This window comes from Thalassophryne amazonica, chromosome 10 (genome assembly GCF_902500255.1).
Source record: "Thalassophryne amazonica chromosome 10, fThaAma1.1, whole genome shotgun sequence".
NCBI lineage: Eukaryota > Metazoa > Chordata > Actinopteri > Batrachoidiformes > Batrachoididae > Thalassophryne > Thalassophryne amazonica.
The window spans coordinates 58881518-59025696 of record NC_047112.1 but is presented as its reverse complement, the minus strand read 5'-3'; the positions used below and the strand labels follow the sequence as shown (position 1 = coordinate 59025696).

Below are 144179 nucleotides of genomic sequence, written 5' to 3'. Positions count from 1 at the left end.
TTTTCTAACATTTAAATTTTCTCTAAACATTTTACTTGTCGAAATTATTATTATTTTAAGTAGTATTAGTAGTTATAGTAAAAAAAAAAATGCTTCAAAACTGGACCTTTAATCTAGGGGTGTTGTGAGGGGGGACATCCCTGCCCCACGTCCCCATTCCATCTGTATTCGCCCCTGCTTTGGCGTTTGAGCACAAAGAATGGATAACATTTATTTATGCAGAAAACAGGACCAGATTGACAGGTAAGAAAATTTTATTGTGTTTTCACATCATGTGGTCCTCAGAAAGAGAGTTTAGGTGCATTTGAGTGGAAAATAGTGTTAGTTGTTGACACGTCGCGGAGGATCAGCTGTTTTAACGTGCAGATATGGAGCGACTCAGCTCAGCTCTAAATAAAGGAGGAAAAAAGCATAAAATGTCTTTGTAAAGCTCAGTGTAGGTGTGCTGATCACCGCGCTTTAAGAGGTGACGACGAGTCGTAGCTGCTACAAAAAAAAATAAAATAAAATCCGCGGGCCAGTAGGCCATCAGGCCACCGGGCAAATGCCCGGTGTGCAACACTATCAGTCCAGTGGCGGCAGAAAGGCTTGACAACAATTAGGGTGTAACATAGTTAAATGTTCTATCAAACAACAAAGTTTGGTGATGATCGGATCTGGATTCCGGATCTGGTGATCCAGAATATGCAAAAATATAGGGAAAATAGAAAATGTGTCAGTGTGAGGAGACAATGAAGCTAGAGATGCACAACTCACACCAAATGGTAGCTGAATCTGTACTGATTCAGTAAGGTGTCATCAGATTTGATGTAGCTTCAAATGTTATGGAGCTAGATCATAGGTGTCAAACTAATACCAGAAAGGGCCAAGAGGGTGCAGGTTTTCTTTGCAACCACCAACTCCATCAGGTGGCATCACTGACCAACATCACTTTGAGCAGATGATGAGTTCACCAGTGAAATCACCTGGTGGAGTTGCTGGTTGCAAAGAAAACTTGCACCCTCTTGGCCCTTTCTGGAATCAGTTTGACACGTATGTTGTAGTGGTATGATTTCATGGTCAAGGATGTCAAATATAAAGGAAAGAAAAGTGTATGTATCATAGTTTTGGTTGTAACACTGAATTGTTGAATAGATCACTGTGCCAAGGAGGGAATCTCTTTAGGGTCAGTGACCCTATGGCCTTGTTAGTAAACGACGTCAAATACAACACACTGCAAAGAGGAAATCCCTCATGACAAACTATACAGGGCTGGGGAGCACAATGAATTCATTAGATGAAGGACTATCATTTGGCATTATTATATTTTAGTGGCAATGAATATCACTATCCAGATTACTTCAATTAGCAAAAGTAAAGTGATGAGTCAGCAGTATACTCAGCAGTGGTTAAGTTCTGGTTCAGTGCACATCAATGAACAAAGTACACAAGGTGCAAAACCCACTCCCAGGTGTTGATGAATCACGCCTAGGATCCAGAAAACCCAGAGGCTGACATCAGCACCTTACTGTCGCATATATTCTGCTTCGCTGCACTTCACTGAATATATAGAATGTGCACTTCATTATGTAGCACATGCAACACTTAAAAAATAGTTCTATTTCAGAATTTACTGTTATTTAGAGAAGTGTTTCATAAATGTTAAAAAATTCATATATGTGCAGTTTAGTTGAATAATAAATTGAATTTTGTCTCTTATTTGTTTTTGTCTATAAGTACATGCAATATCAATATCAGTGCTCAGATGACAGTAGCTTCTGGGAAAGGTGCAAGTTGCAATAAACTGATGCCAAGCCGCTAAGGATACATGCTATCCAGTCACAGCAGATGAAACTTTTTTGAGCAAACATCATCGTTAGACTTTTTTAGGTTCAATGATTCCACGGCGTGTACTTGTAGATGTTATGGCGTCAGTGACCCCATGGCCTTGGCGGAGGTTTGCACTCTGAGTGCTTCTAGTTCTAACATATAAAGCTTCAAAGAATACAAAATATACACTTTAACCCTGCATCTTTTGACAACTTTATTTTCTGAAGCAAAGCAAAACTGCCACAAAAACTTTCCAACTTGAAACATAATGTCATTTGTCAATTTATCAATTTCTGAAACAAAGTTAAGTAGTTATTATTTTTGCTTGATTTGCACTGCTTACATACTGTGTTCTTAGCAAACTTGAAAATCTATTTAACAACCATCTGCAGTGAAAAAGTACCAAAACAAAAAGGTTGGTGCCAACTTGCAATTCAAAAAAGATGACCATCTTGTGACTTGACAGGAATTTCATCACAATTAAACATGCTTACATTTGAAATGTGCAGAAAATAAACTCTTAAAACAAATATTTCAAAAATAACCTTACTGTTATGTGTCGGACGCAGCCCGGAGAACCGACCAGCGTTTGAAGGACCCAGTATAAAATAAGCAGAGCACGGTACAAAGGATAACAGAGTTTAATGAACATAACAGTGCTGTGAAAAATATAAAAGTGCGCGGTCTGGCGTGGTGGATTGCGGTGCGCTCCTAGCAGCGCTAACGGTCCGGAGCCAGAACTGGTTCGGACCCAAGGACCCCGCCGACACCCCCCAGGTGGCCGCGACAAACCGAGTCTGTGAAAGAAGGAATCATTATGTGAGTCCACACTCAACACACAGACAGAATGCTCAAAGGTGTACAAACAGCAAACACTTCCTGGCTTAATTACTAATCAGCTTCCCACCCTGCAGGCATGGAACATCCAGTTCACAAAACTCCACAGCAGTGGAAGCTGATTAAACGACTACATACAGCTCAATATAATAAGGTGTGAGGGACACCATATTTACTGACTGTATAAATGTTAGTCACAAAATCTAACGTACCTCAGGAAGTGTGCTGACGAGCATGAGACCTCACCCCCTCCTCTTTCACAGACCATGCATCAAACCTGGACGTTCTCTGCATCCACTGATGATGAGATGGCTCTCGAGATGACGATCTCACCCGTCTGGTCACAAGGTCGAGTCTCTGGCAAATACACACTGTGTACTCCAGTCTTAAATGCCACCATGTTCCAATCCATGTAGATGCACCACAGCTGTGAGTCCTGACGAGCCGCAGGTGATCAGGGTGAGGTCCTGATAAACTCAGCTACACAGCCACTCAGTCCCAAATGCAAGCCACCTGGAAGGAAAAACAAAAGACAAACAAAAAGGCAGCCAGGCCCCCCAGCCATACAACACTTGCAGTATTTAATAAGAAATACATTATCTCAACAAGAGTACAGTGCTCGTAGAGCATAAACCTCCAACAACACTAATTTCCAATTCCACAAATTTTTAATTTGGAAAAAATTTCAAGGTCAAATTCTTGTTAGAGGTGGTTTTGCAAAAACAAAAATAGAATACAAAATATAGCTCCAAAGGGCTTTTCAATGTTAAAATGAAATATCTGCTAAATCCATAATCTGGATCAGAACCTGATCAAACTTTGTGATATAGTAAGTGTCGGTCTGCACCTCACTTCAAATAGCAGAGTGATTGGGGCATGTTTGATTAAAATGTAATGTCAAATATACGTTAAATTTTTCAATGTTAAAATCGTATGTTTGCAAAATCCATAATCTGGACCACAACTGGATCAAACTTTGTGAGATGATAGTGCCAGTCTGCACCTCACTTTCAAATACAAGAGTGGTTGGGGCATGTTTAAGATACAATGTAAAATATACATTAAATAGGATTTTCAATGTTAAATTTAAATGTCCACAAGATCTGCAATCTGGATCAGAGCTGGACCAAACTTTTGTCAGGTGATAAAGGATACCATCCTACATAATGCTCTCAAATATGAAATTTGATCTTTTTTGACAGTTGTGAATTTTTGAACATTGATTCAATGTTAAAGATAGGGATTTTTCCTGACTATGACCTATGGTGTGGAAAATGTAATCACTTCTTGCCTATCGGGATATAAATCTTCAGTAAAAAATTCATAATATTTGTGGGCTCCAGGCTGTTCACAAACAAACAAACATGGGCAAAAACATAACCTCCTCCAACTTTGTTGGCAGAGGTAATAATAGAAAAAAAAAGTGCAGGCCTGTTTATCCTCATTAAAGAAGACAAAAAAGTAACAGTGTAAATGGCTCTCTTATCAAGGCAATACTACCTACAACGGCTTTTAACAAATTCTTAATGTATCAGAACACATATGGTCAGATCTATCTTCATGACTAATAAGTAATACATTTTTGCCCACCACTCGAAACAGTACACTTATCTTATACTTCCAACTTTGTTGAGGTGTATAAATTTGTATTCAGCTTTACCCTTTAAAGTAGTCTACAGAGTAAAGAGTGCATCCTACCCCCACCCCCCAAACGAATAAAATAAAGAAGTGCCGATCAGCATAGATACTCCAGTAATAAGCTTGTGTCTACCTCCTTTTTTTTCCAAATCAATCTGCAAACTTCTGATGGAAGTCCCAAACCTTTGGGTAGAAATTGTCACACTTACACAATGTCCATCACCCACACACTGCTATCTAAAATTTTGTTCATTTCATTTCTGAAATCTGGGTAGTCACTATAACTGACTGGCAGCTCCAAGTAGCAGCCACATGTGTGAGCAACAGGTCTTCTCTGAAATCCCTGCAGTTGTGTAAAGGTGACAGTGATGCTCTTTCCTATGAACAAATCAGAGCCAGTGCAGAATCTGAGGAAAAGGGAGAGATGCTTAGTGTCTCATTCCCTGAGGTAAGTACTGACATACTTGACAATTTGTTTTTCCTGGGAATTTTGAGTACTGGGGTACATCATTGATCTCATGATTTTTGTAATGTTGGTTCTAACTCTTCGTAGACAGTTTGGAGCCTTTTGAGCTCAGCTCTGAGAGGTTTGAGTATGGTGCGCCACTGTTCAATAACAAAGGCTGGTTCCTGAATCAGTTTTTGGTGAGCAAGCTCCCTTAAGATTTGCTCAGTGTTTTCTTCTGTTGGGAGCCTCCGGCAGTCATGATTATCTAGAATTTCCATCAATTCTTCCTGGTCAACACTTGCAAAATCTGACGGAAAGTTTCAAAGATCACTCGGTCAGACTCTGACACGTACTTAAAAAAGGAGTCCATAAGATCGCTCTCCACAAAGCCTAAAACTGCTTGTTCCAATAGTACAGGTGAAAGCTTTACAGGAAGATGTTTCTCTTTTTGCCAGCCAAATGAGATGATTCTGCCTACACTCTCCCATTCATGTTGACCAAAATCATGCCGCAGTTGAGGCACTTTGAATCCATTTCCCATGGTGCATTGCTCATAGAAGTCATTCCAAAATTCTGAAAGCACATCCCTCAAAACACCACCATCATCCACAGCATTTTCAAGCTCACCATCAGGCAGAATAACTTGAAAGTAAAGATTATCCTCCATGGTTTTTTCTTCAGAAAAAAATTGTATAAGTTCTCTGAGAATCTGACCACAATGAAGAGCAACAATTTTCTTCACACTCGCTCTCTGAAAAGTTTGTCCCTGCAATAGATCCATGGAAGGAGGCAAGGTTGATTCCAAAGACAGTTCTTGAGGTAGAGGCAGGGTGTCGTCAAGAATGGAGTACTCCGTCCCAACCATGCTCTCTGTGTGAAAAGTTATAATGCCACTGTCTTCTAAATTGTCCACCTGAAGCAATGCTTCATGTCCTGGCAAACTGCCTACATTAGTCAGGCCAACTGTGGTGCAGAGGACAGGAACACACTCGCTGCTTTCAGCTGCAAATACGTCACTGCTTCCAACACAAATGACATCAGCTGCATCTGTGCCCACAACAGTTGTTGCAGAGGTTCCTGCAGCAGTTTGTGACATATTGTGCCCAGTAAGTATGTTTTCACTTTCTTTCACAGCTGTGTCACCATCCTCTTCTTCCAGATTCGTGTCACAGTTAAAGGCTTTTTTCTTGGTTGTTAAATAGAAATGTAAGATGGGTAACTTTGTCTTATCATATAGCTCCCCAACTGTGATACTGTCCTCTAATGGCTGCTGCTGGAAGTCAGTTAAGTCAATGTCGAAATCTGCAAGGGCCCCCTCAGTACTTTTTCCACCAGGAAAAAACAATTGCACAGCCTTTTCAATCAAGTTCTTTTTTTTTTACTGTCCTTTGGGACACTCTCCTTTCTGGTCCCCCCACCTTTTTTGGTGCATACCTAAAATGCATCCATCCTATCTCAACTTTTCTTTGGTTTTTCTTAGCATTTTGGTAGGTGGTTCGAGGTTCTATTTGAGTTGAAGGATTCCCTTGGTTTCTTGAGAGTTTTCCTCTAAGCCGCTCAAAGACCTTTAGCTTGCGACTACTTGGTTCTTTTCCTGCCGTCTTGAGTATCCAAAAACAGCCAGTCGATGACACTGGAATCAATCTGAAATTCAAAAACATTTCATTAGTTCCTAAGACCTTTAGCTTGCGACTACTTGGTTCTTTTCCTGCCGTCTTGAGTATCCAAAAACAGCCAGTCGATGACACTGGAATCAATCTGAAATTCAAAAACATTTCATTAGTTCCTAAAGAAAGGGCATGGAATTATATATATGTGTATATATATATATATATATATATATATATATATATATATATATATATATATATAACCTATATGCTATACAGCATCAATGTTTCACAAAGAATGCCTGACATTCTTTGTGAAACGTTTGAAACCCAGCCTTAACCAGGGAGGGGGTCTGAGACACACTTTATCCCCTGTTTACAATGGGGTACTCAGGTCAAAGGAGTTTCAGTCTTTTGTTCATGGTAATGAGTCATTCACGTCATCAAGGGAGCCATCAGAAAGGCATCCATCCCATCATTAGAGGGACAGCTGTCCTGCCATTAGGTGTGCTAACTACAGCTCAATAGTTGCTAATTAGAGCTATTGTTTAGTCACTAGCCTATAGCAGTCTGCCTCTCAGTAGGACGGGTCTGGTTAGGTTTAAACTCCAGCTTTTGTTGGCTTCTGTTTTATTCTTCTCTACAAGAGTCAGAAGTCAGACTTCCAGAGCAAGAATTTTAGCTGAGGAAGCTTCTGCGATTTGAAGCGAAACGTCCTCGCGTCAAGCAACCCAGTCCAGTCGAAGATTCAAGCTTCTCTACTGGACAACTGAGAGCCTACACAGAAACATTGATACTGACTACCTTTTCCTGGTCCATTCGCTGTATGTCTTCTTCAGACACGTGCCTGGATCTTAAGTAGTCACTGAGCTCTTCCATGTTTTAACAGTGCCAGGAATTTTCAACCATGCTGAACAAAGTTTAAGCTTTAATATAACCTTTTGCAAAGAAAAGCTAAACAGTTATTCTTATCATTTTGTTTTTCTCCATTATCATTAATTTGATACCTCTTATTGATTTTTGGAGGAAAGGGTGCTTATGTTTTTAAGATTTAAAATAATTCAGTTGGTCTTCCAATTTTCAGAACCTGTTTTTCCTGATAATTCAGTTAATATTCAAATGGTCTCTCCTTCCATGGTCCTTACTGCTTACAGGGGCATAATAACTAGGTTTATAACAAATGTAATAGCCATGTAGATGGAGCCTTTGGCACGGTTGCTGGTGTTACTGGCTCAGCCTGTTCCTTTGTTTTAAGAAGACAGGATTTTGGGATATCTCGTGTGTGGCATTGTGGGAGGTCTGTGTGGTTTTGTTTTGTGTTACTTCGGTTTGGGTCTGCGCAAATGCAAAAAAGCAGTCCTACATATTTGCTTAATATGCACATTGAAGGACATATCCTGATCAAAAATGACTCCAAGATTTCTCACAGTATTACTAGAGGTCAGGGTAATGCCATCCAGAGTAAGGATCTGGTTGGACACCATGTTTATAAGATTTGTGGGGCCAAGTACAATAACTTCAGTTTTATCTGAATTTAAAAGCAGGAAATTAGAGGTCATCCATGTTTTTATGTCTGTAAGACATTCCTGCAGTTTAACTAATTAGTGTGTGTCCTCTGGCTTCATGGATAGGTAAAGCTGGGTATCATCTGCGTAACAATGAAAATTTAAGCAATGCTTTCTAATAATACTGCCTAAGGGAAGCATGTATAAAGTGAATAAAATTGGTCCTAGCACAGAACCTTGTGGAACTCTATAATTAACAGTCTGTGAAGAAGACTCCCCATTTACATGAACAAAATGTAATCTATTAGATAAATATGATTCAAACCACTGCAGCGCAGCGCCTTTAATACCTATGGCATGCTCTAATCTCTGTAATAAAATTTTATGGTCAACAGTATCAAAAGCTGCACTGAGGTCTAACAGGACAAGCACAGAGATGAGTCCACTGTCTGAGGCCATAAGATCATTTGTAACCTTCACTAACGCTGTTTCTGTACTATGATGAATTCTGAAACCTGACTGAAACTCTTCAAATAGACCATTCCTCTGCAGATGATCAGTTAGCTGTTTGACAACTAACCTTTCAACAATTTTTGAGAGAAAAGGAAGGTTGGAGATTGGCCTATAATTAGCTAAGATAGCTGGGTCAAGTGATGGCTTTTTAAGTAATGGTTTAATTACTGCCACCTTAAAAGCCTGTGGTACATAGCCAACTAATAAAGATAGATTGATCATATTTAAGATCGAAGCATTAAATAATGGTAGGGCTTCCTTGAGCAGCCTGGTAGGAATGGGGTCTAATAAACATGTTGATGGTTTGGATGAAGTAACTAATGAAAATAACTCAGACAAAACAATCAGACAGAGATGCTAGCATGTTATCTATTGAAACAGACATGTCACCAAGAAAGACATTTTACTGAAACAAATCAAGTGAACTTTGGTTCGTTAAGCAGTCAAGCCTGGAGGAAAAACCCATAGTGACAGTGTGAGGTTGCCCCGTCCTGTTTAATTTATCACTGAACATTGTGCACATTAGCACCAAGTAACCATGAGCTGGCCACACCATGGGAAAGTCCATCAATCAACAAATGTAGCAGATGTGACCGTAGGATCAGACTGTTTGGTGTGAGATCTCCATCATGCTAATATTTTACTCTGCTGTGGTGGGAAGTATCATCATATGTGGCGTGGCAGCACGGTTTGGCTCTCACTATGTAGTTCAAATCATAAATCAAGTATCAACATCCACAACATCTGATAATCTGTGAGCCATTAATTATGAGTGATTGTTGGTGTCTTGGTTTGCAGTTTAGTGTTTAAACTCTGACAAGAGCAAAAGTATCATTTTAGGCTTTATAAATGTTTGACCATTAAACTTGATTTAAAAACTATTCTGAACGTCTAGCTGCGTTCACACCGGGCGCGACGCGAGCGACTGCAGCCACAAGTTGCCATGTAATCTGTAAGGACGCGTTTTGGTGCCAAACCGTGCAGCGCGACGCGATGGACGCGAGTGAAGCGATGCGAGTGAAGCGATTTGAGCGTTTTGCGCGTTTGTGGCGCGATATTGCGTCGCGTTGCCCTCCTCCCCAAGTTCAAAAATCTGAACTTTTTTGTCACGCTACGATGACCAATCAGGGACTGAATATGTAGTGACGTGGACATGTCTGGAGTTTGACTGAAGATGTGAACATGTGCTGTATCTGGTAGCAGCCTGTGAGCAGGAATTATGTCTCTTTTGTCCTTTATTTCACAATCATGACAGAGTTTTTGGAGCGAACAGCAGCACCACAGCAGTGGGAGAGGAGTTTCTTTTTATTTTTATTTTACGTGCGTGCACGTGCGAATCGTCCTGGAGATTATTTTACTTATTAACTACACAGCTGTATAATAAAGTAAATGGTGACTGGTTTCTAAACACAATTATGACAGAGTTTTTGGAGCGAGCAGCAGCCCTACTTGCAGCAGCGGGAGCGGAGCTTTTTTTTTTTTTTTTACATGCGCACGCGAGCAAATCGTCTGTAGAGAATATTTTATTAATTAACTACACAAATGGTGACTGGTTTCTAAACACAATTATGATAGTTTTTTGGGGGAAGAGCCAGCTGCAGCAAGCAGCGGAGTTTCTTTATTTATTTTTTTGTTATTGTTTACATGTGCGCGCGAACGGGACAGTTGATGCTCAAACTCGGTCCCGCAGAGGTGGAAGTACCGCTGAAAGCGGCCGTCACCCAGACACAGCTCCTGCAGCAAATAATGATACTCTCTGTATTGGGAGGTTTCCACAGCAACTCGCTCCGTGTGATCAAGGTCCGTCATGTTAGCTTGACTGACAACCGGAGCCGGCGAGCGGAATGGAAGCTCCTCCTATTTGATGACGCACCGGGGCGAATTTTTGCAGCGAAAGTCCACCCAAGCAGAGCGACACACCGGGCGAAGGAAGCGCGTCCGTCGCCTGGCGACCCACACGAATTTGTAGCGTCTCATCGCGCCCGGTGTGAACGCGGCTTTAGTGCTATCTGAAGCTACTTGGTCTGCTAATAGTTTTCAGAGTTACCTGAAAAGCTAATCTGCTAATGAAAAAGCTAGTTTTACTAATTAGCTGTTAGCTAAACTGTGTCCACCACAGATTACAACAAAACATGGCAAAGTTTGGTTTCCCCAGACTTGAGCTGGCAGTGTCAGTTTTTACATCACAGAACCTTTGTGTTACAGGTTTGACCACCATGTTATTTCTACCTGGTTCTTTTTATGTAAAATTCTGCCCCTTACCAAAAACCAAACCATTGTATTCCTCATTTTGAGTTTATTAAAGGTCACGTTAGAAAACAGGCCTGGGACCCTCACAGACAGTGTCCATCTTGTGAAAGGCCCCTAAAATGAGTCATACAACACTTTTTATACCTTGTGTGTGTTAACATAGGTGTGGTTTAGCCTCATATTTCTAATGTTACTGGCTCTCACCAACAGGGGGAGCTCTCCCTGTATCTGAAACTTGGACAGACGATAGAGTAAAACTTAACATATTTCTCAGAACTTCCAAACAAATAACACAAATACTTAATAGCTAACATAAAACAGAATTAGCACAGATATTATCTAACAGCCAGCTTACGCCATCTCTTCTGCTGTGACTCAACAGTTTTCTCAAAAGATAGAAGCACTCACATTGAGCGCATTTATAATGGACATTCCTCCACAAAGACAACTAACATTTGCCTTTAAAATTGAAAACCCAAATACAAACAGTACAAGATAATATAAATATTTTATCCAACGTTTGTGCTTCAAAATGGTTAACCCCTTCAGTGGCCAAATGGTGGCAGCAGAGACACGCTATAGAGGATTTGGAGGCGATTAGGAAATATGTTTTGGAACTGTTCATTTTTACTGATTAAAACATAAGATAATTTAAGGACAAAGAGGAAAGGACAAAGCAGTCATAGAAAGCTTGGATCTTACTCTTGATCCAAGACCTGTGTGTGTGTGTGCATTTGTTTTCATGACATTTCAGGACATTTTTATGATAACACACCTTCAGTATCAGGACCCTGGGAAAAACGGGGACTTTTCCATGTCCTCATTTTTCTGAGCACCCCAACATGCATCCAGACAAACAAAAAAATCTCAGATGTCCTAAAATATCACAGTTTACACACTTACACACACAGCAAGTGTGTAAGTGTGTTTATTTTGCTCATCTTCAATTTCACTCCTTAGTGGCCAGTTTTGGAACTTGGTACACTTTTCACACACTTTCAGTGTGATGTTATTGTACTCATAAGTCACAGAGCATAAAAATCAGGTTTGACAAAAATATAACCTTATATTTAGTCATATTCTTATAAGCATGGGCCAGAATGAATTTGATTCCCAAACCTCTAAGACTTTGAGAAAGGCATGTTCCCATTTTTCACATTTCTATCATACATCCTGATGTCATGAAAACACTTGTAGTGTGTGTGTGTGTGTGCGTTGGTGTGTGTGTGTGTGTCCAGTTTTTGTTGTCAAACTTAAAAAGGAAAAGTCTAAGCTCTAAATTTAATAAAATTTATGACATTGGCATCATCTGTCTTATGGAAACAGCCAGGAGCTGTGTATGTACACTATAGTCATTTCTGTGGATCATTCGCATTATTTTACATACCAATAATCCACGTGGTGCATAGACTGCGAGGGATCTGTTTTGCAGTCATGGATAATTCATGATCAGCGCAGAGACTGCATATGAAAATCCTCTGAAGGGGGTTTTGGACTCTGAGATTTCCTTTATTTCTACTGTGACCTTCACTTTAGGCATTTCTGCTTTCATTCTGCTGAACGCAGCCCATTTTCATTTGTGTAACATTGCAGTGATTAGACCTAGCTCCTGCCTATGGTGGATGCTGACATTCTGATTCATGCTTTTGTGTGCTATAGAACTGATTATTGTAACATTTTATTTTCTGGTTGACCACAGTCTGAGCCGTCTCCAGAGGAGACAGAATACGACGGATAGAGTTCAGACTTATACCTAGACTAGTAAAGGTTCCTTTTCTCCATGTATATGGAGTTGCATCATGAAGGGCATTCGAAGTAAAACCTGTGTGAAATCAACATACAGATCCACCTTGGATCGGGAGGGAGTGGCTGAGGGACTTACTATGTTTTTAACAACCAACATTACTCTGAGTGTCCTAGTTTTACCAAGTCATATAAAAACAATCTGTTTACTTAATTAAAAAAATACATAAAAGAGCAGCTTGGATTGAAGGTGTTTAAAAAAACGTGATCCGGGCATCACTATTATAGATCGGTTGAAAGGACTAGCTGTTCTATTTCCCCCTTTTTCTGCTTCTGAAACCTACTTCCTTCAAGGATGGCTGTATAAGGCTTTGCCAGCGGGGCACATCGTCAGTTGTGTACCTCAGCATCATTGGGTGTTTTGTCCAATTATCACAAGAGACCCTGTGCTGAGGCAGGCCCACCACAGGTTGATCAAGCCTGGGTGTATGTCCCGTGGTTAGCTGTTAGCCTTACCAGCCCAGATGGTGGCATTCCTCTTCAGCCACAGCCAATGGCTTGTCCTCTCAGCAGTATTGACCACCTCTTTAATGGACTGTCTATGAGCCTGCCCCTGACTCCAGTCTCCCTGAGGAACTTTGATGTGGTGCTGCTGGGCATGAAGCCCCTGCACCCCACCTCTACTGGGCACATCTTTATCCTCCAGCCTCTGTCTTCAGCCTTGGCTGCTAAGTCAGAGTATCGCTCCTAAGCTTCCTCTATGGCATCCTCCCAGGGAACTGTTGATGTAGGTAAGCCGGCAGGACTCAGACCAGAGTACAAGGTCTGGTTGCAAGGTTGTTTTAGTGATCTCAGTGGGGAAATAAGCTTCTGATCCAGATCGACTTGCATCTGCCAGTCTCTGGCTGTCTGTAGTGGACAAAGGTCAGGTTTTGAGGGGCCAGCAAGCTGCTTTCCCCTTCCCGGACAAACAATTGTTGCTGGCAGGATGAGTCCTTTCTGAGCCATAGATCCAGATTTGCAGGAGAGGGCAGCACGTCATAAGTGGCTTGAACAATAAAGCTCAACCTGTTGGTTTCCATGCCCCAGAGTTGTCTCCACGTGAGTTTCCTCATTTCAACACCTTCCCACCTTGTCCAATGGCCCTGTTTGCTTTGTGCTATGGCCTTGGCCCATCTGTTGACGCACCTCCTCTACCAGCAAGGTTCCATGTTCTACTGGAGATGCTCTTCACCAGAGAGCTGTCACTGTTCCAAGGCTGTGGCCGCCTCTCCCTTGATGGAGATATAATTCCTGTATTTGCCCATTAGAAGGCCCACAACCAGGCATCACACCCCACCTCCCCCCTCCCTTTTTGAAGAAAGCTGGTTAAATGACCACCCAAAATTAGATTAAATTACAGGGAACGCATTTATCAAACGAAAAAAAGGACACAAAACAAAGCTATTTGTGATATAATGAGACATTTTATTGAACTGGGCTTTTGGTGAACGTAATATTGGCCATGCTCATGCATTGGCCCACCTATCTACAGGCAGAATTTCATGTGGAAACTCTGGGCCCTCGGACGGATGGACGGACGGATAGACAGATAGATAAATAGACAGATAAAGGACGCGCGAAGCCTCCGCTCCTCTTTCCATGACAAAAACTCTTGTAACAGTGGAATGTGCCGTTCATTTCCAAACTGGATGCTGTGTTTTATCCGGGACATCGTCTGACTAGCACAGGAATTGTGAAAAGACGTGGACATCAGCACTTTTTCGGCACATTGAGACAGACGTGCGGAGGAATGCTGCGCGTCGCGCACAGCAACGCTGTGATGAAGCCTCACGGGACATGTTCTGGCATGTCCAGGCACATCCACAATTTCTCGGATAATCACTCGATGGAAAAACCATGACAGCTGTCTGAACGCCATCTCAAAGCCGTCCTGTGAGACCAAAACGGAGGTGGTTTTGTCTTGCTCCAGTAGCGAATCCATCGTGACACGCGAAGCCTCCGCTCGGCTTTCCATGACAAAATCTCTTGTTAAAAGTGAAATCTGCTGGAAAATGGTTGATGTCCAGCTCTTGTGAGAACCAGAGAAATGGCACACGATGGTCACGGATCCATACAGCCATCTGTTTAGAAATGAAATGGTCGTTCAGCCTGTCGATGGCGGCTTCGGAGCGCAGCGCGCCCCACAGCCGCTGGGGGCTGTCCTTAAAGCGACAGTAACACTCCTTATGCTCTACCAAGCCCGTAACATTTTCACCGAAAGCCACATAAATTTTTCTAATGGTTTCCAGCTGCCAGTCTCTGACAGTTTCTGAAACAATTCTGATGGAAAAAAAGCCCAAATCATTCCGCCATTTCCTGGCAATGAAACAACGACGAGGGGGCTGGACCACTCCTCACTCAAAGCCTGCTCACAGGCGAATGAAGCAACCGACAGGTGTGGAAAAACTCACGCATGCGCACGAGGGTTCAAGCTTGTCTGACGCAATCACACGTGATTCAAATCCATATGGTTTTTGAAAAAAATAATAAGGTCGGATACTTTTCTAATAGACCTCGTATATACGTGTATATATTCAAGGATTCAAAGGATTCAAGGATTCAAAAGAATTTTATTGTCATATGCACAGAAGAACATGTTCCCTGCACAATGAAATGTGTCTACTGCATTTAACCCATCCTAATTGCCAGTAGGAGCAGAAGTCGCCATTAGGCGCCCGGGGACCAGCTCCAGATGTACATCCCTGCCTTGGTCAACAGCAGGGCTGAGCAAACCAAGACCGACCCATAACAAACGAGACACACATAACACACAACACACATAGGCCGGCCCGGTACATAAACACATATTAAAAAGCAAACACGAGGGAAAAAGGAGAAAAAAAAAAACCCTCATAGCCGCTGCGTTACACAGCAGCAATGAGGAAAAAAAACCCCATCAGCACAGAAAAACAATAATCACACAGACAAAACAAAGATGCAGGACGACAACCGAGATTTGAAGGTCCAGTTTATCAGAACACTCCGGAGGCAGCCTATTTGATGCCGTCAACGGCCTTGTCCGACAATCCTGGAGGGGGAGGGGCTCAGCCCTGAGCAGTCCACTGTAAACAGTCAACGTCAGAGCTGGAGAAGCTGAGGGGAGGGGGATGACCAGGGAGCGAGGCTTAATTGTTGATCTTCATGAGGAGGTTTTTTATCACAGCGGCCTTGAAGTGCAGCTGTGTTTGGGGAGGCCAAATGAATATCCAGATTAGCAGATGCCTGAAAGATTCCACAGTTCTGAGAACAGAGTGGCTCTCAATGCATCTGAATGTAGAATGTGGTCTTCACAGACGGTCAAAGCGGGTTTCCAGAGCTGCAATCCTGCCCGAGATGTTTTCCAGCGTGCGGTTAACACCCGCCAACTGCGCAGCCACTGCCTTCCCAATCGAATCATTCATGTAGGGCAGTCTGGACGGCCCAATCAAAGCTGCCTCCACTTTCTTGATTTTCCGGTAAACCAGCGCCATCAGAATCAAATCCATATAGTTTTTGAAAAAAATTAAAAGGTCCGTTACTTTTCTCACAGACCTCGTAAATGAAGCTGGGAAAACAATCCATGCAACTTCAAATACAAAAAGTGTTGTTTATTTCTCAATCTTAATTTCTCCATTCTGTTCTTGAATGCATCAAAACAACCGTTTAGTTTTCGTTCTTTGAACGGGCTTATTTTAACAGTAACTATTTTACTTTTAACAGTAACTATTTTACAACAGTGAAACAACAGTCGCAAAATGGTGTTATTACAGCGTCATTCATAAAGCCGTGAGAAAAACAGCACATGGACAATAATAACCGGCTAAATAAGCAGCTCAGTAATGGGCAGTGGTGGCACTGTAGGACAAACAAAAACAAAATAGATTTTTGTTAACATCCTCCACTGAATTTCATACAGAATAACTGAACATGTGGACTATTTCTCACCAAACAGTTCAAACTCAAGTTATCTAAAACAGGGTTTTCTCCACCTCTCAGCTCCAAAAAAAAAAGTGTTTCTTGGCGCCTCTTTCTTAAATGAAGTGCTTTTCTTTGGGTGTTTCTTCTCTGAGTAACGTACACTTCATTCACGCATGGGGACACAGCGCCTAGTGACAGCAGCAGGATTTACATCAGTCCAACAAAATTAAACAATCATAGGTTTTAACAATGTTCATTTTCCACAGGTACCTATTTTTTCACCTGATTACATAAATAACCGCTGATGATTTTATTGCGCCCTTGGAGGACGTAATACAACAAAACAGAATTGTCAGCACATGCTGTGATAGAAATGTTGCGGCTAATCAACCATATGTTTCTTTTATAAAATAAAAAATCTGTGCATCCTCAGATAATGCACAATTTTTTTTTAAAACCTGTGCATTATTTATTTATTTCTTTGGAAATTCACAAAAATGTTTAAAAATGCCCCATGTCTCAATATCAAAGAAAGCAATAAATAAATAAATAAAATCCTGTATTCACCTCCTTAATTGGACCAGGTCCAACGCTACCTGGCTATACCCTCCCGCAGTAGCGAACGAGTATCAGCATACCCGCCCGCTGTGCGTAAACAAATGACGTCATAGCACACGCAGCCCAAGAACTGTCAGGATTGGTCCCAATATGGATATCCGGATGATTTTCTCATGGGTAGTACGAGAATGAACAGCAGCCAAAGCAGCCAGCTTGATAAGGATGCACTGCTGAATTTGGAGAGTAGCGTGCGCCAGCCGACACAATAAAAGTTAAAGTGAGCCAACTTTTTATGTACGCGTTACGTGTTGTGTATCTCAGTAAGTGATAATAATGCAAATGACAGATATTCACCCTCGTCTAACTCGGGCTGTCACTTTGGGCGACTGGGCGTGGACAGAGGGACTCAGAAATGCATACCGCCCTCCAAAAGCATGTTATTGTATTATTATTAACACCCCACTCGGCATCATATTCAACAACACCCGATATTGTACGATCACTAACATATCACCTATACATAAGAAAGAACATGAAACTGTCACTGGAAACTATAGGTCTGTTAGTCTCACTTGTATCTGCTGTAAACGTCTAGAATCTATTATCCATGATGCTGTGATGGAGCATTTATGAATCAATAGGTTATTATTCAAAAAGCAGTTTGGATTTATCCCAAAGAGATCCACAGTACTTCAATTACTAAGAGTCCTGAGGGAATGGACAGACCATTATAGACAGAGGTGGGGTGGGAGATGTAGTATCTTGTACTTTCTTAAAGCATTTGAAAAAGTTCCTCATCATTGGCTCATAAACAAATTTCCCAACAAAATCTGGTTGCGATATTTGAGGAAACATTTAGAAGCCATAGAAAACGTCCAGCATCATGCAACCAAAGTGCTCCCAGGTCTCAAGGAATTACCAAACTCTGAAAGACTCCAAAAACTAAAACTTCCTCCATTAGCATTCCATAGACTCCGTGGAGACATGATTGAAATGTATAAGATTCTGTCTGGCAAATATGAGTGCGAAGTGTGTGATTTGATGAAATGCTCAGACCAAACACTAAACACAAGAAGACGCCATTTGAAAGTCATGAAATCCAGGCCAAGGACCAATCTGTGCAAACACACCTTTTTAGTTAAAACCTCAGACACCTTGAACAACTTGCCCGATGCCATCATATCAGCACCTAGAATTATCAGATTTTCAATAAACCATGGAAAGACCTACCTCTAGTACATGACCATAAAGATACTCCTGATAACCGAGACATCGCAAGTTCAGCAAATCTACACTACTATCAAGATGTCCTGAGAAGGTTTGAGGCAGCAGAAGAGACGAAAGAAGAAGAACTGGACTGAGCCAAATGCCGTGAATAGTCGTAGGTTGCATAGGTAGGTTGGTTTCTGAGTGCTGTTGTAGGTGAATTAGCTTTTATTGTACTTAATATATATATATATATATATATACTTCCTGCTGCAAAACACTGTAGGTGACAGCTCAAATAACAAAAACTGCATATGGACCGAATTGTAACTGATTGAAAATACTAATTGTACATGTTTTCAACCTGGAATTTGCATGCACTGGCTCTGCGAGGAGTTGCATCTCAGTCCGATCTTGACAGCCATAAACCGGGCTAAATTTAGTCTTTTGTCTCTGACAGATGAAATATCTTATGGTTTTACTTCTGGGACTTGTCAGCGCAGTATGAATTGATGTCTTGTCAGATGATGTTCACGTTGTTTTGAAACAAGATTCCATCGATCTGCTGAACCTGCTCTTCTCACTTATTTCACTACGGCTATTTCATGGTGAGATGATGAAGCTGTTATGGCGCCAACTCAAAGCGCTTCTCTCTCACTCTCTCTCTCTCTCACACACACACACACACACACACACACGCTGAGCAGAAAATTAATCATCTCCAGGGACAATTCTGCAGCTATTCCCTGAACCGAGATTAAAATTCTTTGTCAATTTTTATTTGAGAATGTTTATTTCACACATGGACGTGGCGTTTAATTTGGCACAGATAATTGCCCCAGTGACTGACTTTTGGAAAATTTGACCTCAACTGGGCAATTCCAGAATATGTTTGACATGTTTGGTGGACACTGGAAAAAAAAAGAATCAAAATTTTAACCCCAAGATCCTTGACCTGTGCCAAAATCAGCCATTTGGAGGAAGTTTTGGGATTGACGATTGTCCACATATTATGTATATTTGGTGGAAATCAAACAAAAGACCTTGGAGGAGTAGGATGCACCAACAAACAGATAAACACTGGCTTTGACCCCCAAATATACTTTATTTAGAGTGAGGAAAATAAGTATTTGAACACCCTGCGATTTTGCAAGTTCTCCCACTTAGAAATCACGGAGGGGTCTGAAATTTTCATCTTTAGGTGCATGTCCATTGTGAGAGACATAATCTAAAAAAAAATCCGGAAATCACAATGTATGATTTTTTTAATAATTTATTTTTGTTACTGCTGCAAATAAGTATTTGAACACCTACCAACCAGCAAGAATTCTGTCTCTCACAGACCTGTTAATTTTTCTTTAAGAAGCCCTCTTATTCTGCACTCTTTACATGTATTAATTGCACCTGTTTGAACTTGTTACCTGTATAAAAGACACCTGTTCACACACTCAATCAATCACACTCCAACCTGTCCACCATAGCCAAGACCAAAGAGCTGTCTAAGGACACCAGGGACAAAACTGAAGACCTGCACAAGGTTGGGATGGACTACAGGACAACAGGCAATCAGCTTGGTAGAAGACAACAACTGTTATGATTATTTATTAGAAAGTGGAAGAAACACAAGATGACTGTCAGTCTACCTCAGTCTGGGATTCCATGCAAGATCTCACTTTGTGTGTAGGATGATCCTGAGAAAGCTCAGAACTACATAGGAGGACCTGGTCAATGACCTGAAGAGAGCTGGGACCAAAGTCACAAAGATTACATTAGTAACACATGATGCTGTCATGGTTTAAAATCCTGCAGGGCAGCAAGGTCCCCCTGCTCAAGCCAGCACATGTCCAGGCCCATTTGAAGTTCACCAGTGATCATCTGGATGATCCAGAAGAGGCATGGGAGAAGGTCATGTGGTCAGATGAGACCAGAATAGAGCTTTTTGGAATCAACTCCACTTACCATGTTTAGAGGATGAGAACAACCCCAAGAAAACCATCCCAACCGTGAAGCATGGGGGTGGAAACATCATACTCTGGGGGTGCTCTTCTGCAAAGGGGACAGGACGACTGCACCGTATTGAAGAAAGGATGGATAGGGTCATGTATTGCGAGATTTTGGCAAACAACCTCCTTCCCTCAGTAAGAGCATTGAAGATGGGTCATGGCTGGGTCTTCCAGCATGACAATGACCCCAAACACACAGCCAGGGCAACTAAGGAGGGGCACCGTAAGAAGCATTTCAAGGTCCTGGAGTGGCCTGGCCAGTCTCCAGACATGAACTCAATAGAAAATCTTTGGGGGGAGCGAAACTCCAAACCTGAAAGATCTAGAGAAGATCTGTATGGAGGAGTGGACCAAAATCCCTGTTGCAGTGTGTGAAAACCTGGTGAAAAACTACAGGTAATTGTAATTGCAAACAAAGGCTAATGTACCAAATATTAACACTGATTTTCACAGGTGTTCAAATACTTATTTGCAACATTAACATACAAATAAATTATAAAAAAACTGGAACTGTATATACGTATACTATACACTATGCGATGTGTCGCAGCTGCTGTGAAAAAAAAAATACATGTCACCCACGGGATTCCAACATGTACTTTCCAAAAGCTCTGATTGCCAGTAAGAAATGTTACCACTGAGCAACCATCACTAGCCTGTAAAAAGTGCAGGAAACTGCCTGATATCAGGAAGGACATGGATGTATTAAAAAAAAAACACACCATATAAAAACACACACCATATAAAAAAAAAACACACATCATATAAAAATATGCGTGTCCTGCCTGACACATGTGTCTTGTGGACAGCGCGCCGCAGGACTGACACCATGTCATGTGGAACAGAGCTCACGTGGGTGACGTGACAGTCAGATCGTCTGCTGCGTGTTATGATCTGATGGTCCATTTCAACCTGGGGTAGCCTGTCACTGGGCTGCAGTATGTGCGCAGTCACCAGAGCGATATATGCTTTTATTTATGTCCACCTGATGACAGCAAGCAGACACATGCACGTCACAGTGGACAGTTGTTAGTCAATGCCCGTCCAGACACAATACGTGTTGTCCAGGTGGGACGTGTTGTCCACAGCTGCTTCTGTTGGTGGACACACCTCGTGTCAGTTCAGCACGCAGATCAAAGCCACACTCGTGGGGCACTTAGACAAATTTCACTGCCAGCACGACAGTGATTGTCTGCTGACTGTTGTCATGTTAATAGCGTGAATGGCCACACATTTTTTTAACTGTCATGCGAGCAGTGTTAGATGTGTGTGCGTGTCACCTGGAATTTGGCCGACATCTGCCGGGAGAGGGTTCAATGGTCTCACACAGTGCACACTCAGTCTTTCAGCCTCTGGTGTGTGTAAATAGTTGTAGCAACAGGTGTACGAGGCATTGGAAGCAGCTACGATCCTACATGTTTTGCATACGATTCCTGCTTCATGTGCACTTTATGCGCAAATTGACCAAATTCGCACTATGTGTGAAGGGGCCCTTAATTTCATGCCACTTGCGTGAACTATAACTAGTGAACATTGTGCAACCTATTTGAAAACATCACGTGTCACTGCTTGTCAATGCATGTCATTGCGCATAGGGCATCTGAACCTGAAAATAGATTATGACGAGATGTTACATCTATAATAAACATAACTTTACAGATACATTATCTAACTCATAACAAGGAATGAAAATGCACCTGTTTTACCAATCTATTACAATATATATTATAAAAATGACCTTTGAGACATGACTCCAAATACATTCTCCACCACACAATGAGCATGAGACAACCTGTAGCTCTAGATAATATCTCTGTGATTCTGGGAGCAATGAGAGATGGTTTCATCAGCCAAGTTCTGGCTATTAAATGATTATTTTATATACACTCTAAAAACTATTTCTACTCAATTTTTTTTGGCAAAACATTTTTACACTTAAAAATATTGAATAAATTACAAAGCTGTGAAATGATTTAAATATACTTGTATTAGCAATACCAGCTGTCTCTTCTTGAGGCAGCTTTAGTTCCACCCTAACAGTTGTCTGGAATCCGGGATAGGTGGGAGGTGATAGCTTTGTTGGTGAAGAAGAAGTTTTCATTTTAGTCTCTGAGTCAAACTTGCTTGGTATATCATAAAAATGTTGTTAATTACATTTTGACAAAATTGACATTTTTATGCCTTCTCATTTAAACAGTGTGAGAAGTATAATAAAAAATATTTTGTTTAAGTCACTAACAAAATGAAACAAAATAAACCCTCCATCCTTTTTGTGTTGTCATTTGTCTCAAATGAAAATTCTTAGACTACCAACCAGTGCATCACTTTATCTCCTTAGTTTTAGGGCAGACTTAACTTTAGGTTTACATTTTCCCTTAAATCAAGAGTTATAATTTCAGTGTCAAACAGATAAACCGCTGCTTGTGTTTAATGTAAGACTTTGTAACCTGTTGTGCACTCAAACCCATTTTTCTCGCTACTTGGAGTTTGTAAACGGTTTACAGAAAACAGAGAAGCTTCATGGTCAGGGATGGAGATGCAATCAATAAAGTGGGTGAGGGGGTGGGGTTGGGGGTATAAAAAGCAAAGCAGGGGAGGAAAGACTCCAAATACCTCACTGCTACATTTCTGCTGTGTGCAGCACAGACTGAAGCATGCTGTGGATTCTGCTGCTGATCTGTGGGCTCTGCACGGAGAGACACACTGCTGCAGGCCAGAGAGGTGAGACAAAACCTTCAGGTTCATGTCAGGTACTCATCGTTTGTGCTTCAGGTTGGGGAAGTTAAAAAAAGAAACATGAAATGTGATGGAATGTGTGCAGGTGACACTTTTGAATATCATCACTTCACTGTAAACCAAAATAAGATGTCAGAATGCAAAAATATTGAGGTAACACTGCATTAATTTTTGCAAGTTTGTGTAATAAACAACTTTAAATGTTTGAAGTTAGTTTTACATACGAGTATATCTTGTGATTGCAGCTAAATTGAAATACTGATTAAATTAGTTTATATATTTTGAGTTGTTTCAACTTACAATATTCAAGTTATTAGAACAATTTTAAGTACAATGAACACATTCGAAGAATACTCGAAGCAGAACCACAGGTGTTCATTAATGGAGTTGGGACTTGAGCATGCCAGGATTTAATATCTTTTTCAAGGACACTCTGACATACAGGAGTCCTTGGGGATTGATCCACCAATCTTCCAGTTTCTGAAAAGCAGGCTTTATTATTGGCATCACTGTCCAAAAGCTGTGCTTCCTCCCATGAACTCATGCATAATATTACTTTTCTTGTTCCAACACATGTGTCTGTCTCAGTAAATCAAAGAAAGAAAGTGAACATCTAACAATCTTTTAGATTAAGAGTCGCTCTGTGTCAGACGTGTTAACCTTTACGGAAAACAAGATTGAAAAATATGTTCATCAACCAGAAGATCCTGGACTCAATGCCCAGGTCCCACTTCCGTGCTTCATAACAACACACTAAAATTTTCAGGCATTACATGCTCATTAAATTTGATTTAATTAATACCAACCAAGTTGACTGTACAGAAACAACATTATTTTAAATATTTCAAATAATAAATCTCAAGTAACAAATAAGTCAAACGATAAAACTCAAAAAAGTTTGAACATCTTATTTTAAGTACAAAAACTTTAAATGTTTGAGTTAATTAGTTATATAATGTGTTGAGTTCTACAAAATAAGTTGTTTAAATAAATCCATGGTAAATATTCATCCCTGTGACCCTTACGCCCCCCAATAACTCTGCCAATAATGTGAATAACGACTGACATATTTGTGGATCTCAACTGCAGTTTTGCGCTGAGAATGTCTCAATATTGCGTAACTAAGCAAAGTGATGAATGTGTTCGGTGATCCACCAATGCTGAATCACCCTTCACAAACAGAATTTTCAGTTTTGCAAATAAACATTTATTTGTAAAAACCCACACACAAGTTACAAATCAGAAATTTGTGTTTGTGGATCACAAAGCACGTGTACAAATCAAAGGATATTTGTAAATCACCCTCTGTGCATTTGCAAATATTAATGAGACAAATTTAACTCGATACTCCAAAAATTTAGGTTTCCTAAATATTTATTACGGCCACTCTTAAAACTTCACTTATCTTTATAATTTTACTACTGGTAAATTTTAGAATTGATTTAGATGAGATATACGAGGTCTGTTAGAAAAGTATCCGACCTTTTTATTTTTTTTCAAAAACCATATGGATTTGAATCACGTGTGATTGCATCAGTCAAGCTTGAACCTTCATGCACATGCGTGAGTTTTTTCACGCCTGTCGGTTCCATCATTCGCCTGTGAGCAGGCTTTGTGTGAACAGTGGTCCACCCCTCTCGTCGGATTTTTATTGCAAATAAATGTCTGAACGATTTGGAGCTTTGCTGCATCAATTTTTTCCAGAAACTGTGAGAGACCTCCAGGTGGACACCATACGGAAAATTCAGATGGCTTTCAGGGACGATTTTATGGGTATTACACAGATTAAGGAGTGCTCCAGATGGTTTAAAGACCACACACAGCTGCTGAGAGCGCGCCGCACTCTGAGCACCGAATGACAGGCTGAAACAACCAGATCATTTCCAACATGAAGGCTTTGTTGATCCGGGACATCGTCTGAGTTACACAAAAATGGCAGGAGACGTGGACATCAGTACTTTTTCGGCACATTCCACTGTTACAGGAGTTTTTTTCATGAAAGAGAAGCGGGGGGATGCGCCACGGAGCCGTTCATGGCGCAGCACAAAACCACCTCCATGTTGGTCTCACCGGATGGCTTTGAGGTGGCTTTCAGATGGCATTTGGTGGCTTTTCAGTCGTGTGACTATCCGAGAAATTGTGGATGAGCCTGGACATGACAGAACATGTCCTGTGAGGCTTCATCATGGCTTTGCTTTGCGCCATGCGGCACCGCCGCGACGCGCGGAATTCCTCTGCACATCTGTTTAAATGTGCCGAAAAAGTGCTGATGTCCATGCCTTCCACAATTCCTGTGCTAGTCAGACGACGTCCCGGATAAAACACAGCGTCCAGTTTGGAAATGAACAGCACATTCCACTGTTACAGGAGTTTTTGTCATGGAAAGAGGAGCGGAGGAATTCCACGCATCGCGGCGGTGCCGCATGGTGCAAAGCAACGCTACAAGAGTCAAGACAGAAGTCAGACTACCAGAGCAAGAATTTTAGCTGAGGAAGCTTCTGCGATTTGAAGCGAAACATCCTCATGTCAAGCAACCCAGTCCATTCGAAGATTCAAGCTTCTCTACTATGGAAACCACCTGGACAACTGAGAGCCTACACAGAAACAATTTACTATATATTGTTAATTTCGATGACATTTTGTGGAGCCCCTCCAACTTTTACCACAGCTCCCCCTCAGCCCCCCACAACAAAAATTTCCTGGCGCTGCCACTGATTGTTAGATTTTCTAAATGTACTCTCTCACCGCAATATATATGGTATATTAATGATGTTTCCTTTATCCAAACCGATGTTAAATATCTTGGAGTAACTTTATCAATGTCCAAGCCAGGTAGCCATGTTGATAACTGGGTGCAGACATGCAGAGGTGCATTTATGCCCTACAGGGTGTCGAACTTTAGAAGAGAGACTGCACTTCAGACACGGTTGCTTAGTCTGGAACACGGCAGTTAGGCCAGTGTTGACTTATGGTATCCATTGTGTACATAGAGCCATCTTTAAGGTCTCTAGAAAAGATACAATCACAGCTGTTAAAATCATGTCGAGGAACACATATATACCATCATAATACACCTGTACTTAATACCTTAAGAGTGAATAACATTGAAATACTCCAGACATTGGTTTTATGAAATACACTCACTCAGTCATCATCAACCGCTTACTCCAATTAAGGGTCACAGGCTGGCAGGGGCTGGAGCCTATCCCAGCAGTCATAGGGCATAGGGCAAGGTACACCCTGGACAGGACACCCATCTGTCGCAGAGCCACATATAGACAAACAAACACATTCACGCCTGCACGCACACCTACGGCCAATTTAAAGTTTCCAGTCCAACCTGCATGTCTTTGGATGTGGCAGGAAGCCGGAGCACCCAGATGGAACCCAAGCAAACACAGGGAGAACCTGCAAACTCCACACAGAAAAGCCACAAGTAGGGGTTATATAGAACTGTTGAGGAATATTTTTTAGATCTGCTTCACAGGCAGCTAGTTTTTACACTTATTTGATGAATTTACACTTAATGGGCCTCATGTATCAACACTGCGTACGGCGATATTTGAGCGTATATGAGGTGTACGCCAAAACGGCTGCGCTACTTGGCATTTATCAATGTGGTCGTTGGCGTACGCTGCGCTTAAAATATACACCAGGTCGAGAGGTGGCGTAAATTATACACCAAAATGAACCAGCGCTGGAATCCACGTAAAAATGAAGATGATCAACATGATAAACAGTGCCATTATACAAATCAATGCATATGTTACATAAATAACACTTTCCTGATTATACTACATAATAATCAATACAAATCCCGCCTTTGCGGGATTGTTATGGAGCATGATCCGTGGCCACAGCGCTGACAGGAAGGAAAGTGCTGCACACCTTTTTCTCCAGACTTCGAGCCTGGAGCCAGAGCAGCGCTGAGCTTAACTTCATGTGGTGTGATCGTTTTAGACTATGAAATTGATAATAACAACTGTAGTTCCGTCATTCCCTTAATTCTCCCGTGCTGCAGCCAGGTTTTGTCGTCTCCATTCGGTTGTCACAATAAAATAAATACAGAAATACATTTAAAAAATAAAGAAATCTGACAGATTAGGCGTGTCTTATTAATTGAGCGAGCAAATATCCACGTCAAGAATTATTGACATGTGAAAAGAGAATACAGTGGTCCCTCGCTATAACGCCGTTCACCTGTCGTGGCCTCGGAGTCTCGCAGAGTATTTAGTCCAGTTTTGCATGCCTTTTTTTTTACAGTGTTCTGCGTATCTGTTTATAAGAATCTTGTTGCCCAGAAGAGAAAAGAGCGCCAACAACTACTCATAACTGTGTTTGTCACACGGAAACAAACACCTGCTGCAGCGAGATGTGAGTGGAAAAAGGCGCGGCGTCAGGACACAGAGGCGCAATCTGTGAAATACTGGTCAGTCACTATTAATAATTTCTTATGTGTCTGACCTCGTTCGTTGATCGTTAAAATTAATTTGTTAGTTCTAAATGCCATCATAATTATTTATAGGAAAACGTTCTATTTTTATTTCTCAAACAAATGTTTGGGCCTGAAAACAGTTTGGTATTATTTTCATACTAAGGTTTGAACTTTGAGAGTGTTTGAGAGAAAAGTGAGAAAATGTTCATGCCTGATTGAGAAAGTGTATAAACTGTGTAGTGAGGGGTTTTACAGCCTTAAAATGACTATAATAATTGTAAAAAATAACGCTGACTATGTCACGGTTTCGCGTATTATGGGCTATTTTTTAGAACATAACTCCAGCGATTAATGAGGGACCACTGTAACACTTTATTGATTATATACTACAAAACAATTGATACGACAGCTGCTTTTGACACTCTATTGGCACGCGTCGTGATTGGTGGAGTTCTTTTTCATTGCCGTCTTCCCAACTTCCATGTCGTAAAATGATGGTGTGTCTGAAGTGGAGTCTGAATATTTATGGGCGTGTTTATTATAATTACAATCGTTTCCACCTGCTGCATTTATCAAGATCATGTCAGGCATACGCCAGAAATGGGCAGGTGCATACTGCTTGATACATGTCACGGTGACTTTGGTGTATTTCAAGTTTACACCGTAAATTTACGCCACAACTGCGCAACATTGATACATGAGGCCCAATGTGATTATTCTAATCAGAGTAATCTCATCACCAGTGCTAGTCAAACATTCTGAAAATATGTATGTATGTAAATGTAAAATTAAGAATTGTTTCCCGGTTAATGTTGGATTGACAGGCTCTGTGTGGCAACTTTCCTTATGACTGTACTGTTCTTAATATGTTACTGTAATATTTTTCATTAATGTTTTGTTTTTCTCTTGTCTATGTTTAATGTTATGATTTTATTATGTTAACATTTTATAATAATAATAATAATAATAATAATAATAATAATAATAATAATAATAATAATAATAATACATAAGTTTTATATAGTGCTTTTCATGACACTCAAAGACGCTTTACAGGTAAAAACATGTAGACAGTACAAACACACAATATAAGGATAGGCAAGACAGAGCTAGGAAGAAACAACAGTACAATAAAAAACAACAAAGGGTAACAACAACAACAGATCCGGAGGGAGGAGATGATGGTGGTTGATGGAACTGGAGAAGCAAGCCTTAGGTGTTATACGTAGTCTGGAAAAGGTGAGTCTTGAGATAGCGTTTGAAGGATGGCAGTGAGTCAGACTCTCGGATGGCCAGGGGAAGGGAGTTCCAGAGGGTGGGGGCGGCGATGGAGAAGGCTCTGTCACCCAGGGTGCGGTACTTGGTCTTGATGGTGGGGTAAGGAGGTTGGCATCCGAGGAGCGTAAACGGCGAGGAGGAGAGTGGCGGTGTAAGAGATCGTCGAGATACAGGGGAGCAAGGTTATTTAGGGCTTTGTAAGTGATGAGGAGAATCTTGAAGTATATACGCTGTTTTATGGGAAGCCAGTGGAGTTGACAGAGGATGGGGGTGATGTGTTCTCTGGGGGGGGGAGCGGGTAAGCAGTCGGGCAGCAGAGTTTTATACATATTGCAGTTTTTGAAGAACATTTGAGGGGAGGCCATACAGGATGCTATTGCAGTAGTCGAGTCTGGAGGTGATAAAAGCATGAATTAGTGTTTCAGCAGCTGGGTGTGAAAGGGTGGGTTGAAGGCGTGCTATGTTGAGGAGGTGGAAAAAAGATGTTTTGGTGATGCGGTTTATGTGTGACTTGAATGAGAGTGCAGAGTCCATGTAGATTCCAAGGTTTCTGACCAAAGGAGAGGGGGAAACAGAGTAACCATCGATGGAGAGTGAGAAATTCTGGGAGGTGTGGAGGATGGATTTTGGGCCGAAGATGACGATTTCCGTTTTATTGCTGTTGAGTTTGAGGAAGTTTTGACTCATCCAGGTTTTAATGTCAGTGATGCAGCTGGTGAGGGTGGAAAGGATTGCAGGAATGATGGTTTTGGTGTTTATGTAAAGTTGAGTGTCATCGGCGTAACAGTGGAAGTTGAGTCCATGGCGGTGGATGATGAGGCATCCTCTAAGTTGGAGCACATAGAGGATGAAGAGAACGGGGCCAAGAACTGAACCTTGTGGACCTCCATGTAGGACAGGGGCAGTAGAGGATTTTTGGTGGTTTATGGCGATGTAATGGGATCTGTCAGAGAGGTATGAGTTGAACCTTGGCATCATATTCAAGAAGACTTGAGACTGTAATATCTGCCAAAGATGCATCAACAAAGTATTAAGCAAAGGGTGTGAATACTTAGGTTCATGTGATTTCTTAATTTTTTTTCATGTTGTCATTGTGGGGTGTTGAAAGCAGAATTCCCAGATGCACTGTAACACTATGACAAAGATGATTTAACATGCTCATGGAGTTGTTGTAACACTATTTGGTGTATGAGCAAATATACTCACTGAGTCTATTTTACTATGCACAGTTTAATGAATACAGAGTTGAGTCAACGCTGATGAAATCCGAGAAGCAGTTAAAACAGTTAACAGTTAAAATCAACTCTGAAGAGTTTCACACTGAGATTTTAACACTGCAGTTTTTTTCTGTGCCGATCCTGATCACCATTAAAATTTACTGAGTTGTTCCTCTTGATAAGATTGCTTGTTCTGTCTAGTATCATGGAAGTGTAGGTTACTTTGTTATATTTATTATCTTTTAGACTTCAGCCATGTGTTTAGTTTGTTACTTTAGTAGTCATTAGGGATGAGCGAGTACACCATCTGTATCTGTTCAACCATCTAAATGATCTGTATTTGTACTCGGAGGGGGCGGGGGCCTAAACTGGATGTGGGTGTGGTTTAACAAAAAAATTGTACAATATTTTAAGTCTGAAATTGATATGGATTGATCAGAAGTTGCTATATTTATTATTTATTTCAAAACTATTGACAGAACAGCCTCAAAATTGAGATTTTATGAACTCAGAACATGAATATTCTTAAGTGCATGAATGAATATTTACAGAAGAGCCTCAGAATTGACATTCAATGTTTTTGATCACAAAATTAAAGGAACTATTTGACAGAACAAGTTTTTTATAAAGTCAGAACATTTTTATAAACTCAGAATATTCTTAAGTGTATGAATGAATAACAGAACAGCCTCAGAATTGACATTCAATGTAGTAGGAAATTATGAACTACTAAGTATGCATGAACAAGAGTTGTCATACTCAACACAACTTTCTTTTTTATTATTATTATTTTTTAAATTTTATGATCAAACTGTGATTTTTTTTTCTCCATTTATTTATTTATTTTTTCTACCTAACGTTCTTGGCATTTTGATTAACGTGTCTGTGCGTGTGTGTCTGTGTGCATGTGTGTGTGGCTTAGTGAGAGGGAGAGAGAGAGGTTGTTCTAAGACCGTTTATTTTTTAATGATCTGTGTGAACTTGGTGATTCATGCAAACATCCAGTGATGGCAAACAGGGAAATAATATGTCAGCCTTGTTCACTGTATTCTTCTCAAAAGCACTGCATTCAGTTTGAGCAAAGTTTTCCAACTGACTTTATATCACTAGCCAGCAACCAAACGGTTAAAAAAAAACCCGACCGGGGTGGAGGCAGTGACCAACACAACACGAGCCGGTTTCAGCTCTGTCTTGTCAAATGCACCGCAGACGTTACGACTCAAGTTCACCAAGTAACTTTAAATACCATACAAAGCAAAACAGAGGCGACTTGAAGAAAAATTAAGGAGTACTGACACAGCAGTGTGAGCTAGAGTCAAGCCAAGCACAGAGAGAGCAGATCCTGTCTGTGTGTGTGTGAGAAGCTGCAGAGAAGTGTCTGTGTAGGGAGGGGCAGGCGCTGTGTGTAACTGGTCAATCACAGAGTGTGAAGACAGTCAGTTAGCCAATCAGGATTTTCCTTCAGCACAAGCACAGATATTGATGAGTTTTACACAGATCATGCTCGTGCTCCTCAAAAATGCTTTATCCGTACCAGATACTTGTTTCAGACGAGTAACCAGCTCAACCCCAGTATTCACTGATTTTGGTCACCGTTTGTATGTCCTTGTACTGGTCAAGGGAGCTTCTGAACTGCCCTTAGTAACGGAGCTCGGCCGGGCTCTGCCCAAAAGAGCGACATGGGCCTGCCCTCCTGAGGGTTCACCACCTGCAGAGGGGGCCATGGGGGTCGGGTGCAGAAAGGTTTTGGGTGGCAGTCAAAGGCGGGTGGCCCGGCGGCCCGGTCCGTGCACACAGCTCCTGGCTGTTGTGACGTAGAACGTCACCTTGCTGGGGGAGAAGGAGCCTGAGTTTGTGCGGGACGTTGAAAGATACCAACTAGAGATAGTCGGGCTCACCTCCATGCACAGCTTGGGCTCTGGTACCCAACTCCTGGAGAGGGGCTGGGCTCTCCACTTTTCTGGCGTTGCCCACGGGGAGAGGCGGAGAGCTGGGGTAGCCTTGTTTATTGCGCTCCAGCTCAGTTGCCATGTGTTGGAGTTCACGCCGATGAACGAGAGGGTGCGTCCCTACGCCATCGGGTTGGGGACAGGTCTCTCACTGTTGTCTCGGCCTACGGGCCGAGCGGCAGTGCAGAGTACCTGACCTTCTTGGAGTCCCTGGGAGGGGAACTAGATAGTGCTCCAACTGGGGACTCCATTGTTCTCCTGGGGGATTTCAACGTCCACGTTGGCAGCGACAGTGAGACCTGGAGGGGGGGGTGATCGGGAAGCACGGCCTCCCCGATCTGAACCCGAGTGGTGTTCAGTTGTTGGACTTCTGTGCTAGCCACAGTTTGTCCATCTCGAACACCATGTTCGAGCACAAGCGTGTCCATAAGTGCATGTGGCACCAGGACACCCTGACCTGGAGGTCGATGATCGACTTTGTAGTTGTATCATCTGACCTTCGGCCACGTGTCTCGGACACTCGAGTGAAGAGAGGGGCAGAGCTGTCGACCGATCACCCACATTGTGGTGATTTGGATCTGCTGGGAGGGGAGGAAGCCGGTCAGACCTGGCAGGCCCAAACGTATCATGAGGGTCTGCTGGGAACAACTGGTGGAACCTTGTGTCAGCAAGGTCTTCAATTCCCACCTCCGGGAGAGCTTCTCCCAGATCCCGGGGGAGGTTGGAGACATGGAATCCGAGTGGACCATGTTGTCGATGCGGCCGCTCGTAGCTGTCATCACAAGGTCTCTGGTGCCTGTCGTGGTGGCAATCCCGGAACAAGGTGGTGGACGCTGGAAGTAAGGGATGCCGTCAAGCTGAAGGAGTCCTACTTGTCTTTGTTGGTAAATGGGACCCCGGAGGCAGCTGACAGGTACCGGCAGGCCAAGTGTGCTGCAGCCCGTGCAGTCGCAGAGGCAAAAACTCTGGTCTGGGAGGAGTTCGGGGAGGCCATGGAGGAGGACTATCGGTTGGCCTCAAAGAAATTCTGGCAAACCGTCCGACGCCTCTGGAGGTGGAAGCAGCTCTCCAATGGCACTGTCTATGGTACGGGTGGGGAGCTGTTGACCCTGAGCACCTAAGAACTTCAGGCCACAGCTCCCTGTGCCAGCTCTGGCAATGGAAACTTTGAACATTGCCCATTCATTACACAGATTAAGGAGTGTTATTGCCACTTTAAAGACCGCCCACAGCGTCTGAGAGCGCGCCGCGCTCCGAGCGCCGATCAACAGGCTCACACCCCGCTGAAACAACCAGATCATTTCCAACGTGAAGGCTTTGTTGATCTGGGACATCGTCTGACTTTCACAAAAGTCGTGAACTTCAGCACTTTTTCGGCACATTGAGACAGATGTGCGGAGGAGTTCCGCGCGTCGTGGTGGAGCCGCATGGTGCAAAGCAACGCCGTGATGAAGCCTCTCAGGACATGTTCTGGCATGTCCAGGCTCATCCAAAATTTCTCGGTTAGTCACACGACTGAAAACCCACCGACAGCCGTCTGAAAGCCATCTCAAAGCCGTCCTGTGAGACCAACACGGAGGTGGTTTCATGAAAAAAACTCCTGTAACAGTGGAATGTGCCGAAAAAGTGCTGATGTCCACGTCTCCTGCCTTTTTGTGAAAGTCAGACGACGTCCCGGATCAACAAAGCCTTCACGTTGGAAATGATCTGGTTGTTTCAGTGGGGTTTGAGCCTGTCAATCGGCGCTCGGAGTGCAGCGCACTCTCAGATGCTGTGGGCCGTCCTTAAAGCGGCAGTAACACTCCTTAATCTGTGTAATCCCCACAAAATCGTCCCTGAAAGCCATATTAATTTTCCGAACGGTGTCCACCTGGAGGTCTCTCAGTTTCTGGAAAAAAATTGATGCAGCAAAGCTACAAATCGTTCAGACATTTATTCGCAATAAAAAAGCGATGAGAGGGGTGGACCAGTGCTCACACAAAGCCTGCTCACAAGCGAATGACGCAACCGACAGGCGTGAAAAACTCACGCATGCGCACGAAGGTTCAAGCTTGGCTGTTGCAATCACACGTGATTCAAATCCATATAGTTTTTGAAAAAAATAAAAAGGTCGGATACTTTTCTAACAGACCTCGTATTGCGATACTCTATATTTTATTGAGGGACTGGAGACAAGCAGTGTTATATATTCTGACTGTGAGCATAAAAACTTGCACGTTTCCTGCTGTTGCACTTGGCGCTGGTTTACCTTTCTATCAGCGCTGTGAGTGATTTATTCCCGCTATCTTTGCCTTCGGCTCTGGAATTTATTCAGTAAACAGAGCTGATGGGAAGAACATGTTTCCTGTTCTTCACGCTCACATTTCTCTCTTTGTACTGCTCCTCGAGAACAGCAGCAGTGGTCGAGTGATTGATGAGCGGATGTGGAGGTCATAAGATCAATGTATTGGCCAAACGGTAAGTGCAACACCTGATCTGACCTCCGCATCAAGCTGCAAGCAGAAGAAATCCATAACTGGAAGACTCACAAAATGAAAATACAGTAAACTAATCAGAACTCTTAAATTGTTGCCAAAATTCCAACTGCGACCTGCAATGAAGACTTTTTATAAATAAAAAGTTTTGCTGAGGGTCTCCGGAGGAGGACAGAGCAACCTTCTTGCTATTTTGGTGACACCACAATCCAGATGTGTCCCAAACCGAACTGATGAGCTCCTCCAGAGAGAAATTGCTCTGAGTGTGAGTGCTTTTAGTTTATTTTAATCCCTTTAGCATGTCTGATTTTTTTTATAGCATTGTCACTGGACGGTTTACAGACGGTTAAATGAGCAGAATCAGCCACATTAAATTTCCAAACACAATTCAAACCTTGTACAGAAACACGAGGTTGCTCATGGAGTTTAGTTGCTGTAAACACACGGGCTTGAAAAATGTATCTTCCAGAACATTTTTGCGCTTTTGTTTTTCCATATCTGGAAAATCAATTTTGCAGCAACGTATGAAAAGATTCAACTATTTACTCTGCACCAGTGAATGCGTGGGCAGTGACCAGAAATGAGGCCTGAGGTAAAAGAGGAATGTCAGGTCTTGAACTTTGTAGCAGTGGATGATGTGAGGTATGGACATTTGTTGGAGAGAAATATGTGCTGTATCTTCCCACATATCCATATTTGGATTCCAGTAAGCGTACACTCAGAGGTTCAGCCAGCAGAGTGTCCACAGGGGGACAGATGAAGTATAAAGTTTGTGGAGGTTTTTTTTGTTATTATTATATAAACTGTGTATACAAACTTGGTACTTGGTGATTTTTCTGTCTAACAAGGAATTGAATTGAGCATCCTTTGGTTTCCCATTCACAGCTTTAACCTCTGGACCATCATAATTATTTCCAAAGACTCACCCACCACTTTATTAGGTATACCTTGCTGGTACCAGGTTGGACCCCCTTTTGCCTTCATAACTCCCTTTGTGACACAGATTCAAGAAAGTTTTGGAAATTCCTCAGAGATGTTGGTCCATATTGACATGATGGCATCATGCAGTCACCCATTCAACCAGTCTGCCCATTCTCTTCTGATCATGCCCACTTCTCCAGTTGTCATTTTAAACATCATCTTCTCATTAACCACTGACCTAATGAAGCTGAAAATCATGAAAAATATCAGGGGTGCCCAAACATTTGCATACAACTGTATCTCAACTATTTCAGCTGTCAGTTTCCACTGTGAGATACATAGTGAGGAAATGGAAGACCACAGGCACAGTACTAGTTAAGGCCCAAAGTCACAGGCCAAGAAAAATCTCAGATAAGCTGAAGTGAAGGATGGTAAGAACAGTCATAGTCATCCCATAGACCTTCTCCAAAGACCTACAACATGATCTTGCTGCAGATAGCGTCTCTCTGCATCGTTCAACTATACAGCGTACTTTGCACAAGGAGATGCTGCATACACGCCACAGAGTCACTTAAGGTATTTTGAAGCACATTTGGACAAGCCAGCTTCATTTTGGAATAAGGTGCTGTGGACTGATGAAACTAAAATTGAGTTATTTGAACATAACATGTATGGCAGAAAAAGAACACAGCATTCCAAGAAAAACCCTTGCTACCTACAGTAAAATTTGGAGGTGGTTCCATCATGCTGTGTGGCTGTGTGGCCAGTGCAGGAACTGGGAATATTGCTAAAGTTGAGGGTCACATGGATTCCAGTCAATATCAGCAGATTCTTCAAATCAAATCAATTTTATTTATATAGCGCCAAATCACAACAAACAGTTGCCCCCAGGCACTCTATATTGTAAGGCAAAGGCATACAATAATTACAGAAAACCCCAACGATCAAAAACGACCCCCTGTGAGCAAGCACTTGGCGACAGTGGGAAGGAAAAAACTCCCTTTTAACAGGAAGAAACCTCCAGCAGAACCAGGCTCAGGGAGGGGCAGTCTTCTGCTGGGACTGGTTGGGGCTGAGGAAGCGAATCAGGAAAAAGACATGCTGTGGAAGAGAGCAAGATCAATCACTAATGATTCAATGCAGAGTGGTGCATACAGAGCAAAAAGAGAAGGAAAAACTCAGTGCATCATGGGAACCCCCCAGCAGTCTAAGTCTATAGCAGCATAACTAAGGGATGGTTCAGGGTCACCTGATCAGCCCTAACTATAAGCTGTAGCAACAGGGAAAGTTTTAAGCCTAATCATAAAGTAGAGAGGGTGTCTGTCTCCCTGATCCGAATTGGGAGCTGGTTCCACAGGAGATGAGCCTGAAAGCTGAAGGCTCTGCCTCCCATTCTACTCTTAAAACCCTAGGAACTACAAGTAAGCCTGCAGTCTGAGAAACGAAGCGCTCTATTGGGGTGATATGGTACTAAGAGGTCCCTAAGATAAGATGGGACCTGATTATTCAAAACCTTATAAGTAAGAATAAGAATTTTAAATTCTATTGTAGAATTAACAGGAAGCCAATGAAGAGAGGCCAATATGGGTGAAATATGCTCTCTCCTTCTAGTCCCTGTCAGCACTCTAGCTGCAGCATTTTGAATTAACTGAAGGCTTTTCAGGGAACTTTTAGGACAACCTGATAATAATGAATTACAATAGTCCAGCCTAGAGGAAATAAATGCATGAATTAGTTTTTCAGCATCACTCTGAGACAAGACCTTTCTAATTTTAGAGATATTGCGCAAATGCAAAAAAGCAGTCCTACATATTTGCTTAATATGCGCATTGAAGGACATATCCTGATCAAAAATGACTCCAGGATTTCTCACAGTATTACTAGAGGTCGGGTAATGCCAATCCAGAGTAAGGATCTGGTTAGACACCATGTTTCTAAGATTTGTGGGGCCAAGTACAATAACTTCAGTTTTACCTGAATTTAAAAGCAGGAAATTAGAGGTCATCCATGTCTTTATGTCTGTAAGACAATCCTGCAGTTTAGCTAATTGGTGTGTGTCCTCTGGCTTCATGGATAGATAAGCTGGGTATCATCTGCATAACAATGAAAATTTAAGCAATGCTTTCTAATAATACTGCCTAAGGGAAGCATGTATAAAGTGAATAAAATTGGTCCTAGCACAGAACCTTGTGGAACTCCATAATTAACTTTAGTCTGTGAAGAAGATTCCCCATTTACATGAACAAATTGTAATCTATTAGATAAATATGAGTCAAACCACCGCAGCGCAATGGCTTTAATACCTATGGCATGCTCTAATCTCTGTAATAAAATTTTATGGTCAACAGTATCAAAGCAGCACTGAGGTCTACAGGACAAGCACAGAGATGAGTCCACTGTCTGAGGCCATAAGATCATTTGTAACCTTCACTAATGCTGTTTCTGTACTATGATGAATTCTAAACCTGACTGAAACTCTTCAAATAGACCATTCCTCTGCAGATGATCAGTTAGCTGTTTTACAACTACCCTTTCAAGAATTTTTGAGAGAAAAGGAAGGTTGGAGATTGGCCTATGATTAGCTAAGATAGCTGGGTCAAGTGATGGCTTTTTAAGTAATGGTTGAATTACTGCCACCTTAAAAGCCTGTGGTACATAGCCAACTAATAGACTGATCATATTTAAGATCAAAGCATTAATTAATGGTAGGGCTTCCTTGAGCAGCCTGGTTGGAATGGGGTCTAATAGACATGTTGATGATTTGGAGGAAGTAACTAATGAAAATAACTCAGAACAATCGGAGAGAAAGAGTCTAACCAAATACCAGCATCACTGAAAGCAGAGTAGTAAGATGTCCTAGCTTTACGGAGGGATTTTTTATAGAGCAACAGACTCTTTTTCCAGGCTAAGTGAAGATCTTCTAACTTAATGAGACGCCATTTCCTCTCCAACTTACGGGTTATCTGCTTTAAGCTGCAAGTTTATGAGTTATACTACGGAGTCAGGCACTTCTGATTTAAGGCTCTCTTTTTCAGAGGAGCTACAGGATCCAAAGTTGTGCTCAATGAGGATGTAAAACTATTGACGAGATAATCTATCTTACTCACAGAGTTTAGGTAGCTACTCTGCACTATGTTGGTATATGGCATTGGAGAACATGACAAAGAAGGAATCATACCTTAAACCTAGTTACAGCACTTTCCGAAAGACTTCTACTGTAATGAAACTTATTCCCCACTGCTGGGTAGTCCATTAAAGTAAATGTAATGTTATTAAGAAATGATCAGACAGAAGGGGTTTTCAGGGAATACTGGTAAGTCTTCAATTTCCATACAATAAGTCAGAACAAGATCTAAAGTATGATTAAAGTGGTGGGTGGACTCATTCACATTTTGAGCAAAGCCAATTGAGTCTAATAATAGATTAAATGCAGTGTTGAGGCTGTCATTCTCAGCATCTATGTGGATGTTAAAATCGCCCACTATAATTATCTTACCTGAGCTAAGCACTAAGTCAGACAAAAGGTCTGAAAATTCACAGAGAAACTCACAGTAACGACCAGGTGGACGATAGATAATAACAAATAAAACTGGTTTTTGGGACTTCCAATTTGGATGGACAAGACTAAGAGTCAAGCTTTCAGATGAATTAAAGCTCTGTCTGGGTCTTTGATTAATTAATAAGCTGGAGTGGAAGATTGCTGCTACTCCTCCTCCTCGACACGTGCTACGAGCATTCTGGCAGTTAGTGTGACTCGGGGGTGTTGACTCATTTAAACTAACATATTCATCCTGCTGTAACCAGGTTTCTGTAAGGCAGAATAAATCAATATGTTGATCAATTATTATATCGTTTACTAACAGGAACTTAGAAGGGAGAGACCTAATGTTTAATAAACCACATTTAACTGTTTTAGTATGTGGTGCAGTGAAGGTGCTATATTGTTTTTTTCTTTTTGAATTTTTATGCTTAAATATATTTTTGCTGGTTATTGGTGGTCTGGGAGCAGGCACCGCCTCTACGGGGATGGGGTATTGGGGGGATGGCAGGGGGAGAGAAGCTGCAGAGAGGTGTGTAAGACTACAACTCTGCTTCCTGGTCCCAACCCTGGATAGTCACGGTTTGGAGGGTTTAATAAAATTGGCCAGATTTCTAGAAATGAGAGCTGCTCCATCCAAAGTGGGATGGATGCCGTCTCTCCTAACAAGACCAACAATGAGAGAACAATGTTCAAGAATCAGTGACAAAGTTTAAGTTGCGCCGGGGCTGGATCTTTCAACAAGACAATGACCCTAACACTGCTCAAAATCTACTAAGGCATTCATGCAGAGGAACAAGTACAATGTTCTGGAATGGCCATCTCAGTCCCCAGACATGAATATTATTGAAAATCTGTGGTGTGATTTTAAGTGGGCTGCCCATGCTCAGAAACCAAAAACCTGAGATGTTTTGTAAAGGAGTATGGTCCAAAATACCTTCAACCAGAATACAGACTCTCATTGGAAGCTATAGGAAGCGTTTAGAGGCTGTTATTTCTGCAAAAGCAGGATCTTCTAAATATTGTTGTATTTTTTCTGTTGGGGTGCCCAAATTTATGCACCTGCCTAATTTGTTTAAAGAATTATTGCACACTTTCTGTAAATCCTATAAACTTCATTTCACTTCTCAAATATCACTGTGCTTGTCTGCTATATGATACATTTAACTGAAATTGCAGATCCAAACAACCAATGATTTATAAAGGAAAATCATGGAAATCATCAGCGGTGCCCAAACCTTTACATACAACTGTACATATTAGTATATCTGATGTATGTGTGAGTTTCATTACTTGTATGATTTACATGGATACTCAATTTTCCCTGTGGAGTCACTGCTATGGGCATCAGAGAATTGGGCTGGGGGTTTGAAACGTTGCAGGATTTCTCTGATGTCACATGATTACATTTTACACAGCTTGTAATGCATTAGAATGTCATTTCATTACTTAAGTGTTCTGTGAATTTCTTTTCAAATTCAGATGGAGAAATTATCAGCCAGATCAAAACAACTAACCTGGCACTGGCTGAGATTAAAGAGCTACTCAAACAGCAGGTAAAAGCACTTTTGCTGTCAATGCGCACAGATTATTTAATCTATCTGTTTTATATGCACATGGCACCGTGCAAGGTTATAAATATGTGTATTTTCAGCTAAAGATGACATAAAGGCTGAAAGGAAAGGACGACTCAAAGGCTGAAATAATGAAAAATACTGACTACAAATACTGTATTATCCAGACAAATCCATACATTTGTTTGCTGAGAAATTTGTGGTTGTTTCTGTAACAGTATATTAGAGCTAAAAGCAAAGAATGAATATAGACTCATAGTTTATATAAAATAATTAAAACATTCTTTGTCTTTATTCAGACAAGAAGATACAAAAAATACAAACATACAAGAATAATCAATAACAGTTGTAAATTACAAAATTACATATACACATCATGTCTGAAAGGAGTAGAAATGAAGCATCCTGTTCTACCACTTCTAAACAAATAAATAAAATTCTAATAATTATCATTATTTTTCTCATCATTGTCATTACACAAAATTGGGCTTTCTGCTTCAGTTGCTGTTCACTTAAACACGAAGTTTATTTGAAGAGTACTCACAGACAAACAAGCAAACAAATATTACACTGTAAAATCGAGCATACGGTTCAACTCAAAAGATATGAGTAAAATGGTTGACTTAAAATTCTAAGTGAAAAAAAATTCATTTGTTCTTGTAACATGACTTTATGTTTTCTTAATTAAAAAATTTGTTAACAAAAGCAACAAGGAATTTAAACAATGATACCAAGGATTTTAAAGCAAAGATAACAGGGATTTTTGTTTGTTTTGTTTTTATTTCACCACACATCCAGACAGTAAGTCAGATATGGCAGTATGAATAAGCACCACAGAGTGTTGCTTCGATAACTGCTAATCCGCTAACTGAAAAGTTAACTTTTATAGCGCTAAACCAACAAACCGCAAAAAAATTTGCAGAACTTACAGCTAACCGCTAACTTTTAGTATTGACTCGGTACACTGTCGTTTACTGATAAGCCAGTTTTGAGTTTAAGGATGGGATTTACGCTACAGGACCTCATCTCGACAGAACACTGGGCCTGTCATGCTCTGAGAGCTACCCTGTCTTTTATTAAGAAATAATGCTGAATGATTATTGTACAAAAGCTTCAGATATCTGTCGCTGAGATAGATGATGACTGGAGTGCAGTTTTAAGCAGAAAATGTGAATTGCTGCTGAAGCGCCAAAATGATGCATGTACAGTGAAGGCACAGTGAAGAGAGTGCCAGGGCATAAATCAACAGTGTGTCTGCTTTAAAAACAGTGTGCACATGCAAGTCTTTACTTTTTTCAAGTGAAAAGACACTTACTGCTGTATTTTTATGTAAAGACAAAATTAACATGGGTTTTCCTCAGTGGGGAAGCTCAATGCGACGGATGAGGTATAGATTTTACCAGTCGCATTGAATACAACACGGGTGAGCCATTCCTGAATTGTTGTGCTGCTGCTGCAATGCATTATGGGAGTTCGGGGTTTGGGTTTTTATTATTGTTATTGTACTACATGTTGGTTTAGCAGTGTTGTAGTGTTATAGATTTATTGTGTTTTTCTTGTTCTAGTAGTGTAGTCTGAGTATGTTGTCACTATGAGTGAAAAGTGCCTTGCATTTGATGTCTTCTGCCACTGTTTGTGTGTGAAAAGTAAATGACACTTCTTTGCAGCAGCTGGCCCACCCCCTTCTGCTGGGGCAGGGCTGAGTTTCTCACAGTGGCCTGATTATGCTGATACACAGCGACAGGACCCAACATGTATGATTTTAGGGTTTACAACGTTTTTGACCGTTAAGCTTTACTACTTTGCCAGTAAAAAATGTAAGCGGACTGAAAGTTAGCGGAACTAAATTTAGTGGAAGCCAGTTGGTCCGCTGATGGTTTTCAAAGTTAGCTGAAAAGCTACTCTGCTTACGAAACAGCTATCTTTGATAATCAGCGGTTAGCGGTACTGTGCCCACAACTGGTTTTATATATATATGTGTGTGTGTGTGTGTGTGTGTAAGCTCCAATACATTTGGACCAGCATTCTACATAGAGGTTTGAAAATTTCAACATAATTAAAAAAAATTATCCATCAATTCTATTTTCCAAGATTAGAGAGATTGTTTTCTTGAAGAACACAGTGATGGAGTGTGAAGCCTGTGGTGAGTGAAACAGCAGAACAGACACACGTCTCAACTGTAAACACCTAAATGCATTTTCCTATCTTAAAAAAAGCCTTCATCACACAAAGTTGACATCCGAGCTTCATAACAGACAGCAGACCTGAAATCTGAAACATGTATTGAGGCCCTTCATTGTGTTTGACTGCTCAGGGATGGGAGCAATCCAGCCTCGACCTTTATGTGTGCCAAACCCTTGCTACCCAGGGGTGCAGTGCATCAAGACACTCAGGGTGCAATGTGTGGGCCCTGTCCTCATGGAATGGAAGGAAACGGAACCTACTGCACTGATGTAGATGAGGTATATATGCAGCCACGTGACCTTCAGCACTGGCGTCCAGTTTTTAGATTGGAGGCTGGGTTCACTCGCTTAGAGCACAAATTGGCCAATCACTATGAGCATGCAAAGTACAAATCTGCCCCTCTCTCAACACTTAGAGCAGAAACTGATATATTTTAGCCAAATGTATAACTAGTTCAAGGGCAGGATCGATACAATCTGCCTATTGTTCAACACACTGTCTTTCCTTCTACAAAATTGATCAATTTAAACAGGTTCAAATGATCACCACATGCTTCATAAGAACTGGCAACCAAATAAATCAAAGTTTGGAATTCAGCTCAAAATGATCCACAGAACCCTCATCCAAACCAGGAAATGGTTCTGAGCAATGGTGGAATTTAGACCCTATTAGAATTCTACTGCTTTACAAGACACCCAAAAGTGCACAAAGACGTTGCACAATTTACAAGGGAAGTACTGTTAATGTACGTTTGCTTCACAAATAGTCAGATGAGAACCAATTCCAACATGTGATAAAAACCCACACATTGAAAAACAGAGATAATCACAGACATGAATCACTCGGGAGAAAGACCACAAAATACTCACTAGGAAAATTACCAGTGAAGCCACAAGGATCGGAGAGACTAAGAGAAACAATCAGCAAAGAAACAAGAACTGGTGAGGGTTTAAATAACTAACTCATTGACAGGTGCGAACACAAAGGAAAGTGAGGAAGCCTGAAAGCATATAAGATCTAACAGAACGTAAAGTGTCTGAATAGACAATCCCACTCTAGAATGAAAGATAAAGCATAAAAATAACATTAATGTAACAGATGAAGTAACAAAAACAAACATAATCCAAGTGCAAACCTAGAAAAAACTAATGTGGAAATAACTCCATGTAAAACCACAACCAAAACATGACAAACCTGAACTAATACTCTCAAGAAATAACACTAACAGAAAACATCTCAAATAACCAGCCACTAATAACGGCACACAAGAACAATTATCGCCTGTAACTAAATGGACAGAGCAAAACAGGGCCAAAATAAACATGATCACCAGGCAGGGACACTTGGACACGGAGAACAGAGAAACAAGTCAGAGCTATCACACACAGCTGGCAGAAAGAGAAAGAAAAGGAACAGATCACACACACCAGGAGTTACCCAAAGCGACTGACAGACATCAGGGAACGGACCATGAATCTTAGACAGAGGAAGGGAAACAGACACCACCAAGACAAAGACATATCTAAGACAATGAGGAAGGCCAACCACACAGGGAGGCAGGACGGGAAGGCACCAACTCTCTCACTCCCACCACACACACCACACACACACCACACACACACACACACACACACACCACACACACCCACACACACACAAACACACACACACACACACACACACACACACCAGTTAAAAATGTGGAAGATATTTTGCATAATTTTAGAGAAATTAACACTGAAATCCTAAACCATTTAAGAGAAACTGATCTGTAAGGTCACCAGACCGCTGAGACAACAGATCATAGTCTTGTTCTGAATCTGCTCGGGCACTACACACTTCTGGAAACGGCAACCAGTTTCGGAAAGGACAAAAGGTTCCACTTTGGTCTGCTTTCTGCATATTTCACAGGATAAATATCGAAACTTTTTAAATTTAATTGCCATATGTGTTCAAAAATAGTCAGGGGTGGTGGACAAGTGGCTAGTACACTTGGATTCAGTGCGGAAGGTTCCTGATTCAAACCCCACCCCTGCCACATTTCTCCATGTAATGTGGAATTGGAAGGAAGGGCATCTGGCATAAAACTTGTGCCAATTGAACATGCAGATCCACTTTGGATTTGCTGTGGTGACCATGAGTGCAAACAATGGAGCAGCCAAAAGGATTTACTACACATTCTAAAAAAATCCTAGATTAATTAAATCCAGTCTGACCTAACCTGAGGATAAATGCACCTGATTCGAAATACAGTGGAATTGTAGCCACTTGTCAACAAGCTACTCATTAACAAACAGCTGACATTACACTGGTTTTAACTCCAGACTAGAGAATCAACTCAAGCACATTCAACTCAAGAAGAAATGATCCCACATGCTAAGACCCGGCTCTTCAGTGGAACTATCCTCACTAAAAACTTGGAGAAGAATGCTTTAAATACAGGAAAGACAATTAATTTAAATATCATGTAAAATCAGACAGATCTGGGTTCTTACTGAATGTAGCTCACACAGGAACTGGTTCAGAAAAGAACACTGAACACAGGTACAGTGATGTTTTATCGAGAGTTGGAGTCTTCTCCCCATTACAATGGGTGGATTTGTTCTCATAACTGGTTCCTATTGCTTGCACAGTGACAGAGGGGTGGTCTTCTCATATCGCATGATTGGCGCGTGATCAGAAAAGTACTGGTGTTATGTCAGACAATGTAGCTAGTTCAAACTGGAACACACAAAAACAGGACGTTGGATTGATTATTCAATTTGGTGAGTCACCACGTCAGTATCTTGTTTTTATGCCTTTGCATGATAACAAGAGAAGTGAAGACGCTGACAGTTACAAGTTGCGCCGTCTGAGCAGATAAGACACCTCAGCAAGAGTGCAGTGACCAAACGATAAATGTTAAATTGACTCTTGGCCAAACATGTGGCATACACCTCCTTATTCTGCTAGGATCATATCTAAAGCCAATCTAAAGGCATTCACCACATCCCTTGTCAGATTATTTAGTCTTTGCAACTTGAAATGGTAAATTATTCTTATTTTTGTTTATCGTGCACCACCACCAGATTGCTGACTCAAATCCTGCTGCAATTTGATCCACCAATTTATATTCATCAGCCCCCCACCACTCAGGAACTCCTATAGCATCAATGTAGGTAAATGAGCCCACATACACATAAATACTGCTCGTTTAGACAAAGGCAGGGGTGCACATAAATGGTACTCATGGTGCTTGTGTGTGCGAAACATCACTGATGCACAGCAGAGGGAAACATTTTTCCTACAATCAGTCATTCTTTCCTCTTATGAAGTACTTCCCTTGTGTTTTCTGCTGTGCATTTATTTTTAGCACGCACAAGCACCATGAGTACCAGTTATGTGCATGGCTGGATATAGGCAACACGCCTATAGTCCTATCCTTCCTCTGGTGAAAGTGTTCCATTAGAAGACCACAATACCAATACACATCTGAATGAGCGACATTCTTCCAAGTGGTTCCATTTATGATGGGGGTGCAACAGGATTTGTCCAATTCTCCTCCACCTATACACATATCATTTATATGGGATAAACAATTATGACTGCTTTTTACTGGAGTGAATTTCTAGGGGCCAATGAGGAAAAAAGGGCTCTAAATACTGGCATTCAGGTTCTTATCAGGCTTGGTCAGAGGTCTCGAACTGGTTCCAGAAAGGGCCAAGAGGGTGCAGGCTTTCTGTGCAACCACCCACTCCAGCAGGTGATTTCACTGATTAATATCACTTTGAGCAGGTGAAATCAGTTAATCAGTGAAATCACCTGCTGGAGTGGGTGGTTGCACAGAAAGCCTGCACCCTCTTGGCCCTTTCTGCAACTGGTTTGAGACCTCTGGGCTTGGTGGTCAGAGATGGCTGGACACAAATGCAGGACTCGAACAGTAGCTCTGTGTATAAAAATAGTTTATTGAAACAGCAAATGGAGTCCGATACAAAAAAGCAGTCCAACAAGAGCAGAGTACAAAAAACATCAGGCTTAGGTGTGGTTGGGTACACAAGCAGGTGATCAAAACACGAGAGGCAAGCAGGTCGAGGAAATACACAAAACAGTGCTGGAGAGAAGGCACAAGGCGCATGAATTGGCAAGGGCGCAGAGCGAACAGTGAACCTTAAATACACCCAGGTGATGAGCTGCAAACTGGGAACAGGTGTGCACAGAAAGCACCAGAACAAGGGTGTGGCCAAAGAGAAAGAAACGCCTACCACCAAGAACCAAGAGACAGACAAGAGAGAAAGGGACAGACAGGCCCAAGCAGGAAAAAACACAGCAAGAGAATAAACATGCAAGAAAGTAACTCAACTGAACAGAGAAAAAATAAAGCAAACCAAAGAGTAAAATAAAATAAAACTCACATTGTGACAGTTCTGGGTTTTCGCCATGTGGAGGTGTAGCATCATTCTCTGAGAATACAGAAGGAATCGTCATGAGGACGGGTCTGGGTGGTGAACAAACCACACAATTTTCTTTGGTCACTTTTGTGGCCTTATTCTCTACCCAGTTCATCCAAATGTTTTTTTTTTTTCAGAAAAACAGTGTCCAGTTCCAGTCAACATTTTTATAACCCTGTACCAAAAATAGATAGGGTAGATTTTTATACCATTAGTTTAAGTCATAAAGTTATGAATATCAGGAGTGTGGTCACTTTCAATGACAGTTACTGGGGCAGGTCTAACAGTCCCCTCGCAGAGGCAGCTAGCTGTTGCAGTCTCGACTGTGGCTTTTCTGGACATTTTCTCAGACTGGGAGAATCCAGTCTCTAACTGTATTGCTTGATCAGAAGTCAATCTTTTATACCCCCATCTCATTAGACCACGAACTGCATGAATGCCATATGAATTAATATTCAAATGACATTCGTGCAAATCATGCTGCATTCAAACTGTACTCCAACACACTCGTACAGCATTCCTACAGCAGTCAGCACATTCTAGGAATGTGGAGATTAATCGAAATGAATCGGTATCTAGATACAAATATGCAATGCGAGTGCATCAATTCATTCAGTGTGCAACGACTGAATTGGGTGAAATCGTGATGCATCGCTCGCTGCCTGCTTGCATCGATTTTTTTTCAGAGGCACACTGAATGCACCAAGGATGGAACCCAGAAAGCACATTTCTACCGCAACAAACATGCAGGTCCGTGAGAACCATAGCAAGTGGTTGGACGACGTTTTTGACGCACCTAAAACATTTAAATCAGCCGTTTGGAGATACTTTGGCTTTTATTTAAAAAAAAAGATTGGAAACTTGACAAGATGCAGGTCGTTTGTATTGCCATGACCGCAACTCCTCCCCCTAACTAAGACAGACTGTAAACCGAGCTCCAGTAAAACTGGTGAGAAAGTATTTCAAATTACTTTTGCTAAGGCCGGTACTTTGTCAATGAGTGACTCACTTTACGTCACTCATTAAGAGTGATGTTGTCTTATTGTTGACTGTACTGTTTAAGGTCTGACAGTGTGATGAAACAGGTTCCACATATGAGGGAGCTGATTCCTGTTCCTGAATGTTGAATCTGATAAATTTGCTGCTTACAAGGAGTAAAACAAACCCTCTGCCTCCAGTAGAATCAGAAGAAGAAGAAGTATACCATAGTACCATACTGAATTTCAGCTTCTTATTTTCTATTTAAATTTTTGGTCTAATTTCTTTGCATCATGTTGAATCACATCATATCGCAACAAATCACATCGTATCGCATTGTGAGGAACTGAATCTCCATCAAATACATATCAAATCGGGAACAGAGGTGAACTGTATTGCACCGTATCATCATGTATAGCATCACTAGTAGTGCGTATCAAATCGTTGTCAGTGATAAGATTCACATGCCTAGCACATTTGTGTGTTGCTCGTGCTGGAAAATATACGAACGGCAACGACAACATGATAATACAGGTACATCCTCTGACACATGAAGTGGACTGACAATGGATGTGTGATTACCTGTTCACTCTGGACGTTATACCGCGATCACAGGCACTGCATCAGCATGTCTCTGATGATGTGCATTGTGGCCCTCTGGACGGGTCTAACAAACATGATAACATGATAATACAGGTACATCCTCTGATACATGAGGTGGACTGACAGTGGATCTGTAATATCAGGTTCATTCCGGATGTTATACCATGATCACAGGCACTGCACATCAGTCCAGTCAGTTGAGCTGCGCAGTGAGTCAATGCATCTCAAAGCCGGCTGACTGGGCTGTCACCGTGATGCTGAGCATCACATGCCATGTTTGACTGTGACATCAAACAAGTTTAAAAGATAATAAAATAAAAGATGACAGATAGAATCTGAGCCCCTGCTGAGGAAGAGGAGACTATGGTGGATAAAAAAGGGTGCCATCTGCACTCTGGACTCCAAATACACACACGCTGACACACACACATAGGCACGGATCGCCTCCCACTGTCGAGGAGCGCACAATCGGTGTTAACACATGCTTAAGGGGAAAACTTCAGTACAGAGAAAACTGGTTGGCGTGGCTGTTTTATTTATTTTATTTGAAATTTTTACAGGGAAGCGCTGCGTAAATGTAGCACTACCTTCTGGATTCGAGAGCACAGGTTGATGGTGGTGATACTTAAAAAGTTGTTTATTTCTTATTTTCCTTAAATCTGGCACAACTGTGTAACTATAGATGAATGTTCTACACCGTTCTCTGTTGATCAGTCAGATATCTGCGCCAAATGTCACCAGCAGTTTTACCAGCTCCAGGATCCGGTCAATGACTGACTGGTGGAGCGCTATCTGTCCTTCTGTGCCAAACGAGTTAATGTTGTCATATTCTGCAGCAACAAGTGCAGCTCCTTGGTGTTGCCTTTCTTCACTACTTCTAAAACCCTCTGCGGCACGCAACTGTCGACACATCCGCCTGGCTCATGATTGCAGCTCAGCTGGAAGGTGTTGGACAAAATGATCCTGCCAGTGCCTTAAAATTGATAATAATCATCTTCCCCTGTCGACTGTCTCTGCTCAATGCCACAGGTGGTTAAGAGCAGTCTTTAATATCTTTAATATGAGGCGAGCACGACACCCACAGTGTGACACAGCAGGCTTTCAAAGGAGCGGACCACAGTGCTGGCCCTACCACGCTCCCCGCCTGCTTTCCACCCTGACCATGGGTGTTGGCATTGTGGGGTTTTGTGCTATGTTGTTTTATTTGTTGTCTTTTGTATTACCTCTGCCAAGGAGGTTATGTTTTCGGCTGTGTCCGTTTGTTTGTTTGTTGGTTGGTTTGTTATTAGGATCACACAAAAAATTCTCAATGGATTTCAATGAAACCATGGGTGTATCTTGGCCTAACTTAATTCATTAAATTTTGGTAATGATCCAGAACACGATCCGGATCCAGTAATTTTTTTTAAGGATTCTTTATTATTGCAGGATAAGGCCAATTTCAACATTTTTGCATCTAACGTCATGAAGATGGGTCACAAAGGCTGAACAAAAATTAAGTGACGACACAACAATAATTTAGCATTTGTTTCTCCTTATTGAATAAACTTATTACAAAATAAAAAAATCTTGTGTAGTTGTGTAGTTCATGCAGTTTCTCTTTATAAATACATTTGCTGAAGATCTAAGGGTTTAATCACTGAATCTGAAACATGACGTAGATGCGTGAAACGACGTGGAATGTCTCTTTGCCAAAGGGTATTTCCATGTGAGTGGCCCTATGTCCTGGGGGTAAGGTATATGTTCACATTCTACCTGCAGTCTGGGTAGTCACCTAAATTGCGCGAATCATTCAAGACGGCTTCGTGCCATTTTGGTATTCATACACAGCTGTATGAATTTCTGTCTCATACGAATGCAGCTCAAAATCTGTTTGCTTTACCAGTTCGTGTGATTCACGAGATTCCTCCTCTAGTGTGACGGGGCCCTTAGGGTCTTTTGCCATGATAATCTTCACTTATCGATATTTCAAATTGAACTAGGGGTTGGTTCCGGACTCATAGGAACCAAGAACATCAAATCAAATTAAATTAATTTTATTATATAGCACCAAATCACAACAAGCAGTTGCCCCAAGGTGCTTTATATTGTAAGGCAAAGCCATACAATAATTACGGAAAAACCCCAACGGTCAAAACGACCCCCTGTGAGCAAGCACTTGGACAGTGGGAAGGAAAAACTCCCTTTTAACAGGAAGAACCTCCAGCAGAACCAGGCTCAGGGAGGGGCAGTCTTCTGCTGGGACTGGTTGGGGCTGAGGGAGAGAATCAGGAAAAAGACATGCTGTGGTAGGGAGCAGAGATCAATCACTAATGATTAAATGCAGAGTGGTGCATACAAAGCAAAAAGAGAAAGAAACATTCAATGCTTCATGGGAACCCCCCAGCAGTCTAAGTCTATAGCAGCATAACTAAGGATGGTTCAGGGTCACCTGATCCAGCCCTAACTATAAGCTGTAGCAAAAATGAAAGTTTTAAGCCTAATCTTAAAAGTTATCTCCTTAGTTTTAGGGCAGACTTAACTTTAGGTTTACATTTTCCCTTAAATCAAGAGTTATAATTTCAGTGTCAAACAGATAAACCGCTGCTTGGTTTAATGTAAGACTTTGTAACCTGTTGTGCACTCAAACCCATTTTTCTCGCTACTTGGAGTTTGTAAACGGTTTACAGAAAACAGAGAAGCTTCATGGTCAGGGATGGAGATGCAATCAATAAAGTGGGTGAGGGGGTGGGGTTGGGGGTATAAAAAGCAAAGCAGGGGAGGAAAGACTCCAAATACCTCACTGCTACATTTCTGCTGTGTGCAGCACAGACTGAAGCATGCTGTGGATTCTGCTGCTGATCTGTGGGCTCTGCACGGAGAGACACACTGCTGCAGGCCAGAGAGGTGAGACAAAACCTTCAGGTTCATGTCAGGTACTCATCGTTTGTGCTTCAGGTTGGGGAAGTTAAAAAAAAGAAACATGAAATGTGATGGAATGTGTGCAGGTGACACTTTTGAATATCATCACTTCACTGTAAACCAAAATAAGATGTCAGAATGCAAAAATATTGAGGTAACACTGCATTAATTTTGCAAGTTTGTGTAATAAAACAACTTTAAATGTTTGAAGTTAGTTTTACATACGAGTATATCTTGTGATTGCAGCTAAATTGAAAATACTGATTAAATTAGTTTATATATTTTGAGTTGTTTCAACTTACAATATTCAAGTTATTAGAACAATTTTAAGTACAATGAACACATTCGAAGAATACTCGAAGCAGAACCACAGGTGTTCATTAATGGAGTTGGGACTTGAGCATGCCAGGATTTAATATCTTTTTCAAGGACACTCTGACATACAGGAGTCCTTGGGGATTGATCCACCAATCTTCCAGTTTCTGAAAAGCAGGCTTTATTATTGGCATCACTGTCCAAAAGCTGTGCTTCCTCCCATGAACTCATGCATAATATTACTTTTCTTGTTCCAACACATGTGTCTGTCTCAGTAAATCAAAGAAAGAAAGTGAACATCTAACAATCTTTTAGATTAAGAGTCGCTCTGTGTCAGACGTGTTAACCTTTACGGAAAACAAGATTGAAAAATATGTTCATCAACCAGAAGATCCTGGACTCAATGCCCAGGTCCCACTTCCGTGCTTCATAACAACACACTAAAATTTTTCAGGCATTACATGCTCATTAAATTTGATTTAATTAATACCAACCAAGTTGACTGTACAGAAACAACATTATTTTAAATATTTCAAATAATAAATCTCAAGTAACAAATAAGTCAAACGATAAAACTCAAAAAAGTTTGAACATCTTATTTTAAGTACAAAAACTTTAAATGTTTGAGTTAATTAGTTATATAATGTGTTGAGTTCTACAAAATAAGTTGTTTAAATAAATCCATGGTAAATATTCATCCCTGTGACCCTTACGCCCCCCAATAACTCTGCCAATAATGTGAATAACGACTGACATATTTGTGGATCTCAACTGCAGTTTTGCGCTGAGAATGTCTCAATATTGCGTAACTAAGCAAAGTGATGAATGTGTTCGGTGATCCACCAATGCTGAATCACCCTTCACAAACAGAATTTTCAGTTTTGCAAATAAACATTTATTTGTAAAAACCCACACAAGTTACAAATCAGAAATTTGTGTTTGTGGATCACAAAGCACGTGTACAAATCAAAGGATATTTGTAAATCACCCTCTGTGCATTTGCAAATATTAATGAGACAAATTTAACTCCATACTCCAAAAATTTAGGTTTCCTAAATATTTATTACGGCCACTCTTAAAACTTCACTTATCTTTATAATTTTACTACTGGTAAATTTTAGAATTGATTTAGATGAGATATACGAGGTCTGTTAGAAAAGTATCCGACCTTTTATTTTTTTTCAAAAACCATATGGATTTGAATCACGTGTGATTGCATCAGTCAAGCTTGAACCTTCATGCACATGCGTGAGTTTTTTCACGCATGTCGGTTCCATCATTCGCCTGTGAGCAGGCTTTGTGTGAACAGTGGTCCACCCCTCGTCGGATTTTTATTGCAAATAAATGTCTGAACGATTTGGAGCTTTGCTGCATCAATTTTTTCCAGAAACTGTGAGAGACCTCCAGGTGGACACCATACGGAAAATTCAGATGGCTTTCAGGGACGATTTTATGGGTATTACACAGATTAAGGAGTGCTCCAGATGGTTTAAAGACCACACAGCTGCTGAGAGCGCGCCGCACTCTGAGCACCGAATGACAGGCTGAAACAACCAGATCATTTCCAACATGAAGGCTTTGTTGATCCGGGACATCGTCTGAGTTACACAAAAATGGCAGGAGACGTGGACATCAGTACTTTTTCGGCACATTCCACTGTTACAGGAGTTTTTTTCATGAAAGAGAAGCGGGGGGATGCGCCACGGAGCCGTTCATGGCGCAGCACAAAACCACCTCCATGTTGGTCTCACCGGATGGCTTTGAGGTGGCTTTCAGATGGCATTTGGTGGCTTTTCAGTCGTGTGACTATCCGAGAAATTGTGAGCCTGGACATGACAGAACATGTCCTGTGAGGCTTCATCATGGCTTTGCTTTGCGCCATGCGGCACCGCCGCGACGCGCGGAATTCCTCTGCACATCTGTTTAAATGTGCCGAAAAAGTGCTGATGTCCATGCCTTCCACAATTCCTGTGCTAGTCAGACGACGTCCCGGATAAAACACAGCGTCCAGTTTGGAAATGAACAGCACATTCCACTGTTACAGGAGTTTTTGTCATGGAAAGAGGAGCGGAGGAATTCCACGCATCGCGGCGGTGCCGCATGGTGCAAAGCAACGCTACAAGAGTCAAGACAGAAGTCAGACTACCAGAGCAAGAATTTAGCTGAGGAAGCTTCTGCGATTTGAAGCGAAACATCCTCATGTCAAGCAACCCAGTCCATTCGAAGATTCAAGCTTCTCTACTATGGAAACCACCTGGACAACTGAGAGCCTACACAGAAACAATTTACTATATATTGTTAATTTCGATGACATTTTGTGGAGCCCCTCCAACTTTTACCACAGCTCCCCTCAGCCCCCCACAACAAAAATTTCCTGGCGCTGCCACTGATTGTTAGATTTTCTAAATGTACTCTCTCACCGCAATATATATGGTATATTAATGATGTTTCCTTTATCCAAACCGATGTTAAATATCTTGGAGTAACTTTATCAATGTCCAAGCCAGGTAGCCATGTTGATAACTGGGTGCAGACATGCAGAGGTGCATTTATGCCCTACAGGGTGTCGAACTTTAGAAGAGAGACTGCACTTCAGACACGGTTGCTTAGTCTGGAACACGGCAGTTAGGCCAGTGTTGACTTATGGTATCCATTGTGTACATAGAGCCATCTTTAAGGTCTCTAGAAAAGATACAATCACAGCTGTTAAAATCATGTCGAGGAACACATATATACCATCATAATACACCTGTACTTAATACCTTAAGAGTGAATAACATTGAAATACTCCAGACATTGGTTTTATGAAATACACTCACTCAGTCATCATCAACCGCTTACTCCAATTAAGGGTCACAGGCTGGCAGGGGCTGGAGCCTATCCCAGCAGTCATAGGGCATAGGGCAAGGTACACCCTGGACAGGACACCCATCTGTCGCAGAGCCACATATAGACAAACAAAACATTCACGCCTGCACGCACACCTACGGCCAATTTAAAGTTTCCAGTCCAACCTGCATGTCTTTGGATGTGGCAGGAAGCCGGAGCACCCAGATGGAACCCAAGCAAACACAGGGAGAACCTGCAAACTCCACACAGAAAAGCCACAAGTAGGGGTTATATAGAACTGTTGAGGAATATTTTTTAGATCTGCTTCACAGGCAGCTAGTTTTTACACTTATTTGATGAATTTACACTTAATGGGCCTCATGTATCAACACTGCGTACGGCGATATTTGAGCGTATATGAGGTGTACGCCAAAACGGCTGCGCTACTTGGCATTTATCAATGTGGTCGTTGGCGTACGCTGCGCTTAAAATATACACCAGGTCGAGAGGTGGCGTAAATTATACACCAAAATGAACCAGCGCTGGAATCCACATAAAAATGAAGATGATCAACATGATAAACAGTGCCGTGCCATTATACAAATCAATGCATATGTTACATAAATAACACTTTCCTGATTATACTACATAATAATCAATACAAATCCCGCCTTTGCGGGATTGTTATGGAGCATGATCCGTGGCCACAGCGCTGACAGGAAGGAAAGTGCTGCACACCTTTTTCTCCAGACTTCGAGCCTGGAGCCAGAGCAGCGCTGAGCTTAACTTCATGTGGTGTGATCGTTTTAGACTATGAAATTGATAATAACAACTGTAGTTCCGTCATTCCCTTAATTCTCCCGTGCTGCAGCCAGGTTTTGTCGTCTCCATTCGGTTGTCACAATAAAATAAATACAGAAATACATTTAAAAAATAAAGAAATCTGACAGATTAGGCGTGTCTTATTAATTGAGCGAGCAAATATCCACGTCAAGAATTATTGACATGTGAAAAGAGAATACAGTGGTCCCTCGCTATAACGCCGTTCACCTGTCGTGGCCTCGGAGTCTCGCAGAGTTTTAGTCCAGTTTTGCATGCCTTTTTTTTACAGTGTTCTGCGTATCTGTTTATAAGAATCTTGTTGCCCAGAAGAGAAAAGAGCGCCAACAACTACTCATAACTGTGTTTGTCACACGGAAACAAACACCTGCTGCAGCGAGATGTGAGTGGAAAAAGGCGCGGCGTCAGGACACAGAGGCGCAATCTGTGAAATACTGGTCAGTCACTATTAATAATTTCTTATGTGTCTGACCTCGTTCGTTGATCGTTAAAATTAATTTGTTAGTTCTAAATGCCATCATAATTATTTATAGGAAAACGTTCTATTTTTATTTCTCAAACAAATGTTTGGGCCTGAAAACAGTTTGGTATTATTTCATACTAAGGTTTGAACTTTGAGAGTGTTTGAGAGAAAAGTGAGAAAATGTTCATGCCTGATTGAGAAAGTGTATAAACTGTGTAGTGAGGGGTTTTACAGCCTTAAAATGACTATAATAATTGTAAAAAAAACGCTGACTATGTCACGGTTTCGCGTATTATGGGCTATTTTTTAGAACATAACTCCAGCGATTAATGAGGGACCACTGTAACACTTTATTGATTATATACAAAACAATTGATACGACAGCTGCTTTTGACACTCTATTGGCACGCGTCGTGATTGGTGGAGTTCTTTTTCATTGCCGTCTTCCCAACTTCCATGTCGTAAAATGATGGTGTGTCTGAAGTGGAGTCTGAATATTTATGGGCGTGTTTATTATAATTACAATCGTTTCCACCTGCTGCATTTATCAAGATCATGTCAGGCATACGCCAGAAATGGGCAGGTGCATACTGCTTGATACATGTCACGGTGACTTTGGTGTATTTCAAGTTTACACCGTAAATTTACGCCACAACTGCGCAACATTGATACATGAGGCCCAATGTGATTATTCTAATCAGAGTAATCTCATCACCAGTGCTAGTCAAACATTCTGAAAATATGTATGTATGTAAATGTAAAATTAAGAATTGTTTCCCGGTTAATGTTGGATTGACAGGCTCTGTGTGGCAACTTTCCTTATGACTGTACTGTTCTTAATATGTTACTGTAATATTTTTCATTAATGTTTTGTTTTTCTCTTGTCTATGTTTAATGTTATGATTTTATTATGTTAACATTTTATAATAATAATATATAATAATAATAATAATAATAATAATATAATAATAATAATACATAAGTTTTATATAGTGCTTTTCATGACACTCAAAGACGCTTTACAGGTAAAAACATGTAGACAGTACAAACACACAATATAAGGATAGGCAAGACAGAGCTAGGAAGAAACAACAGTACAATAAAACAACAAAGGGTAACAACAACAACAGATCCGGAGGGAGGAGATGATGGTGGTTGATGGAACTGGAGAAGCAAGCCTTAGGTGTTATACGTAGTCTGGAAAAGGTGAGTCTTGAGATAGCGTTTGAAGGATGGCAGTGAGTCAGACTCTCGGATGGCCAGGGGAAGGGAGTTCCAGAGGGTGGGGGCGGCGATGGAGAAGGCTCTGTCACCCAGGGTGCGGTACTTGGTCTTGATGGTGGGGTAAGGAGGTTGGCATCCGAGGAGCGTAAACGGCGAGGAGGAGAGTGGCGGTGTAAGAGATCGTCGAGATACAGGGGAGCAAGGTTATTTAGGGCTTTGTAAGTGATGAGGAGAATCTTGAAGTATATACGCTGTTTTATGGGAAGCCAGTGGAGTTGACAGAGGATGGGGGTGATGTGTTCTCTGGGGGGGGAGCGGGTAAGCAGTCGGGCAGCAGAGTTTTACATATTGCAGTTTTTGAAGAACATTTGAGGGGAGGCCATACAGGATGCTATTGCAGTAGTCGAGTCTGGAGGTGATAAAAGCATGAATTAGTGTTTCAGCAGCTGGGGTGAAAGGGTGGGTTGAAGGCGTGCTATGTTGAGGAGGTGGAAAAAAAATGTTTTGGTGATGTGGTTTATGTGTGACTTGAATGAGAGTGCAGAGTCCATGTAGATTCCAAGGTTTCTGACCAAAGGAGAGGGGGAAACAGAGTAACCATCGATGGAGAGTGAGAAATTCTGGGAGGTGTGGAGGATGGATTTTGGGCCGAAGATGATGATTTCCGTTTTATTGCTGTTGAGTTTGAGGAAGTTTTGACTCATCCAGGTTTTAATGTCAGTGATGCAGCTGGTGAGGGTGGAAAGGATTGCAGGAATGATGGTTTTGGTGTTTATGTAAAGTTGAGTGTCATCGGCGTAACAGTGGAAGTTGAGTCCATGGCGGTGGATGATGAGGCATCCTCTAAGTTGGAGCACATAGAGGATGAAGAGAACGGGGCCAAGAACTGAACCTTGTGGACCTCCATGTAGGACAGGGGCAGTAGAGGATTTTTGGTGGTTTATGGCGATGTAATGGGATCTGTCAGAGAGGTATGAGTTGAACCTTGGCATCATATTCAAGAAGACTTGAGACTGTAATATCTGCCAAAGATGCATCAACAAAGTATTAAGCAAAGGGTGTGAATACTTAGGTTCATGTGATTTCTTAATTTTTTTCATGTTGTCATTGTGGGGTGTTGAAAGCAGAATTCCCAGATGCACTGTAACACTATGACAAAGATGATTTAACATGCTCATGGAGTTGTTGTAACACTATTTGGTGTATGAGCAAATATACTCACTGAGTCTATTTTACTATGCACAGTTTAATGAATACAGAGTTGAGTCAACGCTGATGAAATCCGAGAAGCAGTTAAAACAGTTAACAGTTAAAATCAACTCTGAAGAGTTTCACACTGAATTTTAACACTGCAGTTTTTTTTCTGTGGCCATCCTGATCACCATTAAAATTTACTGAGTTGTTCCTCTTGTAAGATTGCTTGTTCTGTCTAGTATCATGGAAGTGTAGGTTACTTTGTTATATTTATTATCTTTTAGACTTCAGCCATGTGTTAGTTTGTTACTTTAGTAGTCATTAGGGATGAGCGAGTACACCATCTGTATCTGTTCAACCATCTAAATGATCTGTATTTGTACTCGGAGGGGGCGGGGGCCTAAACTGGATGTGGGTGTGGTTTAACAAAAAAATTGTACAATATTTTAAGTCTGAAATTGATATGGATTGATCAGAAGTTTGCTATATTTATTATTTATTTCAAAACTATTGACAGAACAGCCTCAAATTGAGATTTTATGAACTCAGAACATGAATATTCTTAAGTGCATGAATGAATATTTACAGAAGAGCCTCAGAATTGACATTCAAATGTTTTTGATCACAAAATTAAAGGAACTATTTGACAGAACAAGTTTTTTATAAAGTCAGAACATTTTTATAAACTCAGAATATTCTTAATGTATGAATGAATAACAGAACCAGCCTCAGAATTGACATTCAATGTAGTAGGAAATTATGAACTACTAAGTATCATGAACAAGAGTTGTCATACTCAACACAACTTCTTTTATTATTATTATTTTTTAAATTTTATGATCAAACTGTGATTTTTTTTTCTCCATTTATTTATTTATTTTTCTACCGAACGTTCTTGCATTTGATTAACGTGTCTGTGCGTGTGTGTCTGTGTGCATGTGTGTGTGGCTTAGTGAGAGGGAGAGAGAGAGGTTGTTCTAAGACCGTTTATTTTTTAATGATCTGTGTGAACTTGGTGATTCATGCAAACATCCAGTGATGGCAAACAGGGAAATAATATGTCAGCCTTGTTCACAGGTATTCTTCTCAAAAGCACTGCAGTCAGTTTGAGCAAAGTTTTCCAACTGACTTTATATCACTAGCCAGCAACCAAACGGTTAAAAAAAAAACCCGACCGGGGTGGAGGCAGTGAACCAACACAACACGAGCCGGTTTCAGCTCTGTCTTGTCAAATGCACCGCAGACGTTACGACTCAAGTTCACCAAGTAACTTTAAATACCATACAAAGCAAAACAGAGGCGACTTGAAGAAAAATTAAGGAGTACTGACACAGCAGTGTGAGCTAGAGTCAAGCCAAGCACAGAGAGAGCAGATCCTGTCTGTGTGTGTGTGAGAAGCTGCAGAGAAGTGTCTGTGTAGGGAGGGGCAGGCGCTGTGTGTAACTGGTCAATCACAGAGTGTGAAGACAGTCAGTTAGCCAATCAGGATTTTCCTTCAGCACAAGCACAGATATTGATGAGTTTTACACAGATCATGCTCGTGCTCCTCAAAAAGGCTTGTATTCCGTACCAGATACTTGTTTCAGACGAGTAACCAGCTCAACCCCAGTATTCACTGATTTTGGTCAACCGTTGTATGTCCTTGTACTGGTCAAGGGAGCTTCTGAACTGCCCTTAGTAACGGAGCTCGGCCCGGGCTCTGCCCCAAGAGCGACATGGGCCTGCCCTCCTGAGGGTTCACCACCTGCAGAGGGGGCCATGGGGGTCGGGTGCAGAAAGGTTTTGGGTGGCAGTCAAAGGCGGGTGGCCCGGCGGCCCGTCCGTGCACACAGCTCCTGGCTGTTGTGACGTAGAACGTCACCTTGCTGGGGGAGAAGGAGCCTGATTTTTGTGCGGGACGTTGAAAGATACCAACTAGAGATAGTCGGGCTCACCTCCATGCACAGCTTGGGGCTCTGGTACCCAACTCCTGGAGAGGGGCTGGGGCTCGTCCCCTTTTCTGGGCGTTGCCCACGGGGAGAGGCGGAGAGCTGGGGTAGCCTTGTTTATTGCGCTCCAGCTCAGTTGCCATGTGTTGGAGTTCACGCCGATGAACGAGAGGGTGCGTCCCTACGCCATCCGGGGTTGGGGACAGGTCTCTCACTGTTGTCCTCGGCCTACGGGCCGAGCGGCAGTGCAGAGTACCTGACCTTCTTGAGTCCCTGGGAGGGGAACTAGATAGTGCTCCAACTGGGGGACTCCATTGTTCTCCTGGGGGATTTCAACGTCCACGTTGGCAGCGACAGTGAGACCTGGAGGGGGGGGTGATCGGGAAGCACGGCCTCCCCGATCTGAACCCGAGTGGTGTTCAGTTGTTGGACTTCTGTGCTAGCCACAGTTTGTCCATCTCGAACACCATGTTCGAGCACACGTGTCCATAAGTGCATGTGGCACCAGGACACCCTGACCTGGAGGTCGATGATCGACTTTGTAGTTGTATCATCTGACCTTCGGCCACGTGTCTCGGACACTCGAGTGAAGAGAGGGGGCAGAGCTGTCGACCGATCACCCACATTGTGGTGATTTGGATCTGCTGGGAGGGGAGGGAAGCCGGTCGACCTGGCAGGCCCAAACGTATCCATGAGGGTCTGCTGGGAACACTGTGGAACCTTGTGTCAGCAAGGTCTTCAATTCCCACCTCCGGGAGAGCTTCTCCCAGATCCCGGGGGAGGTTTGGAGACATGGATCCGAGTGGACCATGTGTTCGATGCGGCCGCTCGTAGCTGTCATCACAAGGTCTCTGGGGCCTGTCGTGGTGGCAATCCCGGAACAGGGGTGGACGCTGGAAGTAAGGGATGCCGTCAAGCTGAAGGAGTCCTACTTGTCGTTGTTGGTAAATGGGACCCCGAGGCAGCTGACAGGTTACCGGCAGGCCAAGTGTGCTGCAGCCCCGTGCAGGGTCGCAGAGGCAAAAACTCTGGTCTGGGATGAGTTCGGGGAGGCCAGGGAGGAGGACTATCGTTGGGGCCTCAAAGAAATTCTGGCAAACCGTCCGACGCCTCTGGAGGTGGAAGCAGCTCTCCAATGGCACTGTCTATGGTAACGGGTGGGGAGCTGTTGACCCTGAGCACCTAAGAACTCAGGCCACAGCTCCCTGTGCCAGCTCTGGCATGAAACTTGAACATTGGCCCATTCATTACACAGATTAAGGAGTGTTATTGCCACTGTAAAGACCGCCCACAGCGTCTGAGAGCGCGCCGCGCTCCGAGCGCCGATTCAACAGGCTCACACCCCGCTGAACAACCAGATCATTCCAACGTGAAGGCTTTGTTGATCTGGGACAATCGTCTGACTTTCACAAAAGTCGTGAACTTCAGCACTTTTCCGGCACATTGAGACAGATGTGCTGAGGAGTTCCGCGCGTCGTGGTGGAGCCGCATGGTGCAAAGCAACGCCGTGATGAAGCCTCTCAGGACAGTTTCTGGCATGTCCAGGCTCATCCAAAATTTCTCGAGTTAGTCACAACAGACGAAAAACCCACCGACAGCCGTCTGAAAGCCATCTCAAAGCCGTCCTGTGAGACCAACACGGAGGTGGTTTCATGAAAAAAAACTCCTGTAACAGTGGAATGTGCCGAAAAAGTGCTGATGTCCACGTCTCCTGCCTTTTTGTGAAAGTCAGACGACGTCCCGGATCAACAAGCCTTCACGTTGGAAATGATCTGGTTGTTTCAGTGGGGTTTGAGCCTGTCATCGGCGCTCGGAGTGCAGCGCACTCTCAGATGCTGTGGGCCGTCCTTAAAGCGGCAGTAACACTCCTTAATCTGTGTAATCCCCACAAAATCGTCCCTGAAAGCCATATTAATTTTCCGAACGGTGTCCACCTGGAGGTCTCTCAGTTTTCTGGAAAAAAATTGATGCAGCAAAGCTACAAATCGTTCAGACATTTATTCGCAATAAAAAAGCGATGAGAGGGGTGGCCAGTGCTCACACAAAGCCTGCTCACAAGCGAATGACGCAACCGACAGGCGTGAAAAAACTCACGCATGCGCACGAAGGTTCAAGCTTGGCTGTTGCAATCACAACGTGATTCAAATCCATATAGTTTTGAAAAAAATAAAAAGGTCGGATACTTTCTAACAGACCTCGTATTGCGATACTCTATATTTATTGAGGGACTGGAGACAAGCAGTGTTATATATTCTGACTGTGAGCATAAAAACTTGCACGTTTCCTGCTGTTGCACTTGGCGCTGGTTTACCTTTCTATCAGCGCTGTGAGTGATTTATTCCCGCTATCTTTGGCCTTCGGCTCTGGAATTTATTCAGTAACAGAGCTGATGGGAAGAACATGTTTCCTGTTCTTCACGCTCACATTTCTCTCTTTGTACTGCTCCTCGAGAACAGCAGCAGTGGTCGAGTGATTGATGAGCGGATGTGGAGGTCATAAGATACAATGTATTGCCAAACGGTAAGTGCAACACCTGATCTGACCTCCGCATCAAGCTGCAAGCAGAAGAAATCCATAACTGGAAGACTCACAAAATGAAAATACAGTAAACTAATCAGAACTCTTAAATTGTTGCCAAAATTCCAACTGCGACCTGCAATGAAGACTTTTATAAATAAAAAGTTTTGCTGAGGGTCTCCGGAGGAGGACAGAGCAACCTTCTTGCTATTTTGGTGACACCACAATCCAGATGTGTCCCAAACCGAACTGATGAGCTCCTCCAGAGAGAATTGCTCTGAGTGTGAGTGCTTTTAGTTTATTTAATCCCTTTAGCATGTCTGATTTTTTTTATAGCATTGTCACTGGACGGTTTTACAGACGGTTAAATGAGCAGAATCAGCCACAGTAAATTTCCAAACACAATTCAAACCTTGTACAGAAACACGAGGTTGCTCATGGAGTTTAGTTGCTGTAAACACACGGGCTTGAAAATGTATCTTCCAGAACATTTTTGCGCTTTTGTTTTTCCATATCTGGAAAATCAATTTTGCAGCAACCGTATGAAACAGATTCAACTATTTACTCTGCACCAGTGAATGCGTGGGCAGTGACCAGAAATGAGGCCTGAGGTAAAAGAGGAATGTCAGGTCTTGAACTTTGTAGCAGTGGATGATGTGAGGTATGGACATTTGTTGGAGAGAAATATGTGCTGTATCTTCCCACATATCATATTTGGATTCCAGTAAGCGTACACTCAGAGGTTCAGCCAGCAGAGTGTCCACAGGGGGACAGATGAAGTATAAAGTTGTGGAGGTTTTTTTTGTTATTATTATATAAACTGTGTATACAAACTTGGTACTTGGTGATTTTCGTCTAACAAGGAATTGAATTGAGCATCCTTTGGTTTCCCATTCACAGCTTTAACCTCTGGACCATCATAATTATTTCCAAGACTCACCCACCACTTTATTAGGTATACCTTGCTGGTACCAGGTTGGACCCCCTTTTGCCTTCATAACTCCCTTTGTGACACAGATTCAAGAAAGTTTTGGGAAATTCCTCAGAGATGTTGGCCATATTGACATGATGGCATCATGCAGTCACCCATTCAACCAGTCTGCCCATTCTCTTCTGATCATGCACACTTCTCTCCAGTTGTCATTTTAACATCATCTTCTCATTAACCACTGACCTAATGAAGCTGAAAATCATGAAAAATATCAGGGGGCCCAAACATTTGCATACAACTGTATCTCAACTATTTCAGCTGTCAGTTTCCACTGTGAGATACATAGTGAGGAAATGGAAGACCACAGGCACAGTACTAGTTAAGGCCCAAAGTCACAGGCCAAGAAAAATCTCAGATAAGCTGAAGTGAAGGATGGTAAGAACAGTCATAGTCATCCCATAGACCTTCTCCAAAGACCTACAACATGATCTTGCTGCAGATAGCGTCTCTCTGCATCGTTCAACTATACAGCGTACTTTGCACAAGGAGATGCTGCATACACGCCACAGAGTCACTTAAGGTATTTTGAAGCACATTTGGACAAGCCAGCTTCATTTTGGAATAAGGTGCTGTGGACTGATGAAACTAAAATTGAGTTATTTGAACATAACATGTATGGCAGAAAAAGAACACAGCATTCAAGAAAAACCCTTGCTACCTACAGTAAAATTTGGAGGTGGTTCCATCATGCTGTGTGCTGTGTGGCCAGTGCAGGAACTGGGAATATTGCTAAAGTTGAGGGTCACATGGATTCCAGTCAATATCAGCAGATTCTTCAAATCAAATCAATTTTATTTATATAGCGCCAAATCACAACAAACAGTTGCCCCCAGGCACTCTATATTGTAAGGCAAAAGGCATACAATAATTACAGAAAAACCCCAACGATCAAAAACGACCCCCTGTGAGCAAGCACTTGGCGACAGTGGGAAGGAAAAACTCCCTTTTAACAGGAAGAAACCTCCAGCAGAACCAGGCTCAGGGAGGGGCAGTCTTCTGCTGGGACTGGTTGGGGCTGAGGAAGCGAATCAGGAAAAAGACATGCTGTGGAAGAGAGCAAAGATCAATCACTAATGATTCAATGCAGAGTGGTGCATACAGAGCAAAAAGAGAAGGAAAAACTCAGTGCATCATGGGAACCCCCCAGCAGTCTAAGTCTATAGCAGCATAACTAAGGGATGGTTCAGGGTCACCTGATCCAGCCCTAACTATAAGCTGTAGCAACAGGGAAAGTTTTAAGCCTAATCATAAAAGTAGAGAGGGTGTCTGTCTCCCTGATCCGAATTGGGAGCTGGTTCCACAGGAGATGAGCCTGAAAGCTGAAGGCTCTGCCTCCCATTCTACTCTTAAAAACCCTAGGAACTACAAGTAAGCCTGCAGTCTGAGAACGAAGCGCTCTATTGGGGTGATATGGTACTAAGAGGTCCCTAAGATAAGATGGGACCTGATTATTCAAAACCTTATAAGTAAGAATAAGAATTTTAAATTCTATTGTAGAATTAACAGGAAGCCAATGAAGAGAGGCCAATATGGGTGAAATATGCTCTCTCCTTCTAGTCCCTGTCAGCACTCTAGCTGCAGCATTTTGAATTAACTGAAGGCTTTTCAGGGAACTTTTAGGACAACCTGATAATATGAATTACAATAGTCCAGCCTAGAGGAAATAAATGCATGAATTAGTTTTTCAGCATCACTCTGAGACAAGACCTTTCTAATTTTAGAGATATTGCGCAAATGCAAAAAAGCAGTCCTACATATTTGCTTAATATGCGCATTGAAGGACATATCCTGATCAAAAATGACTCCAGGATTTCTCACAGTATTACTAGAGGTCAGGGTAATGCCATCCAGAGTAAGGATCTGGTTAGACACCATGTTTCTAAGATTTGTGGGGCCAAGTACAATAACTTCAGTTTTACCTGAATTTAAAAGCAGGAAATTAGAGGTCATCCATGTCTTTATGTCTGTAAGACAATCCTGCAGTTTAGCTAATTGGTGTGTGTCCTCTGGCTTCATGGATAGATAAAGCTGGGTATCATCTGCATAACAATGAAAATTTAAGCAATGCTTTCTAATAATACTGCCTAAGGGAAGCATGTATAAAGTGAATAAAATTGGTCCTAGCACAGAACCTTGTGGAACTCCATAATTAACTTTAGTCTGTGAAGAAGATTCCCCATTTACATGAACAAATTGTAATCTATTAGATAAATATGAGTCAAACCACCGCAGCGCAATGGCTTTAATACCTATGGCATGCTCTAATCTCTGTAATAAAATTTTATGGTCAACAGTATCAAAAGCAGCACTGAGGTCTAACAGGACAAGCACAGAGATGAGTCCACTGTCTGAGGCCATAAGATCATTTGTAACCTTCACTAATGCTGTTTCTGTACTATGATGAATTCTAAACCTGACTGAAACTCTTCAAATAGACCATTCCTCTGCAGATGATCAGTTAGCTGTTTACAACTACCCTTTCAAGAATTTTGAGAGAAAAGGAAGGTGGAGATTGGCCTATGATTAGCTAAGATAGCTGGGTCAAGTGATGGCTTTTTAAGTAATGGTTGAATTACTGCCACCTTAAAAGCCTGTGGTACATAGCCAACTAATAGACTGATCATATTTAAGATCAAAGCATTAATTAATGGTAGGGCTTCCTTGAGCAGCCTGGTTGGAATGGGGTCTAATAGACATGTTGATGATTTGGAGGAAGTAACTATGAAATAACTCAGAACAATCGGAGAGAAAGAGTCTAACCAAATACCAGCATCACTGAAAGCAGAGTAGTAAGATGTCCTAGCTTTACGGAGGGATTTTTTATAGAGCAACAGACTCTTTTTCCAGGCTAAGTGAAGATCTTCTAACTTAATGAGACGCCATTTCCTCTCCAACTTACGGGTTATCTGCTTTAAGCTGCAAGTTTATGAGTTATACTACGGAGTCAGGCACTTCTGATTTAAGGCTCTCTTTTTCAGAGGAGCTACAGGATCCAAAGTTGTGCTCAATGAGGATGTAAAACTATTGACGAGATAATCTATCTTACTCACAGAGTTTAGGTAGCTACTCTGCACTATGTTGGTATATGGCATTGGAGAACATGACAAAGAAGGAATCATACCTTAAACCTAGTTACAGCACTTTCCGAAAGACTTCTACTGTAATGAAACTTATTCCCCACTGCTGGGTAGTCCATTAAAGTAAATGTAAATGTTATTAAGAAATGATCAGACAGAAGGGGGTTTTCAGGGAATACTGGTAAGTCTTCAATTTCCATACAATAAGTCAGAACAAGATCTAAAGTATGATTAAAGTGGTGGGTGGACTCATTCACATTTTGAGCAAAGCCAATTGAGTCTAATAATAGATTAAATGCAGTGTTGAGGCTGTCATTCTCAGCATCTATGTGGATGTTAAAATCGCCCACTATAATTATCTTACCTGAGCTAAGCACTAAGTCAGACAAAAGGTCTGAAAATTCACAGAGAAACTCACAGTAACGACCAGGTGGACGATAGATAATAACAAATAAAAAACTGTTTTTGGACGTCCAATTTGGATGGAACAAGACTAAGAGTCAAGCTTTCAGATGAATGAAAGCTCTGTCTGGGTCTTTGATTAATTATAAGCTGGAGTGGAAGATTGCTGCTACTCCTCCTCCTCGACACGTGCTACGAGCATTCCTGGCAGTTAGTGTGACTCGGGGGTGTTGACTCATTTAAACTAACATATTCATCCTGCTGTAACCAGGTTTCTGTAAGGCAGAATAAATCAATATGTGATCAATTATTATATCGTTTACTAACAGAACTTAGAAGGGAGAGACCTAATGTTTAATAAACCACATTTAACTGTTTTAGTATGTGGTGCAGTTGAAGGTGCTATATTGTTTTTTCTTTTTGAATTTTTATGCTTAAATATATTTTTGCTGGTTATTGGTGGTCTGGGAGCAGGCACCGCCTCTACGGGGATGGGGTATTGGGGGGATGGCAGGGGGAGAGAAGCTGCAGAGAGGTGTGTAAGACTACAACTCTGCTTCCTGGTCCCAACCCTGGATAGTCACGGTTTGGAGGGTTTAATAAAATTGGCCAGATTTCTAGAAATGAGAGCTGCTCCATCCAAAGTGGGATGGATGCCGTCTCTCCTAACAAGACCAACAATGAGAGAACAATGTTCAAGAATCAGTGACAAAGTTTAAGTTGCGCCGGGGCTGGATCTTTCAACAAGACAATGACCCTAAACACTGCTCAAAATCTACTAAGGCATTCATGCAGAGGAACAAGTACAATGTTCTGGAATGGCCATCTCAGTCCCCAGACATGAATATTATTGAAAATCTGTGGTGTGATTTTAAGTGGGCTGCCCATGCTCAGAAACCAAAAACCTGAGATGTTTTGTAAAGGAGTATGGTCCAAAATACCTTCAACCAGAATACAGACTCTCATTGGAAGCTATAGGAAGCGTTTAGAGGCTGTTATTTCTGCAAAAGCAGGATCTTCTAAATATTGTTGTATTTTTCTGTTGGGGTGCCCAAATTTATGCACCTGCCTAATTTTGTTTAAAGAATTATTGCACACTTTCTGTAAATCCTATAAACTTCATTTCACTTCTCAAATATCACTGTGCTTGTCTGCTATATGATACATTTAACTGAAATTGCAGATCCAAACAACCAATGATTTATAAAGGAAAATCATGGAAATCATCAGCGGTGCCCAAACCTTTACATACAACTGTACATATTAGTATATCTGATGTATGTGTGAGTTTCATTACTTGTATGATTTACATGGATACTCAATTTTCCCTGTGGAGTCACTGCTATGGGCATCAGAGAATTGGGCTGGGGGTTTGAAACGTTGCAGGATTTCTCTGATGTCACATGATTACATTTTACACAGCTTGTAATGCATTAGAATGTCATTTCATTACTTAAGTGTTCTGTGAATTTCTTTTCAAATTCAGATGGAGAAATTATCAGCCAGATCAAAACAACTAACCTGGCACTGGCTGAGATTAAAGAGCTACTCAAACAGCAGGTAAAAGCACTTTTGCTGTCAATGCGCACAGATTATTTAATCTATCTGTTTTATATGCACATGGCACCGTGCAAGGTTATAAATATGTGTATTTTCAGCTAAAGATGACATAAAGGCTGAAAGGAAAGGACGACTCAAAGGCTGAAATAATGAAAAATACTGACTACAAATACTGTATTATCCAGACAAATCCATACATTTGTTTGCTGAGAAATTTGTGGTTGTTTCTGTAACAGTATATTAGAGCTAAAAGCAAAGAATGAATATAGACTCATAGTTTATATAAAATAATTAAAACATTCTTTGTCTTTATTCAGACAAGAAGATACAAAAAATACAAACATACAAGAATAATCAATAACAGTTGTAAATTACAAAATTACATATACACATCATGTCTGAAGGAGTAGAAATGAAAGCATCCTGTTCTACCACTTCTAAACAAATAAATAAAATTCTAATAATTATCATTATTTTTCTCATCATTGTCATTACACAAAATTGGGCTTTCTGCTTCAGTTGCTGTTCACTTAAACACGAAGTTTATTTGAAGAGTACTCACAGACAAACAAGCAAACAAATATTACACTGTAAAATCGAGCATACGGTTCAACTCAAAAGATATGAGTAAAATGGTTGACTTAAAATTCTAAGTGAAAAAAATTCATTTGTTCTTGTAACATGACTTTATGTTTTCTTAATTAAAAAATTTGTTAACAAAGCAACAAGGAATTTAAACAATGATACCAAGGATTTTAAAGCAAGATAACAGGGATTTTTGTTTGTTTGTTTTTATTTCACCACACATCCAGACAGTAAGTCAGATATGGCAGTATGAATAAGCACCACAGAGTGTTGCTTCGATAACTGCTAATCCGCTAACTGAAAAGTTAACTTTTATAGCGCTAAACCAACAAACCGCAAAAAAATTTGCAGAACTTACAGCTAACCGCTACTTTTAGTATTGACTCGGTACACTGTCGTTTACTGATAAGCCAGTTTTGAGTTTAAGGATGGGATTTACGCTACAGGACCTCATCTCGACAGAACACTGGGCCTGTCATGCTCTGAGAGCTACCCTGTCTTTTATTAAGAAATAATGCTGAATGATTATTGTACAAAAGCTTCAGATATCTGTCGCTGAGATAGATGATGACTGGAGTGCAGTTTTAAGCAGAAAATGTGAATTGCTGCTGAAGCGCCAAAATGATGCATGTACAGTGAAGGCACAGTGAAGAGAGTGCCAGGGCATAAATCAACAGTGTGTCTGCTTTAAAAACAGTGTGCACATGCAAGTCTTTACTTTTTTCAAGTGAAAAGACACTTACTGCTGTATTTTTATGTAAAGACAAAATTAACATGGGTTTTCCTCAGTGGGGAAGCTCAATGCGACGGATGAGGTATAGATTTTACCAGTCGCATTGAATACAACACGGGTGAGCCATTCCTGAATTGTTGTGCTGCTGCTGCAATGCATTATGGGAGTTCGGGGTTTGGGTTTTTATTATTGTTATTGTACTACATGTTGGTTTAGCAGTGTTGTTAGTGTTATAGATTTATTGTGTTTTTCTTGTTCTAGTAGTGTAGTCTGAGTTATGTTGTCACTATGAGTGAAAAGTGCCTTGCATTTGATGTCTTCTGCCACTGTTTGTGTGTGAAAAGTAAATGACACTTCTTTGCAGCAGCTGGCCCACCCCCTTCTGCTGGGGCAGGGCTGAGTTTCTCACAGTGGCCTGATTATTGCTGATACACAGCAGACAGGACCCAACATGTATGATTTTAGGGTTTACAAACGTTTTTGACCGTTAAGCTTTACTTACTTTGCCAGTAAAAAATGTAAGCGGACTGAAAGTTAGCGGAACTAAATTTAGTGGAAGCCAGTTGGTCCGCTGATGGTTTTCAAAGTTAGCTGAAAAGCTACTCTGCTTACGAAACAGCTATCTTTGATAATCAGCGGTTAGCGGTACTGTGCCCACAACTGGTTTTATATATATATGTGTGTGTGTGTGTGTGTGTAAGCTCCAAATACATTTGGACCAGCATTCTACATAGAGGTTTGAAAATTTCAAATAATTAAAAAAAATTATCCATCAATTCTATTTTCCAGATTAGAGAGATTGTTTTCTTGAAGAACACAGTGATGGAGTGTGAAGCCTGTGGTGAGTGAAACAGCAGAACAGACACACGTCTCAACTGTAAACACCTAAATGCATTTTCCTATCTTAAAAAAAGCCTTCATCACACAAAGTTGACATCAGAGCTTCATAACAGACAGCAGACCTGAAATCTGAAACATGTATTGAGGCCCTTCATTGTGTTTGACTGCTCAGGGATGGGAGCAATCCAGCCTCGACCTTTATGTGTGCCCAACCCTTGCTACCCAGGGGTGCAGTGCATCAAGACACCTCAGGGTGCAATGTGTGGGCCCTGTCCTCATGGAATGGAAGGAAACGGAACCTACTGCACTGATGTAGATGAGGTATATATGCAGCCACGTGACCTTCAGCACTGGCGTCCAGTTTTTAGATTGGAGGCTGGGTTCACTCGCTTAGAGCACAAATTGGCCAATCACTATGAGCATGCAAAGTACAAATCTGCCCCTCTCTCAACACTTAGAGCAGAAAACTGATATATTTAGCCAAATGTATAACTAGTTTCAAGGGCAGGATCGATACAATCTGCCTATTGTTCAACACACTGTCTTTCCTTCTACAAAATGATCATTTAAACAGGTTCAAATGATCACCACATGCTTCATAAGAACTGGCAACCAAATAAATCAAAGTTGGAATTCAGCTCAAATGATCCACAGAACCCTCATCCAAACCAGGAAATGGTTCTGAGCAATGGTGGAATTTAGACCCTATTAGAATTCTACTGCTTTACAAGACACCCAAAAGTGCACAAAGACGTTGCACAATTTACAAGGGAAGTACTGTTAATGTACGTTTGCTTCACAAATAGTCAGATGAGAACCAATTCCAACATGTGATAAAAACCCACACATTGAAAAACAGAGATAATCACAGACATGAATCACTCGGGAGAAAGACCACAAAATACTCACTAGGAAAATTACCAGTGAAGCCACAAGGATCGGAGAGACTAAGAGAAACAATCAGCAAAGAAACAAGAACTGGTGAGGGTTTAAATAACTAACTCATTGACAGGTGCGAACACAAAGGAAAGTGAGGAAGCCTGAAAGCATATAAGATCTAACAGAACGTAAAGTGTCTGAAATGAAATCCCACTCTAGAATGAAAGATAAAGCATAAAAATAACATTAATGTAACAGATGAAGTAACAAAAACAAACATAATCCAAGTGCAAACCTAGAAAAACTAATGTGGAAATAAATCCATGTAAAACCACAACCAAAACATGACAAACCTGAACTAATACTCTCAAGAAATAACAATAACAGAAAACATCTCAAATAACAGACACTAATAACGGCACACAAGAACAATTATCGCCTGTAACATAAATGGACAGAGCAAAACAGGGCCAAAATAAAACATGATCACAAGGGCAGGGACACTTGGACACGGAGAACAGAGAAACAAGTCAGAGCTATCACACACAGCTGGCAGAAAGAGAAAGGAAAAGGAACAGATCACACACACCAGGGAGTTACCCAAAGCTGACTGACAGACATCAGGGAACGTGACCATGAATCTTAGACAGAGGAAGGGAAACAGACACCACCAAGACAAAGACATATCTAAGACAATGAAGGAAGGCCAACCACACAGGGAGGCAGGACCGGGAAGGCACCAACTCTCTCACTCACACACACACACACACACACACACACACACACACACACACACACACACACACACACACACACACACACACACACACACACACACACACACACACACACACCAGTTAAAATGTGAAGATATTTTGCATATTTTAGAGAAATTAAACTGAAATCCTAAACCATTTAAGAGAAACTGATCTGTAAGGTCACCAGACAGCTGAGACAACAGATCATAGTCTTGTTCTGAATCTGCTCGGGCACTACACACTTCTGGAAACGGCAACCAGTTTCGGAAGGACAAAAGGTTCCACTTTGGTCTGCTTTCTGATATTTCACAGGATAAATATCGAAACTTTTTAAATTTAATTGCCATATGTGTTCAAAAAATAGTCAGGGGTGGTGGACAAGTGGCTAGTACACTTGGATTCAGTGCGGAAGGTTCCTGATTCAAACCCCACCCCTGCCACATTTCTCCATGTAATGTGGAATTGGAAGGAAGGGCATCTGGCATAAAACTTGTGCCAATTGAACATGCAGATCCACTTTGGATTTGCTGTGGTGACCATGAGTGCAAACAATGGAGCAGCCAAAAGGATTTACTACACATTCTAAAAAAATCCTAGATTAATTAAATCCAGTCTGACCTAACCTGAGGATAAATGCACCTGATTCGAAATACAGTGGAATTGTAGCCACTTGTCAACAAGCTACTCATTAACAAACAGCTGACATTACACTGGTTTTAACTCCAGACTAGAGAATCAACTCAAGCACATTCAACTCAAGAAGAAATGATCCCACATGCTAAGACCCGGCTCTTCAGTGGAACTATCCTCACTAAAAACTTGGAGAAGAATGCTTTAAATACAGGAAAGACAATTAATTTAAATATCATGTAAAATCAGACAGATCTGGGTTCTTACTGAATGTAGCTCACACAGGAACTGGTTCAGAAAAGAACACTGAACACAGGTACAGTGATGTTTTATCGAGAGTTGGAGTCTTCTCCCCATTACAATGGGTGGATTTGTTCTCATAACTGGTTCCTATTGCTTGCACAGTGACAGAGGGGTGGTCTTCTCATATCGCATGATTGGCGCGTGATCAGAAAAGTACTGGTGTTATGTCAGACAATGTAGCTAGTTCAAACTGGAACACACAAAAACAGGACGTTGGATTGATTATTCAATTTGGTGAGTCACCACGTCAGTATCTTGTTTTTATGCCTTTGCATGATAACAAGAGAAGTGAAGACGCTGACAGTTACAAGTTGCGCCGTCTGAGCAGATAAGACACCTCAGCAAGAGTGCAGTGACCCAAACGATAAATGTTAAATTGACTCTTGGCCAAACATGTGGCATACACCTCCTTATTCTGCTAGGATCATATCTAAAGCCAATCTAAAGGCATTCACCACATCCCTTGTCAGATTATTTAGTCTTTGCAACTTGAAATGGTAAATTATTCTTATTTTTGTTTATCGTGCACCACCACCAGATTGCTGACTCAAATCCTGCTGCAATTTGATCCACCAATTTATATTCATCAGCCCCCCCACCACTCAGGAACTCCTATAGCATCAATGTAGGTAAATGAGCCCACATACACATAAAATACTGCTCGTTTAGACAAAGGCAGGGGTGCACATAAATGGTACTCATGGTGCTTGTGTGTGCGAAACATCACTGATGCACAGCAGAGGGAAACATTTTTCCTACAATCAGTCATTCTTTCCTCTTATGAAGTACTTCCCTTGTGTTTTCTGCTGTGCATCATTTATTTTTAGCACGCACAAGCACCATGAGTACCAGTTATGTGCATGGCTGGATATAGGCAACACGCCTATAGTCCTATCCTTCCTCTGGTGAAAGTGTTCCATTAGAAGACCACAATACCAATACACATCTGAATGAGCGACATTCTTCCAAGTGGTTCCATTTATGATGGGGGTGCAACAGGATTGTCCAATTCTCCTCCACCTATACACATATCATTTATATGGGATAAACAATTATGACTGCTTTTTACTGGAGTGAATTTCTAGGGGCCAATGAGGAAAAAAGGGCTCTAAATACTGGCATTCAGGTTCTTATCAGGCTTGGTCAGAGGTCTCGAACTGGTTCCAGAAAGGGCCAAGAGGGTGCAGGCTTTCTGTGCAACCACCCACTCCAGCAGGTGATTTCACTGATTAATATCACTTTGAGCAGGTGAAATCAGTTAATCAGTGAAATCACCTGCTGGAGTGGGTGGTTGCACAGAAAGCCTGCACCCTCTTGGCCCTTTCTGCAACTGGTTTGAGACCTCTGGGCTTGGTGGTCAGAGATGGCTGGACACAAATGCAGGACTCGAACAGTAGCTCTGTGTATAAAAATAGTTTATTGAAACAGCAAATGGAGTCCGATACACAAAAAGCAGTCCAACAAGAGCAGAAGTACAAAAAACATCAGGCTTAGGTGTGGTTGGGTACACAAGCAGGTGATCAAAACACGAGAGGCAAGCAGGTCGAGGAAATACACAAAACAGTGCTGGAGAGAAGGCACAAGGCGCATGAATCTGGCAAGGGCGCAGAGCGAACAGTGAACCTTAAATACACCCAGGTGATGAGCTGCAAACTGGGAACAGGTGTGCACAGAAAGCACCAGAACAAGGGTGTGGCCAAAGAGAAAGAAACGCCTACCACCAAGAACCAAGAGACAGACAAGAGAGAAAGGGACAGACAGGCCCAAGCAGGAAAAAACACAGCAAGAGAATAAACATGCAAGAAAGTAACTCAACTGAACAGAGAAAAAAATAAAGCAAACCAAAGAGTAAAATAAAATAAAACTCACATTGTGACAGTTCTGGGTTTTCGCCATGTGGAGGTGTAGCATCATTCTCTGAGAATACAGAAGGAATCGTCATGAGGACGGGTCTGGGTGGTGAACAAACCACACAATTTTCTTTGGTCACTTTTGTGGCCTTATTCTCTACCCAGTTCATCCAAATGTTTTTTTTTTTTTTCAGAAAAACAGTGTCCAGTTCCAGTCAACATTTTTATAACCCTGTACCAAAAATAGATAGGGTAGATTTTTATATCACTCATTAGTTTAAGTCATAAAGTTATGAATATCAGGAGTGTGGTCACTTTCAATGACAGTTACTGGGGCAGGTCTAACAGTCCCCTCGCAGAGGCAGCTAGCTGTTGCAGTCTCGACTGTGGTATCTTTTCTGGACATTTTCTCAGACTGGGAGAATCCAGTCTCTAACTGTATTGCTTGATCAGAAGTCAATCTTTTATACCCCCATCTCATTAGACCACGAACTGCATGAATGCCATATGAATTAATATTCAAATGACATTCGTGCAAATCATGCTGCATTCAAACTGTACTCCAACACCTCGTACAGCATTCCTACAGCAGTCAGCACATTCTAGGAATGTGGAGATTAATCGAAATGAATCGGTATCTAGATACAAATATGCAATGCGAGTGCATCAATTCATTCAGTGTGCAACGACTGAATTGGGTGAAATCGTGATGCATCGCTCGCTGCCTGCTTGCATCGATTTTTTTTCAGAGGCACACTGAATGCACCAAGGATGGAACCCAGAAAGCACATTTCTACCGCAACAAACATGCAGGTCCGTGAGAACCATAGCAAGTGGTTGGACGACGTTTTTGACGCACCTAAAACATTTAAATCAGCCGTTTGGAGATACTTTGGCTTTTATTTAAAAAAAAAGATTGGAAACTTGACAAGATGCAGGTCGTTTGTACAGATTGCCATGACCGCAACTCCTCCCCCTAACTAAGACAGACTGTAAACCGAGCTCCAGTAAAACTGGTGAGAAAGTATTTCAAATTACTTTTGCTAAGGCCGGTACTTTGTCAATGAGTGACTCACTTTACGTCACTCATTAAGAGTGATGTTGTCTTATTGTTGACTGTACTGTTTAAGGTCTGACAGTGTGATGAAACAGGTTCCACATATGAGGGAGCTGATTCCTGTTCCTGAATGTTGAATCTGATAAATTTGCTGCTTACAAGGAGTAAAACAAACCCTCTGCCTCCAGTAGAATCAGAAGAAGAAGAAGTATACCATAGTACCATACTGAATTTCAGCTTCTTATTTTCTATTTAAATTTTTGGTCTAATTTCTTTGCATCATGTTGAATCACATCATATCGCAACAAATCACATCGTATCGCATTGTGAGGAACTGAATCTCCATCAAATACATATCAAATCGGGAACAGAGGTGAACTGTATTGCACCGTATCATCATGTATAGCATCACTAGTAGTGCGTATCAAATCGTTGTCAGTGATAAGATTCACATGCCTAGCACATTTGTGTGTTGCTCGTGCTGGAAAATATACGAACGGCAACGACAACATGATAATACAGGTACATCCTCTGACACATGAAGTGGACTGACAATGGATGTGTGATTACCTGTTCACTCTGGACGTTATACCGCGATCACAGGCACTGCATCAGCATGTCTCTGATGATGTGCATTGTGGCCCTCTGGACGGGTCTAACAAACATGATAACATGATAATACAGGTACATCCTCTGATACATGAGGTGGACTGACAGTGGATCTGTAATATCAGGTTCATTCCGGATGTTATACCATGATCACAGGCACTGCACATCAGTCCAGTCAGTTGAGCTGCGCAGTGAGTCAATGCATCTCAAAGCCGGCTGACTGGGCTGTCACCGTGATGCTGAGCATCACATGCCATGTTTGACTGTGACATCAAACAAGTTTAAAAGATAATAAAATAAAAGATGACAGATAGAATCTGAGCCCCTGCTGAGGAAGAGGAGACTATGGTGGATAAAAAAGGGTGCCATCTGCACTCTGGACTCCAAATACACACACGCTGACACACACACATAGGCACGGATCGCCTCCCACTGTCGAGGAGCGCACAATCGGTGTTAACACATGCTTAAGGGGAAAACTTCAGTACAGAGAAAACTGGTTGGCGTGGCTGTTTTATTTATTTTATTTGAAATTTTTACAGGGAAGCGCTGCGTAAATGTAGCACTACCTTCTGGATTCGAGAGCACAGGTTGATGGTGGTGATACTTAAAAAGTTGTTTATTTCTTTATTTTCCTTAAATCTGGCACAACTGTGTAACTATAGATGAATGTTCTACACCGTTCTCTGTTGATCAGTCAGATATCTGCGCCAAATGTCACCAGCAGTTTTACCAGCTCCAGGATCCGGTCAATGACTGACTGGTGGAGCGCTATCTGTCCTTCTGTGCCAAACGAGTTAATGTTGTCATATTCTGCAGCAACAAGTGCAGCTCCTTGGTGTTGCCTTTCTTCACTACTTCTTGGAAAACCCTCTGCGGCACGCAACATGTCGACACATCCGCCTGGCTCATGATTGCAGCTCAGCTGGAAGGTGTTGGACAAAATGATCCTGCCAGTGCCTTAAAATTGATAATAATCATCTTCCCCTGTCGACTGTCTCTGCTCAATGCCACAGGTGGGTTAAGAGCAGTCTTTAATATCTTTAATATGAGGCGAGCACGACACCCAGCAGTGTGACACAGCAGGCTTTCAAAGGAGCGGACCACAGTGCTGGCCCTACCACGCTCCCCGCCTGCTTTCCACCCTGACCATGGGTGTTGGCATTGTGGGGTTTTGTGCTATGTTGTTTTATTTGTTGTCTTTTGTATTACCTCTGCCAAGGAGGTTATGTTTTCGGCTGTGTCCGTTTGTTTGTTTGTTGGTTGGTTTGTTATTAGGATCACACAAAAAATTCTCAATGGATTTCAATGAAACCATGGGTGTATCTTGGCCTAACTTAATTCATTAAATTTTGGTAATGATCCAGAACACGATCCGGATCCAGTAATTTTTTTTAAGGATTCTTTATTGTTGCAGGATAAGGCCAATTTCAACATTTTTGCATCTAACGTCATGAAGATGGGTCACAAAGGCTGAACAAAAATTAAGTGACAACACAACAATAATTTAGCATTTGTTTCTCCTTATTGAATAAACTTATTACAAAATAAAAAAAATCTTGTGTAGTTGTGTAGTTCATGCAGTTTCTCTTTATAAATACATTTGCTGAAGATCTAAGGGTTTAATCACTGAATCTGAAACATGACAGTAGATGCGTGAAACGACGTGGAATGTCTCTTTGCCAAAGGGTATTTCCATGTGAGTGGCCCTATGTCCTGGGGGTAAGGTATATGTTCACATTCTACCTGCAGTCTGGGTAGTCACCTAAATTGCGCGAATCATTCAAGACGGCTTCGTGCCACATTTTTGGTATTCATACACAGCTGTATGAATTTCTGTCTCATACGAATGCAGCTCAAAATCTGTTTGCTTTACCAGTTCGTGTGATTCATACGAGATTCCTCCTCTAGTGTGACGGGGCCCTTAGGGTCTTTTGCCATGATAATCTTCACTTATCGATATTTCAAATTGAACTAGGGGGTTGGTTCCGGACTCATAGGAACCAAGAACATCAAATCAAATTAAATTAATTTTATTTATATAGCACCAAATCACAACAAGCAGTTGCCCCAAGGTGCTTTATATTGTAAGGCAAAGCCATACAATAATTACGGAAAAACCCCAACGGTCAAAACGACCCCCTGTGAGCAAGCACTTGGCGACAGTGGGAAGGAAAAACTCCCTTTTAACAGGAAGAAACCTCCAGCAGAACCAGGCTCAGGGAGGGGCAGTCTTCTGCTGGGACTGGTTGGGGCTGAGGGAGAGAATCAGGAAAAAGACATGCTGTGGTAGGGAGCAGAGATCAATCACTAATGATTAAATGCAGAGTGGTGCATACAAAGCAAAAAGAGAAAGAAACATTCAATGCTTCATGGGAACCCCCCAGCAGTCTAAGTCTATAGCAGCATAACTAAGGGATGGTTCAGGGTCACCTGATCCAGCCCTAACTATAAGCTGTAGCAAAAATGAAAGTTTTAAGCCTAATCTTAAAAGTAGAGAGGGTGTCTGTCTCCCTGATCCGAATTGGGAGCTGGTTCCACAGGAGAGGAGCCTGAAAGCTGAAGGCTCTGCCTCCCATTCTACTCTTAAAAACCCTAGGAACTACAAGTAAGCCTGCAGTCTGAGAGCGAAGCGCTCTATTGGGGTGATATGGTACTAAGAGGTCCCTAAGATAAGATGGGACCTGATTATTCAAAACCTTATAAGTAAGAAGAAGAATTTTAAATTCTATTCTAGAATTAACAGGAAGCCAATGAAGAGAGGCCAATATGGGTGAAATATGCTCTCTCCTTCTAGTCCCCGTCAGTACTCTTGCTGCAGCATTTTGAATTAACTGAAGGCTTTTCAGGGAACTTTTAGGACAACCTGATAATAATGAATTACAATAGTCCAGCCTAGAGGAAATAAATGCATGAATTAGTTTTTCAGCATCACTCTGAGACAAGACCTTTCTAATTTTAGAGATATTGCGCAAATGCAAAAAAGCAGTCCTACATATTTGTTTAATATGTGCATTGAATGACATATCCTGATCAAAAATGACTCCAAGATTTCTCACAGTATTACTAGAGGTCAAGGTAATGCCATCCAGAGTAAGGATCTGGTTAGACACCATATTTCTAAGATTTGTGGGGCCAAGTACAATAACTTCAGTTTTATCTGAGTTTAAAAGCAGGAAATTAGAGGTCATCCATGTCTTTATCTCTAAGACAATCCTGCAGTTTAGCTAATTGGTGTGTGTCCTCTGGCTTCATGGATAGATAAAGCTGGGTATCATCTGCGTAACAATGAAAATTTAAGCAATGCTTTCTAATAGTACTGCCTAAGGGAAGCATGTATAAAGTGAATAAAATTGGTCCTAGCACAGAACCTTGTGGAACTCCATAATTAACCTTAGTCTGTGAAGAAGACTCCCCATTTACATGAACAAAGTGTAATCTATTAGATAAATATGATTCAAACGACCGCAGCACAGTCCCTTTAATACCTATGGCATGCTCTAATATCTGTAATAAAATTTTATGGTCAGCAGTATCAAAAGCAGCACTGAGGTCTAACAGGACAAGTACAGAGATGAGTCCACTGTCTGAGGCCATAAGAAGATCATTTGTAACCTTCACTAATGCTGTTTCTGTACTATGATCAATTCGAAAACCTGACTGAAACTCTTCAAATAGACCATTCCTCTGCAGATGATCAGTTAGCTGTTTTACAACTACCCTTTCAAGAATTTTTGAGAGAAAAGGAAGGTTGGAGATTGGCCTATAATTAGCTAAGATAGCTGGGTCAAGTGATGGCTTTTTAAGTAATGGTTTAATTACTGCCACCTTAAAAGCCTGTGGTACATAGCCAACTAATAAAGATAGATTGATCATATTTAAGATCGAAGCATTAATTAATGGTAGGGCTTCCTTGAGCAGCCTGGTAGGGATGGGATCTAATAGACATGTTGATGGTTTTGAGGAAGTAACTAATGAAAATAACTCAGACAGAACAATCGGAGAGAAAGAGTCTAACCAAATACCAGCATCACTGAAAGCAGCCAAAGATAACGATATGTCTTTGGGATGGTTATGAGTAATTTTTTCTCTAATAGTTAAAATTTTATTAGCAAAGAAAGTCATGAAGTCATTACTAGTTAAAGTTAAAGGAATACTCGGCTCAGTAGAGCTCTGACTCTTTGTCAGCCTGGCTACAGTGCTGAAAAGAAACCTGGGGTTGTTCTTATTTTCTTCAATTAGTGATGAGTAGTAAGATGTCCTAGCTTTACGGAGGGCTTTTTTTTATAGCGCAACAGTCTCTTTTTCCAGGCTAAGTGAAGATCATCTAAATTAGTGAGACGCCATTTTCTCTCCAACTTACGGGTTATCTGCATTAAGCTGCGAGTTTGTGAGTTATACCACGGAGTCAGGCACTTCTGATTTAAGGCTCTCTTTTTCAGAGGAGCTACAGCATCCAAAGTTGTCCTCAAAGAGGATATAAAACTATTCACGAGATAATCTATCTCACTCACAGAGTTTAGGTAGCTACTCTGCACTGTGTTGGTATATGGCATTGGAGAACATAACAAAGAAGGAATCATATCCTTAAACCTAGTTACAGCGCTTTCTGAAAGACTTCTACTGTAATGAAACTTATTCCCCACTGCTGCGTAGTCCATTAAAGTAAATGTAAATGTTATTAAGAAATGATCAGACAAAAAGGGGTTTTCAGGGAATACTGTTAAGTCTTCAATTTCTATGCCATATGTCAGAACAAGATCTAAAGTGTGGCTAAGGTGGTGGGTGGGCTCATTTACATTTTGAGCGAAGCCAACTGAGTTTAATAACTGATTAAATGCCGTGTTGAGGCTGTCATTCTCAGCATCTATGTGGATGTTAAAATCACCCACTATAATTATCTTATCTGAGCTAAGCACTAAGTCAGACAAAAGGTCAGAAAAATCCCAAAGAAACTCACAGTACCGACCAGGTGGACGATAGATAACAACAAATAAAATTGTTTTTTGAGAATTCCAATTTGAATGGACAAGACTAAGAGTCAAGCTTTCAAATGAATTAAAGCTCTGTCTGGGTCTCCTAACAAGACCAGGTTTTCCCCAGAAGCTTTGCCAGTTATCTATGAAGCACACCTCATTTTTTGGACACCACTCAGACAGCCAGCAATTCAAGGAGAACATGCAGCTTAACATGTCACTCCCGGTCCGATTGGGGAGGGGCCCAGAGAAAACTACAGAGTCCAACATTGTTTTTGCAAAGTTACACACCCATTCAATATTAATTTTAGTGACCTTCGATTGGCGTAACCGGGTGTCATTACTGCCGACGTGAATTACAATCTTACCAAATTTACGCTTAGTCTTAGCCAGCAGTTTCAAATTTCCTTCAATGTCGCCCGCTCTGGCCCCAGGAAGACATTTGATTATGGTTGCTGGTGTCACTAACTTCACATTTCTCAAAACAGAGTCCCCAATAACCAGAGTTTGATCCTCGGCGGGTGTGTCGCCGAGTGGGGAAAAATGGTTAGAGATGTGAACAGGTTGGTGGTGTACAGAGGGCTTCTGTTTAGAACTATGCTTCTTCCTCACAGTCACCTAGCCGGCCTGCTTTCCCGGCTGTTGGGGATCTGCTGGGAGACAGCTAACGGCGGCTAAGCTACCTTGGTCCGCACCAACTACAGGGGCCTGGCTAGCTGTAGGATTTTCCAAGGTGCGGAGCCGAGTCTCCAATTCGCCCAGCCTGGCCTCCAGAGCTACGAACAAGCTACACTTATTACAAGTACCGTTACTGCTAAAGGAGGCCGAGGAATAACTAAACACTTCACACCCAGCGCAGAAAAGTGCGGGAGAGACAGGAGAAGCCACCATGCTAAACCAGCTAAGAGCTAATAGCTGCGCTAAGCTAGCGAATTCCTAAAAACACACAAAGTGAAGAATGTGATTCAGCAGAGAGGGTGCTTTAGTTAAGGCACGTGAAGATTACACTGTGAAATAAATCGTTATCTAGTTATCTAGATCAATCTAAATACGCAGATTAACAGCTAACCGATACAGCAAAACACCGCTGTGCTCCGGAACAGGGAGTGATACAGGGAGTGGTAACACGCCAGCCAAGTAGCTGTAGCACGTAGCTAAACAACCAGATATGTCAAGAGCTGCAGCATCCTGCGACAAATGAGTTTTGGTCAAGCAGTACGCGAGAGAGCGGTGGCAGTGGAGTGGTGGGGTAAAAGTTTGGAGCTACCCTCACTGTTTCCACTGCTTTGTTTTTTTCTTTTTTAGACAAATTATCAAACACAATATACCAGCATACACTTAAGCACTGAAAATATTCATCTGCGAATACTTGAATACACAGTCAGAGAATGCTTTTGTAGCAAATATTACATTGCCTCACAACGGGGACCATAAAGCTGTAATGAATTTAGTCAATTCTAGATCGGCTCACACCGGAGCACCAGAATAATAATAACAATAATAATAATAATGAACAATTTTAGGGTTTAATAATTATTATTTAATTTACTCAGGGCACAACCTGTTTGAAGCATAGGTACTTGTGGACAGTGATTAAGTTCATTTATGGACACAATTCTTACTAACTCATGAAACATGAAAGAAAGAGATGAAGCTTAAATACTTTAAGTGAATAAATCTGATTAGAATTTAAGTGATGAAATTGGAAACCAATTAATTTTAAGAAAATTATTAAACAAACATATGAATATTTTTTAAAAAGAAGCCACCTTATATCCATTGACAGCCAAACCCTTTTTCTGGAATCTTTAACTGGGTCACTTAGCTGGTCTGTCAAGGAGATGGTTCAGACGGCCCGTCCGTCGTTGAGGTAGGTTCTGCATCGTGCTCACTTGGGTCAGGGGTTAACTCAGTGGTCTCCCCAGGTTATCCCAAAGGCTTGTGTCAGCTGGCTTTACCGACAGCTGAAATCAGCTCCATTGTCAGCTGCTGGACCCCAGAGGTGGAAGGCATTTGTTGAAAATGGTTTCTGATAGCTTTTAAAAAGTTTGTTGGAGCCAGATTAAAAGTCTTCGTAAATTTAGAAAAAAGCAAAAGTTTATGAGCATCAGAAAATTACAAAAAAAAGGAAAAGTCGCTTTCTGTAAATTTGCTATTATTTTGAAAAGTTCAGCTTGGACGTTCTATTAAAACTTCAAAAGACTTAAAAGAATAAAACAAATAAAACAAAGAATGAATGCCACGTGGTAGCTTCAGCTAGGTTAGCTTAGCATGGGGCCTTGTTGACCCAAAAATAATTAAAGTAGACCTGCATTGAAATAAATGCAGTCAGATCTTTGGACCAAAAAATGACATATTTACACATAAGATCCTTCTGAATGTAGTAAAGTAAATCTGCAAGCCCAGATCTGTCATTCAACGGAGAAATCTTCATTTAAAAATGACAAATTTACAGCTAAAATTTAGCCCTCTGCAAAACTGTTATCACATCCGGGACACTGCAGAGACGTCAGGGAAAAGACCCTATCCCAGCATGCATTGCGCGCGCCAACTGTAATTTGTGGATTTACGTCAGTTTGCATCTGCACCTTTTTCTTGTCTTATACGGAAGGATCTACTTTTTTAAAACTTCATATTGTCTTGAGTACACATTTCTTTTATTTGTGCTTGAAAATTATTTTGGGGGACTTTTTCATACGCCCGTTTGACTGAGTGGTGTCACATTGAAAATCTACTGTCTTTGCCTCCGGTGTTACTGTTGCGGGGTACGGAGGCGGGACCCGCAAAGAATTCAAGTCATTAAAAAGATATAAATCTCTCTCAGCGGCCACAGAGCTCTGCGGCTCCGATTACCGAGATGTGCGGCACTGCGGAAAGTCTGTCCTTGCAGCTACAGGTGTCACTGGCCGCTCCGCATCAAAACAGCGAGAGTATTCTCTGGACTTGTGCCAAGTTGGCTGCACCTCCATTCAGTAGATAGGGACGTGGTGCCGGCTGCACAGCAGACACGGGGGTGATGTGAGCGGCCCGCTTCGGCATTTACCGAGCACGCAGACTCAGTAAGCGCAGCTTAGGCAGAGAGAGAGGCGTCGGGGAAGAACGTCGCCCGCTGTCGATATCGCCGCTGAGCTGAGCATGCAGAGCTGTATCTCACATTCATTGCAGCTTACTTTTGGATACTGAAACCAGGATGTGTATAACAGTAACATTACTAACAGATAAAATCAATTTCAATGCGGATCGGACTGAAGGCGGGAATTCCTGTGGTTTTGTCCCGCACCATTCGCGGCACGGTGGCGCATTCCTCCCACTACTCTTTCCATGACAAAAACTCCTGTATTAGTGGAATGTGCCAAAAAAGTCTTGATGTCCATGTCTTCTGCCATTTTTTTTTTGTCAGACGACGGCCCGGATCAACACAGCGTTCAGTTTGGAAATTATCTGGTCGTTTGAGCCTGTCGATCGCCGCTCGGAACGCGGCGCGCCCTCAGCCACTGTGGGCGGTCTGTAAACCGGCTGTAACACTCCTCAATCTGTGTGATCCCCATAAAATCGTCCCTGAAAGCCATCTGAATTTAGCGAATGGTGTCCACCTGGCTGTCTCTCACAGTTTCTGGAAAAATTTAATGCAGCAAAGCTCCAAATTATTCAGATATTTCCCTGACAATGAAAACCCGACGAGGGGGGTGGACCAGTGCTCACTCAAAGCCTGCCCACAGGTGAATGACGCAACCGACAGGCGTGAAAAAACTCACGCATGCGCACGAAGGTTCAAGCTTGGGTGATGCAATCACACGTGATTCAAATCCATATAGTTTTTGAAAAAAATAAAAAGGTCCGTTACTTTTTGGACAGACCTCGTGTATATTATATATATATATATATGTATATATATATATATATATATATATATATATATATATTCCTTTTCTACCTCATTTCTTATGTCTTATACTGTTACAAGTATTATTATTATTGCTTATCTTCAGTTTAAATTTATTTCATTTATACAGTGCCAAATCACAACAAAGTTGCCTCAAGGTGCTTCACACAAGTAAGAGCTAACCTTACCAACCCCTAGGGCAAGCACACAGGCTACAGTGGTAAGGAAAAACTCCCTCTGATGATACGGAAGAAGAAACCTCAAGAAGACTAGACTGAGAGGGCTGACCCACTGCTTAGGCCACACCTGGGCAGTTTACAGCCTGTGAGCTGTAAACTGCCCAGGTAACTGAGTAAATCCTTTTTCCTTTTTGCTAAAGCTTATAGTTAGGGCTGGATCAGGTGACCCTGAACCATCCCTTAGTTATGCTGCTATAGACTTAGACTGCTGGGGGGTTCCCATGATGCACTGAGTGTTTCTTTCTCTTTTTGCTCTGTTCGCACCACTCTGCATTTAATCATTAGTGATTGATCTCTGCTCTCTTCCACAGCATGTCTTTTTCCTGATTCTCTCCCTTCAGCCCCAACCAGTCCCAGCAGAAGACTGCCCTTCCCTGAGCCTGGTTCTGCTGGAGGTTTCTTCCTGTTAAAAGGGAGTTTTTCCTTCCCACTGTCGCCAAGTGCTTGCTCACAGGGGGTCGTTTTGACCGTTGGGGTTTTTCTGTAATTATTGTATGGCTTTTGCCTTACAATATAAAGCACCTTGGGGCAACTGTTTGTTGTGATTTGGTACTATATAAATAAAATTGATTTGATTTGATTTGAGCCGTATCTGGCCCTTTGGCTGACTCGGACCAGCCCGCAACTACCTGGAAATTAAAGAGTAAAACATTTACTATTCTATCAAGTTAGTAGTGCGGGTGACCTTCGTCCACCTCCCAAGCTGTTTGTGGCTACATGTGCGTGTCCTCCAGAGTATAGCAGAGCCTGGCACAGAGCCATTGCATAATGTATGCCACACAGCGTGGCACGGTACATTCGCGATTCATGGGGAACTATCCGTGGGGACAGCGAGTGTATTGGGCTATGGATCCTGCGCTGGAGACAGTTTGGTTTTATATACCTGCCTTTGGTCCCGTGATCATGAAGGTTTCGTTATCACACTCATGCACTCTTGGTGCACAGGCTTTTTGGTGATGGGAAAGGTGCAGGATCATTCATCCACCTTTTCCCAATGATTTGTGAGTTTTTTACTTTTTCTCCTTCATTCAGCTGTCATTGTGTGCCGTATGACCAAGCCTTTATGACTGAACTAAAACCGCATTGCTTTTGAAGCCTGTTTGTTAATTTGTTTTTTTTTTTTATTTTCATCAGAACTGATTAATCCAATCAATATGCATCACTCCTCAAAAATGTCCGCTCATATCAAAAAGAGAGGTGGATGCTGAATGCCGAATTTTGATGCAGTTTAATAAATCCAGGTCCAGGTCTTCTCTCTGTTGTGAAAGTGTAGGTACACGGACCCACAACAGGGGGCGCAATGAACGGACAATGGAGAAAGGTGAATAACAAGTTTTACTGTTGTGAAAAGAGCACAACCAATACAACAATTAATAATTTGGAGTTTGAAGCCGAAATCTGCTGGTGTCGTGTGGGCAGGCTCGAAGGTAGGAGGCGTCCGTCCTAGTCGAACCGGAACCACCCAGATTTCCTCTGCCACCGAACCCCAGAAGTACTGGAACCGCCAAGTCCCGAATTCCCAGGTGGCCACTGCCTCCGCTCGTCGGATCCGGTACTGCTGGCGGGAAAGAGCACAAACACACAGGTATGGATGCGACAGCACCCAGTAGACGGAGAGGGGAGAAGCCGCCTCCACCTCTTGTTACAATGAAGCAGGAAAGGTGAGTACTTATCCAAGCAAGTAGCTTTCTGTAGTCAGCTGTCCTGAAAAGGTTTACCAAGGTTTATCAGAGTCTTCAATATGAGCTTGCAGAGAAGGTTACCTTAATCTCAAGGCGATATCTCGGCACTGAGGTGGAGACGCTGTCCTGCTGATATACCTCCGTCCTGAGTGCAGTCAGCTGTGTCCAGTAATGGGTGACAGCTGTCACCCTGGCAGCCCTCGTCGGCGGCAGCGCCCTCTGGTGCCTGGAGCCCGCACTCCAGGCAGGGCGCCCTCTGGTGGTGGTGGGCCAGCAGTACCTCCTCTTCAGCGGCCCACACAACAGGACCCCCCCCTCAACGGGCGCCTCCTGGCGCACGACCGGGCTTGTCCGGATGGCGACGGTAGAAGTCGGCCAGGAGGGCCGGGTCCAGGATGAAGCTCCTCTTCACCCAGGAGCGTTCTTCGGGGCCGTACCCCTCCCAGTCCACCAGGTACTGAAGACCCCGACCCATTCGACGGACATCGAGGAGCCGACGCACGGTCCAAGCCGGTTCCCCGTCGATGATCCGGGCAGGAGGTGGTGCCGGACCCGGGGTGCAGAGGGGTGAGGTGTGATGGGGCTTTATCCGGGAGACGTGGAATACCGGGTGAATCCGCAGCGAGGCCGGCAACTGAAGCCTCACTGCGGCGGGATTGATGATTTTGAGGACCTTGAAGGGGCCGATGTATCGGTCTTGGAGCTTGGGGGAGTCCACTTGAAGGGGAATGTCCTTGGTGGACAACCATACCTCCTGCCCAGGACGATACGTGGGAGCCGGGGCCCGCCGCCGGTCTGCATGTGTCTTCGCTCTCGTCCGGGCCTTCAACAAGGCAGAGCGGGCGGCACGCCACACCCGACGGCACCTCCGTAGGTGGGCCTGGACCGAGGGCACACCGACCTCTCCCTCGACCACCGGAAACAAGGGGGGCTGATACCCCAAGCACACCTCAAACGGGGAGAGGCCGGTGGCTGATGACACTTGGCTGTTGTGAGCGTACTCGATCCAGGCCAGGTGGGTACTCCAGGCCGTCGGGTGCGCGGCTGTCACACAGCGTAGTGTCTGCTCCAAGTCCTGGTTCGCCCGCTCTGCTTGCCCGTTGGTCTGGGGATGATACCCAGACGAGAGGCTGACCGTGGCCCCCAGTTTCCGGCAGAAGCTCCTCCAGACGTGTGAGGTGAACTGGGGACCGCGATCGGAGACGATGTCTGATGGTATACCATGCAGACGGACGACGTGGTGGACCAGGAGGTCGCTGTCTCCTGGGCCGTTGGAAGCTTCGGGAGGGCCACGAAGTGGGCCGCCTTGGAGAAACGGTCCACTATCGTGAAGACGACGGTGTTTCCCTGGGACGGCGGGAGACCCGTGACGAAGTCCAGGCCGATGTGGGACCAGGGGCGATGAGGCACGGGCAGTGGCTGTAGCTGCCCTGAGGTCTTCTGGTGGTTGGCCTTGCCCCTGGCGCAGGTGGTACAGGCCTGGACGTAATCCCGGACATCGGCCTCCAGGGATGCCCACCAGAAGCGTTGCCGGACGACTGTCACGGTCCTTCGCACCCCGGGTGACAGGAGAGCTTAGAACCGTGACAGAAGTCTAGGACTGCGGCCCTGGCCTCTGGTGGGACGTATAGTTTGTTCTTTGGTCCGTTTCCGGGGTCCGGGACACGGGTCAGGGCCTCCCGGACGGTCTTCTCCACGTCCCAGGTGAGGGCGGCCACGATAGCGGACTCCGGGATGATGGGATCCGGGGGATCCGACGGTTCCGTTTTGACCTCATCTTCGTGCACCCGGGACAATGCATCCGATCTCTGGTTCTTGGTCCCGGGGCGGTAGGTAATCCGGAAGTCAAAACGGCCAAAGAACAGTGACCAGCGGGCTTGCCTGGGGTTCAGACGCTTAGCGGTCCTGATGTACTCCAGGTTCCGATGGTCAGTGAAAACCGTGAATGGCACGGCTGTTCCCTCCAACAGATGTCTCCACTCTTCGAGGGCCTCTTTCACAGCAAGGAGTTCCCGATTGCCGACGTCATAGTTCCGTTCAGCGGGGGTCAACCTGCGGGAAAAATAGGCACACGGGTGAAGGACCTTATCGGTCTTCCCGCTCTGGGAGAGCACCGCTCCTATCCCTGAGTCCGAGGCATCCACTTCAACCACTAACTGGCGGCTAGGATCGGGCTGCACCAGAACTGGTGCAGACGAGAAGCGCCGTTTCAACTCCTTGAACGCGGCCTCGCACCGGTCCGACCAGGTGAAGGGAACTTTTGGAGAGGTCAGGGCTGTCAGGGGGCTAACTACCTGACTGTAGCCCTTGATGAACCTCCTGTAGAAATTAGCAAAGCCGAGGAACTGTTGCAGCTTCCTACGGCTTGTGGGTTGGGGCCAGTCTCTCACCGCCGCAACCTTGGCCGGGTCCGGGGCGACGGAGTTAGAGGAGATGATAAACCCCAGGAAGGACAAAGAAGTGCGGTGGAACTCACACTTCTCGCCCTTCACAAACAGACGGTTCTCCAACAACCGCTGTAGGACCTGACGTACATGCTTGACATGGGTCTCAGGATCCGGAGAAAAGATGAGTATATCGTCTAGATATACGAAGACGAACCGGTGCAGGAAGTCCCGCAAGACATCGTTTACCAACGCTTGGAAGGTCGCGGGAGCATTAGTGAGACCGAACGGCATGACCAGGTACTCAAATGACCTAAGGGGGTGTTAAATGCCGTCTTCCATTCGTCTCCCTTCCGAATCCGAACCAAATGGTACGCGTTCCTAAGATCCAGCTTGGTGAAGATTCTGGCTCCATGCAAGGGGGTGAACACTGAATCCAACAAGGGCAACGGGTATCGGTTGCGAACCGTGATCTCATTCAACCCCCTGTAATCAATGCATGGACGAAGTCCGCCATCTTTTTTACCCACAAAAAAGAAACCAGCGCCCATCGGTGAGGTGGAATTCCGGATCAACCCGGCGGCTAATGAGTCCCGGATGTAGGTCTCCATTGATTCGCGTTCCGGCCGTGAGAGGTTGTACAGCCTACTGGACGGGAACTCACTGCCTGGAACCAAATCAATGGCACAATCGTACGGGCGGTGGGGAGGAAGCGTGAGAGCCAGATCCTTGCTGAACACGTCCGCAAGGTCATGGTACTCCGCTGGCACCGCCTTCAGATTGGGCGGGACTCGGACCTCCTCCTTAGCTTGGGAGCCGGGCGGAACCGAGGAACCGAGACACTCCCGATGGCAGGTTTCGCTCCACTGAACCACCACCCCGGACGGCCAATCAATCCGGGGATTGTGCTTAAGCATCCATGGAAATCCTAAAACCACACGGGAGGTGGCCTGAGTCACGAAGAACTCGATCACCTCCCGGTGGTTGCCTGACACCACCAGAGTTACTGGAGGTGTCTTGTGTGTGATTGGTGGGAGTAGGGAGCCATCTAGTGCTCGAACCTGCACAGGCGAGGTAAGAGCCACCAGAGGGAGCCCTATCTCCCTGGCCCATCTACTGTCTAGCAGATTCCCCTCAGAGCCCGTGTCCACCAGTGCTGGGGCCTTCAGGGTTGAATCCTCAAACAGGATCGTGACTGGGAGTCGTGTAGCAATGTGGGTATGTCCCACGTGAATGTTTTGGCCCACCCCTGGCCCAGTCTCTAAGGGCGGGCGTTTGGCGTTTGACCGCTCGGGGCAGTCTCTCACATGGTGCTCTATTGAACCACAAACAAGACACGCTCCGTGGGTCCATCTCCTTTGTGCATCTGGTGCCCTAAATGTTGCCCTACTCGTGTCCCTAGCTTCGTCAGTAGGGGGAGCTGTGACCCCACGGAGCGCAGGAACAGAGGAGCGTGGGGAGGGCGGAGCTCGATCGGACCCGGAAGGGAGAGGGACGACGCGTGCCTGGCCACGCCCTTCGCCTCGTTCCCGACGGCGTTCTTCTAACCGGTTGTCGAGTCGTATAACTAGATCGATGAGCCCATCTAAATCCCGCGGTTCGTCCTTAGCCACCAGGTGCTCTTTCAGGACCAGAGACAGTCCGTTTACAAAGGCAGCGCGGAGGGCAGTGCTATTCCAGCCGGATCTCGCCGCCGCGATGCGGAAGGCGACTGCATAGGCAGCTGCGCTCCGACGCCCCTGTCGTATGGACAGTAGTGCGGTTGAAGCGGACTCGCCTCTGTTGGGATGATCGAACACCGTTCTGAGCTCCCGTACAAACCCATCGTATGAATGAAGGAGCCGTGAGTTCTGCTCCCAGAGCGCTGTAGCCCACGCGCGTGCCTCCCCGCGAAGCAGGTTTATGACATAAGCTACTTTGCTAGCGTCAGTCGCGTACATCACGGGACGCTGTGCGAAGACGAGCGAACATTGCATCAAAAAATCCGCGCACGTCTCCACACAGCCTCCGTACGGTTCTGGAGGGCTTATGTAAGCTTCTGGGGACGGAGGAAGGGACCGTTGAACGACCAGTGGAACGTCACTCTCACACGCAGGGTCCTCGGGAGGGAGAGCCGCAGCGGCGCCCGGAGGGCGCGCTTCCACTTGTGCGGCGAGAGCCTCCACCCTGCGGTTTAGGAGAACGTGCTGCTCGGTCATGAAATCGATCCGAGTGGTGAAAGCGGTGAGGATCCGCTGCAACTCACCGACTACCCCTCCCGAAGCCGCCGCTGCGCCCTGTTCTTCCATTGGCCGTTCAACAGCCGGTTGACGCCCCTCGGGATCCATGACGCTGGCCGAGATATCCTGTTGTGAAAGTGTAGGTACACGGACCCACAACAGGGGGCGCAATGAACGGACAATGGAGAAAGGTGAATAACAAGTTTTACTGTTGTGAAAAGAGCACAACCAATACAACAATTAATAATTTGGAGTTTGAAGCCGAAATCTGCTGGTGTCGTGTGGGCAGGCTCGAAGGTAGGAGGCGTCCGTCCTAGTCGAACCGGAACCACCCAGATTTCCTCTGCCACCGAACCCCAGAAGTACTGGAACCGCCAAGTCCCGAATTCCCAGGTGGCCACTGCCTCCGCTCGTCGGATCCGGTACTGCTGGCGGGAAAGAGCACAAACACACAGGTATGGATGCGACAGCACCCAGTAGACGGAGAGGGGAGAAGCCGCCTCCACCTCTTGTTACAATGAAGCAGGAAAGGTGAGTACTTATCCAAGCAAGTAGCTTTCTGTAGTCAGCTGTCCTGAAAAGGTTTACCAAGGTTTATCAGAGTCTTCAATATGAGCTTGCAGAGAAGGTTACCTTAATCTCAAGGCGATATCTCGGCACTGAGGTGGAGACGCTGTCCTGCTGATATACCTCCGTCCTGAGTGCAGTCAGCTGTGTCCAGTAATGGGTGACAGCTGTCACCCTGGCAGCCCTCGTCGGCGGCAGCGCCCTCTGGTGCCTGGAGCCCGCACTCCAGGCAGGGCGCCCTCTGGTGGTGGTGGGCCAGCAGTACCTCCTCTTCAGCGGCCCACACAACACTCTCTCCATGATGATCATCTGTCCTTTGTGCTTCACATCTCCACCTCAGACATTCAGCCTGACTTTGATACACTTGTTAAAGATGAACAGAGACTGGAGTTCTCTCACTGAATAAGAAAAAAGAACAGAAAAACACTATAATATGGAAAGTGGTGGAAAATACAAATATAATCATGCAAAGACATGATAAGAACTAGTGTACTGTGTCACTTTTCACTTTTTTTATGCACAGTTCAGTGACGATATTGTGACTCGTCTTTAATATCTGGTTTACAATGATAATTGATGTGATGTCTTTAGAAAGCTAAGACCCTCCTCTCAGACAAAGGAATTCCGACGAGGGGCTGGGCGACTCCTCCCACAAGGAGTGCTCACAGGCGAATGACATCACCGACAGGCGTGGAAAAACTCACGTATGCACACGAGGGTTCAAGCATGTCTGACGTAAAAACTTATGAATGAAATCCATATAGTTTTTGAAAAAAATAAAAAGGACCTATACTTTATTGACAGCCCTCGTAAAATAAAGAAGACCCAATATGAAAGAACAAAGACTTAACCAGAAAACAAGTGTAAGAACTGAAAAGAGATCAACAACATAAATAAAGGCTAAGACTAAACTACAATGGACCTTACAAGTGGCAAAAGCAAAATAAACAGATAATTCAACCTATGACACCAGTAAAACAAACAGGTGATTCAACTAATGATTACACAAAGGAAAATACAAGGGCTGGGCAGAAACTAGAGTGGAACTAGAGACATGACTAAAGTATGATTAACAGCAACTAACTGATAAACAGAAAACAAAACCAGAGATTAAAGTAACACAAACAGATGATCAAAGAATGGGCCAAAAGAGATCAGAGAAAGTAGGACAGACGTAGACAGAGGACGCAGCACTAGAGTACTGCAGAGCTGTGGAGAGACTTGGATTCTTTGCAGGTCCCGCATCCGTACCTCCAGAGGCAGTGAGCGAAGGGAGAGTTCTGCGTGTCTGTTTATAATCTTCTCGCCCAGAAGAAAAAAGAGAGTGTTTACACAGGAGAGAAAAGTGAGAAAATGTTAATGCCTGTTTGAGAAAAGTGTATAAAGTGTGTAGTGAGGGGTTTTACAGCCTTAAAACATCTATAATAATTGGAAAAAATTAGTGCTGACTACTTTGCGGATTTCGCTTATCTTGGGTTATTTTCAGAACGTAACTCCCGTGATAAATGAGGGACCACTGTATATTCTAAAAAGAGTTTTGATGGTAGTCAAAAACGTATCCAGTCCAAATGAACAGCTGTGTGCTCTGTGTAAAACCTCTACTTGATAATGAAAAGACAGTGAAATTAACACAATGAAGCCGCGATGGCATCCAGAGAGATTAAGTGCAGCTCGAGAAGAATTGATATATTCATGTAATGCATACTTTCAGCTTTGAAAGAGAAAACAAATTTATGTGAACACCATTTTGTATTCATTTTGTATGCCTTAAAAATTATATACCCAATGCCTATAACTTTGTATCACTGTTTAACTTTACTTCAATAGTGATGACATGTTCAAGAGTTTCACATAATTATGTATAATATATAATAACAAATACATAAATAATTATACATAAAAATGCAAAATATATGAAAACAAGAGCAAGATTTTTGACGTCCACCAATCTGTATCTGAATCATCTCCATTCAGTGGAGTCTCCCATGCCCTAATGCCTATCTGTGGTGCAAATTTGGTGAGAATCCGTGAAGTAGTTTTGACGTAATCCTTAAAACCCTTAATAAAGTGAAATCTTGATCCAGAATCCAGATCTGGATCGCCCCCCAAATTTAATTTGTGGGAGGTGATGGTCTAGTGGTTAAAGCATTGGGCTTGAGACCAGAGGATCCTTGGTTCAAATCCCTGCCTGACTGGAAAATCACTAAGGGCCCTTGGGCAAGGTCCTTAATCCCGTAGTTGCTCCCAATGTGTAGTGAGTACTTTGTATGGCAGCAACCTCACATCGGGGTGAATGTGAGGCATTATTTGTAAAGCACTTTGAGCAGATGGGAAAGCAGATGTGAAACACTTTAATGGAGTCTTCCATGGCCTAATATCTATCTATGGTGAAAATTTCATCAAAATCCATGCAGTAGTTTTGACGTAATTCTGCTAACAGTCAGACAAATAAATAAACAGTTTATACAAAAAGATAGCTGATATTGAAAGATACATATTTTCTTTTAATAAAAGTATTTTCTGTTTTAAATCATCACTATATGGTTAATTTGATACAATAAAATGAAATTTAAAAGGGTTGAGAGTGGGTGTCTGAGACAATTTTAAGAAATGTTCCCATAGATTTTTCTATACTTTTGATATGTCATAGTGCTTGATATTTTGAGCAAGATGCAACAGCCGGGAAAAGTATTGTAGTTAGTGGTAGGTTGACCCCCATTTTTCAATATATTTACTGGACTAAATTTATTGAAGTGTCATGTGAAGTCAGACAGATCTTGGTTCTTAATGAACGTAGCTCACACAGGAAGTGCTTCAGAAATGAACCCCGAACACAGGTACGGTGATGTATTATAGAGAGTGGGAGTCTCCTCCTTGTAGACCTGTTAACACAACCGGTTGCTATTGGGTACACAGCGACAGAGGGACGGTTCTCCCATATCACGTGCTCAGTGCATACTCAAAAAAGTACTGCCGTTATGTCAGGCCATGTAGCTAGTTCAAACTGGAACACACAAAAACACGACCTTTGGTTGATGACTCAATCTGGTGAGTCACCACGCCAGAATCTTGTTATGCCTTCACATGATACCAAGAGAAGTGAAGATGCTGGCAGTTACAAGATGTGCCTTTTGAGCAGATGAGAGACCTAAGTGAGAGCGCAGTGACCCAGCGGAGACTTACTGGTAGTCAGAAGACGATAAGAGCAGTGTGAATACCGTTACTGGCAAACCTAACTTTGGCAAAAATACAACACTGTATTAAAGCATTGGAATAAATGATATATAAAAAATGTTTCTGAGATGTGTGTTAACACACAAGAAGCTGTTAATTTATCTAGTGAACTCTCTCTTTCCCAGTTTTTCCTTTAAAAGCTGCTTTTATGCAGAAAAAATAAAAATATCACCACCACAATAATAAGGCACAAGCTCACAACTTAATCTGCCTTTGTCCAGGAGTCTAACTTACTTATGAAGTGATGCACACAAAAAAATGAAGCCCTTTTCATCAGTAATATGAATTTTGAAACATGGTCATGCATTTTAGATATTTGCAGCACCTGATGTGTGTGTCTGTGTATCCGCTGCTGACAGTGTATTGTGAAGCCCTGTCACATGGGTGTGCGCTGCATAAACACTTCTCCGGGTTTCCGCTGTGGTTCCTGCCCTGCTGGATACACCGGCCCTCATGTCCAAGGGGTCGGTCTCGCCTATGCTACTACCAATAAACAGGTCAGTGTTGATGAAGATGAATGGGATGAGCAGACAGCAGTAGACGATTAAAGTTCCACATGTTTCTGGATGCCAACCTTCACAGCTGTTGTTACAATATTTGTAAATTGTAACAAAAAAAAAAAAAAAAAAAAAAAAAAAAAAAGAAGCAAAGACTGGCATAACAAATGCGATTTGTTGAGAAACTTAAAATAAATATGCTCAAAAAATGTGCCCCTGCATTCAATTTATAATTATTTTAAAAGTAGTTTTGGCCACATCTTGCAGCATCCAAATGGATTCCAACCAGAAGTTTGTAATACAGCTGCCATTGTTATATCAAAGTGTATCTTTGGTCCAGTAGATTTCTTTGATGGTGACCACCAAAGCAGATATAAGAATGTATGCACCCATGACGATTTATTTTACAACAAAAACATACATCTGGGGTCCACGTGGATCTCAACCTCAATATTTTTCATGCAACTACCATAGTTGTTTCACAAATTTTGGTCCAGATGATCTTTTTGATGGAGGTAGCAATTGTCTACAGGGCATTCAGAAAGTATTCACAGTGCTGCACTTTTTCCACAATTTATGTTACAGCCTTATTCCAAAATGGCTATAATTCATTTCCTAATAACAACGCAATTTTTTGGGTATATATATATATATATATATATATATATATATATATATATACTAAGAAATCATGTGTACATGATATGAAATCAATATGAAATCTCATCTATACATGAGTTTTCATATTTACATCATACATTCACAGCATTTGCCATGAAGCTCAAAATCGAGCTCAGGTGCATCCTGTTTCCACTGATCTTCCTTGAGATCTTTTTACAAGTTAACTGAAGTCCACCTGGTGTAAATTCAGTTGACTGGGCATGATTTGGAAAGACACACACCTCTACATATAAGATCCCAGAGTTGACAGTGCATGCCAGAGCACAAACCAAGCACGAAGGCAAAGGAATCATCTGTAGACCTCCAAGACAGGACTGTCTTGAGGCATAAACATGGGAAGGGTCCAGAAACATTTCTGCTGCTTTGAAGGTCCCAATGAGCACAGCTGCCTCCATCATCCATAAATGGAAGATGTTGGATTCACCAGGACTCTTCCAAGAGCTGGCCGCCCATTTAAACTGAGCAATCGGGGGAGAAGGGGCTTAGTCAGGGAGGTGTCCAAGAAGAAGAAAGGAGAACCTTCCAGAAGGATAGCTATCTCTGCAGAAATCTACCATTCAGGCCTGTATGGTAGAGAAACCAGATGGATGCCACTCCTGAGTAAAAGCCACATGGCAGTCCACCTGGAGTTGTCAAAAGGCACCTGAAGGACTCTCAGATCATGAGAAACAAAACTGTCTGGTCTGAGGAGACAAATATTGAACTCTTTGGCGTGATGCCAGACATCATGTTTGGAGGAAACCAGGCACCTTCCCTACAATGAAGCATGGTGGTGGCAGCATCATGCTGTCGGGATGCTTTTCAGCAGCAGGAACTGGGAGATGAGTCAGGATTGAGGGAAAGATGAATGCAGCAATGTACAGAGACATCCTGAATGAAAACCTGCTCCAGAGCACTCTTGACCTCAAACTGGGGCGACAGTTCATCTTTCATCAGGAAAATGACTCTAAGCACACAGCCATGACATTAAAGGAGTAGCTTCAGGACAACTCTGTGAATGTCCTTGAGTGGCTCAGCCAGAGCCCAGACCTGAATCTGATTGAACATCTCTGGAGAGATCTGAAAATGGCTGTGCAGCAACACTCCCTATCCAACCTGATGGAGCTTGAGAGGTGCTGCAAAGAGGAATGGGCAAAACTGCCCAAAGATAGGTGCACCAAGCTTGTTGGATCATATTCAAGAAGACTCAAGGCTGTAATTGCTGTCAAGGTGCATCAACAAAGTATTGAGCAAAGGGTGTGAATACTTACGGGCATGTAATTTCTTATTTTTTTTTATTTTTAATAAATTTGCAACATAAAAACACACTTTTTATGTTGTCATTATGGGGTGCTGTGAGCAGAATTTTGAGGGAAATAATGAAGTTACTCCGTTTTGGAATAAGGCTGTAACATAAAATGTGGAAAATTGAAGCACAGAGAATATATTCTGGATGCAATGTACGTAAATAGCACTAAAACTATATAAAATATACAACCAGGGTCTATGGGGCTCCCAGGTGTTCTGATTAGCAGAAGTGCTAGCGGACCAATGTTAGTCTTTTGTGGGAGTAGTTTCCAACTAGCGTACACCTTAAAATGTGGCCCTTTTAATGTGATCAATTCCATCTTCTACACATTTTTTTCCTGTGGTTCCAGTCAACAGAACAGGCTGGTTATTGGGATAAAAAGTTGCGCTATCAATATGTAGACGTTTATTCAATTTTCGCTCACACTATGTGTCCTCGGACAAAACACTCTGTTTTGTTCTAGTCCACCAAGCTGTAAAAGTGTAACTGCCTTGGCTGTGGAAGTAATCTGTTTTGTACTGGTGTCCCATCCAGATAGAGCTGCTTGATTCTCATTTGCTTAATACTACAGAATCTGGAGGTAAGTGTGGCACCAGTGCTTTTATATAGGATTTACTACTTCCAGCCAGAGAGCACTGAAGTGTTTCAACAGTGCCTTAATTCCTAACTGGGACAGACTTCTCACTATAGCAATTATTTCCTTTTGATGTTTGTCTGTTAATGTGAATATCTTATCATCCTGTTGAAAAACATCATTTGTTTTATTCAGGCATGCAAGGACATCAATGAGTGTCAAAGTCCCAACAATGGAGGATGTGTGGAGAACTCAGACTGCATGAACACTCCTGTAAGTAGAAACACTTCATGCAAGGAATTAAAGTTAAATACAATATCATCAAACCTTCACAATGGTGCATATACCTCCCTTGGTTAGCAGCACTGGATTCTGCTATCCATACTAGCAAAAATTGTACAGTAGTAACAAAGCAGTCTATACTGTGGCTGTAAGCATAGCACAGTCAGAGTGGATCTAATGCCTTTGTGTGTTATCAGGGATCCTTCAGGTGTGGCCCTTGTAAGATGGGCTACTTTGGGGATCAACGACAAGGCTGCAAGCCTGAGAGAGCCTGTGGAAATGGTGTTCCAAATCCCTGCCATGCTAGTGCTGACTGCATTAACCATCGAGAGGGACCTATCGAGTGTCAGGTAAAGAAAATTTTGGTACTTAGCATTCCCAGTAAAGGAGTCGTTTTTCAAGTTGTTCCACCCGTCCCAAAAGAGAATACAGCCTGAATAGTGGCAGGTCATTTTAAGTCTGGGGGCATATGCTAGCTGGTGTTGCACGTTGGTGTGTCTACCACCCTACAGAACCACCATGGGTCCTGATTGGCAACCTCACAAGCAGCCATTGGTATGTCATAGCAAGGACATGTGGTGTTCCCTTGGCCTTGTCCAGTCTTTTAGGTTCTCAACACTTAGGCATGGATCCCAAGTGCTTTGATTAGACACAAAGTCTTTACAGAGGCCCCAAAGACAGACAGTGGACCATCCATACATGAGTTTCACTCCCCATGCAAATGTAATAGCATCAACAAAAATACCCTGTACAAGACCTTTTCTATTTTCACAGTGCGGTGTTGGATGGGCTGGCAATGGCTACCTCTGTGGTCCTGATATTGACATTGATGGATTTCCTGATGTGAAACTGGACTGCCCACAGAGGAACTGTGCCAAGGTAAAAATTATGGTCAGAAAAACTGATTCCATTAAGCCATCAATACATGAGATTTCATATTTACATAACATGATATTTACATAACTTGATAACAAAACCAACCAGAATTACATCACAAAGTGCAACGGTAATTGATAATATATTCACAAATAGAACAGATGAAATTATTAAGAATGGGATCTTGATGACAGATCTTAGCGATCATTTACCAGTTTTTTCAATATTTAAATACAAAAATAGGTACAAGAAAAAATCTGTTATAAACTTTAAAAGCGATAAGTCAGTAAAAGCCTTAGAGGCATTTAATTACGATCTTAAAAATCAAAATTGGGAAGATGTTTATGTCGGTGATGTTAATGTAGCATATAATTCATTTATGAAAATACTTATGAAATCATATAAAAACTGTAAATTAATAAAAACTAGTAAGAAAAGAGTAAATAAACCATGGTTGAATACAAATAAAAAATGCTTGTGCAAAGAAAAACTATTTATATAGGTGCTTTTTAAAAAAGCAAACAAAGGAAACAGAACACAGATACAAACAATATAAAAATAAACTCTTGACAATAATTAGGAAACAAAAAAAGATTATTATAGTGAACAATTAAATAAGAGTAAAGATAATATGAGGGCAACATGGGGAATTATAAATAGTGTGATTGAAAGTGATGGAGCGAAATCAACTTTTCCAAATTACTTTGTCAAGGAAAATAAAGAGATATATGACACAGAGGAAGTTGTAAATGAGTTTAATGATTATTTTTCAAATGTGGGATCAAGTCTGATGGAAAATAAACTAATAGTAGAAGATAAATTAAATACACTTGTCAATACGGTCAATAGTATTTTCCTTGACAATGTAGAAAAAGATGAAATAAGAAATATTGTAAAAAACTTTGTAAGCAAAAGATCAACTGACTATGAAGATTTAGACATGATGACTGTAAAAAGTATAATAGAAACTGTTATTGAACCATTCACTTACATTTGTAATCTGTCTCTGTCAACAGGAATTTTCCCAGACGAAATGAAAATTGCCAAGGTAGTCCCATTATATAAAAATGGAGACAAACATAATTTTTCAAATTACAGGCCAGTGTCATTGCTCCACAGTTTTCTAAAATTATGGAAAAAGTTTTTCTGACAAGGTTGGATAAATTCATTGAGAAACATCATATTTTAAATAATGCTCAGTATGGATTCAGAACAAAACATTCGACAGCTATGGCAATTATGGAATTAACAGAGAAAATATCAACAACAATAGATAATAAGGATTATTTTGTAAGTATCTTTATCGACCTGAAAAAAGCTTTTGATGTTATCGACCACTCAAAGATTGCTTCACAAGTTACAACAATATGGAATTAGAGGTATTGCACATCAGTGGGTAAAAAGCTACTTAGAAAATAGAAAACAGTTTGTTCAGATAAATAATACTAAATCAGAATTGTGTAATTGTGTATTTATGGTGTACCACAAGGGTCGGTACTTGGACCCAAACTGTTTATTTTGTATATCAATGATTTTGTGAATGTATCTAAAGTACTTGGCGGCATATTATTTGCTGATGATACAACATTATTTTACTCTGGATCAGATATACAGGAAGTAGTACAAGTGATTAATACAGAGTTGGAAAAAGTTAAATATTGGTTTGATATAAACAGATTGTCACTAAATCTTAATAAGACAAATTTCATATTATTTAATGACAGAGTGGGAAATAATGATATGTCATTAAAAATAGAGGGAATGGACATACAAAGGGTAAAAGAAACAAAATTTCTAGGAGTCATGATTGATGAAGATCTTACATGGAAGTCACACATAAATTACATAAAAGGAAAAATAGCGAAAGCCATTGCTGTTTTGCATAAAGTAAAATTTTCATTAAATAGTTATGGTTTATTAACATTGTACAATTCATTGATTGTCCCATATTTAACTTATTGTGTAGAAATCTTGGGATCGACATGTACAACTTATACACAGCCATTATTTATTCTGCAGAAAAGAGCTTTAAAAATGATTAGTAATAGTCGTTTTAGAGATCCATCTAATCCATTATTCATTAAGTATAGGGTATGTTGGGGAAAGTGTAGTGACACGGACCCACAACAGGGGGCACAAATGAACGGTCAATAGATGAGCCAAAAGGTAACAATTTAATGTTGTGAATGTGCACAACGATTATACAGACAATCACAGAATCTGATAGCAGTCAATACACAAAGGTGACGTGTGGGCAGGCTCGAGGATAGAAAACGTCTGTTCCGAGAAGAGCCGTAACCACACGATTTCCACCGCCACCGAACCTGGTGAATACTGGAGCCGCCAAGTCCCGAATTCCCAGGTGATCACCGTCCCCGACTGTCGGATCTGGTACTGCTGGCGAGGAGCATAAACAGTGAGATGTGGGTGTGTGCACACCCAGTAACAAAAACAGTCAGAAGGTGGAAAGTCACCTCCACCTCTAATCACACACTCGTGCAGCTCCTGTTAAATCACTTATCTGGTTGGAGTGTGAAGCGAAGCCGTCGCTGATCACACTTTACGCCAATCCACAGATAATGAAATGCCACAGGAATACGGCTGCAAAGAAGTTCAGGTTATTACTCAATGATTTAAGTCAGCAAAGAAAAGTACCTTCACAGGTAGATGATATCTCGGCAACGAGGTGGAGATGACGTCCGGTCTTTATGGAGTGAGATGATGAAGTGTAGATGGGTGACAGCTGTCAAGAGATAATGAGTGACAGCTGTCACCCCCGGCTGTGTCCGTGGCGGCAGCGCCCTCTCGTGCCTGAAGCCCACACTTCAGGCAGGGCGCCCTCTGGTGGTGGGCCAGCAGTACCTCCTCTTCTGGCGGCCCACACAACAGGGTACTTAAATTTCATGATTTAGTTGATTTGAAAATATTACAAATAATGCATCAAGCTAACAAAAATACCTTACCAATAAACATTAAAATATGTTTGAAAAAAGAGTAAGTAGTTATAATTTGAAAGAAATAGAAGTCTTTAAAAAACCAAGATTCAGAACCAAAGTAAAGGAACGGAGTATTGCAGTGAATGGTGTAAAATTATGGAACAACCTCAACACAGAAATCAAAGAATCAAGGTCGCTCAAATTATTTAGGAAACGTATTAAATTAGATGTATTGGGTAAGTATGAGGCTATGAGATAGGTCGGTGGGCTATGACAATGCCTAGGGTGGGATCTGTTGGTGATGTCTAGAATGTTTTAAGTTTAGTGTGGCCTGTCAGGGATGTAATCTTTTGGCTAATGGTTAAAGTTATGAAATGGGTCAATAGTGTGTGATAAGTCAGAAGTGTAATCTGTTTAGTGATGCTGAATAATACTTAAAATTGAAAGATTTGTGTTGTAAAAAAGGGGCAGAAAATATAAGACTTGTTCTTCTCTCTGCTCCTTTTTCATTCAGAGTTTTGTAAATTTCATTTCATTTCTGTTTTTTCCTGTCTTTTTCTTTTAAATGAATGAAATAAAGAAAAAAAAACATATTTACATCATGTGGTGAGACCCTTTAAATTTGATCTGTTTGAGCATTATGGCAGACATTTCCACTGTATTCCATGTTAGACCATAGTTTAGTTTCCTTTATGTATTCTATAATGTTTGATTTTTCTTTGCAGGATAACTGTCTTACTGTGCCAAACTCTGGTCAAGAAGATGCAGATGGTGATGGAATAGGAGACGCTTGTGATGATGACGCGGATGGCGATGGGATCCCTAACACACAGGTGCAAGCATAACATTGTTCAAAGGTCATTAGAATGGCAAGCAAAAAGTTTTTCTGGCCACTTTATGTCTTTATTTGATGGACGATACAGAACAACACGACAGAGAGACATATAGAAAACAGGAGCACAAACTCTGGAAATGCACTCGGATAATTGTGAACTACAAGTTGTGGTATGCACTTTGTCAACTAGGCCAAAAGTGCATATCAGCAAACTAAAACTTTTAATAATGATACTATACTATTTTTTCTGTAGGATAATTGTGTGCTGGTGTCCAATGTGGACCAAAAGAACATTGATGAAGATGACTATGGTGATGCTTGTGACAACTGCCGTGCTGTCAAAAACAATGACCAAAAGGACACAGATGTGGACAAATTTGGTGATGAATGTGATGAAGATATTGATGGAGATGGTTCGTAATTTACCCATACATTGATTAAATATTGTGACAACCCAATCTGCAATGCCTTGTCACTTTAAAACTGACTTTATAGTCTTTTTGTTTACCTTGATGCTTTGAGATGTGAAAAGCATGTCATCTTATACTGAAAGATTACCATAGTTTGCGTATATTGTAGGAATCCTGAATCACTTTGATAACTGCAAAAGGGTTCCCAATGCTGACCAGAAAGATCGTGATGGAGACAATGTGGGGGATGCCTGTGATAGCTGTCCGTACGTCCCCAACCCTGATCAGGTTTGAAATCTCATACGCTGGTGGTACTGTTAGGTTCCTTTATCACAGTGAGATCTCCAAAAAGAATTGGACAGGAAACAGACTTCATAGTTTAGATGTTGTATTGTAAAAAGTCGATTTCTCAGCGCTGGGATCTTGAACCGGTCGCATGCAAACATCAGGAACAAAGAACCTCGACTTCCTTTGTTCTCTAACTTTTATTACTTCAGCCTAAGCCACCCCCATATGGGCGGTCCTTAACCTGGCTTGAGTCAGTGTCTATGTGAGCTGGCTGTAAATTGTGCTGAAAATAGGCACTGTCTGTTCACGGTGCATTCATTATGTAAAAATCTTATAGTGTGTGTTTATGTATGTAGTATCACGCAATAAAACAGAGTGTTCCATCATGCTGATTCTTTTTCCAAATAGACACGAATACTTTGGTTTTATGAATTAAACATATATAAAAAGATCAGATGGTTTTATCAATTAAACAGCTGTAAAAGAATCTGATATTTTTATCAAATACAAGGACATTTTGTGCTTCAGCCATTTTGAAAGGCACTTAAGATCAGATAGTTACAAAGATATTTTAGATGTGCGTCAGCCATTTTGTGGTATGCATCATGGAACACTCTTACAGTACCTATTCCTTTCAATTCCTCTTCTAAATCAAAATATTTGAGTTTTGTAGGTTAGGTTGACCATTAACTAGAGCAACAGCTTCAAAGAATTAAAATCAAAGTGATGGTATTATCTATAATTGCACATCAAACCCCTTCTGCACATGCATACTAAAAACAAAGTACGACTACCTTTTGTGGGAACGGTGTTTTACGACTTTGTACTCAATTTTATCAGAGCAGGGTAAAGCTATGACAACCATTCTCTCAAATACCTCTTTAGGCTGAGTGTATAATCATCCATTCTCATCCTGATGTGAGTCTGTCAGAGGCATTTTAGTTTTTTTTTAGTTATTTTTGCTAAAAGGATATGCATTCACCATACAACCATAGTAACAACCATAGTTACGTTGCATGGAAAGGAATGCAGTCAACCAGTTTCACGAAGAACACCATACAGTATGACATTCTCTCATAGGCTAATGGTGACACTGACGGTGCAACCTGCAACGTATAACAACCCCAGACTCTGAATCACAACCCACATAAGAAGTTCAGCAAATGTTTTCCCCTCGTTCACAACCAAGAACACGTTCACCTCACTTCAAGGGATTAAACACTACAATGTTAGCAATGTACTTTTCAAGAGGAGAATTGTGATTGCTAATGTCCCTTAGCAGGTTAATTATTAAAGGTCCCCTGACACTTGCATGACTTTGATGCACGCACTTGCACGCACTGTGTCGTGCAGGAGAATAAACTCGTCGTTAACGGGTGTAGACTGAACATGAGAGGGGCGCCGGCATGTGCAATTGAGCAAAGAGAATGTGGAAATGTTCAAAAAACCTTTCACGCATAAATGTCGTGCAAGAAACATGAAGTGGTAGTGAACGTTGCACGATTGATTCGCCAACACTATGTGCAGCTCGTCAAGTCGAGTAAAGAAGTGAACAGTGTGAGTGAGCGCATCAGAGCACAGCTCATCTGAACAATTATAATCGTTGAGATGTTAAATCTATCAAACATACTTTTACAGCTGCACACAAGAAGGAAAGAACATGCAACTGTTTTACAAAGCCATTACAATATAAACATTTCAACTTTCAATTACCTTTTAAGATGGTTCCAAATGCTTTCACCACATTAAGCACGAGTGTGTGAGAGAGACAGTAAAGCAGCAGCTGGAGCGTTCCTCTGTGATTCTGGAAGTGATTGGAGGCGTTTTCAACAGCTAACTTGAACAGAAAATGATCTGCTACAAAATAATTATTTTATATACACATATAATGACAAGTTTACTCTCCTGCATGACACAGTGCTTGCAAGTGCATGCAAGTGCATCAAAGTCATGCAAGTGTCAGGGGGCTTAATTTATCAACGGTAATGGTAAAGGCCCCCTGACACTTGCACGACTTTGATGCATGCAGTTGCAAACACCGTGTCATGCAGTAGAGCAAACTTGCTAACAGGTGTAGACTGAACATGAGAGGGGCGTCGGCGCGTGCAATTGTGCAAAGAGAATTTTGGAATGTTCAAAAAAATCTTTCACACATAAATGTTGTGCAACAAACGTGAAGTGGTAGTGAACGTTGCGTGATCTACTCACCAACACTACATGCAGCTCGTCGAGTAAAGAAGTGAACAGTGAGTTGATTGCGTCAGTGCACCGCATCAGAACGCAGCTCGTCTGAGCGATTGTAACGAGACGTTAAATCTATCATAAACATACTTTTGCTGCTGCACACAAGAGGGAAAGAACATGCAACTGTTTTACCAAGCCATGACAATGTAAACATGACAAATAATTACCTTTTTAGATGGCTCCAAATGCTTTCACTACCTCGTTCAGCACGCGCGCATACGAGAAAAGCAGCAGCTGGAGCACTCCTCTGTGATTCCAGAAGCGATTAGATGCGTTTTCAACAGCTAACTCGGACAGAAAATGATTAATCCACAGCGCACAGTGCGTGGCAGCTAGTGGAACAAAGCATGGCGTCCAGCTGGGAACACAACGGGTGGGATCGTCATGACGATGTGTGTGCAAGTGCGCGGATCAAAGTCATGCAAGTGTCAGGGCACCTTAACTTTAAAAATGAAAGGTCAAAAATGACATTCCACGTCCCAACAGCCAGGGGCTGTGAGCATGGACCGGCCGCCGGGCCACCCGCCCTTAACCGCCACCCAATCCCAAAAATGCTTTGTTTAAATGTTAAAATAATTCAGTAATTAACCCTGTCTTAAAATGTTGGCGACACCACTTTACACATATCAAAATACATGATGGGAGTCAAGTAAAAACTGTCACAGTTGGAAAGTTCTGTGCCGGTCATAATTTATAGTTATGGTGCACTTCAGCCAACATAGGATTTTTAAATTTTATGGATGAATGGCCACTTTATTTATTTATTTATTGATCATGGTACCAACTGTTCATAAATTACCATATATTTTAAAAGGAAAATGCAGGAAAATGCACTTTGCCCACCAGAACATATATATTCAGGGAGTATTGCAATATATATACAAGGTCTGTTAGAAAAGTATCCAACCTTATTATTTTTTTCAAAAACCATATGGATTTGAATCACGTGTGATTACATCAGACATGCTTGAACCCTCGTGGGCATGCGAGAGTTTTTTCACGCCTGTCGGATACGTCATTCGCCTGTGGGCAGTCTTTGAGTGAGGAATCGCCCACCCTCTTGTCGATTTTTCATTGTTTAGGAATGGCTCAGACTGCTGCTTTGTTTGATAAAAATTTTTTCAAAAGCTGTAAGGCACAACTGAGTGGACACCATTCGATAAATTCAGCTGGTTTTCGTTGAAAATTTTAACGGCTGATGAGAGATTTTGGTCTGGTAGTGTCGCTTTAAGGACGGCCCACGGTGCCTGACGGCGATCTGCGCTTCGAGGCGGCAGCGTCTCGTCGTTTCAAGTTGAAAACTTCCACATTTCAGGCTCTGTTGACCCAGGAAGTCGTCAGAGAACAGAGAACTTTCAGAAGAAGTCGGCATGAGGAGTTTATTCGGACATTCCATTGTTAACGGACATTTTGTAATGAAAGAACGTGCGGGCAGAGTCGCATGTCGGGCCGGACCCAACCGCGGGGGGTCGCGACAGGAAAAACACCTCCGTTGGAAACCTTAACGGGCAAGTTGGAACATGCCCAAGCTGTTAAACAATTTCTCAGTTACTCACTTGTTGAACGCCATCAAAAGCCGCCTGAATTTTACAAATGGTTTTCAACACGGAGGTGTTTTTCCTGTTGCGGCGCACACAGATTCGCCGAGTCGTCACGGAAACGACTCGGCGAATTTGCGCGCACGTCTTTCATTACAAAATGTCCTTAAACAGTGGAATGTCCGCATAAAGTCCTCATGCCGGCCTCTTCTGAATCTTCTCTGTTCTCTCACGACGTCCTGGGTAAATTAAGCCTTAAATTAGGATGTTTTCAGCTCGAAACAGGCCGACAACGGCGCCTGGAAGCGCTGCGCGACGTTCCGCTCCGTCGGAAGTCCTTACAGCGACAGAAACACCCCATAATCTCTCATCAGCCATTAAACTTTTCACCGAAAACCAGCTAAATTTCTTGAATAGTGTCCACTCGGATATTCCTCACAGGTCCAGAAAAAATTTTGATAAAGCAACACGCGCTTTCTCGAGCAGCGTGTGAAACAAAGGAATTCAGCCGAGAGGGCTGGACCACATCTCACTCAAGGCCTGCCCACAGGGAAATGACGTCACCGACACGCGTGAAAAAACTCACGCATGCGCACAAGGGTTCAAGCAAGACTGGTGTAATCGCACGTCATTCAAATCCATATAGTTAAAAAAAAAATAAAAGTGTCGGTTTCTTATCTAATACACCTCGTATGTATATAGTAATTTATACTTTGCTTCTAACGTGACAATACCTTTATTTACCTGTTAGCTGATTACTTACATTGACTTAGATCTGGCCTAATTAGAGCGCCAACTTTGAGTGTGGTTTAAAACTAAATTCGCAAGTTGGGGATCATCCATAACAACAGCATAAAGTAACTGTATGGTCTGTATTTATGATGCATGTTCCTGTTGCATGAATACTGTCAAAACAACATCAAAAGCTGTTTGAGCTATTACATCAGAATAATAGACCTTGTTAAATTTCACTGTAACACTGTCATCCTGCTTAGCTGGACATGGACAATGACTTGATTGGTGACCCGTGTGACACCAACAAGGACAGGTAGTGTACGACCTATTTAATCACATCACAGAGGTTAAGGTTTATTATTTAAGGATTAATAAAACAGGGACCAACTTAACAATTAAGTACCTCTTGTCTAGTGACGGAGACGGTCACCAGGACTCTCGGGACAACTGTCCAGCTGTCATAAATAGCTCCCAGCTCGACACGGACAAGGATGGCAAGGGAGACGAGTGTGATGATGACGATGATAATGATGGCATACCAGATCTGCTTCCACCTGGTCCTGATAACTGCCGTCTAATCCCCAACCCTCTACAGGAGGACTCAGACGGTGAGTAATGGTGGAATTGACAATGGGTGATATTATAAAGTCATCTTTGTTGGCTTTTTTGCAAAGGAAGTCTCGCTGTTGTAGAAAACACGGTGTCTCCTCACAGGCAATGGTGTGGGAAATGTGTGTGAGAAGGACTTCGACAATGACACTGTTGTCGACACTGTCGATGTTTGCCCAGAAAATGCTGAGGTCACCCTCACCGATTTCAGGGAGTATCAGACAGTGGTTTTAGATCCAGAAGGAGATGCACAAATTGACCCAAACTGGGTGGTGCTGAATCAGGTAGGTATGAAGCAACTTGTTTTTCATTAATACTTATGGTATAAAACTCTTAATATCCATTTTTCCTGCAGGGAAGAGAGATTGTCCAGACGATGAATAGTGATCCTGGACTGGCTGTTGGTAAGAACACTACACCTGTTAAAGAAAAATCTTACATTGATTATTTTGAGTATTCCTTTCAGTTGTGATGCCAGTCTGCTATAATTTCTCCATCTAGGTTACACTGCCTTTAGCGGTGTGGATTTTGAAGGGACGTTTCACGTAAATACAGTAACGGATGATGACTATGCTGGTTTTATCTTCGGGTATCAGGATAGCTCGAGTTTCTACGTGGTGATGTGGAAGCAGGTGGAACAGATCTACTGGCAGGGAAACCCCTTCAGAGCTGTGGCAGAACCAGGCATCCAACTGAAGGTAATGTTCCAAAGCAGTGAAAAACTGGGGAGGAATGAACCCATGTGACTGACTCAGTAAAGTCAATGATACAATCTGTATTGTTCTCTGGAGAAGTACATAGTTGGCAATGATGTTTTTAACTGGGAGTTGATCAATGTAGTTGGGTTCTCTTCCTAGGCTGTGGAAAAAGGTATGATTTTGATAGACTTCCAAGATCATCTATGTATGTTGGAGTTAAGACTGATAATTCTTATTTGTGCCTTTGAAAAGGCTGTCAAGTCAAACACAGGCCCAGGTGAAAACCTGAGGAATGCCCTGTGGCACACCGGAGACACGAGTGGCCAGGTGAAGCTTCTGTGGAAAGATGCCCGAAATGTCGGCTGGAAAGACAAAACTTCCTACCGTTGGTTCCTCCAGCATCGACCCGCTGACGGATACATTAGGTACTGATACTTTTGAATGGCACCTAAAATGACTTTTGTATGCTGCATTTTGTCAACTCGCATTAAGCTGGGAATCTCCATAAAGTGAGGATGTGGATTGTGGTGTTTACATATGGACTACGCTGTAGGAACAGATCCAATGAGTGGCTTCCTGCAAGGAAGTTATGGTTGATTGTCTGTCCAGAAAGAAAGGAGAAGGAATAAGTATTACTGGATGGATAATTCCTTTGGCAAATAAATTTTGCAAAAGGGTCCTGTCCTCCTCACATTCACTGTATATCTTACATGAGGTGGGCTTCATGCAGTGCCTCATTGTGGAGCACTGAAGAGCTACTTGTGGCTCCCACTGACCGAGAGATTATTTCAAACTGCTGTCGCTTCTATTTTAAACAACCTGGACATTATCAAGTCTATAAGAAGAACAGAGAACAGCTTCCTTTGAAAGAAAGATTTCCTTGTGTGACAGAAGCCAGCAGGAGTCGCTGTGCATGTGGTAGTCAATAGGCCTCACTCCTCAGACAGCTAAAAGATTCTCTGGCCAATAAGGCCAGAGTCCAGGTTTTCAGCCGACTGGTCAGAGTGTCCGCCTCCCATGCCGGAGATCATAAGTTTGCATTCGAAGGGAGTGAGTGGGCGGAGTTAAAAACACAACAACACAGAGTGAAACCGCTATACTTGTCATACTCTCACCCAGAGCCGGTCTCACAAATTGACTGGTCCTTCCTACAAATCGGATCCTCTGCCTTCACTACGCATGCGTTCTTTCGGAGCGTCAGCACTGATTCACTGATACTAGGGGAGCGATGACCACTACCTTTGCACCCCTCCTTTTTTAGGTTCCTTAGATGACCCCAAAACACAATCAGGATGTTCCCAAAAATAAAAACTGGCCCCAAGCCAGCTATCCAAGATGGCGTCCAAGATGGCCACCAAAATAGGGTTTTTTTCCCCCCACTAAAACACCTGTAAACAACATATAAACAACTTCCTACTATGTATTTTAATGATAAGGGTCTATTGGTGGCCATTTTGAATCTTAAACCCATGAATGAATTTAGTTTAGGCACAAATGAGTTTGCTGTGACCTGCAATGGTCTTCCCATTGAATCTCTGTGGTATTTAAGTTGTATATATGTTGCTTAAAAGTGTTTTAGTGAAAAACCCCATTTTGGCAGCCATCTTGGATAACCGGCTTGAGGCCAGTTTTTATTTTTGGGAACATCCTGATTGTGTTTTGGGGTCATCTAAGGAACCTAAAAAAGTTTGTTTGTTTAGTCCTGGAGTGGGGGGGGTGCAAAGGTAGTGGTCGTAGCTCCCCTAGTATGATTATTGTCTCGTTTCTGCTTAAAGCTGACTTTAAAATGATTAAGAGGTTTTACTTTGTCATCTGATGGTTAATAATCACATTATTACCTTTGATTGGTTTGGGCGTAGAGAGTCGGTCTCAGACGTGCTGCTGTCGCATTCTGATCGCTCGTGTCTTGTCTATGAAATAATGCTGAATTAATGTGGGAAAATAGCTTGAGTTACTCATGCGTAGAACGGGATAGAGAAGAGTTTTGGCCATGTCATTGTATATTTCATGTCACTTTCATTAAGGTGTAGCACGTTGCATTGCATTGTGTGTATGTTGTCATCATTAATTTTCATAGAGCAGTTTGATAAAAGGTGATTGCATGTCATATCACTGCAATGCACTGGCATGCCGTACAGAGCAGATACATTTTAACTGAAAAAACACGTGCCCTAACTCCCACACCCCAACCAACCGCTACTACGTTGTAAGTAAAGTGTGATGGTTGCAACCTGACCTGAGTACCACGTGAACTGTGAAAATAAGGTCTCCAGTGAGCAGGTCGTGATCTAATATATAAGTCTGACCGTGTATGTGTGTGTGTTCGTGCATGTACACTTTCAACCTAAGGGCTCCAGTGACCTCCCCCTTGGTACCCCAGTCACCATACCAAGTTTAGTGTCAATTGCTTATTTACTGTGGCTGCGCATAGTGGAGCAGGTCATTATCTAATGTACGAGGTCTGTTAGAAAAGTATCCGACCTTTTTATTTTTTTCAAAAACCTGATGGATTTGAATCACGTGTGCTTGCATGAGCCAACCTCGAACCTTTGTGTGCATGCGTGATTTTTTTCACGCCTGTCGGTTGCGTCATTTGCTTGTAAGCAGCCTTTGTGTGAGGATGGGTATAGTCTCTCGTCATTTTTTTCTTTGCAAGGAAATGGCGGAATGACTGGAGCAGCGTGACTGCATCAAAGTTTGCCATAAACTGGGCGACAGCCAGGTGGAAACCATTCGGATTATTCAGACGGCTTTCAGTGAAGATCCGATGGGCATCACACAGATTAAGGAGCGGTACAACCGGTTTATGCTGCGTTTACACATAACGACGACAAGTCACGAATGCCACGAAGTACACATTCTTGGCCGCTGATCACAAATGTGATTATTCGGGGCAGAGGCGTCAGGTGTCCTCAGGAACTCCTGCAACCTGTTACCACAATTTACAATTAATGGCACATGTTGCCAGAGAATTATCAGGAACCATTACGCACGGTCAAGAATAGTGTTCCGCGTTGTTACGCGCTATCGCGCGCTATTGTGCGTAACAGCGCATCTTAAGTTCTGTCACATTGTGAACGAGGTGAATTGTCTCCACACACACACCCATATTCATCCAACCAAATTCAGATTGCTCCAGTTTTTCAGAAGAACTTTGTGACTGCATGCGTAGTTGGGCTCTGTGCCATGGAGTGGCGCAGAGAGGAGGAGGAAGAGGAGGAGGACAGCGCCAGATGTGTGGCTTCATGTGGCTCTCGTCTGGCACATTTTCCCAAACATCAGGCACATGCAGCAGGTGGAACACCTGCAGGAGCGCGCTGAAGAGCACTGAAATTTGACTTTTAGCCGACTTGGTGTCAGCAATCAAACAATGTTGTTGTGCAGGGTTTAATTGTGCGCGCGCTTCTTCCTTCGCCAAACTGGAGGAGGTGCAGAGATGTCTGGCAGCACGTGAGTCTCCTCTCCCTCCTCTGGTTGCTCAGACTCATTCTCCCACTCATCGGTTACAACAGCAGGTGGAACACCTGCAGGAGTGTCCTAAGGAGCTTCAGCAGGAACTGTGGACCGACACTTGGAGCCGAGTTTAATTGTGCGCACGTGACAAAAAACTGATCCGTCGTGGCGTGCAGTGAAATGTGACGCCGCGTTACAAGTCGTTTCAAAACTTGACAGTTTCCGTGTCACTTTGTAATAACGCGTGACAGTTTGGGCTCCAAGAACCATCACAGGAACCACTACGAATGTTGTCACGTTCTATTAAGGATCAATACTCATCAAGACGGATCAATACGCTCAGTTGTGACCTCCACGATGTGAGACGAAATGAGGGTGGTGTGTGACATTCGTGGAAGATTTTTTGACAGGCAAAAACATGCTCCACGAATATCAAGAATATCACGCACCAACACGCACTATTAAGAAACCTATTCAGATGCGTTAAGTCACATTAAGAATATCAGGAATGTCACGAATGACAGAAAAATGACATTCGTAACGCGTCTTGCTTATGTGTAAACGCACCTTTAAAGACGTCCGCACAACGGTGGAGAGCGCGCCGCGCTCCGGGCAGCCATCAACATGCAGAAATGACCGGATCATTCCAAAGTGAATGCTGTGATGATGTGGGACCGTCATGTGACTATCCGCGAAACTGTGGAAGAGGTGGACATCAGCACTTTTTCGGCACATTCCACTGTTGCAGAAGATTTTGCCATGAAAAGAGTTGCAGCGAAATTCATCGGCACAAGCTGATGGTGCAGCAAAAGCGCCTCTGTGTTGAAGCCTCACAGGACATGCTGGGACATGCCCAGCTCTTCCACCATTCTGAAGATTCAGACAGCTTTCGGTGGCTTTTCAGTCGTGTGACTATCCAAGAAATTGTGGACGAGCTGGGCATGTCACAACATGTCCTGTGAGGCTTCAACAAGGATAGTCACACGATGGTCCCACATCATCACAGCATTCATTTTGGAATGATCCGGTCATTTCTGCATGTTGATGGCCGCCCGGAGCGTGGCTCGCTCTCCACTGTTGTGCGGACGTCTTTAAACCGGTTGAACCGCTCCTTAATCTGTGTGATGCCCAGAGGATCGTCACTGAAAGCCGTCTGAATAATCCGAATGGTTTCCACCTGGCTGTCGCCCAGTTTATGGTACAATTTGATGCAGTCGCGCTGCTCCAGTCATTCCGTCATTTCCTTGCAAAAATAAAACAACAAGACACAACACCCATCCTCACACAAAGGCTGCTTACAAGCAAATGACGCAATTGACAGGTGTGAAAAAAATCACGCATGCGCACGAAGGTTCAAGGTTGGCTCATGCAAGCACACGTGATTCAAATCCATCAGGTTTTTGAAAAAAATAAAAAGGTCGGATACTTTTCTAACAGACCTCGTATTCACTGTTTCGCAGTTGTGAATCTTGTGCCACCTCATGGTACATGACTGATACAAGAGGACAATTTCAGCAGAGCTCCAATTCAGGGTACAATGTAAACAAACCCTGTGAAGTATGGACAACAAGACAACATCCAGGCACGGCAGAAGTCCATCACAGGTGCTACATCTCCTCTAGAAAACCTTCTCAACTTGGGAGAATGTGTCATCATCATAATCACCCGTGAATTCGCTAGATCAACCCCATCCACATCCTCGATAGCCATTGTTTATATGCGCTGTGAGATGCTGGAATGCTGCTGGCGTCGCGGTGCATTCTGGGAAGTGCAGGGGCCAACAGTGGAATTATGGGACAAGTACTGAATAATGCTTACCGTGTGTGTGATCGCTCACATAAACGTTTTCAACCTAAGGGCTCCAGTGACCTCCTTGGTGCCCCCAGTCACCATACCAAGTTTGGTGTTGATTGCTTAGTTACTGTGGCTGTGCATAGCAAACACACATGCACGCACACACGGTCAGCTTTATATATTAGATGATTGTTGTACAAATGCTTCAGATATTTGTCGCCAAGATAGATGATGACTGGAGTGGAATTTTAAGCAGAAACAAGGCAATAATTGTGAATTGCTGCTGACTCTCTGAAATGACACGTGCAGTGAAAGCAGGGGGAACCGACTTTTTGGGGGGAACTGTTCGGTCGACGACACTGGATTTGGATAAGATTTTAGTGCTACATTATAGTTTTATGTTGTCTTGTTTGCACATTCTGCTTCTATAAGGCATATTGTTAATGAATACAAAGTTTTCACTGACCATAACACCATGTCAAAAGATGTCACTGGGATTTTGAGTTAAATCTGCACTGGAACTTTTGCATTACATTTTTATATTGTATTGTACTGTTTTATATTGTTTGAACATAGCATCTTTTTATTATTATTAATATTGTGGGAGCTGTCAGGGCTTTCTAAAATATTTGCACAAAATCTGAACAGGAATTCTGATTTTATTTATGTTATTTCATTTATTTTTGATTGTTATTTAGTGTGTTTGATCAGCAATTAAACCTTTAAGATCTGTCATACAGCTCTTGTCCTTTAATGTCTGGGGTGGTGTGTGCGTACGGAGGGGTGGGGTGCCAAGCCATAATCTCACCTTGGGCACCACAAAATAGAGCCAGCTCTGCTCCCACCTGTACAAATCCTGATACTGCTCTCGTTGTCACTCTGCCTACGTCACATGCTTCTTTGCTCCGTCTACAAGCAGTTTTGTCTGTCTGATAGTACTGCCCCTGGAAATGAAACATGAATGAAGAGGTACCAGCAGGGGCGGTCCTGGAGGCGGGGCGTCTGGGCAGCCGCCCGGGGCGGCATCGCGGGGGGTGGAGGGGCGGTACGACCGTGCGGAAAAAAAAAAAAATACGGGGTGGGGGGGTTGTCCTGACGGGGGGTTCATGGTTATGTTACGGCAGAGCAGCCCCCCCCCCCCCCCCCCCATGGTGGCTTTCCTCTCACTCATTCCCGCAGCTTCACGGTGCTTTAAACAGTGTGGACAGAGTCCACAGACTTCAGTAGCGACACAAAGCATGCAGCGAAACAAGACAAGTCATTGGATAAATGCTGGCTTTGTCCCACCCATCGGACACTCAGCGTGTCTGGGGGTCTATGGGGCAGTGGGCTGGCTTCGGCTGGCCCGGACGCTCAGCTTCTGCATGATGATTGGATGATCTGTCTGAGGCTGAATCCCTTTTTGATTGACAGCGAAATGAGCGAATCAGCGATCTTTTGGTGTAAACATCCGTGGGAGCATTTTCATTCTGTTCTGAGTTGAACCGGAAACTTTCCTAACCCTCTTAGCTGCATTTTCTTTGTTAAAAATGACTAGCAACAAATCGAGCTTCTATTTCTGGTGGGGGTTTTTTTTTTGTAGCTGCTTGTGTTTGGAGACTGACTTCTATCACTCTATCGCAGTTTCTGTCCCTACCAATCACCGGGTGCTGCTGAGCTCCTCCACCGACTACGTTTACATGCCGTTAATATTCGGGTTAAGGTCAATATTCTGGTTTCTGAATCATTAGATTGTCACAAAGCACTCACAGGCGGATACACTTCACACTAGCCTCGCACCAGTCCCATCTAGCGAGCTAGCTAGGTAGCAAGATGCACATAATGGCAGACAATTTGAATGTTGTGGACTGGATTTTGGCGAAGCCATTTGATACGAAAGCCATTCTTCGTTACGAAGAAGCCATGGCTGCTGTCAGGCCAAAGTTAAAGCAATAGCCCCCAGTGCAATATTTGTGTATTGCTATGCACACAGACTGAATCTGGTTCTGTCTCAGGGGGCTAAATGCTTATCTGAGTGCAGAATATTTTTTGCATCACTCTCTGGGTTTGCCACATTTTTCTCAAAATCCACAAAGAGGATGTCTTTTCATGAGTCTGCAGGCTGCTCAAGGTTGCCCAGAAATGCTCCTACTCGATGGAATTTCACATCACGGATAGTGAGCACTTATTTATATGGTGCGACTTTAATGGAGGTTTAAGTCTTGTTCATTATGGTGAATGGTACTCTATGATAATGCAAAGTGCACTCTGTTGATAAAACTGAATGACATGCAATATTTTGACCATCAGGTGGTGCTGTAGTGCAGTTGTGCTTTCTTAAATACCTTGCCTATGGGCCGAGCAGCAGTGCAGAGTACCCGACCTTCCTGGAGTCCCTGGGAGGGGTACTAGATAGCACTCAGACTGGGGACTCCATTGTTCTCCTGGGGGATTTCAACACCCACGTGGGCGGCGACAGTGAGACCTAGAGGGGGGGTGATCAGGAAGCACGGCCTCCCCGATCTGAATCTGAGTGGTGTTCAGTTGTTGGACTTCTGTGCTAGTCACAGTTTGTCCATCACGAACACCATGTTCGAGAACAAGGGTGTCCATAAGTGCACGTGGCACCAGGACACCCTGAGCCGGAGGTCGATGATCGACTTTGTAGTCATATCATCTGACCTTCGGCCACGTGTCTCGGACACTCGAGAGAAGAGAGGGGCAGAGCTGTCGGCTGTTGACGGTATTGCTTAAATTTTCATTGTTACGCAGATGATACCCAGCTTTATCTATCCATGAAGCCAGAGGATACGCACCAATTAGCTAAACTGCAGGATTGTCTTACAGACATAAAGACATGGATGACCTCTAATTTCCTGATTTTAAACTCAGATAAAACTGAAGTTATTGTACTTGGCCCCACAAATCTTAGAAGCATGGTGTCTAACCAGATCGTTACTCTGGATGGCATTTCCCTGATCTCTAGTAATACTGTGAGAAATCTTGGAGTTATTTTTGATCAGGATATGTCATTCAAAGCGCATATTAAACAAATATGTAGGACTGCCTTTTGCATTTACGCAATATCTCTAAAATCAGAAAGGTCTTGTCTCAGAGTGATGCTGAAAAACTAATTCATGCATTTATTTCCTCTAGGCTGGACTATTGTAATTCATTATTATCAGGTTGTCCTAAAAGTTCCCTAAAAAGCCTTCAGTTGGTTCAGAATGCTGCAGCTAGAGTACTGACGGGGACTAGCAGGAGAGAGCATATCTCACCCGTGTTGGCCTCCCTTCATTGGCTTCCTGTTAATGCTAGAATAGAATTTAAAATTCTTCTTCTTACTTATAAGGTTTTGAATAATCAGGTCCCATCTTATCTTAGGGACCTTGTAGTACCATATTACCCCATTAGAGCGCTTCGCTCTCAGACTGCGGGCTTACTTGTAGTTCCTAGGGTTTGTAAGAGTAGAATGGGAGGCAGAGCCTTCAGCTTTCAGGCTCCTCTCCTGTGGAACCAGCTCCCAATTCAGATCAGGGAGACAGATACCCTCTCTACTTTTAAGATTAGGCTTAAAACTTTCCTTTTCGCTAAGGCTTATAGTTAGGGCTGGATCGGGTGACCCTGGACCATCCCTTGGTTATGTTGCTTTAGACGTAGACTGTGTTTCATAGTTATTGTATGGCCTTGCCTTGCAATGTGGAGCGCCTTGGGGCAACTGTTTGTTGTGATTTGGCGCTATACAAGAAAAAAGTTGATTGATTGATTGATCACCACCTGGTGATGAGTTGGATCCGCTGGGAGGGGAGGAAGCCGGTCAGACCTGGTAGGCCCAAACGTATCGTGAGGGTCTGCTGGGAACGACTGGAGGAACCCTCTGTCAGTGAGGTCTTCAACTCCCACCTCCGGGAGAGCTTCTCCCAGATCCCGGGGGAGGTTGGAGACATGGAGTCAGAGTGGACCATGTTGTCCACCTCCATTGTCGATGTGGCCGCTTGTAGCTGTGGTTGCAAGGTCTCTGGTGCCTGTCGTGGTGGCAATCCCCGAACCCGGTGTTGGACACCGGAAGTAAGGGATGCCGTCAAGCTGAAGAAGGAGTCCTTTGTTGGTAGGTGGGACCCCAGAGGCAGCTGACAGGTACTGGCAGGCCAAGCGTGCTGCAGCCCGTGCGGTCGCAGAGGCAAAAACTCGGGTCTGGGAGGAGTTCGGGGAGGCTATGGAGGAGGACTATCGGTCGGCCTCGAAGAGATTCTGGCAAACCGTCCGACACCTCAGGAGGCGGAAGCAGCTCTCCACTAGCACTGTTTACGGTGTGGGTGGGGAGCTGTTGACCCTGACTGGGGATGTTGTCGGGCGGTGGAAGGAGTACTTCGAGGATCTCCTCAATCCCATCGTCGCGTCTTCCGAAGAGGAAGCAGAGACTGGGGACTCAGAGGCGGACTCATCCATTACCCAGGCCGAAGTCACCGAGGTGGTTAGAAAGCTCCTCGGTGGCAAGGCTCCTGGGGTGGATGAAATCCATCCTGAGTACCTTAAGTCTCTGGATGTTGTGGGACTGTCTTGGCTGACACGCCTCTGCAACATCGCGTGGCGATCTGGGACAGTGCCTCTGGATTGGCAGACCGGGGTGGTGGTCCCTCTGTTTAAGAAGGGGGACCTGAGGGTGTGTTCCAACTATAGGGGATCACACTCCTCAGCCTCCCCGGTAAGGTCTATTCCAGAGTACTGGAGAGGAGAATTTGACCAATGGTCGAACCCCGGATTCAGGAGGAGCAGTGTGGTTTTCGTCCTGGTCGCGGCACACTGGACCAGCTCTACACGCTCCATCGGGTGCTCGAGGGTTCATGGGAGTTCGCCCAACCAGTCCACATGTGTTTTGTGGATCTGGAGAAGGCATTCGACCATGTCCCTCGGGGCACCCTGTGGGGAGTGCTCTGGGAGTACGGGGTCCGGGGTCCTTTGCTAAGGGCTATCCGGTCCCTGTATGACCGCAGCAGGAGCATGGTTCGCATTCCCGGTAGTAAGTCGAGCCTGCTTCCTTTGCACGTTGGCCTCTGGCAGGGCTGCCATTGGTCACTGGTTCTGTTCATTATTTTTATGGACAGAAATTCTAGGCGCAGCCAGGGTGTAGAGGGGGTCTGGTTTGGGAACCGCAGAATCTCGTCTCTGCTGTTTGCGGACGATGTGGTTCTGTTGGCTTCGTCAAATCAGGACCTTCAGCGTGCACTGGGGTGGTTTGTAGCCGAGTGTGAAGCGTCTGGGATGAAAATCAGCACCACCAAATCCGAGGCCATGGTTCTCGACCGGAAAAAGGTGCTTTGCCCTATTCAGGTCAGTGGAGCGTCCTTGCCTCAAGTGGAGGAGTTTAAGTATCTCGGGGTCTTGTTCACGAGTGAGGGACGGATGGAGCGTGAGATCGATAGACGGATCGGTGCAGCATCTGCAGTGATCCGGTTGCTGTATCGGACCGGCTTGTTGAAGAAAGAGCTGAGTAGGGGGGGCAAAGCTCTCGATTTACCGATCGATCTATGTTCCGATCCTCACCTATGGTCATGAGATTTGGCTCATGACCAAAAGAACGAGATCGCGAGTACAAGAGGCCGAGATGAGTTTCCTCCGCAGGGTGGCTGGGCACTCCCTTAGAGATAGGGTGAGGAGCTCGGTCACTCAGGAGGAGCTTGGAGTCGAGCCGCTGCTCCTCCACGTCGAAAGGAGTCAGTTGAGGTGGGGTGGAGGCCCCGGGGGAAGACCCAGGACACGCTGGAGGGACTACATCTCTCGGCTGGCTTTGGGACGCCTTGGGGTTCCCCTAGAGGAGCTAGGGGAGGTGTGTGTGGATCGGGAGGTCTGGGCGGCTTTGCTTGAGCTGCTGCCCCCGCGACCCGACTCCGGATAAAGCGGAAGAAAATGGATGGATGGATGGATGTTAGAGACTAACCAAGATGGCGGCCCTCTGGCAACAGCCAGCGAATGAACGGATCGCCCCGGTCCTCCATCTGTTGATTCAATATTTATCTATGGATGGATCATCTAAAACGTCCCTGCTGCAATATTTGTACAGAGTGAAATTCTTGTGGTATTTAAAGTTGCAGACTAATGGCGTTAGCCCTTTTAGCAACTATCGGTAGCCTGATCTCTTCAGCCCGTTAATGCATGATTACTGAGAAAATAAGCCACTCAAAACTTTTATTGTCCACCCCAATTGTTAGGAAATTCACTGCACAGTCCCCAGAAATATGATTTAATAAACACCTGAACCGAGGTTTGCCTGCTAACTTAGCTGGTTCGGACTCAAAGGTAGAAGCATGTTCAAGCTTCTTTCACACAATGGAGCACCCACACTCCATCTCTTTATCCATTAATGAGTTCATTGTGATGTAGCCACAATTATCACCTCTGCTGCCACCATCATCATGGACTCCTAGATACAGGCTTCATATCAGCTGTTCAGGTCACAGAAGACCTACAGGTCACGTCACGCAGGCTTTGTCCAGTACATATAAAGGGTGTCTCAAAAAATGTACTCAAAAGTATTTTGACAGCCCTGAAAATCTAATCAATTATCAATTATCAGACATTTTCTGCATGACCATGTGGCTGAAGTATGTAATTTCTCTCCCCAGTGCAGTTTTTAGTTCAGTCTTTCCTTTTTGATGTTTTAACCCTTTATCTTTTTCACCACATGATCAGCGTAACCTCCTCCTCTGAACTTTCCTAAGAAGCAAATCATCCGTCTCCAGTTTTCCGGAAAAACCACCTAGCAAATTTAAGTCTCCTTGTCATTTGCTGGGGAGTTAGTTTTCTATGAGACTGAATTTTGTGTGGAAAGAGATGCAAGTCAGCCCTTAGGATGCGTTGCACAGAACTTGACGATTTTTGTTCTCTGAATTAGGTTCAACTGCGGCATTTTTCCTGGACTTTAATGTCTTGCAGAACAAACTTTAGGGTTCCTGAAATGAGAAAAAACACATTTCCCAGTAAAACCATTTCCTGGTATTCACATTTCAGAATACTTTTGGGTACATTTTTTAAGACACCCTATATAGTTTATAGTGATTCTGTAGTTTGTGGGTGTTGCACTAGCACATTTTCCCTATTGAGGTTACAAATCCTGCAAAATCTTGAAGAGGTCGCTGCGCTTAGATCTGTATTGAGTCGGTCTGTTGAGGCTGCAATTAAACCTCTGCTCACAAACAGCATTAACATCGCAGCATAAAACTCTTTGTACCTTGTGCCTAAAACTCTTGTGAATATGTTATCTGGGTTTAGAGACATTATGTTTGTTTTATGTAAACATGCAAGAAGCTCAGCTTGTTTCTCCGTTATTTTCAATGAGCATCACTGTGAGCTGCAATCGCTTCCTGTTCATGTCGTTCAGCGGAAAAGTGAAGTTTGCTCTTTAACATCCTGCTTATTGTCCTTTGCAACACTGTTTGTTCCCAAGTAATATATACGAGGTCTGTTAGAAAAGTAACGGTCCTTTTTATTTTATGCAAAAAATATATGGATTTGATTCATATGTTTTTACGTCAGCCAAGCTTGAACCTTCGTGCGCATGCATGAGTTTTTTCATGCCTGTCGGTTGCGTCATTCGCCTGTGGGCAGGCTTTGAGTGAGCACTGGTCCACCCCTCTCATCGTTTTTTTCATTGCGAGGAAATGGCGGAATGGTTTGGGCTTTGTTCCATCAGAATTTTTTCAGAAACTGTTAGAGAAAGGCAGCTGGAAACCATTCGGAAAATTTAGATGGCTTTCGTTGAAAATTTTATGGGCTTCGCAGCGATTAAGGAGTGTTACTACCGCCTTAAGGACGGCCCACAATGGCACACGGCGCGCCGTGCTCTGACCTACGATCGACAGGCAGAAACTACCAGATCATTTCTAAACGGATGGCTGTGTGGATCCAGGACCGTCGTGTGCAATTTCTCGGGTTATCACAAGAGCTGGACATCAGCCATTTCCCGGCAGATTTCACTTTTAACAAGAGATTTTGTCATGGAAAGCCGCGCGGAGGCTTCGTGCATCATGACGGAGCCGCTGATGGAGCAAGACAAAGAACACCTCCGTTTCAGAGTATCAGAGGACAAGTTGGGACATGCCTATCAGTCGAGTGAGTATAAGAGAAATTGTGGAGAGATAAGCATGCATGTCCCAACTTGTCCTCTGACAGTCCGAAACGGAGGTGTTCTTTGTCTCGCTCCATCAGCGAATCCGTCGTGACGCGCGAAGCCTCCGCGCGGCTTTCCATGACAAAATCTCTTGTTAAAAGTGAAATCTGCCAGAAAATGGCTGATGTCCAGCTCTTGTGATAACCAGAGAAATTGCACACAACGGTCCCGGATCCACAAAGCCATCCGTTTAGAAATGATCTGGTAGTTTCTGCCTGTCGATCGCGGCTCGGAGCGCGGCGCGCCGTGCGCCATTGTGGACCGTCCTTAAAGCGGTAGTAACTCTCCTTAATCTCTGCGAAGCGCATAAAATTTTTCACCGAAAGCCATCTAAATTTTCCGAATGGTTTCCAGCTGCCTGTCTCTAAGTTTCTGAAAAAATTCTGATGGAACAAAGCCCAAATCATTCCGCCATTTCCTCGCAATGAAAAAAACGATGAGAGGGGTGGACCAGTGCTCACTCAAAGCCTGCCCACAGGCGAATGACGCAACCGACAGGCATGAAAAAACGTACGCATGCGCATGAAGGTTCAAGCTTGGCTGACGTAAAAACATATGAATCAAATCCATATATCCATCCATCCATCCATTTTCTTCCGCTTTATCCGGAGTTGGGTCGCGGGGGCAGCAGCTCAAGCAAAGCCGCCCGATACTTTTCTAACAGACCTCGTATATGTCTGAAATTTGGTTTACGTTTATGAAGTTCCACGCAGGTCGAACATAGCACACATGGAATATGTTTTAGCAAGTTTTCAGGGTCTTGTGTACGGAACCCGAGAGTGGTCACACGTTTTCCTTTAATTGAGCCCTCAAATTAATAAAGTGTGCACACGTTTTCCTGGCTGCGATAAACGTGCACACATTTCCCTTTAATTGAGCCCTTGAATTAGCAAAATGTGCACACGTTTTCATTTAATTGAGCCCTCGAATTAATAAAACGTGCGCATGTTTATCTGGCCGTGATAAATGTGCGCACATTTTCCTTTGAGACCTCGAATTAGCAAAATGTGCACGTTTTTCTTTAATTGAGCCCTTGAATTAATAAAACGTGCACACGTTTACCTGGCTGTGATGAACATGCGCACATTTTCCTTTAATTGAGCCCTCGAATTAACAAAATGTGCACACGTTTTCCTTTGAGCCCTTGAATAAAACGTGCACACGTTTACCTGGCTGTGATAAACGTGCACACATTTTCCTTTAATTGAGCCTTTGAATTAATAAAACAGGCGCACGTTTTCCTTTTGTTCAAAATGAACTCCATAATATGACCTAAACTGTCATACTCACGATGGGGAGACGCTTCGCTCTCAGCATCGTTTTTAATGTGCTTAAACTCCAGATGATGCCATGTTGGGCAGCTAGAGTTCTCTGTATGTCCTTGTGCACCTAAACCATGATATACCCTGACCAGATCCATTTCTAATGGGGAAATGTATTACACTGTCTCATGATTTGTTGACCAATAGCCAACATTTATGTGTCAGGACAATATTGAGTGAACGTTTTACAAATTGTGTAGATTGTACCCGCCCTTGTTTTACTCAAATGATGCTTAAAACATGTGCACAATATAATAAAATGTACACAAAATATAATAAAACGTGCACAATAAAATGAGTACACAATATAATAAAACATGCGCACACTATCAAAATGAGCACACAATAAAACGTACGCACTCTCTCCACATAACAAAAAATTTTGTGATGACACTTCCAGGGCTCCATACTCATGCATTTATTCATGTGATGAAAAGCATAAAAAAATATTCTGATAGTATAATGTTCACTTGCAATTGTTGTTATGTAGACTGCAGCGACTCTGGTGCTGAAGGGATTATAGGATATCTAAATCGGGTGACTATAATATTACAGAAATCTAAAGTGAGTCATTTCAGTTAAATGGCACTCCAACCAAATTACATTCATGTATTTCAAAAGTACTCCAATAAAAACCTTGTACAACTGAGGAAACATTCAACAGACTTCACGCACAGATCAAGAAACACGTACACCAAACCTAACCTTCAGTTAGGGACATGCTCCATTAGATGTGAGGCATATTGTTCCTTAAAATGCTCACACCACATAATTTCCATGAACGAGCATTAGCTTCTTCTCAAAGTGCTCATTTCATATCTTCAGCCTGTTTTGTGCGTAGGGTCCGTTTCTACGAGGGTCCTCAGATGGTGGCAGACACCGGCGTCATCATTGATGCCACAATGAGAGGCGGCCGACTGGGCGTCTTCTGTTTCTCCCAGGAGAACATCATCTGGGCCAACCTTCGATATCGCTGCAACGGTGAGTTCAGTGAGTGACGCGCCCATAAGTCAATAGTGTGTAGTTTTTATTTTTTAATAAGGAAACTAATTTTAAAATATGCCATTAACTTTTTCCTATTTATATAAGTATGAGAGCCTTAAAAAAATTGTACTATGTTATAAATATGTTGCTTCCAACTATATAATATTCTCAGATAGTTAAACTTTAAAGCTAAATTCTGGAGATGAAATACAAAACAGAGGTGAGAGGGCAGACATAAAAGCCATACATGGGTTTTCATCCTCTTAGGCTGTGTTCACCGTATTATTTGAAGCGACGAATGGTAGCGGTTTGTGGTACGAGCGAAACGGGCAGCTGCAGTACTGTGGGCACAGGCATAGTATATATATATATATATATATGCACAGTAGTGTTCAGAATAATAGTAGTGCTATGTGACTAAAAAGATTAATCCAGGTTTTGAGTATATTTCTTATTGTTACATGGGAAACAAGGTACCAGTAGATTCAGTAGATTCTCACAAATCCAACAAGACCAAGCATTCATGATATGCACACTCTTAAGGCTATGAAATTGGGCTATTAGGAAAATAAAAAAGTAGAAAAGGGAGTGTTCACAATAATAGTGTGACATTCAGTCAATGAGTTTGTCAATTTTGTGGAACAAACAGGTGTGAATCAGGTGTCCCCTATGTAAGGATGAAGCCAGCGCCTGTTGAACATGCTTTTCTCTTTGAAAGCCTGAGGAAAATGGGACATTCAAGACATTGTTCAGAAGAACAGTGTAGTTTGATTAAAAAGTTGATTGGAGAGGGGAAAACTTTAAAATTATAGGCTGTTTATCTACAATGATCTCCACTGCTTTAAAATGGACAATAAACCAGAGATGTGTGGAAGAAAATGGAAAATAACGATCAAAATGGATAGAAGAATAACCAGAATGGCAAAGGCTCATCCATTGATCAGCACCAGGATGAGCAAAGACAGTTTGGAGTTACCTGTAAGTGCTGTGACAGAAGACGCCTGTGTGAAGCTAATTTATTTGCAAGAATCCCCCGCAGAGTCCCTCTGTTAAATAAAAGACGTGCAGAAGAGGTTACAATTTTCCAAAGAACACATCAACTGGTCTAAAGAGAAACGGAGGAATATTCTGTGGACTGATGAGAGTAAAATTGTTGTTTTTGGGTCCAAGGGCTGCAGACAGTTTGTGAGATGACCCCCAAACTCTGAATTCAATATTCATATCGCATACCAGGTATCATGGATCAGTTTGGATATGTCATTGGGTGCTTCAAAAAGACAATAACCCCAAGCACACTAGTAAACAAGCAAAATCTTGGTTCCAAACCAACAAAACTAATGCTTCGCAGATGTGAAGAATCATGAAAAACTGTGGTTATACAACTAAATACTAGTTTAGTGATTCACAGGATTGCTAAAAAAGCAGTTTGAACATAATAGTTTTGAGTTTGTAGCATCAACAGCAGATGCTACTATTATTGTGAACACCCCCTTTTCTACTTTTTTTTTTTTTTTTTTTTACTAATAGTCCAATTTCATAGCCTTAAGAGTGTGGATATCATGAATGTTTGGTCTTGTTGGATTTGTGAGAATCTACTGGTACCTTGTTTCCCATGTAACAATAAGAAATATACTCAAAACCTGGATTAATCTTTTTAGTCACAAAGCACTACTATTATTCTGAACACTACTGTATATACACACACACACACACACATATATATATATATATATATATATATAAAAAATGCTGAAATTGCATTAAAAAAAGATAGACAGAAAATGCTCAAAGCCATCAGGTGCCCAATTTAGGAATAAAATCTGAGGAGAAACCAACAAATGATAAAGGTATGCAACTGTGTTCCCCCTGTAAGATTACAGTATCCATGTCATGAATGAAGGGCTCATGTTAACTGGTGGTGTAACATGTTTGTTAGCCTTCTTGCTATGACAGTATGCTTATAGAACAATAATTAGGTCTTAAACACAAGATCAATTTCAATTGCAATTTCAGGGGCACTTCTAAAGTATTACAAATAATAATAATACATATAAAAATAAAATGTAATAAAAAATATAAATAATAAAAATGGCTGTTTGTGCAAAATTTCATGTTTTTTTTTGGGGGGGGGGGGGGGGTGCGCTCCGAGGGGCATCTCGCCCGAGGAGTAATTCGGTGTAGAACTGCCACTGGTGACGTGAATCTCATATATACTGCAGTTTTTTTTTAAACATCCATTTTTCCTTGTATCTCACACCGATCAGACAATTTTGTTAAGTGTGAACATGAAGTTAGACATGGATTTCATCACATTTGAGCCACTTGCACATGTGGTTCTTGATTCATCACCTATTTCACATTATTGGCTTCTTTTGGCAGATACTCTTCCTGAGGATTTTGACACCTACAGAGCTCAGCAGGTGCAGCTGGTTGCCTAAAGACAGTAAAAAGTGTCCACAGACTTTTGGGAAGACTTTTCAACACACAACTGGGTTTGGAATGTCTATATTAAGTCTATTTGAATTCTCTCTGAATGTGTTGTAATCTTACAGAGGAAAGTCAGTGTAAAAAAAAAAAAATAATCAAAGCGAACTTTGTTTTCAACCACCAGGAGGAATTTTGAAAATGTTTCTACACATTTTTGAAAGCCATATATTTACATTTCCCCTCATGTTGCCTAAACAACAAAATACTTTTCAAGATAACACCTCTGAATAAATGTGGATTTTGGTGACTTAAGGTGTATTTTATTGGTTGTGGTCATTTGACTTACTTACTAGTAACAGCAAAGGGGTTACATAGCAACTCAGTAAATGCAACTGTAATTCACCAAATTAAAAGATCACAGAAGGTGGTTCACTCTGATGCAACTGATCAATCAAAAAAGTAACCATTAAGCACCATTAAGTGCCACTGGTGTGACTCACCTGCTTGACGCAAATGCTTAAATTGTGGAAAATTACATAGGCTCTTGTCTGCAATTATGTCACAAAATATACAAGAACAAGAAAGTAAAACCAGAATGACTAAAGAATGGACAATGTTTTCTGTACTGCAAATGACCAATGTCAAAACAGAAACACTGTTCTGAAACATTTGGAAACCTGGTGTTTGAGAATGTATCTAAGGGCCCCTTCACACATAGTGTGAAGATTGGACGAAGTGTGCACTTAGTGCACATGATGCAGGAATCGTGTGCAAACCGTGTGAAATCGTCCCTGCCTCTAATGCTTGGTACACCTGTTGCACACACCAGCGGCTGAATAACAGAGTGTGCGCTGTGCGAACCCATCAAAACCCTCTCGTGGCAGGTGTCGGCCAAATTCCTACTGACACGCACAAACATCTAACACCGCTCGTTTGGCACTTAGAAAATGTAGTGCCAGTCACACTCTTAGCACGACAGCAGACTGCAGATGACCATTGTCGTGCTGGCAATGAAATTTGTCTAAGTTACACACAACTGTGGAACAAGCATGCATGTGTCGCGTGCTCCCATCGCTCCCCCCAACACGTGCATGCGTGTGGTTCGCACTCCCTGCAGGCGAGGGACCTCTCAATCTGATCACAGAGTGACACCTTGGTCTGTGCTGTTGGTATCTCTGGGCCTGGGCATCAGACCTGCAGAATATGCACTGTGTTTTGATAGACACACGCATGTGTATGCTTGCTGTCCTCACATCAAAATACAGTAGTGTTCAGAATAATAGTAGTGCTATGTGACTAAAAAGATTAATCCAGGTTTTGAGTATATTTCTTATTGTTACATGGGAAACAAGGTACCAGTAGATTCAGTAGATTCTCACAAATCCAACAAGACCAAGCATTCATGATATGCACACTCTTAAGGCTATGAAATTGGGCTATTAGTAAAAAAAGTAGAAAAGGGGGTGTTCACAATAACAGTAGTGTGGCATTCAGTCAGTGAGTTCGTCAATTTTGTGGAACAAACAGGTGTGAATCAGGTGTGCCCTATTTAAGGATGAAGCCAGCACCTGTTGAACATGCTTTTCTCTTTGAAAGCCTGAGGAAAATGGGACGTTCAAGACATTGTTCAGAAGAACAGCGTAGTTTGATTAAAAAGTTGATTGGAGAGGGGAAAACTTATACGCAGGTGCAAAAAATTATAGGCTGTTCATCTACAATGCTCGAGATGGCATCAGATTTATTAGTAATTAAAAAGTTATCGATAGAAGATTAAATATACCCACAAAGTAGAGTCAGCGAGAGCAGGGGGTTTAAATCTCCATGGAGGTCAACATGTATGGTAACAGGACAAGGCAGTGTCAAGAGCAAAAGGTGCATGATCTGAGATGACAACTGGAAGATATTCGGAATGATGATTTTTTTTATTTATTTTTTATTAAAGAGCCATTATTAAAAATGATCTATACAAGAATATGTTTGATGAGCATGCGAGAAAAAAAGAATCTTCTCTGGCTTGTGAATTATGAAACCTCCATGGATCAATATTTCCATTTTGAGTCATGTAGTCTTAAAATTATTTGGACATAGCAGAGGGTGCTTTTATGTTGGAGGCAGATTTATAGTAGTGTTCAGGATAATAGTAGTGCTATGTGACTACAAAGATTAATCCAGGTTTTGAGTATATTTCTTATTGTTACATGAGAAACAAGGTACCAGTAGATTCAGTAGATTCTCACAAAGAATAGGAGAGTTAAGTCACTGTTATAATCACTCCGCTCTGGTCATCACCATAGCAACGCGCAAATCAGTTGGCGCAGATCAGTGGCATTTTGACAGGTGAATGACAGAAACGTGATAAAACATGGATTTCCAAGTGAATTTTAATTTCGGCCAAAGTAAAACGTTTAAGGAATGGAAAGAGGAGGAGAGCAAATGAGAAGAACAGCAAAAGCAACGGCATAAAGATTTAACATCGGACGAACTTGACAAGACTGAAGACGGGAAAGAAGAAGAGAACGGTTCTATCCTTGCGGGCTGTCAGAGCGCTAAGCATCAAAACAGCGAACGTAGTTTCTGGACCTGTTGCCACAGCAGAGAGGGGGGCGGTGTGAGTGGCCCACTGCGGCGCGAGCCCGCAGACTCGGTAAGCACATCGGAGACAAAACATAAACTAGTCCCAAATACTCACATTTTTATCAAGTTCTGTTAAGTTAAATAAATATTTGTGTGTTATCTCACTGTGTGGGGCCACTGTATAAAAAAGGATTAAACGAGAAGCCGTGCATTATACAGTTTGAATGCATGACGCGGAGTGTAAAACACCACGATGCGAAGCTGGTTTTAGTTAATTTTCCTCCACATCAGCAGCATGATGTGGTGCAGCTCATCCCATGGAGCACAATGCGCAGCTGCAGCAGCCCACACTGTTTACTGCTAGACAGACAGTCGAGTGCACGAACCGTCGTGCCGGTGTCGTGCACACCTGCCCGTTGGTGCGATGTTTCGTGGTGCGCAAATTTGAAATGTTTCGCTGCATTTGTCCAAACGTCGTCCAAACTTCGCACTATGTGTGAAGGGGCCTTAAACCAAGACACCACATGCTGTGGGAACCAGGGCATCATCAAGTCACAAACTGTTTTGAAACGTTCCAATTCGAGTCCCTTAATGGACAATGTTCAAGATTCCGCTAGACAGTGCCAACGCGCATGCGTGATGATGTCACAACTCTATCCGGTTAGTGAGATGTGGTTTCTTTCAATAACAAGAACTGTCAAAAAACTTTCTTGTGTGGTTGGAATTGTGTGGCGATAGGAATAACGTTTAGATTGCTTGAATAACGATGTCAGTCGCACAAAGAACTCAAATAATAGTGAAAACATGTTCATTGTGCCCACAATGTTGGTATTTTGGTCGCTGAACTTTCCTAGCAACGAATGTAAAGCCCCAGTCACACGGCACTAATGAAGGACACCAAAGCTAAAACAAAACAAGAAATCTGGACTTGCGTTGACTTTCGGAGACATGGTTTAACCAGGGTCCAGTTTCGATCAGTCACTCCGTGCGGTGTCATAATATCCGATCAGTCAGCTGCTCCGTGAGGTGTCATAACAACCGCGAGTGACTGGTGACGCGGCGACTGGGCACCCACAGTCGAAGTTTGCTACTCGCCCGACTGCTGTCTCTTTCTGGTCGGTGTGAGGGGTTCAGCACCCCCCTACACTGGGACCGCACTGACGAACCGTCTCTGAAAGAAGCTCCTCAGCAGAAGTCTATCATTCTTCTGGTTTTTGGATGACAGTCAAACAGAACACTGATGGTACGGGAATTACACAAAGGATGAGGAACCGTCAAAACAGAAAGCAAAACAAATACGGACGACTTGAAGTTGTACACGAATGAAGCTGGACGACTTAAATAATGTCTCTGAAAGTCAACATAAGTCCAGATTTCTTGTTTCCTTTTGGTTTCAGTGTCATTCGTTAGTGCAGTGTGACTGGGGCTTTAGATCGATATTCACACCACTGCAGCACTCTTCATTTCTTGTGGGTTAACAACAACAAAATTACTTTCTGACATGGCCTGGAATTTACCTCCAGTGGCCATTTCATTCCCTGGAAATCTGACAGCTGAGCAAGTGTTTCTAATGATGCCAGATACACTGGCGAGAGGCTCACTAATCGGAAGTCTTAGTTTAAAGATGGCGGCGGATCTCGAAAATTGTCCACTGAGAGTAGCGTCAACTCAGAACATGGTGCCATTTTGGGTCCAACTGTGCTGAACTAATTAATGAACCTTTTATGTTTTCAACATTTTTTTAAGCATTTAACCACATACAGCAACACGTACAGTTACTATCAAAATAAATATAAAAATACTTAAGCTATCACATTTATAATTTATGATGATTTCATTAATTTAAAGCCTGATTTATGCTTCTGTAGCTCTGTGTAATCCAATGACATGCATGACAAGTTCTCCGCCTTATGCTTTATTCTGGACTAACTTGACCCTCAACAAGCTTTCTACAATCATCTCCTCCAATTCAAAGGAGTACAATTTTCTCTTCTTCTGTGTTGTAAATTTGTAGACTTTTCTGCCAAATGTATGTGGTCCCGAAATGCAGTGGTGGGCACAGATAACCAAAAAATTAACTTCCATAACAGATAATCAGATAACTGAAAAGTTATCTTCGATAAAGATAAAACAATAAACCACCCAAAAATGTATCAGAAGTTACAGATAAGCGATAACAGATAAATTCCAATACTTTCTCTGGCATATTTACAACTACTAGTAAAACAAATTTAATAGCTTCTAGTAATATTAAAAGTAATAACAGACTCAAACGAGACCACACATTTTTCTTTCAACATTCTGCCCCTGCTGGAAGCTCTTGTTTACTACAGCACTCTCAGCACAGAGGCACCCCGAGAGCAGACATAAGGCCAGTTCTTTATCAATTACAATGCTCCGGTCAGGCGGAGGTCTTGAAAAATAAAGTCATGCTGAGTTATGGTTTTGATTTATAAATAACATTAATACCGATAGAATAACTCCATTAATGTCAATTCTGTCATTAGTACAAAGTTAAAATATAACATACGAATATCTTTTAATGTTGAATAATGCACTAATTCTGAGGTTTTGTAACAAACAGACAGATCGCAAAGGATTCTGTGTAAAAGTGCCTCTGCTAAACACTGATTGGTTCAGTCATTCATTATGTAAACCAACACGTTAATGTGACGTCTGTCGTGTTGGTGTTTAAAGATAAATGTGCTTTTGTAAAATATTCCATTTTTTTATTTGTAAAAACAGGCATTTTTACAGAGCCCTGCAAGTGTCATCGCAAAATGTTTTGCATGTGGAGAGAATGTGCGCATGTTTTATGATGTAAAACGTGCTTTACACTGTGCAAGATGATTTTTCATGCAGGAATTTTTGGACCGAGTTTCAGGTTAATCGTGCGTCCTGTATCGTGTAGTGTACATGGAGTATCAAGCTGTGGTCAACATCTAACGACCACATCCTGATCGCCGATCGTATGGTCGAATGAGAATCAAACCTGTTTGATATTATTGTGGTCGGCCGTCGTGAGGGTTTCCTGCTGCTGAAAAGCTACAAGCATCCAAACGCTTGCACTGTGCCTGTGCAAACACTGCAGAGCTGTCTTGTAATATTATTATTTTGCTGTTTTATTTTGTTTTTAAACTTCATTTGTAAAAAAAAAAAAAAAGCCATTTGCAAAGCCAAAAAGTTGATTTGACAATCATCTGATATAACCGGGGTCAAAATAAATAGAACACTGCCATCTACTGGTTCCCAGATGCTTAGTACTTAGGGCGAATACTGCCATGAACACTACTGGCCAGCAGATGGCAGTAGAGGCCTTGAAAACAAAATTCCAGATAATCCCTGTCTGCTACATTTAAAATGCGTGGAATTTAAACGCAAATACAAAACCAACATCTATAAACGTAGAGAATATATTCAAGAGAGTTTTAGGCACTAGAGTTTAATGCTGTTGTCCGTGGAGCCTGAACAGAGTGTCTGAAATGCATTTGTCCTGTCGTGACGTACTGAGATTACATCATCGTACCCATAATGCACTGCGGGGCACAGCATGTGCTCAAAAAAACCTTAAAAATTAGCACATTACTTTAAAACTAAAACATATAGCTGATATTTTCACTTTATAAAACTTCAGACATTAAAATTTGAACCATAAGTTAAAAATGTATGCCTCTGGATGACAGGTGATATTGCCAGCATATCGGTATGGTGTTAAAGGAAATGTTTGGGTTTTTTTTGGTCGTTTCTCCTTTGTCTGCAGAGGATTGAGATGCTTTTCATAGAAGCAGTTCTCTTCTGTTTGCAGAGGGTATAACTGTGCGTTTGTTACAAAACTTAACAGGTGGGTGCTGAACTGATTTTAAATATGCTTGTCACTGTTTGGCTTTGTTTATCGGTTTAAAAGTTATCGGACAAAAATTAATCGGAAGATAATTGGTCCGATAATGGTTTTTAAAGTTATCTAAAAAGATAATCCGATAATGAAAACATTATCTTCGATAATTATCTGTTATCGGATTATCGGAAGTGTGCCCACCACTGCCGAAATGTAATCAGCGTGTGCACTTCAAAAACAATTAAAATATGAGAGGAATGAGTGAAAGCAGAAAAGTGTCAAATCAATCAATCAATCAATTTTTTTTATATAGCGCCAAATCACAACAAACAGTTGCCCCAAGGCGCTTTATATTGTAAGGCAAGGCCATACAATAATTATGTAAAACCCCAACGGTCAAAACGACCCCCTGTGAGCAAGCACTTGGCTACAGTGGGAAGGAAAAACTCCCTTTTAACAGGAAGAAACCTCCAGCAGAACCAGGCTCAGGGAGGGGCAGTCTTCTGCTGGGACTGGTTGGGGCTGAGGGAGAGAACCAGGAAAAAGACATGCTGTGGAGGGGAGCAGAGATCGATCACTAATGATTAAATGCAGAGTGGTGCATACAGAGCAAAAAGAGAAACAGTGCATCATGGGAACCCCCCAGCAGTCTACGTCTATAGCAGCATAACTAAGGGATGGTTCAGGGTCACCTGATCCAGCCCTAACTATAAGCTTTAGCAAAAAGGAAAGTTTTAAGCCTAATCTTAAAAGTAGAGAGGGTGTCTGTCTCCCTGATCTGAATTGGGAGCTGGTTCCACAGGAGAGGAGCCTGAAAGCTGAAGGCTCTGCCTCCCATTCTACTCTTACAAACCCTAGGAACTACAAGTAAGCCTGCAGTCTGAGAGCGAAGCGCTCTATTGGGGTGATATGGTACTACGAGGTCCCTAAGATAAGATGGGATCTGATTATTCAAAACCTTATAAGTAAGAAGAAGAATTTTAAATTCTATTCTAGAATTAACAGGAAGCTAATGAAGAGAGGCCAATATGGGTGAGATATGCTCTCTCCTTCTAGTCCCCGTTAGTACTCTAGCTGCAGCATTTTGAATTAACTGAAGGCTTTTTAGGGACCTTTTAGGACAACCTGATAATAATGAATTACAATAGTCCAGCCTAGAGGAAATAAATGCATGAATTAGTTTTTCAGCATCACTCTGAGACAAGACCTTTCTAATTTTAGAGATATTGCGTAAATGCAAAAAAGCAGTCCTACATATTTGTTTAATATGCGCTTTGAATGACATATCCTGATCAAAAATGACTCCAAGATTTCTCACAGTATTACTAGAGGTCAGGGTAATGCCATCCAGAGTAAGGATCTGGTTAGACACCATGTTTCTAAGATTTGTGGGGCCAAGTACAATAACTTCAGTTTTATCTGAGTTTAAAAGCAGGAAATTAGAGGTCATCCATGTCTTTATCTCTAAGACAATCCTGCAGTTTAGCTAATTGGTGTGTGTCCTCTGGCTTCATGGATAGATAAAGCTGGGTATCATCTGCGTAACAATGAAAATTTAAGCAATACCGTCTAATAATACTGCCTAAGGGAAGCATGTATAAAGTGAATAAAATTGGTCCTAGCACAGAACCTTGTGGAACTCCATAATTAACTTTAGTCTGTGAAGAAGATTCCCCATTTACATGAACAAATTGTAATCTATTAGACAAATATGATTCAAACCACCGCAGCGCAGTGCCTTTAATACCTATGGCATGCTCTAATCTCTGTAATAAAATTTTATGGTCAACAATATCAAAAGCAGCACTGAGGTCTAACAGAACAAGCACAGAGATGAGTCCACTGTCCGAGGCCATAAGAAGATCATTTGTAACCTTCACTAATGCTGTTTCTGTACTATGATGAATTCTAAAACCTGACTGAAACTCTTCAAATAGACCATTCCTCTGCAGATGATCAGTTAGCTGTTTTACAACTACCCTTTCAAGAATTTTTGAGAGAAAAGGAAGGTTGGAGATTGGCCTATAATTAGCTAAGATAGCTGGGTCAAGTGATGGCTTTTTAAGTAATGGTTTAATTACTGCCACCTTAAAAGCCTGTGGTACATAACCAACTAACAAAGATAGATTGATCATATTTAAGATCGAAGCATTAAATAATGGTAGGGCTTCCATGAGCAGCCTGGTAGGAATGGGGTCTAATAAACATGTTGATGGTTTGGATGAAGTAACTAATGAAAATAACTCAGACAGAACAATCGGAGAGAAAGAGTCTAACCAAATACCGGCATCACTGAAAGCAGCCAAAGATAACGATACGTCTTTGGGATGGTTATGAGTAATTTTTTCTCTAATTGTTAAAATTTTGTTAGCAAAGAAAGTCATGAAGTCATTACTAGTTAAAGTTAATGGAATACTCAGCTCAATAGAGCTCTGACTCTGTCAGCCTGGCTACAGTGCTGAAAAGAAACCTGGGGTTGTTCTTATTTTCTTCAATTAGTGATGAGTAGAAAGATGTCCTAGCTTTACGGAGGGCTTTTTTATAGAGCAACAGACTCTTTTTCCAGGCTAAGTGAAGATCTTCTAAATTAGTGAGACGCCATTTCCTCTCCAACTTACGGGTTATCTGCTTTAAGCTACGAGTTTGTGAGTTATACCACGGAGTCAGGCACTTCTGATTTAAAGCTCTCTTTTTCAGAGGAGCTAAAGCATCCAAAGTTGTCTTCAATGAGGATGTAAAACTATTGACGAGATACTCTATCTCACTTACAGAGTTTAGGTAGCTACTCTGCACTGTGTTGGTATATGGCATTAGAGAACATAAAGAAGGAATCATATCCTTAATCCTAGTTACAGCGCTTTCTGAAAGACTTCTAGTGTAATGAAACTTGTTCCCCACTGCTGGGTAGTCCATCAGAGTAAATGTAAATGTTATTAAGAAATGATCAGACAGAAGGGAGTTTTCAGGTTATACTGTTAAGTCTTCTATTTCCATACCATAAGTCAGAACAAGATCTAAGATATGATTAAAGTGGTGGGTGGACTCATTTACTTTTTGAGCAAAGCCAATAGAGTCTAATAATAGATTAAATGCAGTGTTGAGGCTGTCATTCTCAGCATCTGTGTGGATGTTAAAATCGCCCACTATAATTATCTTATCTGAGCTAAGCACTAAGTCAGACAAAAGGTCTGAAAATTCACAGAGAAACTGTCAGTAACGACCAGGTGGACGATAGATAATAACAAATAAAACTGGTTTTTGGGACTTCCAATTTGGATGGACAAGACTAAGAGTCAAGCTTTCAAATGAATTAAAGCTCTGTCTGGGTTTTTGATTAATTAATAAGCTGCAATGGAAGATTGCTGCTAATCCTCCGCCCCGGCCCGTGCTACGAGCATTCTGACAGTTAGTGTGACTCGGGGGTGTTGACTCATTTAAACTAACATATTCATCCTGCTGTAACCAGGTTTCTGTAAGGCAGAATAAATCAATATGTTGATCACAACCAAATCACAACCTTTTGCTGTGTGTGATTTAACAGGTACATGTCAGGCTGCGGGTCCGAGTCCGAACATGGTGCGAAAAAAAAAAAAGAAAAGGTTTTTAAAATCATGGAAAGGACTCCAGTCCCACATGCAAGGGTTTTTTTTTTTAATGGAAATACATGGTGATCGGATGGGACGTTTTATCCGATGTGAGTGAAAAATCAGTTATACAAAATCTCTTATATACGGTTTTTATTACATGGAAAACAATACAAAAACTTAGGGACTTTTTTGTCCGGTGACTACGAATATCCGGTTTATAGGATGATGGTTTAGGTGAGTTTTACTGTAAATGGGACAGAGCAATAAATGACTATTTTGCTGACTTTATTTTCCCAAATTCTTCTTCTGTTCAGATCTGAAGGGAATATGTACATCTTGAAGCCCTTTTGTGTCTATTTGTGCATCCAAACACACAGCAACCCGGCATTTTCAGTGAATAAATAAAATAGCCGAATTTACATGCAGACAGATTAACAGCAAACGCTATGTTGGCACCAAGACTGCACCAGCAGTCATGTGACTGTCCCCCCCCCCACTCCTCATGTTGCTATTCTCTCAATGACGGGACTCCAGTTTCAGTTGATCTCTGCCCTCTGGTGTTGAAACAAGTGAATAAACAAGGATAACAGCGTTGAGCTTCGGGACTATGTTGCTAGTGTATTATTCTTTTAGTTGACTAGTTGGATAATTCAGATCACATGACTTCCCTACAATTTAAGAGTAATGAACAAAAATAATCTGTATCAAATATATGTAATTCATGGCTTCAATGTTGTATTTACAGAAAAAATGTTATATACAGTAATTGTCACAGTGGTTGATATCCATTGGCAATGACTTGGAACAATTTTATTTCCAACGAGTCAGGAAAAAAATTCAGAAGGGGTGAACTCACTGAGACTGTGCACGCAGATCCATAAAATACAGAGAGAACACTGATGGCTCAATTTCTCTTGAGAGTGCTCGCTTGAAAGGAAAGGACAAGGAAACATGTCACAGACAACTGTTCAATTTAACAGGAACTACAAATATTACCATCATCATTTGGATAATACGGTATTCAATTCACTCAGCAACATTAAAAACTGGGGTGGTTTGTCACCTTATTGATGATCATGAGCCATGGTCAGTCTGCAAAGGCACAAAATATTTTCTTTTCTCTCCATGAAATATCCGTGTGTGCCGCACAAGTGATTTGGAAAAAAAAATCCTTTCATTATTCATGTACATTTTACATGGGAAAGTGGGTGAAATAGTAATTTGTGGCATTCGAAGGAGTGCGTGCATTCAGTTGGCCTTCTCATCTTAAAAAAAAATACCTCCTCAACAATGCACCTTAAAGATATTGAAATTACATTATGATAATCTTGTGCACAAAATAGTCAACGATGCAGCCACATGCTATATTATGAATCCCTTATTGTATAAATTTATTTGGGAGAGACATGGGAAGGGGGTGGCAAATCCTCATGAGGAGTGCATCCTTTGAGTAGAGCTTTAAAATATAAAATAGATGAGCAATCTTGAAGCAACAGATCAACTGAAAAAGCAACTTTTTGTGCTCGTGTAAATTACCATAGACCTGCCTGCCACCTGCTGGATAACTCAGGAATGTGCATCCATTTCAAACTGAATTTCAGTGCAGTGTGTGTATGTACATTAGCACATTAAGCACAGGAAAATAATTTTAAAATGATATTCACATTAAATAAACATGCAAAAACAGTGTCAAGACCACCCTGATGTGGCAAAGATGTTTCAATAAAATCACTACGAATTGTATTGTAAGTGACAATAATTTGGCTTCAATACAAATGTGGCCCAACAACCTTTAGTGGAAACCATTGTTGTTAATATTTCACAAGCATGCACATGTCTAAAAATCTTTTGAATTTGGATATGCAAATTCCAAAGTGTAAACAAAACTGAAGGAACAGGATTGAACACATGCATGTGCACAGCAACACACTGACACTGCAGAACGACATCAGACGCTTTCAGCATTTTATGAAAATCATGACCATGTGCAGAGGGGAAAAATATCAGTCTTCCACAATCACTTTAATTGACATTTTCTTTCATCTTTTTAATAAATGGTCACAAAGAGAATTACATGGCAACAAATAACTACAGCTCTTTTACTACAACTTACAGGACAACAGTGATCTGCTAGTCTCACTATAAGCTATAAGTGCAACGTAAAAGTGTTTTCCAGAGCCTTTTACATAGTTCAGTGTCATCGTTCCAAAACATGTAATTAAAGGGACATTTATAGTAGACTGGGAACAAGCAGTACAGAGTAAAGACTGAACAATTTTCATTTATTCATGATTGAGAAATGCACTTTTCAACGCAAGACTCTGTAGCACTTCCCTCAGCTGCATGAGTTTCCAACCAGATAGTTTTTATAAGATGGACACATGATGTGCTGTAAAGCATCCATTAGTAACCTCTCAAACCAGATCTGTGGGCAAGCCAAAATGGACTTTACAAGATGTACAAAATATAATTTGAGGTGAATTGCAGTTTCAATTTGTCTGCCTGAAAAGTCTGTTTTCATCAGCAAGGTGTTTTTCAGCTCAGAAAATGACAATGTCCCAAAAATACACAATCACACTCCATATGACAACGTTAGCACTGACTGCAGTGACACGTGGCCACTTATTTTAACTTTCTTGCTTTAACAATTCTGTGTTAGCTGCCAAATGCTGCCTTTTAACAAGCTTGCACTTGTGGCTGGCAAAACTTTGCGTTACGACATCACCTTAAAACATGTTAGCTGCATTTTTAAAATTCCACATCATTTCAGTGTTGTACAGAAATACTACTAGAACATGAACCAAGAGGTTTTAGGTACCACTAAGGTGACAAAACATGTCAATCAAGTCTCACCAAACCATAGCCTACACAATAATGTAGGACCTTCCCAGAAGGGTAGTTAAAGGTAGGGAGCACTTACACAGGGACCAAATAAATAAATTTAAGAATTCTCCAATCATGTTGAAAAGTACACCATTATTATCTATTTGACCATGAGGATTCCATAAATGTCTAGTTTGTAAAGTTTACAGCCAAAAATTTAAGGACTAAGACAAAATGTAGCAACAAAGCTCACGCTTGCCTGTGCTCCGCACCACTGCAGTACAAAACCATCTGCATACCAAATACCTAAACTGATACATGGTCCATCCCCACTTCTTGAAATTAACCGTTCATCTGCCTCAGCCAGGTTTTTCATTTGCTTAACCATACTGTGCATCTGGAAAGTATTCATAGCGCTTAATTTTTTCAACATTTTCTTATGTTACAGCCTTATTCTAAAATGTTTGAAATTCACTGTTTTCTCTCAAAATTCGACACACAATACCCCATAATGACTATGTGAAGTTTTTTTAATTTAGATTTTTTTCAAACATTAAAAAACAAAAACAAAGAAATCACATGTACATAAGTATTCACAGCCTTTACCATGAAGCTCAAAATTGAGCTCAGGTGCACCCTGTTACCACTGATGATCCTTGAGATGTTTCTACAGCTTAATTGGAGTTCACCTGGGGTAAATTCAGTTGATTGGAAGTGATTCGGAAAGGCACACACCTGTTTACATATAAGGTCCCACAGCTGGCGGTGCATGTCAGAGCACAAACAAACCATGAAGTCAAAGGAATTGTCTGTAAACCCCCGAGACAGGATTGTTTCGAGGCACAAATTTGGGAAAGGGTACAGATATATTTCTGCTGCTTTGAAGGTCCAAATGAGCACAGTGGCCTCCATCACGCATAAATGGAAGAAGTTCTGATCCACTGGGACTCATCCTAAAGTTGGCCACTTGTCTAAACTGAGCGATTGGGGAGAAGGGCTTTAGTCAGGGAAGTGACCAAAGAAGCCGATGGTTACTCTATCAGAGCTCCAGCCTTGCTCTGTGGAGAGAGGAGAACTTTCCAGAAGGAAAACCATCTCTGAAGTAATCCACCAATCAGGCCTGTATGGTAGAGTGGCCAGACGGAAGCTACTCCTTAGTAAAAGGCACATGGCAGCCCCGCTGGAGTTTGCCAAAAGACACCTGAAGGACTCTCAGACCATGAGAAACAAAATTCTCAGGTCTGATGAGACAAATATTGAATTATTTGGCCTGAATGCCAAGTGTCATCTTTGTACAAACTCAGGTACCACCCCTACAGTGAAGCATGGTGGTGGCAGCATCATGCTATGGGGATGTTTTTTGAGGAATAGGAACTGGGAGAGTCAGGACTGAGGGAAAGATGAATGCAGCAATGTACACAGACATCCTGGATGACATGGTGCTCCAATGCGCTCTTGACCTCAGACTGGAGCGACAGTTCATCTTTCAGCAAGACAATGACTCTAAGCACACAGCCAAGATATCAAAGGAGTGGCTTCAAGACAACTCTGTGCATGTCCTTGAATCAGAATGAACATCTCTGGAGAGATCTTGGAGTTTGAGAGGTGCTGCAAGGAGGAATAGGCAAAACTTCACAAAGATGGGTGCGCCAAGCTTGCGGCATATTCAAAATGGGTCTAACTGCTGCCAAAGGTGCATCATCAAAGTATTGAGCAACAGGTGTGAATACTTATGTACATGTGATTTCTTTCATTTTTTTGAATAAATTTGCAAAAAAAAAAGATCTTTTCATTTTATCATTATGGGGTGTTTTGAGTAGAATCTTGAGGGGAAAAATGAATTTACTCCATTTTAGAATAAGGATTAAGTATAAAATGTGGAAAAAGTGAACTGCTGTGAATACTTTCTGAATGCAGTGTAAGTTAACGTTTTAAGAGGAAGAAGGGCCTTTTTTGTTTTTGTACATGCATACAATTTCTAATCTGCATTTAATCCATCCTACTTAGTTAGACACAATCCAACCACTAGGAGCAGCGGGGCAGCCACAGTTAGGCATGCAGGGACCAACTCCAGACGTAGAGAGACTGCCTTGGTCAGAGTCAGGAGCAGACCCTAAATTTAAATAAGCATGTTTTTGACTGTGGGGGGAGGAGGGGGGGCGGAGTATCTGGAGGAAACCCACACAGACTTGGAGGGGTAGGGTGGGGTGCAAACTCCACACATAAAGGACCAGGAGGGGGGTAGTGATCCTTGACCTTCTTGTTCTGAGGCAGCAGTGCTAACCACTAAGCCACCGGCTGTTATAAAAACTCAGCTAGCTTCATGTTTATCGATCTTTCAGTTAGTTTTACAATTTGTTAGGTTTGTACCGAGTTGTACTTACGTTTGGTTGACTTCATATTCAGTCAGCATTTGGTTCACTTAGGGTTACATTTTGATCCCCATATTCGCCGCAATTCTCCATGACCTCTATCTGGGTGTAGCTACTGAAGTGGGAAGGTTATACATTTTTGGTAAGAGATGATAAACTGAGGCCAGACTGCAAATGTTGTGTTACAGCTTTAGGCTATACCAATTATGTTAAAATTGGCTTTGGCCTCACAGACACTGTGGAATCTCAATACGAAAGCCGTTTCACCCTAGTATCCCCTCCCCCAAACTAGTGTTAACCTAGGAATGTTTAATAACTATGACAAATTA

General features: G+C 42.3%; 1 protein-coding gene and 1 long non-coding RNA gene across 2 annotated transcripts; both read left to right on the top strand.

Moving 5' to 3' along the window:
- The first annotated feature begins 22695 nt into the window (after positions 1 to 22695).
- Positions 22696 to 42325, top strand: LOC117519531. The gene is made up of 3 exons (XR_004563331.1): positions 22696 to 22780; positions 40090 to 40163; positions 42273 to 42325. It is a non-coding gene; the product is annotated as an uncharacterized LOC117519531 (long non-coding RNA).
- Positions 42326 to 51174: 8849 nt separating this feature from the next.
- comp (cartilage oligomeric matrix protein) lies at positions 51175 to 129133 on the top strand. Its single transcript, XM_034180056.1, has 19 exons — positions 51175 to 51259; positions 68541 to 68614; positions 70722 to 70773; positions 70945 to 71093; positions 96402 to 96539; positions 99278 to 99355; positions 99562 to 99714; positions 100139 to 100243; positions 103902 to 104009; positions 104265 to 104424; positions 104591 to 104709; positions 109487 to 109539; positions 109641 to 109834; positions 109941 to 110119; positions 110191 to 110239; positions 110337 to 110533; positions 110786 to 110958; positions 126090 to 126229; positions 128612 to 129133. Exons 1-19 carry the CDS (start codon positions 51193 to 51195, stop codon positions 128668 to 128670), a joined length of 2247 nt encoding a protein of 748 aa, XP_034035947.1. The 5' UTR covers positions 51175 to 51192; the 3' UTR covers positions 128671 to 129133.
- The last annotated feature ends 15046 nt before the right edge of the window (positions 129134 to 144179 follow it).

What these genes read in the sequence shown, in the direction of transcription:
- comp (XM_034180056.1), top strand. Translation starts at nt 51,193, where the DNA reads ATGCTGTGGATTCTGCTGCTGATCTGTGGGCTCTGCACGGAGAGACAC. An exon ending in TGAAGATATTGATGGAGATG is followed by an intron (nt 104,425 to 104,590) that starts GTTCGTAATTTA and finishes CGTATATTGTAG; the next exon opens with GAATCCTGAATCACTTTGAT. An exon ending in CCCGCTGACGGATACATTAG is followed by an intron (nt 110,959 to 126,089) that starts GTACTGATACTT and finishes TTTTGTGCGTAG; the next exon opens with GGTCCGTTTCTACGAGGGTC.